Source organism: Rhipicephalus sanguineus, chromosome 6, assembly GCF_013339695.2.
Source record: "Rhipicephalus sanguineus isolate Rsan-2018 chromosome 6, BIME_Rsan_1.4, whole genome shotgun sequence".
Lineage (NCBI taxonomy): Eukaryota > Metazoa > Arthropoda > Arachnida > Ixodida > Ixodidae > Rhipicephalus > Rhipicephalus sanguineus.
The window spans coordinates 55969184-56113362 of record NC_051181.1 but is presented as its reverse complement, the minus strand read 5'-3'; the positions used below and the strand labels follow the sequence as shown (position 1 = coordinate 56113362).

General features: G+C 47.9%; 2 protein-coding genes across 2 annotated transcripts; both read left to right on the top strand.

Annotated features, from left to right (window-relative positions):
• The first annotated feature begins 43462 nt into the window (after positions 1 to 43462).
• On the top strand, positions 43463 to 56162 carry LOC119395802 (sulfotransferase 1C2A). Its single transcript, XM_037662810.2, has 2 exons — positions 43463 to 43670; positions 55114 to 56162. The coding sequence occupies exon 2, from the start codon at positions 55151 to 55153 to the stop codon at positions 56132 to 56134; it is 984 nt and encodes a 327-aa protein (XP_037518738.1). The 5' UTR covers positions 43463 to 43670; positions 55114 to 55150; the 3' UTR covers positions 56135 to 56162.
• Positions 56163 to 81537: 25375 nt separating this feature from the next.
• LOC119397865 (uncharacterized) lies at positions 81538 to 129865 on the top strand. The gene is made up of 5 exons (XM_037665199.2): positions 81538 to 81714; positions 92186 to 92325; positions 105495 to 105562; positions 117299 to 117382; positions 129138 to 129865. Exons 1-5 carry the CDS (start codon positions 81562 to 81564, stop codon positions 129272 to 129274), a joined length of 582 nt encoding a protein of 193 aa, XP_037521127.1. The 5' UTR covers positions 81538 to 81561; the 3' UTR covers positions 129275 to 129865.
• Positions 129866 to 144179: the final 14314 nt, after the last annotated feature.

The following is a 144179-nucleotide window of genomic DNA, read 5'->3' as shown; positions in this document are numbered from 1 at the left end:
TAGTCTTTCTTGGGGAACTTAAACGCAGAAATTTTGGTCCGTCTTTCTGTCTGTCTTTCTGTTTGTCGGCACGTCCCTCGATTCAGCCACTCGGCCAAAGTTGAACCACTTGCCCAAGGGCCAGCCATCGTGAACGGCTGACTAGGTTCATACTTGTCTACATTGTTGATCAAAAAGCAAACATTACGCATATCTGAGGCGCAACATCACTAGGTAAGTATTAGGTGGTGTGTTCCTTTAATAGAAAATACTGTTACGGGGAGACGACAGAAGAAGGCTGTATTTACAGTATTTACACAACCACAGAGGTAGGGGTGACAGCCAAGATGGCGAAAGCAGCAACGAATACGTCCTCTTCCTCTTCGTCCTCTAGGTAAGCGGCACATAACATTACTCGCCGGCGGTGAAAGCACCGACTCGGTGCGCCCGGGCAAAGACGGTCGCGAGGATGGTCACTATACACACGCGTCGGTGGGTTCCGGTATGTGATAGGGCTACAGACAGACAACGTGAACAATGTCGGTGCGGGGCTGAGTCAACGAGGACGAATACATTGGCTCGATTTCATACGTCACGTCGGTCACTTGGCGGCATACACGGTATGGTCCGGTGTACGGGAAGAGGAGCTTTTCAGAAAGCCCAACACGTCGTGCTGGAGACCAAAGGAGGACAAGAGATCCAGGAAGAAAGTGGGCGTTTCTGTGACGGCGATCGTAGCGAGATTGTTGGCCCGCTTGCGATTCGGTTAACCGAACGCGCGCAACTTGACGTGATTGGTCGGCGCGGGCAATAGCTTCTTGAGCGTACTCAGTAGGTGGGTACATGGAAGGCGGCATCATCGCGTCCATCGTATCTATGTATAACAATACATAGATACGTAATTCTAGAGACCCTAGTTTCTTAAGCTGAGCTGAAAATGCGACTGCGCCGAAACTTGGCTTCCTCCGTGCCCTCTGCACGAGCTCATTGTTGTATTTCGGTTTCGGTTCAGTATTGCACTGTACGAGTGCCATGGGGCGCCGCTCTGGCATTCCTGCTTTACCTAGGCGACGTGAATATAAAAGAGTGTGTGGAGAGTACTCGTTGAGTGCGGACGTTTCTCCTGCTTCGGCGCTTCGCGCCAAACCGCGTGTTCGGGCTGGCTGGCGTCCCCGCCGGTCGCGTTGGTCACCGCCGGTCTTCGCCTGCTGCTGCGCCGGGACTACCAGCCCGCAACACACCATTCACGTTTCCCGACGTATTGCCAGATGGCGTTCATATCTCACGCAGAGCCTCTTCTATCGTCTTTAGACGACATTTGCAGCGAAGCACGCCGATACGCGGACAATTTTTTCGAGACGGCGCCAGCGCTACCACTTGACTCGGCAGCACCAACAGGGGCGCGTAGACCTCATCGCCTGCCCTGACTGAAGCCCTATGGCGGAAAGGTAAAAATGTATCATGGTCTCTAGTTCTATTTAGGTGGTTTAGTGGCAGCATTATCAGCTTGACCAACGAAGTGCAGTCAATGATTATTGTTTCACACGGTGTTGTTGCGATCGATGTATCCTGTATCTGAAGATACACGACACAAACTATAAAGTGTCAGAAATACAGATACTGACACACATCTTGCGAGGCGTATCGCGATACAGGTACAAGATACTCTAAGAGTATCCAGGACAGTATCTAAGATACATGTATCTTCGATACTGCCCAGCACTGTCTGTGTTTCGCAGCATTAATTATGTACGGAAGTGACATTTCTGCATACATTCGCATATCAGGAGGGTCAGTGTAGTCATTAGATGTCACTCGACCGAACCTACCGGAATGCATTAGGAAGAAACAGCAGTGCACATGTGTGAGACAAGCGTGTAGGCTTGCTTCTAAACAGCGGAGCTGTTTAGAAGCAAGCCTACACGCTTGCTTCGGAAGCCATTGTGCGATTCCGCTGCAGTGTTTTTTTGTTCATTCGTCCGGTTTTGTCTGGTTCCTGTATCTGACGAAGGTCACATGGTTTTGTGACGTGTAAGTGAAGGCACTTTTGTTCGAAGCGATCAAGGAATAAACGTTATTGTTGTGAGTAGCGCCCATGTGTCTAGTGTCTCTTCCTATGTGTCCTCGTCTACACCAGCGCTAAGAAACTGCCTTTCCATTATGCACCAACAAGCCCACATCGCTACGCTGGTATCCTGGCCCATGAGTATTGCAGCTGATTTATGGTAGCGAGTGGAGTGGTCCGGTCAAGTCACGTGAAAAAATTCAGCGCAACCGGCCTGCTGAGGTCGTGGTCATGGTGCTGTGCCTGCTGACAGCGTGGTCCGTTTTGCTGCTGCACGAGCAGTACCACGGCGTTCTGGACTGCTGTCCGGCCTGTATGACTTGGTCGTACAAACAGCGACTGCTGGCCTTTGAGCACTCGGGCCTCCGACATCGCAACCGAATAACAGTGTGAGTGAACATAATCTGTAGCGAAGCGTTGGAAGCCTGTAATGGGTCGCCCTCTCGAGCGCTTACTAGTGGGTCGTCCTCTTCCGCTCTTCTCGGACAGCACGCTCCTCGCGCTCAGAGTCGGCACCCCGCCTTGACTGTCGCAGTCGTGTATTGTCGCCGAGTGCCCGCTAATAAACGTCTTTATAATTTGGTGGAGGTGCGGGGTATTACGAGTAGCCACTGGCGGCCGTCGCCGTAATTGCGTCGGTGGAGGATGTCGTCGTGAACGGCGAAATGGTGCGCTTGACGATGCAACGCGCAAGTGGATGGTGTCGCTGATGGATCAGTCAGCAAGGCTATCAGTGAGGCAATCCAGTGATCCTTGCGCTGTTCAGTGGCGATGGTGTGAATGTCGATAGACGAAACGGCATTGTGAGACACTGAGCTGGAAGTATTGTCGTCAGGCAAGGGGGAGCGCGAGAGTGCGTCGGCGTCAACATGCTGGCGTCCGTTGCGGTACAGCACGCGGATATCGTAGTCCTGTAGGCGAAGTGCCCAGCGGGCGAGGCGGCCTGAGGGATCCTTCAATGACGACAACCAGCATAGTGCATGATGGTCGGTGATGACATCAAATGGGCGACCATACAAATAAGGTCGGAATTTCGTAAGGGCCCAGATGATCGCCAGGCATTCCTTTTCGGTGACGGTGTAATTGGTCTCGGCTTTAGTAAGCGTACGACTTGCATATGCATATGCCGACTTGCAGTCTGCGTTCTGACATATGCGAGTCGTTCCACTCTGATCCGCAGTGTGCACACTCTGGGGTATCGAAAACCTACCACCGCATTCGCCAACGGTACTTTTGGCGAGGGATGTACCGCTACGTGCAGAAGTGCGTTCGCTCCTGCATCGATTGTCAGCGCCGCAAAACTTCAACGCACCTGTCGCCGGCAGGTCTGCAACCTCTACCTTGCCCTGACCGGCCGTTTGGGCGCGTTGGCATCGATTTGTTGGACCACTTCCTCTAACGTCGGCTGGTAACCGCTGGGCCATCGTCGCTGTTGACCACCTTACGCGATACGCCGAAACTGCCGCCCTCCCAGCGGCTACAGCGCGCGATGTTGCCTCCTTCCTGCTGCACCGATTCATGCTGCGCCACGGTCCACCCCAGGAGCTGCTCAGCGATCGAGGTCGTGTCTTCTTGTCCGATGTCGTCGAAGCCATTCTCAAAGAGTGCAACGTGGTTCACCGGAAAACTACTGCTTACCACCCGCAGACGAATGGCCTCACCGAACGCTTTAACCGCACGCTCGGCGACATGCTCTCGATGTACGTCGCCGCCGATCACACAAATTGGGATGCCATTCTGCCTTTCGTCACCTACGCCTATAATACCGCCCCGCAGAGCACTACTGGTTTCTCGCCCTTTTTCTTATTGTACGGCAGGCACCCGTCGCACACAATCGACACAATCCTTCCATACAAGCCGCACACGTCTGAGTGTGCGCCTATTTCTGCCACAGCAAGACTTGCTGAGGAGTGTCGGGAGTTTGCCAAGACATTTACTACGCATGACCAAGAACGGCAGAAGAGCATTTGCGGTGACACCACCACTTCTGCGCCCACGTTCCTCCCTGGAGCACTCGTATGGCTCTCGCTCCCTACCACTGCACCTGGCCTCTCTTCAAAACTACTGCCGAAATACGACGTCCCCTACCGTGTCGTTGAACGCACGTCCCCGGTCAACTACGTGATCGAACCCCTTGAACCATCTTCGGACATGCGCCGTCGAGGGCGCGACATTGTCAACGTGGAGCGCCTGACACCCTACCATGACCCGCTCATAGTGACAAGCAGTTAGGTCGCCAGGCGGCTCCATTTTTGTACCCGGGGTAATTGTAGCGAAGCGTTGGAAGCTTGTAATGGGTCGCCCTCTCGAGCGCTTAGTAGTGGGTCGTCCTCTTCCGCTCTTCTCGGACAGCACGCTCCTCGCGCTCAGAGTCGGCACCCCGCCTTGACTGTCGCAGTCGTGTATCGTCGCCGAGTTCCCGCTAATAAACGTCTTTATATAACGAATAACTCGTGCGAGCCGTAGTATACAAGGACAGTTGTAGCAACTTAGTCTGGTCCGCTCAATGTAAGTCTAGTTGGTACCTCCCACCTTTGATAAGTCTTTGTCCTGTCTCTTGTATGTTAAGTTCGTTCGAACACTGCGCGCTTAGGAACCAGACACACGTCTGCACACGGTGAGCGTCGCAATAACAAGCGTTTTATTGCTGCGTTCTAACCCCGGTCCCCACACAGGTGGCGCCACCAGAGAGCTCGTAAAACACAGGGGGCACCATGAATCCTCCTTCCTTTAAGAACCTGTTGAGCCGTGCAGGCTGGACCACACGGCGGCAACTGCATGTTCTCACAACACCATCGTCTTGAGAATCCTTGGCGACGTCTGCTACTCTGCTTGGTGCAGTGTCTGGTATGTCCGCCATCGGATTTGCAGCAGAAGTACCCAGAGTTCTTCGCGGGAGAGCTGCATCGTCGGTCTGATTCTGTTGTGAGGTGACGCCGGTTACGCTGAAGGTCTGCACATTGGTCAGCTTCTACAGTAACAGCAAGGTCGTTGGCCCTCGCGTACCCCTGTAGCTCGAGCTCGTTCTGGTCGAGCCCACACTTGCTCTCCCGCGTCCAGTATAGGCAGCTGCCTAAAGTGGCGTTCACTTTTCGTCATGTAAGTCGCATCGCTTGTTGCTGCTATCGCTTCAGCTGGTTAGCCGGTTGCAGCAACTTTTTCATGTTCCGTAAGGGAGTTTTGAGTTGTCTACCCATTAAAGGGGCACGACCATAAAATTTCAAGCTTGAGCTGTGTCTGTCATGCGATTGCTCGGTTTGCAAGGTCTGCTTGGCGAAATCTGAGCGGCGTCCGTCACCTGGAAGTTATGCTATATCGAGGGCAAACAGCGTATGAAAGCTCCACGGGGTTTTCAGCACCCTGCGGCATTGCTTGTACATTGACCTGTTCATAGAGTTTCTTACAATAATACCTAGAGGGGAATCTGGCGCTAGTGTCTACGCGGGCTCCTTGAGCGGTGCTTCAACCACCAGGGGAATGATGGGAAGTACAGGCTTCGGATTTGCTTCGGATGGATTAGGTTCTTGAGATTCGCAACGCTTCTTTGCCGAGTGTAAAACCAAGCGATATGAAGTTATTTTCAATTAAAACTTGCTTCATTCTTTTGTACGTAAAACTTATTGCAACAAGTTTGCGTGACCGTGAGATGAAACTGAAACCTGGGCAAATTCAACCACCAGCGTATGCACTGCTGTGCAATTGTGTTCCAGATTTGGCATTGCCATATAAACAATCATTCTTTTACAACACCTAAAACAAACGCGCTTGTCTTTCCCTAGAAAGTACGCATTATCTATTTATAGAAATAACAGTACCGTATTGAGTGAGAAACACTTAACGTATCATCTGCTGCGATGCCAGATGCGTCTGTCGAAGTGGCTTGCCCCCAACGCAGCTCTCGTTTTATTGTGACGTCGAGTCGGAGGAGCGTGACGGTGCGTCTACTTAGCTTCGCCGTAATTTTCCAGTCGATTTGAAAGAGCTTTGACAAGTAGCGCTTATCACAAGACGTGAACTCTATGCAATTTTCTGCACTGGCATGGGACGCTACATCTATGCGCAGCGGTGAGTGCACGACGCTTTGCTAAAACTGTCGTATACAACCTGTAGAGCTGCAACATCGCAGCAAACCAAGAGATCTAGCGGTCTTCAGCCTCTTTGAACAACAAAGGCACTGCTTGAGTGCTTTGTAACGCACCCCACTACCCTGGCCTCGCGAAGAACGAAACTGAAACTGTAGAAAAAGATCCGCAGAGAGTTCGCTAGCTAAAGAAATCCAATCCGAAGCCTGTACTTCCCATCATTCCCATGGTGGTTGAACGATCGCAGCGCCACTTTTCTCTCTAGGTTATTGTATGAAACTCTATGGATGTGCTCGATGTGGCCCATGGGGGGGATCGGAGATCTCTGTTCGTTCCGCGTTCGTTCTGGCGGTGTTACGTCACAAAAGTGGGCGGTCCGCAGCTCTCTTCCGCCGAGAGGAAGAGGACAGCCAATCGTCAAGCGGTGAGCGGCGAGCTTTCCGGAAGTAGACGCGCATCGTTTGTCCTCGGCAAGGGGACCGCATATTTCAAAACGAAGTGTTTCTCGCCTTCTAATAAATACAGCTGTTATACGAAAAGATATTGTTTTTCTTTTCAAGCTCAAACAGTTTATGAAACAGCAATAGGTTTGAGCGCTGATATTTACTGGTGTTAGTTTTTCTAACGTGCTCGCTATGTGAAGTCGCGCACGCGAAAAAAAAAGAGAAAAGTAGCGGTTGGCGAAGTTTTTCAAGATGTCGTTCCACCGGAATGTCTGGCTTGGCTCCCGGGTGTCGAATCGTCAAAAGGAGCTTCTGCTGGCTTTTATACAAAGGCACCCACAGATACCTACGCCGTCGTGCCCACTGGGGCCGTCGTTCACGAGTGAGGACCGGGACGACACGTGGCAGTAGCTGGTAGCGCTTTTGAACTAAGAAGTCCCTGCGCGTAAGACCACAGCCCAGTGGCAGGCCCGTTCATTTTGTTCGCACTGTTCGTTTCGAGAACAGAAAGCGACGCCGCACTCGCTCATGTCTTCAAACGCATCTCGTACCTCCAACCGCAAGAGAAGCACACGTCGCAGGCGCCATTTTCTCAAAATCAGCTGTTGCGGCAGCCGCAACCGCCGCATCATGCCGTGCGAAGCCGTTTGTTCGCTCGAGAGAACGCGTGTGAACGGTCTCGCGCTCCGTTCTTTTGTAGCAGACGACATGCTCGTTATGACGCGGTATGACGTCACCAAAAAATAAAAGATCAAGCAAAAAGAAAAATGGCTACGCCCCTCAGAGACGTGGTTTTTTCCGGCTTCGGCCAATCGCGTACGCCGGCAGAATGGGTACAGAACGAACGGCGCAGAACAGAGATCTCCGATCACCCCACTCGTTATGCCGCGATATGACGTCACCAAAAAAGAAAAGATCAAGCAAAAAAAAAAAGAAATGGCGACACCCCCCGGCCTTGCGTGGCATCTCCCGCTTCAGCCAATCAGCGCGCTTGTTCTTCCCCAGGAGAATGAACAAGCGGAACGAACAGATCTCCGATCGCCCCCCATATCATCCTCAGTGACGATGCGCTAGTAACGATGACGTTGGCGATGTGAGTGTTCTTATCGGGGCGCCGGGGAAGCAAGAGTAGTAATCCACAACGAATAAAAATGTTTGACCTTCGCTGTGAAAGATTCGCACCAAGAGCCTACCACAGGCGACTCGCCGCGGTGAGAGAATGGTATGGCGTTAGGCTTGAGTCCGATGCAGTACTCGGCTTTCAGCATGCCGAGGCCTTCGAACAGTTCAGCATGATGCTTCGGCTAGGAAGTAACTACGCGTCCAAGGAAACGTATCTGTCACGACAACTTTGCCGTTGCAAAGGTACCCCTTGGCAAGTCGTCAAATGGAAAAGGCACACTGGTGTCGGTGTGCCAGACGTCACACAGTGCAACAGTCGTCGTTGCACCGCCGTTCGCACCACCGACCCCGTCAAACGCACCTGAAACGCCGGCCCAACACATCTCGCGCCAACTCATCACATTCAGAGTGCGTCGCGCATACATTCCTTCAAAACCACGTTCCATCGCCCACGGATCCTGTCGCTGAGCTATATGTAATGCCGGCTGCAGCTGGCTAAGCCATGTTCAGCGATTAGCTAATTTTGAAGTTGATGCTGTAGTGAATTATACGTCGGACCTCGTTATAACGAACACTTGCACAGCGAAATAATGGTTATAGCGAAGCCCACACGAACTTTGGTTAGTCACAGTTGACTAACCAACGAAACCGAAAGCCCGAGAGCCGCCGCGATATTGGCTATAACGAAGGAAGATCTGGTTGCAGCAAGGCTAAAAAAACTAAGGGTAGAAAGAAAGCAGAATAAGTATTGCAAGACAATTGACAATCACGTTCTTCTTTAAAATATGGTGGTGAAATGAAAAAGACAACCAGCTCAGCTTCGCGGACACTGAAGAAACAGCCGAGCTGGTGACGTTTCCTTCGTCAGGCTATCGCATTTCTACGTTTTGCATGTCTTTGAGATATGTTGTATCACTGCTCTTTCTTAAACACTAGCTCTCTGTTAAGCTTTGAGGGGGTAGTATAGTTTTATTGCATCTTGACCATACCACTCTTATACACGGCTTTACAAAGAAGCCTTCCCTTAAGATGCACGTCAATGGCAAGGTCATCAGCAATGTTTTTGGGAAGGCAATCTACAATTGTCTGAACGTCAGCCAGCGCATTCACCACTTGTCCTCTAATCGCATACAGGCCATAGCAACGCGTTAGCCCGTTCCCGCGTGAGTTCTGTGACGCTCACGTATCTATCTATCTATCTATCTATCTATCTATCTATCTATCTATCTATCTATCTATCTATCTATCTATCTATCTATCTATCTATCTATCTATCTATCTATCTATCTATCTATCTATCTATGTCACAAATTAGCGGGTTATAAAGCGCGCGCGAGGCCGCTTTCAAACTGCTACGAGACAGAACGGCGCGAACCGCTCGCCAAGAAGCGCGAAAAGACGAAAAAACAAGCATCAAAAGACGCCGGCGCGCCGCATCCTCCTCACCCAATCGAGCCAGGCGCAGACGACGCGATCAAACGCCCGGCAAATCCTGGATGTTTCTAGAAGGAAGGGGGGACGCATCCGCGAGCGATGCCGCCGCGATTCGAACCTACGAGAAAGCTCTCGCCCTTTCCCCAGGCTTAGCTGTACTGCACACAGAAGAAACATCCCGGCGCTTCTAGAACCCGGGGAAGAAGGGATAAAAGCGTGCAATCGACAGTAGTGCAGGCAGAGTAGTCAGTGAGTTAAGTGGAGACACGAGTGAGTCAGTCGGCCCGGTGATGGTGAAGTTATGCGAAGTGTGGCTCCGTTAGCCAAGGAAGACGTGTTTATGATGGTGTGCGGTCGGCCGATCGTCAATTTGGAAGAATTGGATGACGACGCCGTGTGAGCCGTGACAAGTCACGACGACGGTTGAGCTACGACGATCAACGCTGGAGCTGGCGTGAGTGTTTCCTTGAAGAGAAGCATTCGAATACCGTCCAAGTATTGCGGACTGGATACGCCATTGTATATTCAGGACTTTAACAGTCATTGAATAGTTGTAATGCATGCGATTGCATTTGTAGCGTGTGATCTGTTTATTTAGCTCCCGTTGTGTAAACACCATCTGAGTTATACTGTGAAGTTGTAACTGGTACCAGCCGAGTGTGCATGTGTTTGTGTTATTTGTATTGCCTTAACTGAGAATATATTTCGTTTTCGTTTGTGTTATCGACTCTCGGCTCTGACTCGGTCTTTGGACCACAACCGGCGTCCGCTGGCGCACCAAAGGACCAACCCTAAATTGTCCGCGCTTTCGTGGTGCGTTTTCGGAGGGCCGTGACGCCAGCCCTTGGAATCCGCCCGGCGATTGCAATCCCGATTAACGGGAGAAGTGACAATTATTCTGGCGTCCGCGACACAGGACCTTTTTGGTGCACAGTGTGTCCAAAGTAGGGAGAAAGAGCCTTGAGACGTTGATAGTGCTTGCGAACGATTTTTGAGTGCTGCACCGCGTTCTCGCTAACCTGTGTGCATAGTGTTTTGGTATTCGAAGTTAGGCAGAGGTTTGTGCACGCGGCTAGGTTTTGTTGACGGGCATCATGGATCTTGAGAAGTTAGTTGCCCTTGGTGAGAAGATGGGTTTGTCTGGGGCCGAACTACGGAAGTAGGTCAGCCAAAAGGAAAAAGAAGAAAAAGAAAGAGTTAAGGAAGAAAAAGCAGCAGAGCTCGAAAAGGAGAGGTTGGCGGTTGAGAGAGCTAATAAAGAGAGAGAAGCAGAGCTCGAAAGACAGAGGTTGGCAGCTGAGAGGGAGAAAGAAGAGCGAGAGGCGAAGGAGCGGCAGTTGAAGGAAGAAAGAGAGGCGCAAGAGAGACAGATGCAAGCTGAGATGGCTGAGAGAGAAAGGCAACGGCAGCACGAATTGGAACTCGAACGGCTCCGTTTGCAGCAGCGCACAGAAATTCCCGTCCAGGCTAGAGTGGAGAGCAGTGAAAGGGAAGATCATAGCTTCCGTTTGAACCCAAGCAAACTGCTTGTGGCGTTTGATGAGAGAAAAGATGACCTTGATGCATACCTGCACAGGTTTGAAACGATAGCTAGAAGCCAAAATTGGCCGGAGCAGCAATGGGTAACAGCTTTGAGCACTTGCTTGAGTGGCGAAGCGCTCAGTGTGTACGGTAGGCTGACACCTACCGATGCAGCTAATTACGGAAGAGTGAAAGCTGCTTTGTTGAAGCGATTTAGATTCACCGTGGAAGGCTTCCGTGATCGGTTCCGTACGGGAAAGCCAGCTGATGGCGAGACGGCAACGCAGTATGCCGCGCGGCTCAGCCATTATTTTGACAGGTGGATCGAACTTTCAGAGACGGCACAGGAGTACGGTGAGCTTAGAGAGCTTTTCATCAGAGAGCAATTTCTCACCAGTTGCCACCCGAGCCTGTCGCTGTATCTGAAAGAGAGGAGAGCTAAATCGCTCGAGGATATGCTTGAATTGGCCGATCAATTCTTAGAAGCGCAAGGTGGCACGAATCTGGCCAAGGTAAAAAAGGAAGTTCACGAGGAGTCGAAGAAATCGGCACCGGAAGAAAACAAGCGTGCACCAGAGAGTGTTCCGCGATGCTTTCTGTGTAACCGCGTGGGTCATCGCGCTAACAGCTGTCGGACCAACTTCTCACGCCCCAGTGTGATGAAGTGTTTTAAATGTGGTCAGACTGGGCACAAAGCCGACGCATGTCGAAACGATGCAAGTAAGGCCCACCAAGCAGCTTGTGCGTATGCCCCGCCAAAAGAGGAAGCGGAAGGGACCAATGATGAATTGGCCGAGCTGAAAAGCGGGAAGAAGATGCATTTCATTTGTGCTGCAACGACAACAGACACAACGAAAGGAATGACGACACTTAAGGGGAAGGTTGGTGGAAAGGAAGCTACGGTATTAAGAGATAGTGGGTGCACCACTGTTATCGTACGAAAGAAATTGGTCCGAGAGAGTGATTTCACAGGCAATACCCAACCGGTTCGTCTGCTTGATAGTTCGATTCTAATTCTTCCTGAAGCCACGATTGAGGTTGAGACCCCTTACTTCAGCGGGAGAGTTACTGCCCTGTGCATGAATAACCCCCTGATAGACCTAATCATTGGAAACATCGCTGGAGCGCGAGGGCATGACGATCCTGTACGTTTGGGAGAAGCCCCGAAGATGGAGCCCTCGTCAGTTCGGGAACCGAGACAAAAAGTAACCGCGGAAGAGAATCTCATGAAGAATGCCGCCCAAGCTCAAATTGAGGCCGAGGTATCACGGAATATCAGTGAGGAGGCTCCAACTGTCACTGTACCGCCTGTGACGACACGCAGAGCAGGTGACATTGCCACCCAGCGGCCACCACCACCCGTGAGTGCAATGATGACGAAGGTGGTCGTCCAGGCAAAACACCACGACGCGCAGAAGTTGGCGAAGCACCGCGAACGTTCTAACGAACGCGACCACGCCTTGCCGATGTCGAATGTGTCGACGGCAGCAGAGACGCCCCCTCCGGCACCGTCAAATGGAACGGCTCGCAAGAAAAAGAAGAGGAACAAAAAGAGAGCGAGCGAACACCGAAAGAAGGGGCGCAAGCGCCGCACGATTTAAACAAGACAGGGTGTTGGAGTTGAAAGTGTTTTTAGTGTTTGAGTTTTGAGTGTGTTGTATTATTATACCCTGTGTCGAGTGTGTATAGCTAGTGAGCCGAAGAGCTACTTGCGTTATTTTATGTGTACAATGCTATTAATATAACTGTATAAGCGTGGTAAACGAAGAGCTTTGTTTTGTGCGTTCGCATTGTTTATATGAAATGTATGATGGCGTTTTGTACTTATGTACTTGTGTTTATCTTTCATATGTTGTGACATTGAAATGCCCTGTGAATTGTATTGATATTTCTATTATGAATGTGACGCGCATTTCGTGTGGACTGAGTTATGGACTCTGTCTGTGGGACATTTTTGGATGTGTATGTGCGCGCTAATTTGTGTTGTTTGAATATTATGTGATAATATTCTTGAAGTGGGGGGCAGTGTCACAAATTAGCGGGTTATAAAGCGCGCGCGAGGCCGCTTTCAAACTGCTACGAGACAGAACGGCGCGAACCGCTCGCCAAGAAGCGCGAAAAGACGAAAAAACAAGCATCAAAAGACGCCGGCGCGCCGCATCCTCCTCACCCAATCGAGCCAGGCGCAGACGACGCGATCAAACGCCCGGCAAATCCTGGATGTTTCTAGAAGGAAGGGGGGACGCATCCGCGAGCGATGCCGCCGCGATTCGAACCTACGAGAAAGCTCTCGCCCTTTCCCCAGGCTTAGCTGTACTGCACGCAGAAGAAACATCCCGGCGCTTCTAGAACCCGGGGAAGAAGGGATAAAAGCGTGCAATCGACAGTAGTGCAGGCAGAGTAGTCAGTGAGTTAAGTGGAGACACGAGTGAGTCAGTCGGCCCGGTGATGGTGAAGTTATGCGAAGTGTGGCTCCGTTAGCCAAGGAAGACGTGTTTATGATGGTGTGCGGTCGGCCGATCGTCAATTTGGAAGAATTGGATGACGACGCCGTGTGAGCCGTGACAAGTCACGACGACGGTTGAGCTACGACGATCAACGCTGGAGCTGGCGTGAGTGTTTCCTTGAAGAGAAGCATTCGAATACCGTCCAAGTATTGCGGACTGGATACGCCATTGTATATTCAGGACTTTAACAGTCATTGAATAGTTGTAATGCATGCGATTGCATTCGTAGCGTGTGATCTGTTTATTTAGCTCCCGTTGTGTAAACACCATCTGAGTTATACTGTGAAGTTGTAACTGGTACCAGCCGAGTGTGCATGTGTTTGTGTTATTTGTATTGCCTTAACTGAGAATATATTTCGTTTTCGTTTGTGTTATCGACTCTCGGCTCTGACTCGGTCTTTGGACCACAACCGGCGTCCGCTGGCGCACCAAAGGACCAACCCTAAATTGTCCGCGCTTTCGTGGTGCGTTTTCGGAGGGCCGTGACGCCAGCCCTTGGAATCCGCCCGGCGATTGCAATCCCGATTAACGGGAGAAGTGACAATCTATCTATCTATCTATCTATCTATCTATCTATCTATCTATCTATCTATCTATCTATCTATCTATCTATCTATCTATCTATCTATCTATCTATCTATCTATCTATCTATCTATCTATCTAAGACTTTGTGCTCCCCTGGCCGTTTCGTTAATCGGGTGTATACCAAAACTGGTATGGCATAAAATGAATGTATGACGAGCATAAATGACAGGTCAGAACACGAAAATCATGACATGTCTGTGATGATCGGCATGATTTACGTGCCACGGCCCTGGTGTCCTTGCGGCAGTTTCGTTAACTTGATATATACCGAAACTGCTTACGCGTGACAAGAATGTATTGCGAACATAAGTGGCAGGTCCTAACGTGCAAATCATACCATCCATGTCACGTACAGCATGATTTAGATGACATGGTCTCGGGGCGCTCGCGGCTGTTTAATTCGGTGGATATGTACCAAAAGTGGCTCGACAAAAGATTTCTCTATGACGAACATAAAGGACAGGTGGTAACATGAATGTCAAGACATGCATGTCATGTAAGACATGATTTACACGCCTCACTCAAGGTGCGCTCAAAGTCGTTTCGCTAGCTTGACATGTACCAGATTTAGTATTGCGTGGCGTGACTGTGCGACGAACATAAATGACAGCTGGTAACAAGACAGTCATGATATGCATGTCATGTAGAGCATGATTTACTTGCCACACTCATCGCACTCTCGCGGCCGGTTCGTTAGACTGATATACACCAAAACTGGTATTGCGCGACATGACTCTAAGACGAACTTATTAACTGACAGGTGGTAACATGAAAAAGAAATTCGGCAGATCCCACGTACCGTGGGAGTAGATGTTATGCGAAGCATGCGGTGGGAAGGTGACTGTGGCGTAATTTTCTTTACTGGGCGAAACTTTACACAATGACGCTAAAGATTTGTGTAAACTTTATATGCGCACATATATGTTGAAGAGCCGCATATGTGTTATATAACTAGTTGTTTACAGTTGGGAAACGCTGCAAATGGCAACATGAGCATTACCAACACTAGAAGCGGTAAGCTGATATCTAGTGCTTATAATTGTCCCTTATGACGGAGAACGGACGCACGTTTCCTGAACCCGTGTGCGTGTGTGGAAGAGGTTCTTGAAAGTTTTTGAACAAGCTCATCATCACCGTGATCAGTGAGCACCAGCAGCTGGTCATGACTTGTTATCGGATCGGGTCATGATCGCGCTGACGAGGGGTCCATGTGTAGTGAAGTATGAGGTGTAGTACAGCTGTTGGAAATCGTGGATGCCGCGGTCATTTAGCCGACAAATTGTCTGTCGATATTGCCGGCGACATGTCGGAACCTGAAGCCACCCTTCGCGTTGGTGAGGTATAGGCCGTCGAGGCTGGTAGGCCTGGATAGTGCTACGTAGACCAACATCAGTGGATGGCGCTTGTCGTATTCGTAGACTACCTGGGTGTATGTGGCCTAGTGGCGTAGTCAGGGTGGGGATACACCGGGTCCGTGACCCCCCCCCCCCGACCTTTTTTTTGCCATGACACACAGAGCACAAAATGACACTACCACATCTGGTTGCCCGGCCCCCACTTCAGATCAAGGTGGTGCCCCCCCAACCCCGAAAAAAATTTCTGCCTACGCCCGTGATGCGGCCTACGTAGCCTAGTCTGCAAAGCGGCTGTCAAGCAATGGCATCATCCTCGGCCAGCATGAGGCGATCGCCCAGCCTCGTAAGAAATGAAGAGGACACTGCGTCATTCTGGCGGACTAAGTGCACTTTACGGTGCGATGATGTGAATATTAGACGTAACTAATGTATGGCGTATGTATGATGTTAATGTATTCCTCAGCGGTCGAGCAATGCTTCAATATAGCTTGCTGAACCATAGGAATACAAATGAAATGTTTATTAAGCTGGTCTAAAAGCGGAGTCAACACTGGAACCACAGGCGTTAATTTCATATGACACCTGTATCGTAGGAGTACATATGTAGTGTTTATTGCTTTCTTGTAAATAATAATAATAATATCTGGGGTTTAACGTCCCAAAACCACGATATATTGACTGAGAGACGCCGTAGTGGAGGGCTCCGGAAATTTCGACCACCTGGGGTTCTTTAACGTGAACCTAAATCTAAGTACACGGGCCTCAAACATTTTCGCCGCCATCGAAAATGCAGCCGCCGCGGCCGGGACTCGATCCCGCGACCTTCAGGTCAGCAGTCGAGCGCCATAACCACTAGACCACCGTGGCGGGGCTGCTTTCTTGTAAAATCAGACCTGCATAGGCTGTTTTTTCTGAACCAGTTTACAGACCTCGTGTGGCTCTGTGGTGGAATACCTGACTGCCACGCAGAATGCTTGGGTAGATTCCTGCTGGGATCCTAATTTTCATTCATTCCATTCGTCGGGTCAACGTTGCCGATGTCGGTTTTTGTAGCGTTAGCTACACTTGCCTAGCCGGAGCCAATTTCGCGTGGATCCTCATGAGCCGTGCTGCGCATGCGCGAGGATCAGTGATGTCACACAGCTGGCTCACCGGAGCCAGCATCTCACGCGCTCTCCGCCACCGCCGCGCGCGACACGCCGCTGCTGGTCCGCTCGTTCGGGAGGAGTGGCGTCGTAGCCGCGGCAGACACACTGGCGCCGGCACGCGCGCAGACTCCGTCATCGCCGCGCGCGACTCGCCGCTGCTGGTCTGCGCATTCGAGAGGAGTGACGTCGTAGCCATGGCAGACACACTGGCGCCGGTGCGCGCGCGGCTATTCGCCTTCGCTGTGCAGTAGCCCTCTCACACTGCGCTGGAGTCGCTTGATAGCAACTCTGACTGGCATTTGCAGGTGGGTATAATGCCATGGAGAAGGAGAGCGCAAATGCTGCTCAACGGCGCAGAAGAGCCGAGGGTGAAGCCTGTGCCGTTCAGCTTGACGAAAGTGGTGTGGTAATCGAAGCCGTGTACGTGTCACCGAACAATTCGGTTAAAGACATTATACATGTAGTGGCTACATCTATACCTAGTCGTGCGGCAAGTGAACTGTGTGTGGTGGCTGGTGACTTCAATCGTGCTCCAGGCTCTTTTTGTGTTCCTTTGAAGGACATGTTTAACCTCGACTTAGCTAGTGTTCCAACTGCACAGACGACCCAATGGGGAAGCACCATTGATCTTGTCTGTCAGAGACACACAGACAATTCCAAATACTGTGGTGGGGCCATAGAGACGGCAGCGTGTTACTTCACTGACCACCGAGCCGCCTTTGTGGCAATAGAGAAGCAACCTGACGTTGAGCATAAATATACATGTGCCACATAACACATATACCGTGTGTGTGTCATTGGAGCAGCAGTAAGCATGACAATCAAGCTAATCCTCGACAATTTGGAAAGCTAAGAATAATGAGCTGAACCTTTGCTAAGGCTACGTATATCCTGGCATAGCCGAGCTAAGCCACTGCAACGTTTTTTCTTAACGTGTTGCATTTAGGTTACTAATGCCTGTTCTCGCGGTTCTTGGATAGATATAAACTGTCAATCACCTGTGGCACATACCCGTACTCCGCGGCCCGTGTGCCACACGTGTCTAGAGGAAAGGGTTTGACGACTTACGCGACAGGATTTCACGCTATTCATGTCATGACCCGACAGTCATATTCCTCAAATCCTCTTATCCTTCCATGCAAAATTTGGTCTCAGTATACAAACGTTCAGTATACAAACGTATACTGAACCATGACATGAACGACTGCATTTGCCTCAAAGTCATACAAGGAGATGCACGGAGCTCTTTGCTGGCTGCTTCGCTTTACATCGATTCCCACAGTGCGTGGGATCTGCCGAATTTATTTTGTTGTTGCGTTTATTAAATGCTGAAGCACTTTGCGAACCCAAAGCACTTCGAGCGTTTCTATCTACGTACCTGGATATCTATCTAGCCGCCTACGTCTGGGTGCGCTCGTGATCGCCTCCTTAACTTTGTGTAGACCAAAATTGGCACGGGAGGAAAGAGGATTTGACAAACATGAAAACCGGGTCATGACATGAATAACGCGAAAATCCTGTCGCGCAAGTCTTCAAACCCTTTCCTCCAGTAACCTGTGGCACATGCCCGTTTACAACGGGCCGCGGTGTGCGAGCATGCGCCATACTTGATTGAAAGTTGATATCTACCCAAGAATGGTGGAACAGACTTTTGCAATTGAAATGCGAGAGCATTAAGAAAAAGGGACAATGGCAGCGTTGACCCGACGAATGCGAAAAATAAAAGTCATCATCCCAGCAGGCATCGAATCGAAGCATTCTGCGTGGCAGTCAGGTATGCTACCACAGAACCACGCCAGGTCTAAAAACTGCTTTAGAAAAACACCCTACGCTGGCGCAATGGCGGTGAAACGTCAATTGCGGTTGTGGTGCTGGCTATCTCATTTTATAACAAAGAAATGAACCATACATATGCACTCCTATGATACAGGCGTCATGTAAGGTTAACGTCAATTGTGGTTCCAGTGTTGGCTCCGCTTTTATAGCAGTTTAATAAACATTACATCTGTATTTCAACAATTCAGGAAGCCATATTCAAGCGTTGCTTGACCCCGGAGAAATATGCTAACGAAGTTACGAATGATATTCCCATCATCGGACCGCAAAGTGCACTTCGTTTCGATAATATTGACATAGGTACCCTAACGCAAGTGCTGACGCTACATCAGACCGTAAGTTACCCTTTAAACCCCAGTGTTGTCGACGTGCCCGGTAAGGCCGCGATGTGCACATAACTACTACACTTGCGAAAACCCGTCGATACATCTCGTAACGCTTGGCTCAAAGTAAAAAAAAATGCAGCATAGAACTATTCGCTGACGGCTTCGCATGAAACCGATTGCACAACTTGTGCGTGGGATCTGCCGAATTTTACTACTGCGCGCGCCTTCGGTGCCCGCAGTCTTCTTCCTCTTCTTGTGTCCCATGAGCTTCCGGCCTGCAACAGGCTTTTTCTTCATTTTTGTGCACCAGTTGCGAGTAGTGGGATTTACTCAAATTCTGTGGCACATACTATCAAAACCCAATTTTGGTGGCACATATGTTCAAATTCAAATTTTTCAAATTCAAACTTTTATTTTGCAGAGAAAACTGGAAGGTCACCAAGGCTAAAATCCATGAGAACGGCTTGACAAAGGCCCTGGTGACCTGTACATACACATGTAGTGCGGAAATGATTAGATGTACAGTAGTGCGGAAATGATTAGAGATACATAACACGCAAGTGCAATATAAAACATGAACAATACATACTAATTAAAAAATGATTTCACAACTGATTTTTTGAGATACATATTATAAATGTGTAATAAAAAAGGGTTTCCAGAAATCAATGTACATCGTGCATAGACCACCTTAGACACATTGGCACTTAGACACTTAAAAGCACACATATATACATTTCGTGAAACACACATACATACATATCGCTAATATAATGCAAGATAACAAGATGTAACGTGATGCAATGTATTTATACACTAGACTAAACTACGAAAAATATGAAATAGACTATGAAAAAAGTTTGTTGCGCATGTTCCTATGACGCAGAGAGCAGAAATGAGAGTGTAATTGTTTCTTGTTGCAGGTGATCGTACTTTCGTGCGTGTTAAGTGTTGTGGGAACGTTGTAGGCCAAGGCTTGGTATTTATACGTAGTGCGGAAACGCGGTACGAACCAAATGTCTGTTTCTTGTGGGAACTGTAATGACACGACGCTCTAGGCATGACAGTGATCTAATGAAGTTGGAGAGCTCCCGATTCGAGAAATAAACTGTGGGCAATAAGCGAAATGTATGAAGGTTGTCAGCTGGCATAATATTGAATTTTTGGAAAGCTTCACGCGTTGTTCCGAACGGGTCAATATTTCCAATTTGGCGGATTATCTTTTTTTGCAGAGTGATGACTTTATTTATGTTTGCTTTGCTTGTCGTGGCCCATACAAGGGTGCAATACATTAGATGTGAACAGCGCGTAATATATCTGAAGTTTGACGTTGAGCGGCAAAATGTTACGACAACGAGACATCACTCCTGTTACCGACGAAAGCTTCTTACAAACAAAATTTACATGTGTGTCCCAGCCTAGGTTGGAAGAAAAATAAACTCCAAGTATTTTGTAGGTATCAACAATATCTATCGGCACTGATTCAAGAAGTAAAGGTTGATGGGTAGTGAGTACTTTATTTTTGGGATTTACCCATTTCTACGCCACATGCCAGTAATATGACGATCTGCTTTGCGCCAACATCGGACGCGAAAGGCTCGACTAAGTACAGCTTTGCTGTTCTTACTTTTTCCGGAACTAAGCAGCGTCGATGCCGCGGATATTCCCAGGGAGACTGAGAAGCCGCTTAGAGAGACTCCTGACGACTGAAACTACAGAAGTATAAAAGGCCCTTCAGTGCATAAACTCTGTGGAAAACAACGTTCTGCGCTGTGTATGCATTTTTATGAGTAGTATTTTTGCGCGAGGCAGACTGCGCTGATTGGTTCGGGCGGATTTTCATTTCTAGTGTTAAACGAATATCGTATATAACGAACTAATTTACGGCCCCGATGCTACTTCGTTGTAGCAATACCTGACATAGTGGCTCATGTAAAGCATTGTTAGATAAAATCGACTAAATTGTAACTCAAGCTCAATCTTGCGTGTTACTCAGCGTGGCATGCCACTATGAACTCGGTGGATCATCTCGGCGAACTGTTGAAGTCGTACACGACGTTTGACGTAAAGCTTCACCGCACAAAATGTGGATCACTAATAACGAAGGTCCTCGCCCCCTGCCTGCTCGAAGACCTTGTGAATGATATCGGTTCTTCGCCGTATTCATTATTGATTGATGAGAGCACTGACGTAGAAAATGAAAAGCAGGCGGCTGTTGTGGTTCGCTATTTCAGCTCATCACTAAAAAATTGGTGTCCACGTTCCTGCGACTGTTCACACTTCAGGGTTCAAGCGCCCAGTAGATTGCACAAGGCCTTCTCGACTTCTTGGTCGCTCTGGATTTCACAATGTGTTTTGGAATTGGAACCGATGGCTGCAGCGCTATGGTCGGAAAGAACAATTCTGTATACACACACTTGCGTCGAAAGAACGAAAACCTCGTACTGGTCAAGTGCGTGTGTCACTCGATTCAGCTATGTGCAAGCAAGGCAATTGAAGTGCTTCCACGGAGCCTAGAATTCCTGGTTGGGCGCTCGTACAGTTGATTTTCACGCACTTCACAGCGACTACAGGAGTACAGAAATATATACCAACTGATAAACAACGGAAGGAACCATTAAGGTTGATTCAGCTCCCGGGAACGCGATGGCTATCCATCTCCAGCTGCTGTAAGCGCATACTAGAACAATGGGAGGAACTGGAGCTTCACTTTACCATGTCCAAGGACAAGTACCATTGCTGTGACGCTGAGATCCTTTCCGGAGTGTACAGTGATCCTGTCTACAAATTGTACCTGGTTTTCCTGAACCCAGTGCTTCAAGACTTCTCAAGTGTCAACAAGTTGTTTCAACTTGAATGTGGAAATCAAATGCAACTGGTTGATTGCCTTGAGAACTTTTTTCAGCCACTTATTCCCAGAGTACTCGTCCCCTCGAGCATACCAGCTGCAGGAGAGAGGCTTCTTGAAGTCAATCTGAATGACAGCGCAGCCCACCTTCCATTTTCTGCTGTGGACTTTGGAGTGCTTTTCAACATGGAAGCCTCAGCATCCAAACCAAGTGCTGAGCAGGAAAGAGACGTTAAGCTCAGGTGCCTGGATTTTATTTATGAGGCTGCCAGGCAAGTGCAGCTTAAGCTTCCTCCTAACATCCAGCTTTGGAACTTCATGAAATCGTTCTCGCCTGAAAGTATACTGAACCAAGCTCAGCCGGCTCTTCAGGATGTACCCCTCCTCAAACTGTTCAAGGGAGATACCCCAAAAGGGGTCTTCAAGGAACAATCAATGATGATGATGAGGAAGCTGTGCAAACGACAACACCGTACACGTTTCCTCAACGAGTAATACGAATTAGAGGGCGGATGCTTCCTTCATCCTGGTAAGATTTTATTGCGCGGGGAACAGGCACACGGCGGAATGAAATCGCTCACGCTTCGTCGAAGCCTGGTAATGGTGCACAGTACTACCCGGATGCGGCAGATGGGATGTATAGTTCTCAATTCTGGTAGGAGTTCCAACCTAACCTCGCCATGTCGGATATTTTAATCCATAGGCAGCCTTCTATGTTAAGGCAAAAAAATTATGCTGCATCACACGCCTACCAGACCCGACAATTCAAGCGTTGGACCATGTTCCCTCCGCAAGTTCGAGAGCCACCTGTTCGAATCCAATAGACAAGAACCACATTCTCCCTTTTATCTTGATCTCTGCAGTTACCATGTAAGCCCCACATCCTTCTTCACAGCCTTTTGTTTCGATCGTGATGATGATGAATACACGTTTCTTTTTGAAACAGCACCCCGGGCTTGTCCCGGTTCTGCTCTACGTTTGAGGCCTCCTCATTCCCGTAACCCCCTGGTCACCGCTGCCTCACTGGCCGTGTAAGCGAGGCGTCGTTCTTGTTCCACATCCTAGGAGACGAGCTTGGCCTCCCGCGTTTCGTTGCGGTCTTCGCATTCTTGCCTCACGTGACAGTCTGTCGCTGACAGTCTTTCTATCCCAGGGGCACTTTAGGATCAGATGCGCCAAGGTGTCTAGTACGCAGCACTTCAGGTAGCGGTATCCGTGCAGTGTTGGGTATAGTCGATGCATCAATATTCCGTTGGTGTAATTGTTGATTTCTTCTCTTATTAGGATTATGCTTCTGCTTTGTTGAGCTTCGGGTGAGGTGGTGGGTACACCCTGCATTCCAGCCTTCGATGTTGCAGAATTGGTGAGTAGGCGAGAGGCATGGCCTATGCCTCTGCAGACGGAGGATGGGCGTCTCGAGACGCCCTTAGTTTTGAATAAAAGAACAAAAAAAACAGTAAGACCCTCACGCATCCTTATCCACCGCGAAAAGCGTTTTCAGTTTTATGGCACTCGCTTGCAACCTCTTCGGGACAACAATTTCACAGTTTTCCCGCAAGGGCGAAGCAATGAATGCGATAGCAACAAATTGTAATATTATACGCAGTAACGCTAGCAGCTAACTCTTTTGATCAAATTTCGCGTAACTCTACAAGACGCTGGTGTAAGAAAATACGGCCGCATCAGGGAAAACTTTTCGACCAGTCTCTTCGCGTTGAGAGCACGGCACGTAGAAGGGTATACGAGTCGTGTGCTGATGCCTTCGAGATAGCGCGCGCGGCAGCGATCGCGACCACGCCCTTATAAATCAGAGTTCACAATTGCTGTTCGAGAGACAGCCGCCAAGCCTCGGCACCCCTTCATGCGCCATTAAGACGGGTGGCGCGTTCAGTCTTTCATTAAGTAGCAATCTACGGCAGGCATGACACGCGGGATGGTGTTGTCGCATGCACTCTCCGTGCAACGGAGTGGGGTCGGCTCGTTTGATCTCTGCTTCAGCCGCGTTCGTCGCACCCACTCGCACGCTTTTTCCCGCGGGTAAAACATACGATGCGTGGAGGGATGTTATCGATTTGAATTTTATACGCAACATGAGACATGACGGCGATGGCGACGCCGACGCTAGAAACCTGTTGAGAGCGTCCATATAATTACTATCGCAATAAGAGACGCCGGTAGGAGCGTCCGTTCTACATCCTATCATTGGCACGTTTTTATCTGAGGTAAGCACGGCGAAATACACTTGTAGTTTTAACCTTTTTACGTTAATGATTTCTATACTCTATGAGTTACCGCCAAAAGAGGTCGACTGTTCTTGTCTCTGCCTAGAAGCATGGTTTCATTTTGACTACCTCTATTATGTGTAACGTAAGAGATACACGATGATGTGATGAATACACTACAACAGATGGGAAGGCGTGCAAAATGGACGCAACAGGCCAACACAAATGTCCCCGATCAAAAGAAAGGGCATACTGCGGCGGAACGGCAAGGAGACATAAAACTTAGCTGAGCGTGTATAGGTACGATAGCGCCACCTGTTAAACTGGCACACGCGCTATATACTGCTGGTACGACCTTGGCTCGTATTGCACATATATAAGAAAACGGTGGCTGATCCCTCTGTCATAGGAATCGGCATAACACGAAAGTGAAACGTGTCGTCACAGAAGAGTTTATAGTGCATTGGTAAAGTTCGTACAATGTCTACTGTTGTTTGGCAGACCGCTTTATGTGGACTAGAGTGCCTCGATGCGCGCGCCCCCGCTTAGAGTGGTGTCAGCTTTTGAAAGGGCAGGTGCCGCCTTCTCGGCCTTGGCGGCAGCGTGGCCACCATTTTGAATCCCCCGCCCGGTCACTTGTGCGTGGCGCGCGTGCTGTTTTTAGGTCGGAGCTCGTTGCCCTCCAGTTTTATGCGCTCGCTACCGTCACCATGGCCGGGTGCTGCGTGCCGCAGTGCACCAATCATTCCAGAAACGCTGGGAGCTGTATCGTTTTAGAAGATACGAGGTTTCTTTGGAGAGTAAAAAATCACAGCATATCCACGGGGTGAATGATGATGAGTGAGGCGAAGCTACGGAGGGAATCATCTGTAAACCGCGAAACTCTTCCGTGAAATGCGCCCAGTACATAATATAAAGAGTGTGAAACATCGTGTATATATTAAACATCAAACTTTTATTGTACTGTTGGTTTACGTGGTCCCTTCATTATCACTTGTGATCGGTGAAATGCAAGGAAGAAGTCCGCTCCCGAGCGAAAGAGCGCCAAGAGCGACCGCATTCCCCGCTCGCCCTGTGCGAATTAAAGGCAAGGCTAGAGGGAAGACAGGACGCGCGTTCCACGACGCGAGGTCGGTAGCATGCCCAACGAAAGCCAACGGAACGCGATCGTGCAAGTGCTCCGGCTTCGCATCGCCTCATGGTTCCATTTAGCGTCCCAAAACCAAACATATTGCTCAAGGTGTGCCTTGCGTTTTTCGTAGAAATAATTTCTTTATCATGTACATTAAGACGAAAAGTTGAAAGCTCACTAGAGTGTATCGCCCGCAAAGTATGTCTTTTAGTGTGATTTAACTCTCGTACGGCAGGGTCCTCGCGCCGTTGCCGGTCCACCTCGCCCGTTGACGATCGGGCGAGGTGGCTACATACAGCTACTACTACTACACTTTAAGAAAAACATCTGGCGTTCTTTCGTTCTGCTTTTACAAAACATCTGGCGTCTTTCGTTGGTTTATTTCATCAATCAACGGCGTTTTGAACAAAATTTTTATTGTTTAATCACGCACAGGAGAAATCTCACCAGGCACTACCTTGGAGGTAAACAATGGCTGCTAATGGCAATGAGAGACAGAAGAAGTCGGCTTTTAGCTAACACTTACACTTCTACTTCTACTAACGTTTCCTACTGGAACATGCCAATGGCTGCTAATGGGGAATGAGAGACAGAAGAATTCGGCTTTTAGTTAACGCGCACGCTGCGAATTTTTTATTGTTCAACAACGCACAGGAGAAATCTCCCACCGGCACCACCTTGGAGGTCAAAGCGTAAGACTTGTTACTCACTACTACGACCACGACGACTACGAGGGACGAACGGGTGCCGCCTTAAGGAGCTTCGCCCCTAAAATCAAACGTGATAAGCGGCATACGAAGAACACATTATGCACTTGCAGCGTAAGTTTCCGGCCGGTATTTCGAGTGCACATACAAGGATAACTTCTGCCGGTGTTAACCTTGCGTAATAAATGGACACACTGTTATCAGCTACATGCTTAAAATGCTTTGGTTCACGTGTGCATGAATCCTGCGTTCTTCGCAAACATTCTTTACTGCACTTGGTTGGTCCTCTATCTGCCTTTGATTTTTGCTTTCGCTATTTTTGTGATTTGAAATGTATCATGGAATATATTATGCGTGTTAATTGTCTGCAGATCAAATCCTTCTTTTTTCCAAATAATAACCATTTGTGAGAATTTACGTCCCAAGAATCCCATATGATTATGAGAGGCGCCGTATATAGTGGAAGGCTCCCGAAATTTTGACCATCTGTTGTTCTTTAGCGTACACCTAAATCTAAGTACGCGGGCCTCTGTCATTTCACCTCCATCGAAATGGCACCGCTGCGGCAGCGATTCCATCCCGCAACCTTCGGGTCACCAGTGAAGCACCATAACTAAAACCAGGGCGGGTTCTTGTTTTTTATATTCCTTTCCGTGTTTCAAGTGCGCCTTCTGTGCTGGTCTGATGCCCATGTATGTATGTGTGCAGTTAAATGTTTTTTATCCTTCCCTGCTTCTGTGTTTCAAGGTTACATTTTCGTCCTGTTGTAAGGAGGAAGAACAACATGCCACTCTGATACGGGGTTTATTGGCGCAAGTAGCACTTGGGCAGGATGCCTATGGACGCTGAAAGCGGGCGGCGACAACCGACACAAGAATCGCAGCGCTGGCACCAACAGCCGAGCCCCGAAGCGGCACTTCTTCAGATTAAGCTGAAGGTTTGCCTTGGTAAGGCACTGAAGAATCGTGCGCAAACGGTCGACGTGCGTAGGAAAATCTGGGGAGAACACGACAACATCATCGAGGTAACATAAACATATCTGCCACTTTAGGCCGCGTAGAATGCTGTCCATCATGCGCTCAAACGTTGCAGGCGCATTACACAGACCGAATGGCATTACTGTGAATTCGTACAGGCCGTCTGGAGTAACGAACGCTGTTTTAGGACGGTCACATTCTGCCATCGGGACCTGCCAGTAACCTGAACGTAAGTCCAATGACGAAAAGTATTCGGCACCTTGTAGGCAATCGATGGCGTCATCGATGCGGGGAAGAGGGTAGACATCTTTCCGCGTAATTTTGTTGAGACGTCGGTAATCCACACAAAATCGAATCGAACCATCTTTTTTCCGCACGAGCACTACAGGTGAAGACCAGGGACTAGAAGAAGGCTCGATGACACCGTGCTGAAGCATGTCATTCACTTGCTCCGCGATGATATTCCGTTCCGTTGGTGATACACGGTACACTCTTATTCAAGTCCCGTATAACGTCCGGCACATAAACGGCCCATTTTTATTCCACCACAAGGTACTCCATATAAGCGGCCCTTCAGCCGCCATTAAGCGTGACAAATTCTGCGGTGACGGGCTGGGCCCGCTATATGCGGCCGCGAGCGGACGCAACGCTTATATGGGGCCCGGTGTTTATTGACGCGAAAATGTCTCGAGCGGACGCAACGCTTATACAGGGCACGTTGCTTTATGCGGGAAATTGAGATCGGCGCCGCGGCGAGAAGCGAGAAACCTATATATCAACAGCGCCGAGCGAGCGTGCTCAAGGCTCGAAGTCCACGTTTACGTCGTGTAGTGTTTCCTGTGTTGGCGCCGAATGCGGCCGGTGAACTCGAGATAAAGCCAGCGCCTCCCTGAGCTTCGCCGATCGTATCTGATTTCGTGCGAAGCACGTGCGTTGGAAAGACAGCGGCCGTGCCGAGTTACGTCAGACAAACTCAACGTGCGAAGGAAGTTTTCACCTTTGATCGCGTTCTCTCCCTGCTCACTTATTCCCCCTACAGTTCTCTCTCCCATGCGCGTCGAGCGGTGTCTGTCTCTTTTGCGCCCGCTCCTTGCGTGGTCTCTCTGTTTTCGTTGAGAATTCGGTCCCGCGATCGTCTTGGCGTGCTTCAACGTTTCGGCAGTGCCGATCAGACCCTGCTGCGTGGGATGTACACCTCGACCGACGTCAAAGGCATTCAGAGAGGAGCGTGCAGTTATGATGGCACGTGTGAGTGCGATGTGAGTGTGAGTGCATCAGATTGCTCGCGTACAGCCGCCAGCCAGGGGAACCAGGCGTGCCACATCAAGTTACCTGGTGCTTCTACTGCGGGCACTGCCCCGTGAACCATGCACGACTGGGTGAGTTTATTTCGATGCTCCCAATCTTGTGTTGTGCTGTTAGAAACAATTAGCACCGCTCCTAACGAGTCTCGATAGATCTGTGAAAGGCGCATCGGAAGAGCCTCTTGCTCGGACCTTTTCTTAGAAATGCATGAAGGTCGCAAACTGTCAGAAAGCGAAACACTGTTGCTCACTATTATGTGGTTCGCGAATCAAGAACGATATCAAGTAGCATCTACAATTGTGCACCTGAAGCGGATCTATCTCTCATATATTGCTCAAAAACGGAATCAGTATTATACGTGCATGACTGTCATAAAACGTTCGTAAACAATGTAACTATTTATCTGCGTTTAGGTACTGCAACAGATATAACAGATATTTGTTTCTGGTGGAGAGTTGATAAATTACAATTAAATCTATAGCTAGCTCATTCCATTGAAGAATTTTCTTTCGCACGACAATTTTGTCACAATTATGCAGCAATTTTCGGCGCAGCATATGAAATAAAAAAAAAAGCCATTCTATGTCTGACCAGACGACAAATACATGTTTGTCAAGACCACATTGAAAGGAGATATTCAGGGTAATTTTATGCCCAATTATGCTATATGCAAACACAAAATACTTTTGAATACAAGAATGTTTTTCTGCAAAAGAGCTTTAATTTCAGTGAAAGACAATATTCAATAAGCAGGTGGTGGCACCACTCGCAGACGTGTGCGTTGACAGCCGAAAGGACCTGGACAGTTGTGATATTAGTCTATATACAACAGCACCATTCACTGCATGCATCTCTGTACACAAAGTGGGCCCTTTGAGTCTGCTAAAGTACTGTGACATTGACTTTGAATGTAATTTGTACCATTCACTCAACGAAAGATTATATGTCAAATTTCAGTATTAGAACATCCATGTAGATTGAAGTTTGTTTCCTTGGTGCTGCAAAGAATATTGATACTAGCCTATGCGTAGCCACCTTACATGCGTAGCCACCTTACATGATGAGTGGGAACTGCTATGTATCCTAGTGTGGGCATGGCCTTTAGTTTTTCAATGTGGACTCTGTCGCTACGTCTACCTTGTTTGTAGCAGAGTTCCTTTTCTGCAATTGAATAGGGCCCAGTCAATTCCTTTGTTTAAAATAGTTTAAGATAGTTCAAGTACATCTGTATGCACAAAGGCGTACACACATAAGCAATCATGTAAGTCAATTTAGGCAATCCATTCGGGCCTTTTTGATTGTCCTGTGGTACTTCCATTTCCCAACAGAAACCAGGTATTTCCAGGTTTGCCCTGTGAGCGTGACACTACTGCACTCAAGTTTAGTGCAAAAGGACATTCCCAACACACATGCCATCTGTCACCACCTGTGATATGTCATCATTGAGAGGTGGCTTCAGGCTTCCATTTCAGCCTACTATTGAAGCAAGCCAAGGCTCTGCTTTCCGTAACTTATGGTCTCAGTACACTCATTTGGCTGCTGTTTTTACCCATTTTCATGGAACAGGTATATGATATGAACATTGCGTGCGAAACACAAAGAAACGCTTGCTTATACACTTGTGAGATCTGACATTGTACTTGTGGCTGCTTTGAATGCATTAGCAAAATTTCAAGCAGTGGCACCTATAGCTGCGTATCGGGGTGGCTGAAACTGATTTATTTACTGTGGCATAAACCACGCCCATAACAATGTCAATTTATGCACGGTTTTGCATCTAAAGCTTGCAATATTTTAGTGCTGGCATTCATCCATCCACTACCTCTGAATTGTTAGCTTTTTGTATGAAGATGTGCTGTGCAGAACATAAAACATATATTAGTTTTTATTACTTTTTTCCAGTATCTTGCAGATGTCCATGGGTTGCCAGGGCCCATGATTGTTTGGAGCTCAGCAACAAAGCTTATTTCTTGTGCTGAGGACGAGCGTGTTACCCTGAAAGATGACTGCACACTTGAAAAGACACTTTTCTTGTGTTTGACCATACATTACATAAAGGATGTTACCTACCCGTCTGCTTTTGCCCAAACATTGGGACTAATTCAAAGTTTGCTGCACAAGGAAGAGAGTTTTCCACGTTGCTGGGCAAGCAGTAAACTGCTGAAGATTCTCGACAAGCTCAAGGACAACGCCTAACTTATGTTCTTTTTCGTGCAGTTTTATTTCATTTGTGTGTTTTTTGTTACATTGTTGGGCTGGGTAGATAAGGCTGCTGGCTAGCTGAATTTTCACAAACTTTAGAGACATTTAGGTTTGTTTTATGTTCATGCACTTTTCAATGCTCTTTCTTTTGAGGATACCTGAGTAGCAGGTACACTGGCATTGAAATCTGTGACAGACATCATGTGCAATAATACCCGTATGTGTGTGTGTGTGTGTGTGTGTTCATATATACATATTCATTGTTCATTTTGTAGGTTTCCTCGGAGTATAACATACACAGTCATCGTATTATTTCTGATGCATGTACTATGAAAAGTCCTATTTATTAGGGCATTATATTAGCATAACACTTGTCGTTCATGCACAGCTGATACCCATGTTTTGAAATTTTATTAGCCACTACCTACAGAAAAGCTGCGTCCACAAACTTCAGGCCTACTAATATAGAGGGTATCTAGTTTAGTCATACATTTGTGATACATCATAGTACCTACGTGCACTACACAGCTCATGATATAGAACAGAATTTTTTTCACTGTGTATTCTACTCATATATTGCAAATTAAGTGCCAGAAACAGGCAGGAAGCACACCTCAAGCCCTTCATCTGTTTCCAAGGCTACATATATGGCGTCGATCAAGGCCCATTTACTTGCAATACTTCTTTGTTACTCTAGTCAATTCTGTGTTATCTTATTGTGTTTAAGTAAATATATGACGTCGATCAAGGCCCATTTACTTGCAATACTTCTTTGTTACTCTAGTCAATTCTGTGTTATCTTATTGTGTTTAAGTAAATATATGACGTCGATCAAGGCCCATTTACTTGCAATACTTCTTTGTTACTCTAGTCAATTCTGTGTTATCTTATTGTGTTTAAATGAAGTAATTATATTTGAAGGCATTTAGGTAGCTCCTGCCATTTATGTGGTGCAATTTTCCATGTATGTATTGACCTGCACTCTGCAAGAAAGTAGAGTTTTTTCTACGTATAGGCGTGCTGGAACTCAAGCTAGATCATTATCCATTAATTCTCGTCAGATGAGAAGGCCTGCAGGGGTGTAGCCAAGTTGGGGGGGGGGTTCAACTCCCCCCCCCCCGAAATTTTTCAATTTTGCTTGCGTATATAGGCACGAACACATACAAACGCACGCACGAACATACATAAAGTATGGTTGAACCCCCCCGAAAAAAATTTCTGGCTACACTCTAAGAAAAAATCGAGTATTTGGGGAGTATTTCTGCCACACAACAATAATCGTCATCCACCTCGCGTACTTTCCTCGCGTTATCATCGCGGTCGCGGCATTTTCCGGTCACGAACGGCGCGCGCGTTATCAGCGCGACATAGCATTCTTGATAGGAAAGTGACGAGAGCCGGGTTTTCAAGAAAGGAAACGCGAGCAAGCCGCATGACGATTATTGTTGTGTGGCAGAAATACTCCCCAAATACTCGATTTTTTCTTAGAGTGTACGCCCCTGAAGGCCTGAAACCCTTGAAGCGTAGAAAAACAACAATCGTTCTGTTCAATCATTTGATCACCTCTTTCGCAGTTGTTTTTTTTTTCCCTTGTTTCTGTAGAAGTGTATGATTCACTTATTAGTTTACAAACGCTGTATTGGTGTATACATTGTTGCACAGTTTTGTTTGTAATTGAAAATAAAATATGTCAAACTACCAAAGTGTGCACTGTGTGTTCAGGCTTACTGACTGTGCAAATAGAGGTAAGTCATGCTGTTTGGAAAAATAGTTATAGGTTATGCAAAATACTTATAGCTGTTACTGTCTAGAGAAGGACACAGGTGACTTGTGAGATCACAGGGCCAGTGATAAGATGCATGATTAAAGCATTGCAGAATGCATCAATCCATGCATGCAGATGATGGTACCAAGAGTTTCATAGCAATTGTGGTCATTACTGATAGAGAAACTGGTTAGGAATTTCAACTGAAGAGTTTTGAATGCATAAACTATATGTCAGAATGATACATCCATTACAGTGCTGCATTACTGAACTTGTAAGACTGTTCATAAAGAAAATTTTTACTGATAACCGATAGGCCACTGACTGCTGTTTGGGACACAACTGCAAGGAAAGTGCACACGTTCAAGGCCAAATTGCTAAGGTAGCTTGCTAGAAAATAACAAGTGGACTGCCCCCTTATTTGTTTTGAAAGGATACGTTCATGAGATCCAGTTAGCTTAATCTGATCCAATAGCAGCTTTCAAAACCATTTCAGGGAAACTACTGCCGAGATCCTTTAGGGGGACATTATGTGCACAGGTGCTGAAGTGGAACACGTGGAGGTTGAGAATTGAGCAATAAGGAATATGGCATATATATTAGGGTGATTTCATTTTTACATTCATTATTTTGTTCACACAATGCCCTATTACTCCAACAACAGAGCATATAGGTGAAAAACCCTTACGATGCATCCTATTGTATATGTATTGACGTGTGTGCTCTGCAGCTGAGAAAGACAATGGCGACATCAATGAACATCAATGCCTAGTGGGTCTTTGGGATTTTGCCGAAGACATCATGTTTGTCCTTCATAATGAACCGGCAGTGCAACCACACACGGACATAGGAAAGAAGGCACACAACAGAGTGCTGTGTTTCGTGTACCTTTCCTCTGTCCGTGTGTGGTTGTGCTGCTGGTTCATCATGAAAGACAACCAACTAGCCCAAGTTTCAGTTTTGTTAGACATGTTTGCGCCTGCCATTTTTTGTGTCAACAAGAAGTCCTACTCTTGTAGAACTTTTCACTGTCTTGTGTTTGCGTTGTACCGTGACAATGTTCTCTATATTTTCTCTCATGGCTCTGCATCTCATTGTTCTGCTCAGTGTGCAGCTGTGCAGCAGCATAGCATGTTCCTTCATTCACTTAATGCACTAAATAACGGCATGGGTACTCGAAGAAATGGCACAAAATGTAACAACAATAAGCATTGCCAGATGAAACACCTAAATGCCACAGTTCTACAGTAATGGGTGAAGGGAAGGGCTTGGAGCACAGAATGGAAATGAGGGACCCATGCATACATAAATAAGTGCCAGTCTGGCACAGTGATGGATTTGGACACAATGCCTAACTTACTGCAAAGATATGTCTCAACACTGCAAGGGAAAGGTCATGTTTTGAAATGATGCCAGAAAAAGAACAAATACATTTCAGGTCTCAACATTTAGTGAAGGACAAATCTAGTACTTATGCGAATACCCTTCATGTGGCACAATGTCTGACAGATGGTGTGCCGTGGTAACTGCCATGGAAGTGGGCTGCATGTAAAGGATAATATCGAAGAATAGACCGCTGGGTAAATTGGTAATTCATGACTACAAAGAACTGCGCGAAATAAACTGGCACAAGGAAGACGCTTGTCCGTGCGTCTCTCCTTGTGCCAGTTTATTTCGAGCAGTTCTTCGTAAAAAAGAATAATAGCTGCACATTTAGACGTGTATATCTGCATGCTTATGTGAGCGCTATATGAGCTGCTAATTCTGAAAAAAGCTGCAACACTTGTGCTTGAACTACTACAGAATGTTTTTGTGTATAGCTAGTATTGGTACTGGCAATAAATCTTGAATTCTCAAGCACAGTTTGTATTAGCTGCTGTACTAGCCAAAGCTAAGGATGTTGCATGACAGCTGATATTTAAATAAAGGTGCACGTAAAGCTACATGGTATGGAACAGGGGCGTAGCCAAGGGGGTTGGGGGGGTCAACCTCCTCCCCCCCCCTGAAAATTTTCAATTTTGCTTGCGTATATATACACACAGACATGCAAACGCATGCACAAACATACATAAAGCATGGTTGACTCCCCCCACCCCGAAAAAAATTTCTGGCTACGCCCCCGGTATCGAACATGAGGGAGGTTGACTGGGACACGTAAAGCTCAACATTTATGGGTGTGCTATTAGTGTGAAAGCATGCTTTTTATTTGCAGCTGTTATTTGCAATTATGACACTTATTGAGTATAAGAATTGTTCCTCTATATCTACTATTTAGTATTATACGTTTACATGTCGTGTCCCATGATCCGAATCAAGCAGGGTGCTACTGACAGCACATTTTTAAGACAAGTGAATATTTATTCCTAGAAGTCAAGATTACTGCCCGAGTTCAGCCACTTTCAGCATTTTGCTAGTTTATACGTTAAAGCGTTGTTAAGCTGAAAGCATACTCGACTGGATGACGTGGAGTGAAGTAATACTGGCCCTTGTCGCTCCGATCACATCTCGTAGCCAAGGAAAGAATCACTTTCACTCGTCGACAACGGGTGGAATACGAAAACAACCTTCAACCTGCCATGTTCCCCAACACAGGGCCTCCACCAGATCGCACTTCGGCACTGATATGCGGTCAACTGAGGCATGTTGTAGAGCTTAACGTTCATGTTAACCTTCAAGGTGCGAAACTAGTGCATATTTAATATGGGGTTGTTATTTAGATTTAACAGCGCCCATTAAATATTAGAATGTTTCAAGTTAATCTTTGCATTATTCAGTATAATTGCTCACATTATCCTTCTGAATCCTTCAGGCCACTTCTGACTTTTGAAGATATAGCATGGTTTTATCCTTGAAAGCTGGATCATATTGTGACTTCATTCGATTTTAATCATTGCTAGCTTCTTTTGATGCGACGTTTGGCAGGAAACATATGTTCTAATGGGTGATGCAAGCGATTTCATGCGTGCTCTTTCCGTGCCAGTCATGCACTACGTTTCATCGTTTGTGGAAGCCAAGGGGCGCATCACTTCCAACTGTCAACAACGAACGAACCACGAGAGCGACCAACCTCAGACCCGCCGTCCTCCCCAGCACGACAATTCCACGGCATCGCTCGTCGGCGCCGTCAGCCTCGAGCTCGGGAGACTGCATTCTTTTTCTGCGAAGGCTCGTTGTTCTTTCGACTCAACAACGACGTTTCTTTATCGTCTATACTATACTCGGGAGAGAAATGAGCGCGCCCGTTCTGAAAGCTGGTCCGTCTCCCCGTACGCGCTGCACTACACCAAACCCATCTGTTGCGCGAATAAGCGATTATGTGTTTTAATCCGATTCCCTGAGATGAACCTCTACACAATACTGTCCGTATAAACGCACCGACATCAACGCGATGCTCGCGAAGGACGTGGGAGACTGTACTTCGCCGAGTGGAGATGAGATCAGCTGACTTCCATCGCCTGTACTGCGTCAAACATCGCAGCAAACTTTTCTTTGGCGGCTGGTTGCACATCAGGGCACGTTCGGCTGCTGTATGATGCCGGCAAATGGAAATGCACTCGGAAACGCATCGTTCATTGTTCACCTCTGTCTCCGTGCGGGATGCGGAAGCCGTCGGACGAGAAACATAATTCCACACACAAACTGACTGTGACTGCCCGCGAGGGTTCGCTTAAGGTCGTGCACACGTATACACGCGCATTATACGCGAACGATGCCTCTCATATATGCAAAATCATAGCGTTGTAGCCGATCGTAAAATCGTCCAAGATAACGTGAAGTGCATATATAAAGCCGCGGAAGTCCACCCAGATCGTGTGGTGCGGTGGCGTAGTGGTTACAGTGTCTGCTTGTCACGCGTTTGGCCTGGGTTCAAATCCCCGTGGTGGAGTGTGTGTGCTGATACATGGTTTGTGACTCTCCGTGCAGTGTTCTTGTGATGTGTAAATGCATAATCATGAGTTGGAAGGCTGAAAATAACGAAAGAAAAAAAAAGGAGGAACACTGCACGATCAACTACAATGTAGAAGAATTTCTTTTTTTTTTCTAAAAATTTGCGAAAAGTACATATATTTCGACCGCATATTGAGCCGTATATAAGCCGGACAGATTTGACCTGAAATACCGCTTAACCAAATCGACGGTATGCGTTACTTTAAGCGGTCACTTTTAAACGGCCTTCTGGCAACGAGGTGGCCTCGCATATGGAAGAGCCGCATAAACTTAGGCCGCATAAGAAAGAGCCGCTTAGCCAGGGGCCGCATAAAAGAGCCGTATAAGTAGGCCGCTTAAAGAGCCATTTATAAGCGTCGAAAATCTGACCTACTTTCCGCCTTATATGCGTTGTTTTAAGCGGTCGTTTGCTAAGAGTGTAGGGCCGTTGCCGCAACGGAGTGTGACTGCCCGTGTCGATATGGTGAGCAACTGTGTTGGTTTTACTCAGTGCCTTCTGCGGGAAGTCGAATGAATGTCTAAACTCATGAAGAAGCGCAATAAGCTGTGCCCGTTTATCCTGAGGGAGCTCGCTTGCGATGGAGCGGTTGAATACTTCCGAGGAGACGTCATCCGATGTAACACGCGGGGTCACAGCGTTCAAATGAAGTTTTGGTTCAGTTTCGCAGGATTCAATGGGCACGATAGCGTTTTCGTCTACAGGCTGGACGTGGCCAAGCGTCTCGTTAATGTGCAAAGTGAGGGGGCATACGGTGGGGTTGCAAACCAATATTCCCGTCGCATGCTGATGAGGTGGCAGAACCGCAAATGGCAGCGATGTACTGTGGCGGCGACTGAAAACGTCAGATGGCGTGAACACAACGGTAGTGCCAGAAAATTCAGCGCAGTGGACAGGAACTATGACGGCACTCAGAGGAGGAACGTCAGTGTCAGTGGCAACAACAAGCTTGCCGACATGGGGTGGTCGTTCTCTGTCGGTAGATGGGGCCTCAGAGAACACAGAAAGTTCCACCTGCGCGCGCGCGCAGTCAATAACGGCGTGGTGGCGTGACAAAAAATCCCATCCGAGTATTACATCATGCGAACACGTGGCCAACACGAGAAACTCTATGTGGTACAAAACGTCCTGAATGACGATTCTGGCCGTACATGCTCCAACCGGCTGAATTTGTTGCGCACTCGCTGTACTGAGCGAAAACCCGAAAGGCGGCGTCGTTACCTTTCTTATAGATCGACAAAGTTTCCGGCTCATCACAGATATGGCAGCACCAGTATCAACAAGCGCGAGAGTTCGGAAACCTTCAACGAACACTTCCATAACATTGGCGGGGGACAGGCGAGGACTTACACAGTGTGACGACGACGCAGCTCGTGCCTCCGGAGCTGCGGCAATCAGTTTTCCGTCTCCAGCTGGTTCGGTCGGCGACGCAGGAGTGACAGAGAACGGCGCCGTGGGGAGGGTGAGCGACGGGAAGCGAACGGTCGGTACTCGGAAGCACGTTGGCGGTCTCGTTCGGCTGGCAGCGGGTCATGTTCAGCTGGTAGTCGATCACGTTGAGGTGGCGGTTCGCGTTGCGCGTCGTACGGGGCCCGGAAAGAGTAGTCGGGGTACCTCGGTGCAGCAGAGGTCGCTGCGAAGCGCCGACGACAGAAGCGCGCGACATGGCCTGGATACCCGCAAGCGTAGCAAATGGGGCGGTTGTCAGCTGTGCGCCAGGGGTTTCCGTAGCACTGCTGTGTACTAGGCGTCGTTGGTACTCGCACATGTTGAGGAGTCGACGAAGGTGGAGGTCGCGGTGGATTAGCAGTAACAGCGGCATAAGTCAGTGGCGCGGCGACAGGTGTTGGCTGGGAGGCGGACGGCAGTGCCTCGGAGACCTGCTCCTGTATCACCTGTCGGATGGCTGGCGCGAGACGCTCAGTAGTGTGTTCTGTTGTCGGTAAATACGACAGGCACGACAGTTGTCCAGCCACTTCCTCGCGCACATACCGTTTGATTTCTGACAGCAGCGGGTTGTGCTCACCACCGAGGGTCAACGCCGCGAGAGTGTCGTCTGTAGCCGCTGGCCGCCGTGTCAAGAGCCGTTGCTTCCGCAGTTCCTCGAAGCTCTGGCACAGAGTGGCGAGTTCGGACACGGTACGCGGGTCCTTGGCCAGCAGCATCTGAAAGGCGTCGTCGTCTATCCCCTCCAAGATGTGTCTGATCTTGTCTCCTTCACTCATCGAAGGGTTAAGGCGCTTGCACAAGTCGAGTACGTCTTCGATGTAACTTGTGAAGCCTTCTCCTTGCAACTGTGCACGCCCCCGTAGGCGCTGTTCAGCACGGAGCTTCCGTACCTCTGGGCGACCGAACACATCGGCAATGCGTTGCTTGAAATCACTCCAGGTGGTGAATTCTGTCTGGTGGTTGTTAAACCAGAGGCTTGCGACCTCTTTCAGGTAGAAGGAAACATATTGCAGCTTGGAAGAGTCGTCCCACTTGTTGCTTGCGCCCACCTTTTCAAATGTCGACAGCCAGTCTTCGACGTCTTGCTCATCGGTGCCGTTGAAGAAAGGTGGATCGCGCAGGCGCAGCGCCGTGGGCACAATGACCATCGGAGGTTGGGTCGTGCCTTGCTGGGTGGTTTCGTTGGCCATTTCAGGGGCAGCGGGTAGTCTCCTGTTTCGGAGTTCCAGGTTGAGTACCCCGCACCTCCACCACTCTGATACGGGGTTTATTGGCGCAAGTAGCACTTGGGCAGGATGCCTATGGACGCTGAAAGCGGGCGGCGACAACCGACACAAGAATCGCAGCGCTGGCACCAACAGCTCGCGCTTGGCTCTCCCAGCTGAGGTGGTGTCCCACTGCGGCATGTTGTTCTTCCTCCTTACACTGTCTTAAATAATTACGCAGTTGTTGATTTTTAATCATTTACGATCACTGTGAATCGACTAGTGGCAGTTGTGTTTTATTGTGTAATTTGCGTTTTATTTGTGTAATTGCTTCTGTCAGCGCAGCATTAATGCGCACAAATAAATGGCCTGTACACTTCGCGCGTGCGCGCACACACACACACACACACACACACACATACACATTCAGTATCTGATTTCTTTGAGCAGGCATAATCATAGGCGTGCGCACAGGGGGGGCAGGGGGGGCGGCCGCCCCCCTTAATCACCCAAGAGGGGGACGCAAAATTTGCCCTGTACATTGACCCTTCTAGTCACCTAAGAAGGGGGGGGGGCGCAAAATCTGCCCCATACATTGACTTAGTAGGGTGGGGGGGCGCTGCGATGAACCTTCGCCCCCCCTAATGGGGAACCCTGCGCACGCCTATGGGCATAATTTATTTATTAATAATGTAAGCCCTGAGGGCTCATACAGGAATGCGCATACAAACAGTTCTCGCGAAGCATCTATACAAAGAAGACGGGGACGCATTGTGTACAATAGACACGCTATGTCAGTAACATAATAATAATGTCTGGGGTTTAACGTCCCAAAACCACGATATGATTATCAGAGACGCCGTAGTGGAGGGCTCCGGAATTTTCGACCACCTGGGGTTCTTTAACGTGCACCTAAATCTAAGTACACGGGCCTCAAACATTTTCGCCTCCATCGAAAATGCAGCCGCCGCGGCCGGGATTCGATCCCGCGACTTTCGGGTCAGCAGTCGAGCGCCATAACCACTAGACCACCGTGGCGGGGCACGCTATGTCAGTAAAAAAAATACAAGAAACAAAGTCAAGTTGTACAATCAGTACGTCATGGAAAACCAGGTAATGAAATAAAAACTCACAGGCTCCCTTATCCGCTCGCTTAACACGGCTCGAAAGCGAAAGCCATCTTCTTAGTTTTTTGCGCACAAAGCGCGGTTTTGCATTGCCTCCAAGATCGGAGGCACCTCACCTGGTTTTGCACTGCCTCCGTGATCTGCCCACTTTTGACCAAGCTACGATGTCATGTGATAACGGCATCATATGACGTCACGCCAAAATTTGTGAAGCCATGATGACGTCATCACGTGACGATGATTTTTTGCATCCCTCGTCCCCAACGTCGTGGTACGCTGGCGCCGTAGACGCGGGACGCCCACGGTCAAATTCCGCGTTTGATGAGGCATTTAAGGCTTTCGCCTTAAAAAATACGTCCGACACGGTGGTATAGTGGTGACGGAGCTCGGCTGCTGACCCGAAAGTCACGGGTTCGATCCCGGCCTCGGCGGTCGCATTTAGGTGGAGGCGAAATGCTAGAGGCCCGTGTACTGTGCGATGTCAGTGCAGGTTAAAGAACACCAGATGGTCAAAATTCATGGATCCCTCCACTACGGCGTGCCTCATAATCATATCATGGTTCTGGCAAGTAAAACCCCAGATAATATTATAAATAAAAGAGAGAAATAAACGACGCGCCGTGCATCTGCCGCACAAAGTGTAAAACAGTGTTGGAAACACTCAATAATATGTGCATGCAATTGGGCATGCCAGAAAACCTGCAGAAAAATGAACTGCAGATACAAAAAGAAGAAGGAAAAACGCGCGCATGCAAGTTTTACGGCATACTACTCAACAACGTATTCATCGTTTTGATAAGGACTCAAGGTGCAACTCGAGTGCCGATACAGTAGCGGCTACAGATTGTGAGCAAGAAATGTCAGCAATAATAATGATAAAGAAGCGTTCATTTCATTTTAGCAGGATATTCGCACCATACTGCCCCTCCGCCCTTTATTCTTTGTACAATATGTATGATGCCATTTATAATAAACGAGTAAATTGTTTGCAAACTTAGCAAAATGAGTCACCTTAATCGCGCTTAGGTAGCTTCGCAACATTAAAGTGTGTGTGTTCAGATTCATATACTGCTGCTGCTGGCATGTATACAAATACTTTAAACGATTGTTTGTGTATTTGGAATGCAGAGCTTACGAGAAAATTAAGTAAGGCTTTAGACTCTGTCCTTTCCGGCGTAAGGAAGAGGATTGGTTTTCAACATAACAGAGTCTACGTCTACCTCTAGCGCATAACACATGCACAGGCCGTCAGCTTACATGAATTACATGCTTCCTTAATAAACATTTAGGCAACAACAGCAATAAAAGCTGCCCAAGCTTCAAAAAAGGAAAGAAAAAGAGAAGGCTCACTAGCGTGCACTTATTTCCGGACGTATACGCGCACCGTTTCGCATGCTGCCGAGCTGCGGCGGGATTCGCAATGGCGGCCGTCGTAGCAGACGACGCGCCTGTCCTCACCCTCAGCGGAGCGCGCGGGCATCAAGGCACCCTAATGTGGACGCACTCACGTTGACGCCTAGTGGCACATCTCCGTACCGACCACTAACGCCCATGATCACGATTTAATCTTCGCGGTAGCTAAAGTTCTTAACATATACGTGGACACTGCATATGGTGAATCCCGCGCAAATATGGCATCAACAAGCACATTAATAAACACTGATACTCCATATGCACTCCTTCAAAGCGTCGTGAAACGCGAAGAGAAATGCTACGTGCGTCGTGTCTTCCCTCTAGCCTGGCCGTTAATTTTCACAGGGCGAGCGGGGAACGCGGTGTGACAGCCAGACGAGCGTCGGAGAGCTATGTTTCGATATGGATGGATGCTATGAGCGAGGCTTGGGCTAAAGACAACACCTCGCAGTGTGTTAACGCGTTGACGAAAGTACACTTCTATTTAAAACGCGCCGAATGGGACGGTTGTAGCAACGGCACGTTTTTTTTTCGTGCCTGATGGCACACATGTCAACGCTCGGTTATAAAGGGAACACCTATAGCATCCATCCATCCAATATCACTGTGAAAGCAAAGTGTGAAAGATAAAAAGCGCGTTAATGCAACATCGGTTCTGTGTTTGGCGGTAGCGCAGTGGGCTAAACGCCCGCCAGCCATCGTAGCTGACCGAGAGGTCACTGGTTCGACTCCTGTGAACGGAACTTTTTCTTATAGTTTTTTTTCTTTGCCATCTGATGGCGTTCATTTTGCTGACGTATTTCCGTGACGGAAATGCGTCATAAATGTCTTGGTGGACCCCGGTATAAAACACTTTCGTGTTAAAAAGATGGGAACTGTGGCGGTATAGTGAGCCCAATGACGAATGCATAATATTGAATAGTGAAGCAGCACAATCGCCTCGCGCCAGCGGTAAACGAAATGGACATCACAGGTTCTTCTGGGATGTCAGGGCGGTTTATTTTTACAGCGAAAGCTGTTATGAGATCATTTCAGCGGCCGTTTTTGGCGCCGTAGTTGTCCGCCGCCGCCGCCACCGCCGGTGTCCGTAACCACTATCGCTCGAAATAAGAAAAAAAAACGAAATAAGAACAAAAATTCCAGGGTGGAACGAGGTTCGAACCTGGGCCCTCTGCGTGGGAGCCCAGTATTCAACCTCTGAGCCATGCCGGTGCTTGAAACTGCTTTGCAAAAAGGTCCTATACAGGCTTCATGTCGGGAAGGAACCACATTAACATTTCTAATATAGCGTGGTAGAAGAGTAAAATAAGCACCAAGCGTCGCACAACGCGAATTCTGTAACCATTCGTCACACAATGCGAATTGCGCAACGAGAAGGTTGTTGAATGCTTCCAACCCATTACAAAGGACTCCGCCATAATTCTTCATCTCATCATGTACAGCATCGAAAAAGTGCGCATAATGCCTTACATGCGTTTAGCAGGTATCACGGCTCTGCGTAGAATGATGAAAAATGGCATAGTGCCTGCATCCCTACTTCTCAAACATTACAATGATTTATAGCGTAGTGGGTTCCTCGCAAGTGCACTTGTATTAGTTGCCAAGGAAGCCCTTAAGCACATGATACATTTCCTCGGCGTCTCAGTAAAGTTCTTCGACCCCCCCCCCTCTCTCTCCCACGTCAACGTATGTTATACAGCATGACGGGAGAGGGAAATAGCGACAGGGCGTCACTCAATGCAAATTACATAACTGGTGGGCCGTTTAAAGCTTGCAATCCATTACAAAGGGCTGAGCCATAATTTTTCATCGTCATCAGTCGTCGCGTCAACAAAGTGCACATAATGCCTTACGGACGTGTAGCTGGTGCCTCGCTTCTCCGCAGAATGACGAATAATGGCTTAGTAGGTGCTTCCCAACTTCACAAATATTGTGATTTATTGCGTAGTGGTTACCTCGCTTGTGTACTTGTATTAGTAGCCCCAAGAGAGCTTACAACGGGCTCTAGAAACGCCGCTCTTCCAGCTTTCGCTGTGACGGTGCTGCGGTTTCAGCGCAGGCCTGGCGTTTTTTTTAAAATAAAAGTTGATTCGTACTAGAACGAATGTTCTTTTCTCAATTTTGTGCTGCACAGCCTTTTACTTGTTGAAAAATCAGGATATGTCGAGCAATTTCAGTAAGATGTAAACTATGCAATGTCGAAGAGCACGCGAACAAGGAAAAACAAAACTAAGAACAGTGGTTTCAAAGCACAATATTCCAGTGAACATACGATCTAGAAATGAGTATTGCATGTGGCGGAGAACAGGTAGATGCTCGCAGCTGTATGTGAAATTTATGAGTACCTGCGTGGGGCTCTGTTTACTCTATCTCTCAGCCTACAACGAAATTTTGTTGTTGCCGGTTCACATAATTACATTCCGATCACTGAGAACCTTATCAATAATAGCAGCACCTGCATCGTGTTCGCTTCGTAGGAAAATGAAAGCTTTCGTTTCAATCCCTGACATCAACTTTGTAGAAGTGTATGACAAGTGGTATTTTTGTTCATCGTGCTGGGTGATGAGAAAATTACTTCCTTATCGCAATTTTTCTCTATTCGGAACGCCGTAAAGTGAAGAGCAACCATCCACACACACACACACACACACACACACACACACACACACACACACACACACACACACACACACACACACACACACACACACACACACACACACACACACACACGCACGCACGCACGCACACACACGCACGCACGCACACACACACACACGCACGCGCACACACACACACACACTCACACACAGAGGTACTGCGTGGTGCCAAGGTATATAATAATCCCTCGAATTCATGGCATACTACTTCAGCGGAAATTCCGCAACACACCATACCATAGACCAAGAACAAGCGTTGGTTAATCTACTCATTTTACTGAGCAACTACGGCGTTCCTGACAATAACGGTGAGCATGGAAATAGTGTTCACAAGGGTGGACGCTCGGGCTTGTTAGTAGCACTTGGTAATAAACATTTAGCACAGACGCAATACAAGGACCAAAAAGTCGGGACACAACACAGGTGCTGCGCGTTGTCTCTGATTTTTCGTCCTCGTGTTGCTTCTGCGTTAAATATCATTACCATAGAAATAGTGGCCATAATTGTGAATTTTTGCGTCACTAGTTTTAGAGAACAATGAGTCGCATGCGGCGAATTACGTTTTTGCCAATCTAAACGATCCAGAAGTAAGCGGCGTCAAACGGGGGAAAACAAAGCCAATGCACCGCGTTCTCGAGTAATAAATGAAGTGCATGTATAACAAGCACGGCTTGAATGCGAGAGAACTATTTTAACGATGGTGGTAAAAAACATGGCTGATCCCTCCGTCATAGGAATCGGTATAACACGAAAGTGAAACGTGTCTTCACAGAAGTAGTGCTTATTGTGTAGTGATATATGAGAGCTTGTACAATGTATATTCGTGTTGGGCAGCTATAGCACCGTTTGACGTGGATGCACCCATGTTGACAGCACGTCTCTATCCCGATGACTAACGCCCATGATAATAATTAAACCGTTGTGGTAGCTGACGGTGTGAACATATATTTGGACACAGCGAATCGTGAATCCCGCGTAAGGATGATATCAACAAGCTCATAATCAACACTGGTACTCTTCAAAGCGTCGTCAATTAAGGAGAGAAACGGCACGGCGTGCGCTTTCTAGTAATGGGTAGCCGACGCCTGTGCTCATGAATACATAACACACACTGCGCTTCAGCAACACGGGAGGTAGAGGTTCGTAGCCTGAGCCGCAAACGCGTGCGTCCCGTTGGCCTCTGTCTCGCAGGCGCTGCTCTCGCTCCACCAAGGCACGACATTCGCCCGTCGAAATCGCGTTCTTTCTGCAACGCGTATTGCAGCAGTTTTGTTAGTCGGTGCTCTCGCAATTGAAGTAGTCGGTGGCGGAGAAATCCCGTTGGTGCACGTGGAAGCTGCACTACTTCGATGAGCCGACGCACGCTAACACGAAGCCAAAGGCAAAGAACGTAACTGCGTCGTCGGCAGAGCGTCGGGCGCTTGCCGTCGCGGCCGCAACGTCGTGGGTTCGATTCCCAGCGGGTTATGTTTTTCTTGGTTTTTTCCTTTCTCACCCGTTGGCGTCCATTTTATCAACGTCATATCCGTGAGGATGTACTTGGTGGACCCCGGCATAAAACACTTTCGTGTTAAAAAAACAAACAAAGCACATACGATGCAGAGAAGAAAAGGACAACACCACAACCCTAAACTTGCGACTACTTTACTGGAAAGCGATCCCATATGCTCATAATCACATCATTGCGCATGTCACTGCCTTAACGGTCATTATCAGCTTCTAAAACGCCATAGGAGAAATCCAGCTCTTTATGAGGTGGGAAGAGAGACGCTGAGCTCTCCTAACCTATGAATTACTTCAGCTTCGATTATTTCGCGAACGTGTTTGTGTCTATGCTTTCTGATTGCGTCAGATTTGTTAAAAAGTGGCCGACAAGCGCACCTGGGACAGTGTTGTGCAAGGAAGCCCTCTAGACATTTAAAAACCTATTGTTGGGCTCCCGAAACCTTTCATTAACACATCTATTAGTATGTCCGACTTAGTGTTTTCCACGACTAAGAAGTATATGATATAGTGCACCTTCAACACATTCGAAGAATGATCTCTGTGCTGTATGGCACATCTTTTTTGATTCTGAACATTCTCTGAAGTTTGAGTCAGTTTGCCTAGAGAGCATAATTTTTGGGGTGCCGAGACAACAGCATAGACATGCGATTTTTGAGCTGTCCTTTTACTGTTACAGAAGAACGTGTGAATATAAGGAGTTACTACTTCCCTATTAAAACAATCGGGATGTGGTTCAGTCAATCAATCAGTTAGTTATATTGTTACGCATGATCATAGTTGCAATGCATGAAATATACGCACAAGGGTCTCAGAATACTTGACTCCGCCAAGAAATGGTACAGTATCACTATCACAATCATTTATCAGCGTTGACCTCTATGCTAACTTTAAATTGACCAGCCATATTGCTCACATTAGAAAAATGACAGCATTCGGCATTCGCGCATTGCTTAAGGCGCGCTCATATTTTGCTCGTCAGGCACTTCTTTCACTTCGCTTTCCTACATTCGCATATCAGTTACGGCACCGCGTCATGGGGGAACACTTATCAGTGTCGTCTTTCATACCAACAACATCTACAAAATCGATATTTCCCATTGTTTTTAAATGTTCTCGCGACAGCAGCACCGCTGACATTCTTCGTCGCAACATCTTGACTCTTAACAACCTGTTTCGGTTTAATGTAATTATGTGGCTGTATAAACATAGTGAAATGCCAGTAAACAAGCGTGGTGCCTGGTAAAGAGGTTAAGTTCGTTGACTTCGTTTAAAAACCAGAAATGAAGATTTATTTGTGCTAATATATAAACACCTTTTGTGGCACCACTTGGACATGTTAGAAAGCACAGTATATATTTATTAGTGACAGCGGAAATGCGTATATCAGCAAAGAAAATGGTATTATCATTGGTGTATAAAACGTGGTTGGCCATGTTTATATTTATAATGTCAGGAAGGTCATTAATTTAAAGTATAAATGTAGTCGACCCAGCGGTGAGCCTTGGGGAATCCCTTAATTGTTTTAGTATAGAAGGGAATGAGCCTCATATGTGCACTGTGTGGCGTCTGTGCAGCAGGTGACTGCTTAAAAACTTGAGTTTAAAAACCAGAAATGTCATATGCTTCGAGTTTGTTACACCAAACGAGATAATTAATGGTTTCAAATGCCTTCGTGAAGTCCAAGGGACCGACCCAACTCTGCATCCTGAATCACCAGAGCTTTTGATATAGTCTGATATGGCAAGAAAGTTGGTAGGGAATGTAGGCGTAGGGAAAAAAGGTTTGATTGTTGAGGCGTTTATTGGACGGTAGTCGGCGACGATATGCAATGGCGACAGTCAAGGCAAAAACACGGACTCAGAGCGCGAGCGCGAAGAGCCAGAGGGGACGACCCACTAGAAGGCTATAGAGAGCGCAACCCATTACTCATTAAAGGCTTCGCTACAATTTCCCCGGGTACGAAAAGGGAGCCGTCCGGCGACCTAACAGCTCGTCACTATCAGTGGGTCATAGTAGGCCTTGAGGCGCTCCACGTTGACGATGTCGCGCCCTCGACGGCGCATGTCTGAAGATGGTTCGATGGGTTCGATCACGTAGTTGACCGGGGATGTGCGCTCGACGACCCGGTAGGGGCCTTCGTATTTCGGCAGTAGTTTTGTAGAGAGGCCAGTTGCAGTGGTAGGGACCGAAAGCCACACGAGCGCTCCAGGGAGGAACGTGGACTCAGAAGTGGTGGTTCCACCGCGAATGCTCTTCTGACGCTCTTGTTCCTGCGTTGTAAACGTCTTGGCAAGCTCGCTACACTCTTCCGCAAGCCTGGCTGTGTCAGATATCGGCGCACACTCAGTTGAATCCGGCTTGTATGGGAGTATCGTGTCGCTGGTGTGCGACGGGTGCCTTCCGTACAATAGGAAGAAAGGTGAAAAACCAGTAGTGCTTTGAGGGGCGGTATTATAGGCGTAGGTGACAAAGGGCAGAATGGCATCCCAATTTGTGTGATCGGCGGCGACGTACATTGAGAGCATGTCGCCGAGCGTGCGGTTAAAGCGTTCGGTGAGCCCATTCGTCTGCGGGTGGTAAGCAGTAGTTTTGCGGTGAACAGCACGGCACTCTTTTAGAATGGCTTCGACGACTTCCGATAAGAAGACACGGCCTCGATCGCTGAGAAGCTCCTGGGGTGGACCGTGACGCAGCATGAATCGGTGTAGCAGGAAGGAGGCAACATCGCGCGCTGTAGCCGCTGGGAGAGCGGCGGTTTCGGCGTATCGCGTTAGATGGTCAACAGCGACGATGGCCCAGCGGTTACCAGCCGATGTCAGAGGAAGTGGTCCGTACAAGTCGATGCCCACGCGCCCGAACGGACGGTTCGGGCAAGGTAATGGTTGTAGACCGGTGGGTGACACGTGCGTTGAAGGTTTTCGACGTTGGCAATCGAGGCAGGAGCGAACGAACTTCTGCACGTAGCGGTACATCCCTCGCCAGAAGTATCGTTGTCGAATGCGGTGGTAAGTTTTGGATACACCAGAGTGCGCGCATTGTGGATCAGAGTGGAAAGACTCGCATATTTCAGAACGCAGGCTGCGGGGTATCACAAGTAGCCACTGGCGGCCGTCGGCGTTGTAATTGCGTCGGTGCAGTAGGTCGTCACGAATGGTGAAATGGTGGGCTTGACGACGCAACGCGCGAGTGGTTGGTGTTGCCGACGGATCAGTGAGCAAGTCTATCAGCGAGGCGATCCATTTATCCTTGCGTTGTTCGGTAGCGATGGTGTGAACGTCGATGGAAGAAACAACATTGTTAGGTACCGAGCAGGGGGCATCGTAGTCAGGCAAGGGGGAGCGCGAGAGGGCGTCGGCGTCAGCATGCTGGCGTCCGTTGCGGTACAGCACGCGAATATCGTAGTCCTGTAGGCGAAGTGACCAGCGGGCGAGGCGGCCTGAGGGATCCTTCAATGACGACAACCAGCATAGTGCATGATGGTCGGTGATGACATCAAATGGGCGGCCATATAAATAGGGTCGGAACTTTGTAAGGGCCCATATGATCGCCAGGCATTCCTTTTCGGTGACGGTGTAATTGGTCTCGGCTTTAGTAAGCGTACGACTTGCATATGCCACGACGTATTCAGGGAACCCTGGTTTGCGCTGCGCAAGGACAGCGCCAAGGCCAACACCGCTGGCGTCTGTGTGTACCTCTGTAGGGGCCGTAGGGTCGTAGTGGCGTAGTATGGGAGGCGACGTCAACAAACGACGGAGCTTTGCGAAAGCGTCGTCGCACTCCGACGACCACGAATGGAGGGGCCCGTTATTTCCGAGGAGCTTCGTCAGCGGTGATATGATAGTCGCGAAGTTTCGAATGAAGCGCCGAAAGTAGGAACACAGTCCTACGAAACTGCGCAGTTCTTTAACGGACGTAGGTTTCGGGAACTCGGTCACGGCCCTAAGTTTGGCTGGATCGGGGAGAATTCCGTCCTTGAACACGACGTAGCCGAGTATTGTCAGCTGCCGTGCTGCAAATCGGCACTTCTTTAGATTCAGTTGCAGACCAGCGTCGCTCAAACGCGTCAACACATGCCGGAGGCGTTGAAGATGCGTGGAGAAGTCTGGAGCGAAAACGACGACGTCGTCGAGGTAGCACAAGCACGTGTGCCATTTCAGGTTGCGCAGAACAGTATCCATCATGCGCTCGAAGGTGGCGGGCGCATTACACAGCCCAAACGGCATGACGTTGAATTCGTACAAGCCGTCGGGCGTGACAAAGGCGGTCTTCGGTCGAGCGTCATCAGCCATAGGTACCTGCCAGTACCCTGAGCGCAAATCGATAGATGAAAAGAATTCTGCTCCTTGTAGGCTGTCAATCGCGTCGTCTATTCTCGGTAGTGGATACACGTCCTTACGAGTGATCTTATTGAGTCGTCGGTAGTCCACACAGAACCGCACAGAACCGTCCTTCTTCGCAACAAGTACGACAGGAGACGCCCAGGGGCTGTTAGATGGTCGAATGACATCGCGTCGAAGCATGTCGTCGACTTGCTCGTTGATTACGCGGTGTTCTGTGGGAGATACGCGATATGGACGTTGCCGCAGTGGTGGTTGGGCGCCAGTGTCGATGCGATGCGTAACGGTGGACGTGCGGCCGAGAGAAGTTTGAGCAATATCGAAATAAGCGCGAAATTCTTCCAAGAGGTCCAGAAGCTGGGAACGCTGGACCGGCGTAAGGTTCTCAGCAATGGAAGAAGCAAATACATCAGCGGGCGATGAACCAGACGTGGTAACAGAACTGAGCGTGCCGGAACTGGGGCAGTGCGTGCCATCTGGTTCGTCCATCACTTGTGCGTCTTCGAGGGGTTCCACGCTGCCGAGACATTCTCCTCGCACCAACGTAACACTGTACGGAGATGGGTTGATAACAAAAAAACGCCAGGCCTGCGCGGAAAGCGCAGCACAGTCACAGCGAAAGCTGGAAGAGCGGCTTTTCTAGAGCCCGTTATAAACTCTCCTGTGGCTACTAATACAGGTATATTAGCAACGTACCCACTACGCCACAAAGCGTAATTTTTGGGAAGTTGGGAAGCACCCAGCACGACATTATTCGTTGTTCTGCGAAGAAGCGAGGTACCATATGTAAGCGATTATGTGCAGTTTGTTGATGCGGCGGTTGATGACGATGAATAATTATGGTTGCGCCCTTTGTAATGGGTTGGAAGCTTTAAACGACCCACTAGTTACGTAATGCATATTGTGTGACGCCCGGTCGTTATTTAACTGTCCCACCACGCTTTATAACACACTTTAACCGGAGAAACGTAGAGCGAGAGAGAGAGAGAATTGACTTTATTGAGACCCTGAGGAAATGGATCATGGGAGCCTTATGGGCTTCCTTGGCAACCAACAGAAGTGCACTTGCGAGGAAGCCACTACGCTATAAATCATTGTAATTTTTTAGAAGTAGGGCAGTAGGCACTGTGCCATTTTTCGTCATTCTACAGACAGCCGTGGTACCTGCTAAACGCATGTAAGGCATTATGCGCACTTTGTTGATGATGTGCGTGATGACGATGAAGAATTATGGCAGAGCTCTTTGTAATGGGTTGGAAGCATTCAACAACCTACTCGTTGCGCAATTCGCATTGTGTGACGCCTGGTTACAGAATTCGCGTTGTGCGACGCTTGGTGCTTATTCTACTCTTTTACCACGCTATATTGCATATGCTAATGTGGTTCCTTCCCGACATGAAGCCTGTATAGGACCTTTTTGCAAAGCAGTTTCAAGCACCGGCATGGCTCAGAGGTTGAATACTGGGTTCCCACGCAGAGGGCCCAGGTTCGAACCTCGTTCCATCCTGGAATTTTTTTCTTATTTAGTTTTTTTTCTTATTTCGAGCGATACTGGTTACGGACACCGGCGGCGGCGGCGGCGGCGGCGGCGGCAGCGGCGGCGGCGGCGGCGGCGGCGGCGGCGGCGGCGGCGGACAACTACGGCACCAAAAACGGCCGGTGAAATGATCTCATAACAGCTTTCGCTGTAAAATTGACGTGCTGCCCTGAGTGACTTGCACGGTGGCGAAGGGCACCAGCAAGCCTTTTCTCGTGCAAACACGGTCGGATGGCGAGAGGAGCGCGACGGTGTCAGAGAGACTGGCGCAGTAGACGGACACCGCCGTTGACGAGTATGCAGGCAGTTTGGTGTCGTCTTTGACGAGTACCTTGCTCACAGACGATGGACTGTCAGCCGGCGTCAGATCAGAGAATGGTGAGAGCTCTATTTCGGCGGGTGCGCAATGAATCACGGCGTCGTGGTGGGAGAGAAAATGCCATCCTAGGATGACGTCGTGAGAGCATGCTGGAATTATGATCAATTCGACGGCGTACAGAGCATCCTTAATCATGACGCGGGCTGTGCACACCGCTGTAGGGTGAATACTTTGGGCGCTGGCCGTACGGAGGGAGAGCCCGGGAAGTGGCGTCGTCACTTTTCGCAGTAGTCGGCTAAGTTTGGCGTCAATAACGGATACGGCGGCTCCAGTGTCAATAAGGGCAGATGCGCGCACACCGTCCACAAACACGTCTAACACGTTCGATGGGCTTCGCTGAGGGCTTTCGCAGTTCGATAGCGTCGCAGCCCTTGCCTCGTGGACTGCGACGACTAGTTTTCCTGGTCACGTGGGACCGGCCGTGGGCGCATCGGTGACAGTGATCGGCGTCGTGGTGACGGCGAACGGTGGGTAGATGGAGCTGGGCGAGACGACGGTGACATAGGCGGCGGTGAATCGTAATACGGGCGGCTTGACTGGCTGGGGATGGCTGAGGCTACACGAGGCGGCTGCACGCGATTGCAATAGCGGGCGACATGACCGGCGCAACCACACGCGAAGCAGATCGGGCGGTTGTCAGAAGTGCGCCATCGGTTCGCCGGGGTAGGCCCCATCCATGGAGCAGGGCGCGATGGACGAGGCGTCTGCTGATACGACTGCATGATGGGCTGCATCGGTGGCCTAGGTATGGCGTCGGCAAACGCAGCCGGCCCACTCGCTTCGAAGGCTTGAGGTCTGGCGACGGCTTCGGCATAAGTAAGTGGGGCAGCCACAGGAATCGCTAGGGGTGACCTGGCTACAACCTGCGCGTAACTGAGCGGCGCAGGTGCCGGAGGGGGCTGGTGGTATTCCGGCATGACCTCCGCGATTTCCTGCTGAATAGCGCGGCGTAAGGGAGCCAGCAGCGTGGTCGACGGCTGTTCAACATGCTGCGGGTGAGGGAAGGCCAGTAGGGAGAACTGGCGGGCAATTTCCTCGCGCACGAATGACTTGATCTCGGCGAGCAAGGCGGACTGATCAGAAATGGCCGACAAGCCTGCGAGATCGGCGTCGCGTGATGGAGGTCGACGGGTCAGCAGTCGCTGCCGGCGCAGCTCCTCGTAGCTTTGGCAGAGCGTGATCACCTCGGCCACAGTACGAGGGTTCTTGGCGAGCAGCATAGTGAAGGCATCGTCGTCGATGCCTTTCAGAACGTGGCGGATCTTGTCAGACTCAGGCATGGCCGCGTCAGCCTTCTTGCACAAGTCCAGGACGTCTTCTATGTAGCTCGTAAAAGACTCACCGGTCTGCTGAGCTCGTTCACGTAAACGTTGTTCGGCTTGTAGTTTACGAACGGCAGGGCGGCCAAAGACATCGATGATGGCGGTCTTGAAAGCAGACCACGTGGGGAACTCGGTGGTGTGGTTGTTGTACCAGAGGCCCGCCACACCCGCGAGGTAGAAAACCAGGTTGCTGAGTTTGCCTGCCTCGTCCCATTTGTTTGGTACGCTCACACGCTCGTACATCGCAAGCCAGTCCTCAACATCGGTCCCATCCGCGCCGGTAAAGATAGGAGGGTCGCGGATGCGGGGGACACCGGGGCATGCGGTCGTTGTGGAAGGAGACGTTTGCTGAGCAGCGTCTTGAGGCATGGTAGTTGGTAGGGTACGGGATCTCAGCTCCAAGGGCATCGAATAGGAGCACAGCACTCTCCACCAATTTGTTGAGGCGTTTATTGGACGGTAGTCGGCGACGATATGCAATGGCGACAGTCAAGGCAAAAACACGGACTCAGAGCGCGAGCGCGAAGAGCCAGAGGGGACGACCCACTAGAAGGCTATAGAGAGCGCAACCCATTACTCATTAAAGGCTTCGCTACATGATAAATAAAATAGGGAAATGATGAAACGCACCCTTTCCTCGCAGTCACTTGAACCACGTCGCAAGACGTCGTCTCATTTCTTCATAAGATATTCAATCATTCATTTCTAGGTGTTGCTTTTGAAATAAAATTTAGGCTGGTCACGACTCGTCAACAATGTAAAAATAAAGGTAGCAAAGTCCATCGGCACGTTCAACCAATCCCGTAATTTTTTAACACCCTAGTTAAAGGGAAAATTTATTCTCATTTCTGTCACTGCTTGTTAGTGTGGGGAGCAGGAATTAAGACTGACCATGAAGTACTTTCTCAATTACAAATAATTACATTACATCCCCAAGCAGACATTGTTGATAAACCACCACTCATATGAAAGTATGGAATTCTTTATTAACGAACTTGGGTTGTCGATGTACAGAGCGGTCCATTGTTTAAAGGAACACAGGAGAAGGTGACTCGGCGCCACCGTCGGCCAGCGGTTGCAATGGATTTCGCGAAGACGCAGAGAGCACCGTGCGTGATGCTCTTTGGTCGCATGAACGGTTCGCTTCGTGACGATTGGAAGTGCGCCAAGAGAATGTACTGGTTGACGAAACAGCACCGCTCACAGCGCCAAACTCACTGTGGCGGCGCTGCGATGTTCCTTTTAAGATTGGACCGCTGTGTACAGTCGCGGTAAGAACTCTAGAGACCACGGGAACGCGTGGCGAACAGCACCGTGGCGCTTTCTGACGGCTTTCTGCGAAGCTCGAGAGCGCGTACCGCGAAAGCGCATCCTTGTTTATCTTTCGCCTGCTCGTTCGCTCACTTCGAGTGCGCGCACACCGGATCCTCACAGAAAGCTCAAGGGTGCCACTTGTGGTCGAGTATGGCGAGTATAGAAGACTCTTTTTAAATGCGAATGCATTTCTTAGTCGGGCTATGTCAGGCGTCCGGTGTTGTCCGCGGCACCCTCTCCCATAGCAACAGCTGCGGGCGCGCGCGCTTATCCTCGCCCCTAGCAACCGGAGCATGTGGTGCGAGAGAGTGTAGGAGAGGGTAGGTGCAGTGCTTCGCCGCTCCTTCTCTCGCCGTTCGCTCTCTCTCCTCCCTGCGCCCCACTCTCCCGTCTGCTCGCGCCTCACTCTCGACCGTTCGCTGGCTGGGTGCCTCTCAAGAACATCCGGAAATGTGCGCTCGAGACGTCGCTGTGAAACGCCAACGCCGAGCCGAGAACGCTGGCGCCCCACTCTCCCGTCCGCTCGCGCCTCACTCTCGACCGTTCGCTGGCTGGGCGCCTCTCAAGGCGATGGCAGAAGTTGGTGAAGGCGAATGTCTGACGGCAACGGTACCCTCTCTCGGCGCAAGAAATGCATTCGCACTTCCTCACGATTCCCTTCGGGGAGGTGGGGGCATTTTGTTGCCAGGTCGCTTCACGTTGCTTGTGATCTTATTACGAGCTGGAAGCTGACCAATAAATCCTCGCACACTACCTATAATACGATCCCACACTACGCGACGCCAGCTTGCAACAAAACGAGTGTTCCACACTCGCCGTCAAGACTGGGAGCGCCGCTGGCTAACACTTCGAGGATTACACGAACAAAAGTACCAAATAAAGTGGATGGGAAAGCGACCGCCGCTGTAGCGTAATTGGTCGAGCATCGGACGCATCATCCGAAGGCTGTGTGTTTGGTCCGTACTGCGGCGAGTTGATTTTTCATGCACTTTCATTCATTTTCATTTATGTCATATTTACTATACTACAGTTAAAACATACAAGTAATGTCCTCTATAGCTTTCTTAGCTTCGTCTGTTTGTTTCATTATGCTCGTAAATTGTCATACTCAAGTACACAATATGGCATGCGGGAACGTACATTTTTCTATATAAATATGTAGTACAGATTTCTTGTTTCGTGATTCTACATGGAAGTTGTGGGCCGTATAATTTTTTATAAAAACGTTTGAACAATAAATTCCTTCACACTTCTGGCACAGATATGCCTTTGTAAGGTTTTATAAGAGAGCTTACTAAAATAGCGTCTAAATTATTGCTCATAGACCATCCATTAAACATTTCGTTTCAATTTCAGATCTCCATCAACCTTCGTTTGCTTGGAAAGGACCGTAATGCCTTATAACACACCTGATATCACGCCACGTCTGAGACCTTTCTGCCAGGTCATTGATGGTGTCAAGCGTTGCCCGCTGATCACGAAAGAACGACTTGACGACATTATGAAATTTGCACCTCAGGAAGGTGACGTACTGCAGCTGTCGTACCCAAAGACAGGGGCGCATTGGATTCAGTTCACTGTGCAGGCCATCATACAGGGAGGCGAAGTAGTTGAGAGTTACGACGATTTTACGGCAGTGACCTGCTTTCTCGACTACGTCGGCTTACAAGACTGGAAGCGCCTTTCTTCGACACCTCTGGGCTTGTATATGTCCCACGTTCTCCCTCCGCTGAAAAATTTGAATTCAGAAGCAAAGTATATTTACATAGCTCGAAACCCATGGGACTGCTGCGTCTCCTTCTATCACATGGTGAAGGAGCTTGACATCTACTCCTTCAAGGAGGGATCTTTTGACGACTTCTTTGAGTGTTTTATTGAAGGGGATTTCGGCTATGGCGATTACTTCGAGCACCTGCTTTACGGATACGGACTGAGAAACAGGCCCAACGTGCTGTTTCTCACCTACGAAGAAATGAAGACAGATAGCCGAGGCACGGTGCTGCGCATTGCACATTTCATCGGAAAGCATTACGCGAAAGAATTGGAAGAGAACACTGAACTACTGGAAAATTTGCTCAGCAAGCTAACAGTGGAACGTACAAAGGGCATCTTGGTGCTCAACCTGGCTGGTCATAAGAACCCAAAGATCGATGCCAAGATCAAGGAGCGCAATTTGACGGCGTCCGTAGGCTTTGGGGGATGTCGCACTAGGCTTCCGTTTGTGAGAAAGGGTGAAATTGGTGGCTGGAAAGACTATTTTAGCTCAGAGCAACTAGTGCGCATGGAAGAGACAATTGTACGCAAGACCTCTGGCTCGGACGTAATGGACATCTGGGCTAATGTGCGTGAAGAAGCGCGCCGCCTATCCATAAATTGACCTTGTGCTCGCTCCATAACGAACCATGTAGGAGGAAAGAATAAAATTAAATAAGTAAGGCAAACAATGTACGATTTAATCTGAGGTAATAAAAACTGAACATGTAACCAGGATACAGAATGTTTTCCATCAACAGAATTGTCGTCAAAAATGATACCCTTAGATAAGCCTACATTCACTCATACATTACAATGCCAGCTCTTCAACTACTAATGAAGAAAAGAAGATGAACAACAAGGAGGCGACAGACATCTTGAACATATGCTCAAGGTACACGTCTTTTTATCAATGAACCAAACATTTGTTCATTTTGGAAAGCATGATTACAACAAAAAGAATACGCGGAAGAAGATCTTAAGCTGAGGAGACCGTAGCACGACGCTCAGTACATGATTAGTGGATACAAGTTAGGAAATTTTCAAAGTAATACAGAAATATTTAAACCAACGGAAGCAAGGGGTACTTAAGAGAATTACACAGAAAAATATCGCCAATTATTTAGATGCATTATTACCCAAAGCCTATAGTGCGCAAAAGCGTATTGTAATGAAATGAATGTTTAATAATGCAATATAAATTCACTCTAAAACTTAAAATATGTGGAGAAAGTTAATATCAGTAGTACCAGTCATTGTGATAATTAAAAAAAAGCACTTGAAAGAAAAAAAAAGCGATACAAACAAGAAAAGAACAGAGTAGATATAAAAAAGAAATTACATGAGAATCATTTGGTTGCAAGATGAGCCTTGTGTGTTTTGTAAACGTTGTAGCCGATGACGTTGCTTTACGTTGTAGGAGTGATAAATTCACATTTAAACAGCGCGGAATGATGCGGGATTTTCAAATAATCAGAGAGCTTTCAGAAGCTAGAAGATATTTTTCGGCTCAAAGCGAATAAAGCGGAAATTCTTCGAGGAGCCAAAGGAAATAAAATTGTGGGTGAGCTCATTGTTAATAAACCTCAAAAGCATATTTAGTTGAGTGCCAATAAATATTAGTTGTCAGCAGTTTAATATTCATACGTATGATCATAATGTGGCCTCGACTAACGTAAGACATTATGCACAGAGCTTGGTTTTGTGCGTGCTGAAAAGATAATACGTGGCACCGATTGGTGTTGCTATAAGCGACTACACCATAATCGGTATTACTTTGAATGAATGCACAATAAAACGAAATTACAGTAGGGGCAGATAACCAATGTATAGTTTTTGAGTGCCCTTATACCGAAAGAAGTTCATTTTTTAACTTCTGTAAAATGCTCGTAAAACTTTAGTTGTTGATATATATCAAGAAATGAGGCACATTCACAAGTCGAAATGAAATGCGAGCTGACGGTAGCCCAGGTAACACTAGTATTATTCTTGCAGGACACGGCGAAAGGAAATTTTTGGTTCGATTTAAAGTCGAATGATTACTGCGGCACCAATTAGCAATCTTACTTGGTGCAGTGTTATATTTGTTGGTTGACGATGTTAAAGATATATACGAGTCTGGGATAGTTGTGGCATATACATGCATTATCACGGCGAAGCGTGTTGCTGAAAGACGTTTACTCGCAGTATGAATAATAATGGTCTCAAGATGGAGTCCTGCGACGCGCCTCCTGACAACGGAGTGAACAGTTTACTGCCACGCACCTTTATTGCTTTGTTTTGATGCATGCGGGTCCGATGCACAAAAGCGGTTAGCAACGCTTGCGGCAGACCGCGCCGCAATGTTTGGCAAGCTTCGCGATTGTTTCAGATCATTTTGTTAAGATTAAGCACAGGAGGGGAATAGTCAGGCATATGTGAGAGCTTACACGAGCACCAGCGAAAACGTAAGAATGTCCCATGAGTGATGTATAAAACACGACGTGCTCCCCCTATGATCAGATTACTCGACGACCGATGACTGTTCTCGCCGCTATCAGTATACAGCGCGAATTGCTTGTACCACGACTTCACAGTTTAATAAAAATAGTTCCGTATTTCCCAGTGTTGCTGCAACGTCATCACCGACACAACAACATCAGATTTTTACCAAACTAAATGAAATGAGTGCTTACGACACTATCTCATGTTTTCATTTACATTAATAGACTAAGAAAGCATGACTTAGGGTAAACAGTCCTACGAATCAACAAAACCAACTGTTTTTCATGGCATGCACAACAGTAAACATGCAGGACAACGTTAGTGAATGTACGTTAGTTCAAGGGTTTCAGGATTTCTCTTCTCATTATTATCTTTGCGTTGAAAGTGGTCTGCAGCTGCAGAAGTAAGACCGTCTACTGGCTGTTCCAAAGAAACAATTTATGGTTTTTTGACAGATGTTGTTAGTTGGTCTTTGGGTTAGGCACTACCCAAAGACCGTCTACTGGCTTTTCCAAAGAAACAATTTATGGTTTTTTGACGGAAGTTGGTAACTGGTCTTTGGGTGAGGCACTACAACGTAACTTCAAAGAATGTTATGTAACTTATCTTAACTTCTAGGTCGTTGCTAGGCTTTAGCTAGGTGATGCTTGGTTTTTTCTGCGTTGATTCTCAGCCCAGAGCGGTTCGAGTTTAACCACAGACAGCCACAGACACGATACGGATATTGAAACTCCAGAGACAGAAACTCGCGTGGAAACTGAGCTTTCGTACCTCTCATACACAGACACGACACGGATGTCCAAACTCAAGGGATAGAAACTTGCGCTGAAACTAAGCGTTTGCACCTCCCACAGATCTACGGAAGGTGGTCGTTGGCGTAGGCCTTCCATCACTTCGGGGTCTTCTCGCAGCCGCCGTTGCCTTTCCCGTTCCCTAGTGCTGGGCTAACTTTTGCCTTTTTCCTTTTACAGCGAAAGCTGTTATGAGATCATTTCACCGGCCGTTTTTGGAGCCGTAGTTGTCCGCCGCCGCCGCCGCCGGTGTCCGTAACCACTATCGCTCGAAATAAGAAAAAAAAAACGAAATAAGAAAAAAATTCCAGGATGGAACGAGGTTCGAACCTGGGCCCTCAGCGTGGGAGCCCAGTATTCAACCTCTGAGCCAGCCGGTGCTTGAAACTGCTTTGCAAAAAGGTCCTATACAGGCTTCATGTCGGGAAGGAACCACATTACCATATGCAATATAGCGTGGTAGAAGAGTAACATAAACACCGAGCGTCGCACAACGCGAATTGTGTAATCAGGCGTCACACAATGCGAATTGCGCAACGAGAAGGTTGTTGAATGCTTCCAACCCATTACAAAGGGCTCCGCCATAATTCCTCATCGTCATCAGGCACAGCATCAACAAAGTGCGCATAATGCCTTACATGCGTTTAGCAGGTACCACGGCTCTCCGTAGAATGACGAAAAATGGCATAATGCCTGCTTTCCTACTTCTCAAAAATTGCAATGATTTATAGCATAGTAGGTTGCTCGCAAGTGCACTTGTATTAGTTGCCAAGGAAGCCCATAAGCGCATGATCCATTTCCTCGGGGTCTCAGTAAAGTTCTTCGCCCCCCCCCTCTCTCTCTCCCACGTCAACGTATGATATACAGTATGGCGGGAGAGGGACATAGCGACCGGGCGTCACCTAATGCAAATTACATAACTGGTGGGCCGTTTAAAGCTTCCAACCTATTACAAAGGGTTGAGCCATAATTCTTCATCGTCATCAGTCGTCGCGTCAACAAAGTGCACATTATGCTTACAAACGTGTAGCTGGTGCCTTGCTTCTCCGCAGAATGACGGATAATGGCTTAGTAGGTGCTTCCGAACTTCACAAAAATTGTGATTTATGGCGTAGTGGGTACCTTGCTAGTGTACTTGTATTAGTAGCCCCAAGAGAGCTTACAACGGTGCTTTAGAAACGCCGCTCTTCCAGCTTTCGCTGTGACTGTGCTGCGGTTTCAGCACAGGCCTGGGGGTTTTTAGTAGACCAGAGGTCAGTAGTGAGACTTACCCAATTTCTGTGGCACATATCCGTTTTTGATTATGATAGTTTCCTGATAGGCTGCACAAATTGCTCTGGCACATACCCGTTTCTTGGGCTAACTGTTGCCTTCTTCACGAGGGATATCAAGAAACCCGGTGCCTGGTTGAAATATTTCAAGGCTTTTCAAGCTGCGCAGAAACTACGTTGGATCGCTGACTGCTCATCGACTTGTGTTTCTGCGGGGCGCTGCAAACCATTCTGCGAAACGGATATAACCTGGACACTTCGTGCATCCTCGTAGTCGGCAGCAGCGGCGGCACAGCGAACGTACGACTGATTGCAACTGTGCTTTTTCGCAGATATCAAGAAACCCGGTGCCTGGTTGAAATATTTCAAGGCTTTTCAAGCTGCGCAGAAACTACGTTGGATCGCTGACTGCTCATCGACTTGTGTTTCTGCGGGGCGCTGCAAACCATTCTGCGAAACGGATATAACCTGGACACTTCGTGCATCCTCGTAGTCGGCAGCAGCGGCGGCACGGCGAACGTACGACTGATTGCAACTGTGCTTTTTCGCAGATATCAAGAAACCCGGTGCCTGGTTGAAATATTTCAAGGCTTTTCAAGCTGCGCAGAAACTACGTTGGATCGCTGACTGCTCATCGACTTGTGTTTCTGTGGGGCGCTGCAAACCATTCTGCGAAACGGATATAACCTGGACACTTCGTGCATCCTCGTAGTCGGCAGCAGCGGCGGCACGGCGAACGTACGACTGATTGCAACTGTGCTTTTTCGCAGATATCAAGAAACCCGGTGCCTGGTTGAAATATTTCAAGGCTTTTCAAGCTGCGCAGAAACTACGTTGGATCGCTGACTGCTCATCGACTTGTGTTTCTGCGGGGCGCTGCAAACCATTCTGCGAAACGGATATAACCTGGACACTTCGTGCATCCTCGTAGTCGGCAGCAGCGGCGGCACAGCGAACGTACGACTGATTGCAACTGTGCTTTTTCGCAGGTTGGTAGCTCACTTCAGAGCGTTCCTCTTAAATTTGTGCCACTGCTGTTGCTGCTGCTGCTGCCACCATTGCAATTGTTGCCTTTGGTGTCGCGACGCGTTTCGTCAGACTGTGCAGTAATGTCTGTGAAAGATGTTTGTCTCTCTTGTAAAAACGGTTTTGACTCACCTGATCTGGCAGTTCAGTGCGCGGAATGTTCTGCTTTTTACCATTTCGGAGCCTGCTCGAGCCTCACAGAAAAACAATACAGAAGTAAAAGCATTGCAGCTAGACAGAAGTGGGCGTGTCCTACGTGTAAGGCTGCAAAAATAAACGAAGCGGCTCCGACGGATACGGCTGCGATGAATGAAATGGCTGAGATCAAACTACTTTTGTGTAACATAAACCAGAAACTTGATGGCTTGATGCCATTGAGGGAGACTGTATCAAACATCGAAAGGGCGGTTCAGATGATGTCTGAAAAGTATGATGAGCTTCTAGAGCGATTGGAAAAGCAGGAAACGCAGACTAAGGCCATTCAAAAGCGAATCGACGCCATTGAAACGCAATGTCAAAAAAGTTCAGATGAGAAGAACGTGCTGCAAACGGAACTGAATGACCTTGAGTGGCGAAACAGAAAGCTAAATTTGGAATTTCACGGAATCCAGGTAACTGAAAGTGAGAACGTACTGCAGAAGGTGAACAACTTGGCTGACGTGATGAGTCTGCCAAAACTCTCAGAACTAGAAGTTGCTGCTATCCATCGCTTGCAAGCGAGACCAGGAAAAATACCAGGCATAATCGTGAGGTACACCAGACAGGCACTTAGGGACCAGTGGCTGGAAAACCGGCACAAATTGAGAGAAAATAATTGTAGAGTGACTGTGTTGGAAAACTTGACCAGTCACAACAGACAGTTGCTTAATGTCGCGAAAGAATGGGCAAAAGACAATGGCTTTCAGTATGCGTGGCACAGGAACGGAAAGGTCTTCGTGCGCAGGGTCAATGGCGAGCGCGCTATCCTTGTGCGAAACGCGAACGACTTTCCCGCATAATGTTTTTCTGGTCAACTGCGAACAGTTGCAAATCTCTCGTGATGGATGAAACAAATAATCCTGTATTTCTTTCGCAAGAACTAAATATTATCGGCTGCACTGAACACAAAAAATCTTTGAAATGTTTGCATTTAAATGTTCGTTCTCTTAAAAATAAACTAGACGACCTTCAAATTTTCACCCATGCATTTTCATTCTTGTTCGACGCCATACTACTTACTGAAACGTGGCGCAAAGATAAGGATGAGGCGCTCCTTTTCACTTCTTATCAGTCTTTTTGTTTAAATCGCCCAACGCGTCGTGGGGGCGGTGTCATGTTGCTGTTGAAGGAAGGCACGCAATGTGAACTGCTTCCTGAATTTTGTGTTACATGTGATGATTTTGAAATGCTTACAGTTCGATCCGGTAAATATCTTTTTTCCGTGTGTTATAGGCCACCAGACAGACAGCTTGACGGCTTCTTTTGTTTCTATGAGAAGCTTTTACGTTTTTCTTCAGACAATGCGTATTTTTTCGTATCGGGAGGGGACTTTAACATTGATATGTTATGCAACTCTGCACCACAACAAACTATGAATGCAATTATTGTATCAAATGGCTTTAAAAATGCTATTAGTTCACCGACCAGGATTACAGAAAACAGTGCAACTTTACTATATATGTTCATTACAAATGTCAACGATAATAACATCTTTGCAGGCGTTTTGTCTGAGGATATCAGCGATCATCTTCCTATCATCCTCTTTATTAAAAAAAGCACCTTGCGAGAACGTAAAATACAGACGGTAACTATCCAAGATATCTCTGAATCTAGCCTAGAAGCTTTTAGAAATGAATTGCTTAGTAGTAGCCTTACTGAGATCCTTTCGATAAAAAACGTAGAGCAAGCCTACAATACATTCTTAGACAAAATCTTAGATATTTACAAACGCTGTTTCCCCGAAAAACAAGTTCGTTTCAATAAGAAAACCCGTAAGCCATGGATGACCAGGGACTTGCTTAACAAAATTAAACATAAAAATGAACTTTATCACAAGTTTCTTGTAAATAGAAATTCTGATATTTTAAAAGAGTATAAGGTCTACAGAAATCGGTTAAATAAGGAAATTAGCAAGCGCAGATCGCACTACATACATACTGAAATAGAAGCCAGCGAAGATAAGACTCGCGCCTTATGGACAAAGCTGAACTTATTTCTGAACCGGGGTACAACACGGGCAAGTGTAGGGAATCTGACTATCAACGGGCGCAACGTATCAGGAGCTGAACTTGCAAATATATTCAACGACTACTTAGTCAATAATACACATAATGAAGTGTCTAGTGATTTTATTCAATTTCTACCTGATCAGAACTCATCCTCCATATTTTGTGAGCCTGTAGTGGACGAAGATGTTTATTCCGTTTTTTCGCAACTTAGAAACACTTCATCCCGTGATGTTGATGGTATGCAGATTAGACCCATTAAATATGCCCTAGGTATCCTTGTCCCTTTTATCCCTTACATATTCAATCTCTGTTTGTCAAGTGCAATGTTTCCCGAAAGAATGCAGATAGCAAAAGTTAGTGTTTTGTTTAAAAAAGGCGACAAAAATGATATTCGAAACTACAGACCCATATCTATTCTGCCAGTAGTTTCGAAAGGGTTAGAAAAACTTATGCATCGTCAACTGTACCAATTCTTAGAAAAACACAACGTGATTTCCCCAACTCAGTTTGGTTTCAGAAAACACCGATCAACGGAAATGGCATTAATAGAGCAAAAGGAGTTCATATGATCTGAGTTTGAAAACAGACATGCCGTTCTCGGTATGTTTGTTGATTTCAGCAAGGCCTTTGATAACATTCAGCATTCTACGTTGTTTGAAAAGTTACAATGTTATGGAATTCATGGTCATCCAATGGACTTAATAAAAAGTTACCTTAAATATCACAAACAGGTAGTTGAAGTAGATAGAAAGTTCTCGGAGCTTAAGCGTATTACAAAGGGTGTGCCCCAGGGAAGTATCCTTGGACCCCTTCTTTTTATAGTCTACATAAATGATTTAGTTCGAATTTATCCGGATGCTAAATACGTCTTATATGCCGATGATGTCAGCATATTTATTTCAGCTGAAGACAGTATCACGCTTGAAGAAAAAATGAACCACTTTCTTGTGAAACTAAAACTCTGGTCATGCTGTAATAATTTAAGCATAAACACAAGTAAAACAAAGGCGATACTATTTCGGCCAAAAAACAAGCCTGTGAACGACAACCTGCATCTTAAGTATGGCGATACTCATATTGAGCTAGTAAACTGTATAAAAATTCTTGGAGTTACATTTTCTAGCAATATGCTGTGGAATGAACATGTTGACAGTGTGCTGGGGCAGTTATCGCGCGTAGTGGCTATGGTGTACAGTGGCAAAACGGTGCTACCATACAGGGTAAAGCTCTTGCTTTATAAATCTCTTTTCTATTCACATCTTACGTATTGCTTTTTGGTATGGGGGACTACAACAAACACGAACTTGCAAAAACTGTACCTGATGCAAAAGAAATATATTAGAATCATTTTCAACTTACCGTATGATGCTCACACTAGCGAACTGTTTCGACAGGCTGGGATACTACCCGTCCATCACCTCTACGATTTTAAGTTAGCATTGGCGATCAGGCGTGAAGCGAAAGAAAGTCGATATTTTTTGCATGATCTCTCAAAACTACAGCCAAATACTACATTGTTCGACACACGAAGTAAGGAAACATGGAAAATAAAAACTTCCAAAACAAACTACTCCAAATATAAGTTATCCTACATAGTTCCTACGTTACTTAATAAATATGTGAAAGCTGGCATAGATTTCCTACACTGTACACAGAACCAATTGCGCGAAATACACATGTTCAGTTTTTGATCCTCTGCAATTGCTATATTGTTACTAGTGCTGTTATTTTTCTTTTTTGGAATTTGGGCTTCGTTTGTTTTGTTGCATGTTATTTGAGTTTGTACTGCTGACTGTTGCCACTGCTGTCGTGTTCAAAGGTGGCTGTGGGCCCTTGTCAAGCTGCCTCTTTCGGAGAGCAGCTTTTACCTGCAGCTATCCTTCATCAAATGTATTGATGAGAAATAAACATTATTATTAATATTATTATTATTAATATTATTATTATTATTATTATTATTATTATTATTATTATTATTATTATTATTATTATTATTATTATTATATTTAGTGGACCAGTGGTGAGCAGTGGGATTTGCCCAATTTCTGTGACGCATACCTGACAGACCACAGAGAATAAGCCACACAGGATAGGCCGCACAAATTACGACTGGTTTGAAGAGCCCCGCTGTTAAAAATTCCGCAGATCCGCGGGTCCCCGATAGGGGTTCCCGCGAAAGCTCCTCAGGATCAAATAAAGTTCATTGTCTGTCTGTCTGTCTGTCCCACGCATTGTGGGTATTGGTTCCATGCGAAGCAGTGAGCGAGTACCTGTCTATGCTGCATTTTCTGGATTTGAGCCAAGCGTTACGAGGTGGATCGACTGTTTCTGTAAATGGAGTAGTTTTGTACACGTTGTGGGCTTACCAGGCACGTCTACTGCACTGGCGTTTAAAGAATAACTTACTGTGTGACGCAACCTCTGCGCTCACGTTAGAACACGGACGCCAGTTTTGTCGAAAGGAAGTGGAGGCTACGGTGAGATGACAGGAATATTGCCACGCGCGCTTCCTTTTTATCAAAGTAGTCTGTTGCGCGCGTACCCGCTGCCTTGCGCAATCCACGCCCTAATGTCTGGGAACCATCCAGATTATGTTAGAATCTTCTTATAGGCTTGAGCGCGAAAACGCGAACAGGTGGGGTTATTCTCAATCTAACGCGGCCAACAGCGATAAGGCTGGAATGTTCGATGCCGCATGTATAAATGCCGATGCGCCTTGATGCAGATCAGTCTTTCTGACGGCCGACGCTCTGTTCGCCGCTATCGGAGTACAGTGTGTATTGCTGTAGTTTGAGCTTCCGCTTCGCGGCCACAAGTTTGTCCAAATAAAGAGTTTCATTTTGGACACGCCGACTGCAGCCTTCGTTGACGTCCCGACCCCGTGACATCTGGTGGAGGTACTGCTTCATCACCTGGACGCCACCGTGGAGCGCTGACCCAAGCCCAAGCCGCGAAGAAGACGACGCTAAAGACAACCCGGATCGTCGAACTAGCCGCCGGCAGAAAGGACTACAGCAAGAGTACGGGCTCCTTCCCGAAAACACCAGGCAGCCCAAGGCTGTCACATCAACCACCGAGACGATGACAGCCCCTCTGCCGCCTACAACCGTCGTGATACAGCATCCAAGGGAGCCACCGACATTCTCTGGATCGTCGTTTGAAGACCCGGAGAGCTGGCTGGAGACGTACGATCGAGTCGCCACCTTGAACTATTGGGACTCGGAAGAGAAGCTGCGCCACGTGTACTTCTGCTTAGAAAAGGCCGCGAAGACGTGGTTTCGGAAGCGCGAATCGACCCTTCAAACCTGGGACCTCTTTCGTACGCAAGGAAAAGGCCGCTGCTTTTCTGGAGACAAGTGCGTAGCTACCCGATGAGACCGTCACCATCTACACGGAAAAGAGGACGCGAGTTTTCCGCCTGGCCGATGCTGCCATGCCTGTGGAGAAAAACGTCCGCTTCCTTATGTGGGGAGTGAAGCAAGACCTCTTTGCAGGATTGGTGCGGAACCCACCACAAACAGTCACCGAATTTCTAACGGAGGCTACAACAATTGAAAAATCACTCGAGATGCGGACGAAACAATACAACCGCTCAACCCTGTCTACAGGCTACACCGAAGCGCACTCGCTAGGCACAGACGATCTACGGGAAACCACCAGAGCGATCATGCGGGAGGAGCTGCGCAAGCTGTTACCTTGAGCTCAGCCTCGAGTGAATTCGATCGCGACATGGTCAGCGGGGAAGTCCGGCAATCGCTGCAGCAGCCCGCCGCAACGCCCCCCCCCCCTCCACGCCTAAGTCAAGACGCCGCACAGCCGCAGTATCGTCGCCAGATGCCGCCGCCATCACTGACGCCACACCATCCGCCTGTCAGCCAGCGCTACACCCTGAGGAAGACCGACGTTTGGCGCTCTCCGACCACCGCCCACTCTGCTACCATTGCAGAGAAGCTGGCCACACCTACCTCCGCTGCCAGTACCGACAGATGGGACTACGTGGGTTCGCCATCGACGTGCCGCGTCCACAGTAGGATGAACGAACACGGGACATCACCGACGATCTCGCAGGAGCACGATGACCCCCCCCCCCCCCCCCCCCCCCCCGAGGACTTTCCTGATCGCCATCGCCAGGCTCTACGTCTCCCCCCAACACCGACCATACACTGGCCCAACCCGGTGCCGGTCACCTTGCCCGTATCCGGAAAACTAAGCGCAGCAACCGATGGAGGCGCGGTTGCTGTACGACGAATACCGAAGATCCTCCGCCGCCGACGACGACGCCGCTATGAAATCTTAACAACACGACGCAAACCAGACTGAGCCCTGACGACGAAACCTCGAGGCCTGAAGAAGACCTGTCGACGCGAGGTAGAAGCAGCGGGACAAGCCGACCTGGCCATGCCCTGACGCCGCGACTTAACCGCAACGCAAAACGACTAACTAGCGACCTCGACATACTATTCGACGGCCACAGCGTCACCGCTCTCGTCGACACTGGAGCTAACTATTCCGTCGTCAGTGAACCGTTCGCCACAATGTTGAAGAAAGTTAGGACTGCTTGGCAAGGCTCCGAAATCTGGACCACTGGAGGTCATCTAATAACGCCGGCTGGAGTCTGCACCGCAAGAGTCACCATCAATAACCGGACTTATGCTGCGAGATTTGTAATCTTACAGCATTGCTCCAGGGATGTGATACCTGGGATGGACTTCCTAAGTCACCACAGCGCCTTCATTGATCTGAGGTCTGATTCAATAACACTAACCTAAAAAAAGCGCTGCCTCCCCTCACGACGCTAGGGAACCACGCAATGAATGTGATAGAACATCACGTCACGGTCCCGCCACTCTCCAGCGTCATCATTTCCATCGGCACCAAAGAAACCGCACACTGAAGGCGTCATCGAGGGCGATCAGTACCTGCTTCTGAACCATCATATTTACGTCGCAAGGGGCGTAGGCGAGCTGCGTGATGGCAAAGCAAAGGTAGTGCTGACAAACTTCAGCCACGAATATAGGCACTTAAACATTGGTACGATGGTCGCCTACATCGACGAGTACGTGGACGCCAGCAATGATTTCGCCCTCTTTGATGCTACCGAACCTTGCTCGACGGATAGAGGTGCCAAACCAGATTTCGACGTCAACCCGAGCCTCCCGAAGCACAAGACCAGCTCAAAGCCCTGCTCCTGCAGTTCAAGGACAGCTTCTCGTCGTCGTCAAGAATTCGACAGAGCCCAGTCGCGAAACATCGCATCATGACAGAAGAAAGTGCCAGAACAATCCGTCAGAGCCCGTACCGAGTTTCGACGCGAGAACGCAAGGCCGCTAAGAAACAGGTCGACGAAATGCTACGCGACGACCACGTCCAGCCTACTCTGGTCATTCGCCAAGTCTGTACATCTTCTTCCGTGAAAGGGACATCAGGTCTTTTGTCAAACCACATGAACCTGAACAGGTCACGGTCCTCTTTTCGTATCTCGACTTTCAAGAACGCCTTCTCGATGTCTGCTGTCATTGGAACCAAATAACATCTGAAACGGAGGAGAACCTGCAGTAGGTCCGGGTTTAGGTTCGGTCCAGTTTCAAGGCAACTGGTCAGAGATTTCTCTCCTTTAGCGTGAGTCGACGCATCAAAGACCACGCGGAGATTGGTGGTGAGTGAGTCCGCTCGAATGACCTCCCTGTGTGGCATGTAGTACGCAGGGCCATCCATTGCTTCGTTGTCAAGTACAACTTCAGCATGGCCGGAAACAATGTACTGATGAATCGCTGTAGCATACTTCTCGAGCAATCCTTCTGGCTTCGAGATACGTTTAACCAGATTTCGTAGTCGGGTAATAGCGACGCTGTAGTAGTCTTGTAGCAGCTCTATATCCGGGTGTTTGCGTGGAACGACTACTTGGTACCGTTTTCCGATCTTTGTCATCTTACTCTCGAAAACGGACAAGGTGTCTGCGTGCCCGTGAGTTGCTTCCGTTGGTGCGTTTTCCATAGCACGGCCGCTACATAAAGAAAACAGGTGCGGCCTGCTGCGTGGCTTCGAAACGGCGTCCCGGGCCTAGTTCTCCCTGCGCCCGCTCTGGCGCCACCGCTCCGGTACAGCCGTTCTCGAAGAAGCGCTTCAACAGTCACGTTTGTACGCGCGACACTTACTCCAATCAGGCAGTAGATAACGCGTTTTATAGTTGCACATTACAGGTTGAATATTGAAGTTGTTATTAGAAGTGCCGATTACCCCACTTATGTGAACAGTTTGCCCTTGGAGTACCAATGTTTTGTAGAGTGGGCCTCAGTACTCTTCATGAAGGTTGCCCGCTTTACTCACCTGAAATGAAAAGAAGTCCTCATTATTACGATTTATGCTGAGTATATTTACGTGTTCTCGTAATTACGAATTATGCTGAGTATATTTACGTGTTTTTTCAAGATGAAGCAGTGAGTGATGCAGGCACTCAGGAGGGTGGCCACCTTTTCTCCCGAGATTTGACTTTTTTCTCTTTCTCTCTATTCTCGGCAATGAACAAGCGCGGCACGTTAGTAAAGCTGTATGACATGAAATCAGTAGCCCGCAAAGAAACGGCGGAAAAATAAGATACCCAGAAATGACAAGCGCTTGTTCTGCGCACGTTTCTTCCTTTTGCCTTCCGTTTCTTTTTCCTGTTTTTTTACGCGCTACTCATTTTAGCTCTTGCCCGTGTTTCTGACGGCATGTCTCTACCAACAGCTCCACTCGCTCCTGCACTTGGCATGAAACTCACCTCGTTAATCCTCCTTGTGTACCCTCCTTGCCCCAAGAAAAAAGTTTTGGCTACGTGCCTGGATGTACATTATGAAATCACGAATTGGAAACCGCATATTAATGTACGTGAGTTTGTGGAAAATTTATAACTGCATGAGCAGGCGACAGAAGGGTGAAATGATTCGACGAACACCTTAACCCTTTTACTGCAATTTTATTGTAACTAACGAAGAGCTTATTCCCAGGCGGAAAATCTTCCTTGACAGAGGTTTATGCGACAACGTCAAGACTCGCTCTACAGTTGCACTTGCATTCCGAGCCCTATTGGCTATAAGAGGCCGCAGCAACCTTTTAAAAAATACCTTGAAGAGCTCCTCAGTGTGAGCGTGGTAATTTTTGAGTGAGATGTGGAAGCAAGGCTGACGTCAGAAGGTGGCACAGCTTGCTGCTTTTTCTCACGTCGTCTGCCTTCATGACGCGCTCAACAAAGGTGCAGGGGAGCTTGCAAAGCCCGACCACTTCCATTCTCGGGTACGCCAAGCACCCACTGTCCATGTTTTGTAGCTTTAGCTACACTTGCCTAGCCACAGCAGGTTTCGCGGGGGTCATCATGAGCCGTGCTGCGCATGCGCGCGCGACTCGCCGCTGCTGCTTTGCGCATTCGAGAGGGGTGACGTCGTAGCCATGGCGCGCGCAGCTATTAGATGCGAAGTATCTTAAGGCGGAGCTCAATCCGGTGGTGGTGTGCGGCGTGACCACCCTTAGGGCCCGCTCACGCTAGCGGCACGGCAGCTCGCCGTCTGCCGTTTTCCGTTCTCAGGCTGCCGTGCGCAAGCGATTTCGTTCGCGCACGTCAGCCGTTCTTTGCCGTTGGAAGAATAGGTCCGAGACCCATTTTCGTGCCGTTCTGCGGCTGCCGGAGACCACCGTGGCCAATCAGCGACGGAGGAGCGGTTGCCATGACTACGGCGCACCGCGTCGTCTGCTTTCGGCTTTCCGCGTCATGTGCGTCTGCCGCGGGACGCTTCGAGCAGAGCCGTATATTCCCTTGGCTTCGAGCTGCTTGCTTTTTACCCCGCGTTTTTCACCCTAGAAGTGCGGATTTCGTCTGTGTCGTTGCCAGGCATGGTTTCAGCAGTCAAAAGAGCGTTTTAGTCTGTCCGGCATTTCAAAAAGCGTCGCGTACAACCAAATAAAATGCCCCAAGCTGGCGCCAGGTCAAGTGGCACCAGCTATGGAGGACTAGAAACAACTAACAAACGCCTAATCCATGTCCTCCGAGCATTCGGAAGCGCCCATCTCGACTCGCTAAGCCTACAGCATCGATTATTTGAGTACGGCTCTCCAAAACGGGGCCGAATCGCTACGAATACTTTGCTGTCGAAGCTTAAGGACATGAATCTAAAGCAAATGGAAGCATAAGTTCGGAGCTTACACGCTACAGAGCGCACGGCGGCCACTTGATAGATTCGAGGTGGACGACAACCGCTTTTAGCAGTGCGGCCATGTTTTTCGGAGGCTTGCCGGCGAAGCTTGCCGTGCAAGTAGGACAGCTCTCGCGCGCGCGGCGACGGTGGACGTTCTGCGGCACCGCGCCGTTGCGGCAGGCTTACCGCTAGCGTGAGCGGGCCCTTACTGCCCATGCGCATACCCTCTCCACATACCTCCTCTCCACTCCCCCTCACCATTCCCCCTGTCATCTACCCTCTCCCATTTCTCCTGTCCACTCACCTTCTCCCATTCCCCTCTCCACTCACCCTCTCTTCTTCCCCTCACCACTTTCCCTCTCCACTTTCCCTCTCCCCTACCCTCTCCCATTACCCTCTCCACTACCCTCTCCCCTCCCCCTTTCCACTCTTCCTCTGAAACGCGGGCTAGACATGCCGAAATTCTCTCCTGCGCAACGCCGCGATGAGCTCGAGCGCATGCGCGTCCCCTCCCCTTCTCTCTCCTCTCCTATGCTGCCCCCTCTCTCCCGCCTGTCGAACGCGTTCCCCGCTCGCCCTGTGAGAATTAACGGCCAGGCTAGATGGAAGATACGACGCGCGTAGCGTCGCTCTTCGCGTTCCACGACGCGAGCTCGGTACCATGCCCAACGAACGCCAACGGAACGCGATCGTGCATGTGCTCCGGCTTCGCATCTACTCATGGTCCCCTTTAGCGGGAGATGGTGTATTCGCCTTCGTTGTGCAGTCGCCGTTTGACAGTGCGCTGGTGCCGCTTGATAGCGCCTCTGACTGGCGTTTGCAGGTGCGTAACGCCATGGAGAAGGAGAGCGCAAATGCTGCTCAACGGCGCAGAAGAGCCGAGAAGCTTATGTCATCGGATCCCGAAGTAGTTGCCTGGCAATTAGCGCTTCAGCGTAAGAAGAATGAACAGAGGAACGCTAAACGTGCTGCGGAAAGCTAAACGTGCTGCGGAAATCTGGAAAGCTCAGAATAATCAGCTGAACCTTTGCTAACGCTACGTATATCCTGGCATAGCCGAGCTAAGCCACTGCAAATTTTTTGATGAGACCGTGGAGTGGTCCGGTTGCATCTGCTGTTTGCAGCAGGGCATTGCACGACTCGCATGACACCTGGAAAGCACAATGAAATGCCTATGAATGCCAGAACTCGATAGTGGTAGAAAGTGTTCTGCTAAAGCAGTCATAGGAGTATAAATATATAGCGTGAACTTATGCATATCCTTTAAAAGGACTGTCTACCGCTCGGGAAAATTTTTCTGATTGTGGTGAAAACGAGCAGATCGTTCGTCACATCGGCGGCAACGAGCATGCTTTTGCCCCATTAAAAAGGAATTATATATTTAATTTGATGTTGAAAATCGTGAGAGAATGACTGCTAGCGTCTCCCAACAGCGATGTGGTCAATCTACTGGCAGGACAGGAAATCCTCGAAGGTAGGCTCATTTTGCTTGAAAACAAACATGTATAACTTGAAATTGTATTTTACGCACTTGAGGCAGCTTTCGGTTGCGTCAGAGAGTAATTTTTTGCTTCTTTTTCCTCACGCATCCACAAAGGCGCCCGATGGCGCTGCTTGCGGCGCCGTCTTCGATTTCGTCTGCTTCAACTCATGCGCTATGCCATGCGGCCCTTCGCGCTGGTCGTACTGTGCTGCTGTATTGTTTTTAGGAGGTCTCACATGTGCTGCGCTTTGAAGGCGTGCATTTATCGTCTATTTTGACGAATCAACTTGGCTTGGATTGCGGCAGCAGTGCTAAAATAAACGCAGAAACTGCGATTCCAGCATAATAAGTGTTGTATAATCGTATAATAATGCTTCATTCACCCGCTAGCGCTTTGAAAACGACTGTTACATTCATTACATTAGTGTTCAGCGAAAATAGAGTAATCCTACATAGATCACATGTGTTTCGGTTTTAATTTTTACCGGCACTACAATCGTCATCGCGTCCGCCAACCAGTGGTGTGGAAATGTTTCACGCCAATGGAAGAAGACCGAACACAGATCGAAAAATTCTATTTTAAAAATTTCTACTCACTTTCTAGAGAAACCGCTGCGAGGTTGGACACTTCAGATGGTACGCTTTCTATTGCGGTACAAAACAGAAAAGCGATGAAGCACGGTAGACAGTCTTTTTAATAATTACAAACCACTGTCATATTAAGTCGAATTTAAAACACCGCTTGTGTTCACGCACGAAAAAAATTTCATACCTTTTTCTCACATGCTCTCACATCGTATCCAGCAAGAAAAGCTACTGGTGCTACCTCAAGATCTGCTGCTGCTTGAGGCCGCAGCGTCAGATATGCGAGCTCACTGGAAAGCTGCCTGGTAGTACGCTGAAGAGCAGCTGGTAGGGTGCATGTGCTAGCATCTGGAACGCACCCTCGCACGGGTGCCTCCATTTCGGAAGAAAGCGGCGCGTTTCCATCCCTAGCTGCTTGAAGAATGCCAACCTGTAAAATAAAGGCAAGTATATTAGATGACACGTTGCATGAGTGCACTTCAGAATGTTTTTATGCAGTACCTTGAGCAGTTTGTCCACAGTGAACACTGCAGTCCTGGCATCCACCCTGTCGCTGCCGCCGTTGAACTGCCGGAGGCAGCTAAACAGTGATTCTATGGGGTCGCTGTTCAGGCCACGTGTCAAGGCCACGTGTCAGCTTGTAACGGCAGTCGACAGCGGAGACTTTTCTTTTATCGGCTTAATAGCATCAGAGACAACGTTGGTGACTTCTCGCTTCTTTTCGCACGATAAACTGGGTCGCACATCACTGTCGCATGCCTGCCTTTGCATGTCGCGCACACCAAGGCCACGTGTCAACTGAAATTGAGAAAGTAACCTGTATAACACATAAATGAAAAAGCTGAAGCTGAGGCGGAAAGAAAGACCTACTTGATATGGTCAAGAAGGTATTCAGTCAGTGCCACTGTTGATCGTGTTGTGAGAAGGGTCGCTTCGTACGTCTCTTTTGTTATTCGCATTGACCGGCCGCCTTGTATATAGAGGTCTTCAAGGTAGCAGAGAAAATCCAGTTCCAGCAAGGACAGCCTTTCATCGTCTGTCGTGTGAAATGGTTCCTCATGCTGTCCGCCTGCCTTCAGTGCCCCGATATCATGAAGGGCATACCATTTTGCGATCATCTTCATGAAACTGATTTGGTTTCTGAATTGGCTTGCATCAGGATGACATTCGGGATTTTCCTGAAGAAAGTGAAACGTAGCTAATGTTGGGAGAGAAAACATTTGTCTCGCCCTGCACACTTTCATTTTCTCTAGGTTGTTGGGTTGCACGTGTGCACGGGTAAGAAATCTGCCGGCTTCACCAGCAACTGCGACTGAATTTCAAAAAGTTCCTTGTAAGTAGAAACCACCTTGAATAAGCCCTCCGCCCTCCGTCATCTCTCGCTCAAGAAAATTAGTGCGTAGGTTCTTTATGAGGCGATTGGGGTCGAAAGACAAAAACAGTGGGTGACCTTTTCGCAGAGGGTGGGGTACAACATGAACAAGGCTGCCATCTTCTGAGAAACGTTTGAAAAGAGCAACATTTGTTTGGTGATTGTCAGTGACGATTCTCGCAGCACGAAAAGCGAATTCGGCTGCTTTCATGACTTCCAGTGTCATCGGAGAAAGCTTGTCGTTCTTGAGGCATCTTGTGAAAAAATAGCCCACCGGTATGACATAGGCTGTTGACAGTCCTCGTAGGACGAAGCATAACAAGCGGTTTGCTGCTTGAGGAACTGCACTTGACTCTTCCTCGCGACTCATGTCAACAAGACCAAATATCCTGTCCACTTGTTTGTCATAAATAACTTTCTGCGCAATGGCCATCTCATCTATAATGAGTGAGCACTACACTTCCTGTTCAGCGGATAGCCCTTCGCGCTCCACACGCAGCCGCTCCCCTATCAGTGAGGTCACACCGCCTTCGCTGGACGAGTGTCCTGCATACTTTTGAAGCGTAGCACGACATGAGAGCTTCAAAAGGCATCTGCTTCGAATATGCTTGTACCCTTTGATTGAACAGGCTTTCCATAAAACACATTCCCGCAGGATTACGTCCTTCTTGAGCTTCTTGTAATGCATTAACAAAAGCCTGAACGTCTTTGTTGCTTGCGTAGGTTAAAAGGCGTTCCCTTATTTCATCTCGATCGGCCTGCAATTCTTCAACTGTTCTCCTTGACGAGCAACTTTCTTTTTCAATCTGCTCACTGCTTTATTTGACTCCTCCAAGAGATGCGCAAGATCTAATGTGGTTTGGCAGGCCTGATCTACAGGAAATCAACGTTCTGTGCTCGATTCTGAGGCCGACTGTGGAATGAATGCTTCGATCTCGTTTTTCACATGGTGCGAGGAACCTCTGATTTTAGGGCTTTCTCCTGAGCTTTCGCAATCACCTGCTCCAACTATTGCGTCATCAGTTGCATTCATTCGCCAGCGTTTTCTGGGCTGCGCGTTCTTGTTTTGCATGTAGTGCGGACAACCGGGAAACACAGTCCGGACCGCAGTCGCAAGCAAAATCCTAATCTTCGTGTTTTTTTATAGTCATCCTCAGTGAAATGTAATGAACATACCAGCGACCTGTCGCTTGGCTCCCACTTTCTCGCTTTCTCTGACGGTCCTTGGCAAGAAATATTCTTCAGCCACGCTTCTCGACGCTGCAGATCGCAAGGAAATTCGTGGTACTTCATTGTAGCGTCTCTTCTCGCGTTTGAGTTGCATAGCGGCACACAACAGCTTCGCGGCATCTCACCGTTAAAAAAACGGAAAAAACCGTCTGTCACAGACGCGCACACCAAGAAACCATACTCAGACGCAGGAAACATGAGGAAAGCTACACACACGCGATCACACAAAAAACACACGAACAACGCATAAATCCCGAAGTGACCACATTGTAGCATGAACTGGCCTCTGCCTTGCGTACCGGACTAGCGGCGTCCTCACCAAAAATTGGCCGCGTATCTGCGTGCTTCGCTGCAAATGTCGTCTAAACACGATAGAAGAGGCGCTGCGTGAGAGATGGACGCCATCTGGCAATACGTCGGGAAACATGAGTGCCGTATTGCGGGCTGGTAGTCCCGGCGCAGCAGCAGGCGAAGACCGGCGGTGACCAACGCGACCGGCGGGGACGCCAGCCAGCCCGAATCACGCGGTTTGGCGCGAAGCGCTGAAGCAGAAGAAACGTCCGCACTCAACAAGTACTCTCCACACACTCTTTTATTTACACGTCGCTTCGGTAAAACAGGAATGCCAGAGCGGCGCCCCATGGCATTCGTACAGTGCAATACAGAACCGAAACCGAAACACAACAATGAGCTCGTGCATAGGGCACGGAGGAAGGCAAGCTTCAGCGCAGTCGCATTTTCAGCGCAGCTTAAGAAACTAGGGTCTTTAGAATTACGTATGTATGCATTTTTTATTAAAGGAACACACCACCTAATACTTACCTAGTGATGTTGCGCCTCAGATATGCGTAATGTTTGCTTTTTGATCGACAATGTACACAAGTATGAACCTAGTCAGCCGTTCAAGATGCCTGGCCCTTGGGCAAGTGGTCCAACTTTGGCCGAGTGGCTGAATCGAGTGACGTGCCGACAAACAGAAAGACAGACCAAAATTCCTCCGTTTAAGTATCCCAAGAAAGACTATCGTCTTTAAAACTGCGGCCGCAACTGTCAACTGGACCGGGACGCGCTTGCCCATTGAGGGCGACGCGACGCAGCAGGCCCCTCCTGTTTTTTTATGTAACGGCCGTGCCCATGGCATCCAACGTCCCAATGGACTCCAGTATGTTTTGCTCCAATCATTTACTTTCTTCAGCTTGCTCTCGCAGGACGCAGATCATCACCTAGGATGTTCCACTTATGAAGCTCGTTTTTGTAACAGGACCTTGGAGCGTCCTTCCGAGAGTGGTCTTGACCGCGACCAATCCTTCTACTTCCGTGCTGCGTATGATGTTGCCGCTCACGATCTTCCGCAGTTGATCAGATCCTATGAGCAGGCTAATGCCTTTTTCGCACAGTTTGCTCTTGGCACAGTTTGCTCGTCTGCCAGCCGATAATTTTGCTCTCGCAAGTTGGCTGCGAAGGAGCATTCCGTAGCCGTGGCCGGGATGCCGTGGCAAATTACTGGCATCGCTATGGCTTCGATGACGTGCTCGTTGTAATCAAACAGGCTACGTAGGCGAACCTCGACGACATTGCACTTTCTCACACGACAAGGAGAGTCTGATGAAAACGTGTTCACCGAAAGGCAAGTCTCTCTAAGAATTTTTAGTGCCAACCCTGTCACCGGGTCTTCCTTAATCAACGTGCGTTGACTGCCTCCGTCGAAGATTCCTCTGACATAAGACGTCTCGTTGAAACCGACAATCCAAGAACGGAAGGTCTGTAAGTTGACGCCTTCGTCAAGTTGACAGCTTGTAACGGCAGTCGACCGCGGAGATTTTTCTTTTATCGGCTTAATAGCATCAGCATAGGCGTGCGCACACCCACCTGCCCCCCCCCCCTAATCACCTAAGAGGGGGGGCGCTAAATCTGCCCCGTACATTGACCCTTCTAGTCACCCAAGAGGAGGGGGGGCGCGAAATTTGCACCATACATTGACTTAGTAGAGTGGGGGGGGGGGGCGCTGCGACGAACCTTTGCCCCCCCTAATGGGGAACCCTGCGCACGCCTATGAGCATCAGAGACAACGTTGGTGACTTCTCGCTTCTTTTCGCACGATAAACTGGGTCGCACATCACTGTCGCATGCCTGCCTTTGCATGTCGCGCACACCAACCACCGCCGGCACTCGTTCGCATGGTGGCCCTTCATAGTACATCGATAGCACCGCATACATTTAGCCAGCCGGTTCTTTTAGATGCGAAGCATCTTATGGCGGAGGTGCTGGTGGTGTGCGGCGTGACCACCCTTACTGCGCATGCGCAAACCCTCTCCACACACCTTCACTCCCCACACCTCCTATACACACCCCCTCTCCTCTCCCCCTCTCGCGCGCCTCATTCTCTCCTGCGACGAGTAAAGTCCCTTAATATATAGAAAGTAGCGACACTCTCCTCCACATCCTCTCCAAAGTGTACAACCCTCCTCTCCCAAGTGTCCAAACCTTATCTATATCCTCTCCCAAACGGCCACCGTGCGGCCGCCGTCCCCATAACCCGGCTTGCGCCGCTTTCCTATCAAGAATGCTATGTCATGCTGATAACGCGTGCGTTTCCCGGGCGACGGCCCGTGAAGCGGGGAGGTGGAAGGCGGGAGAGGAGGGTGCTCGGCGTGGCGGCTAGGTTAAAAGAAAGACGGTACTTTCCCAAAAATATCCAGGGACTTTAGCGACGAGAAGGCAGCAGCGACGCCTCCGGCGTCTTGACGTGGCACGAGCGGCCGATGGCCGCCTCTGCTTCTGTGACTCTACACGCGGGGCACTCGTGCTCTCCTTCCCTCGCTGAAGAATTCCACGACGACACCAATGGCATGGACTGCAGAGAGGCAGACACACATGACCTTGCGACTTTGCCGGAGTCGAATTCCTCGGAAGCCGGCAGTTCCACGCAGCGGGAGTTGGATGGAGACTGGAAGACAGTGCTGATTCTACGCCAGAGCGGAAGGCACAGGCTCGAGAACGCAAGAAACAAAATTACACCATCTCCCGCTCAAGCTAACCATCTCCCCGCTGCTTCGCATCCACACATGGTTCTCTTTAGCGGGGGATGGTGTAATAGTTTTCTCTGATATTGTCAAGGTAGCGCTGCATGCCTCGGTTTGATGCCTCTTAGACTTGCAAAAGAAACATTAGTTGCGTACTTGCTTCGATTCTTCGGATGCATGTAGGACCGATGACGACGGCACATGCTTTCTATTGTTCCACTGCCTCTGATAGAGGACGTCCATGGATAGAGGGGTCGAGAGGAAGAACCAACTTCATACAATATTCCAACGAACTCGCACTTGCGCCGCTTGCTAAAAGTATACAGTAGCCAAGAGGCAAACTTTTATCATTATTCGTGGTGTTTACATTGAGGAGGGCAGTAGCCGGCGTGGTCAAGACGAAACTCCTTATTTGCGAGAATTTGTGCCCGGACAGTGAAAGCTCAAAATACAGGCGATACACGCTGCGCACTGATAGCGGCGAGAACAGTCGTCTGCCATGGAGTAATCTGCCAAACGGTAAAGCGCGTCGGCATATATACAAGTGTTATCGAAGTTTCCAGCGTTATCGCTGGCGGCTTCGTAAGTTCCGGAATAAACTCGAATGTTCGCGTTGCGCGCGTAATGTCTCCGGAAGGTTCTAAAATAATCTAGAAGGTTCCCAGTCATTCCGGCGCGGTTTGCGCAAGGTACTATTTACACGTGAAATGGGCCGGTAACATGAATAGACAGAAAGGAGTACGTGTGCCATTGCCCGCCTCTGAAAAAGCACCGTGCCGTTGCTTGAAACAAAACATGGAAAAGAAAAAATAATCAAGAGATGAAAAAAAAGGGTCCTCATGTTCGTTAACGCTTATGAAAGGGCTTAAGACACCGGACAGGTCGTGTGCGCCACCACTCAGAGTTCGCAATGCCGTCCTGTTCAATTGGTCCCACCGAGTCAGTTGTTTCTTTTTTCTTTCTTTTTTGCTTCTGAAAGGGCGCACTCTCGACAGTATATTGGTTTCTCGGCAGGTGGGTATCTCGCAGAAATTGCAGCTGGAGAAAGTGCCTGGTGCGTGAGCTGATAGCTGACACCGCCGTATCCACGTCCTTTCATTCTCTCCCGCACGCGGGGCCCCGGATCGAAGTGCGCGATCTTAAATTAGCCCTGCAACACTTTTTCAGCATGGTCACACAACAGCGCCGATCGATAGTCGAGGCTCCTGAGTACATGCGAGCCAAATATAATAGCGCAGCATGAGGCCTGGAAAATTAATTCTCAAAGTCAGCTATGAATCGCTCGCTCTTCCCTCGGCAACTGGTGCCATGAACCCAAATAACGGTGCCATAAGCCGCAAGTCCACAGCCATTGACTCATTTGAGCATCGTGAGCTGCGTAGCTATCACACTGAAAGGAAGCCATGCGTTCTTAGAAAAAAAAAGAACGCAAAGAAAGTACTCAAGGTTATAACGTGCGCTGACAAAATGGACGTAGCTTCTTGCCCTCTTGTCATGCCCCCCCCCCCCCCCCCCCCCGCTGCGTATCTTCCACTGCGCTCACTGGTACGAAAGGAGAGAGGACGCACTTAAAGCGCGCGACAGAGCTCTCTTTCTCCGCTCGTACTTCTTAGACTCTAAGAAAATTTGCGGCAATCGGTTCACGAGGTAATGAACTCATATAATCAAGCCATTTATGATCACTTGGAAAAGTGTTTTAGGACCCCTTAACGTCACCAATATTTCGGTGCGCCTGATGGTATGGTGCTTCACCGCAGTGGGCGCTAGCTTATCATAATACTTTGTCGGGTGTTTCGAATGACGCGAAATTAGTCATAATCGGTAGCATTGATTATCCGATACGTCGGAGTATATACGATTCAATATCGGATTTTTCCGACACAAAGCTACTAAATAAAATACTGAAGTCGACAAAAAAGTGCTTTCAATGCTGCATTAAGAAAGTATTCCTAACCCTTATGGTAACTGTCTCTATAAAACGAACATTTTTAGGTGGATGAGTCAACAAACTTTTCACAAAGCGAGAATGCTTGCGTCATACTGCTCGTAAGCATCTTGCTAAAGTCCAGAACAGAGAAACTCAATTTTTTAGAAGAACGTCGGATTTCAAGAGAGCCAGTTCGTAATTACGATGTAGCTTTGCAAGGCATGGGCCTTGACGGCGCGTAGTTGTCTGTCAAACGTCCAAACACGCAATGTTTATAGGATACTTTACGAGCACACATACGTTCCGCTTTGATTGGTATGTCACAGCCGAGAAAAACAATATGCCGTGCATTATCAGAGCGCGTGATTTGTTGGCATCAAAGCATGACGTGAAAGCAGCAAAACAGAACGCCGCTCTTCAGGATTAATCTGGCTGGCTAGCCGATCTTATATAGTGCAGATATTTGCGAAGTAAGGGCGCAGGGAATGACACGTATGCGCATTTCGCTGACGCATGCCATGCGCTGCAGCATTGCTCTAAAGTTCATCTTTCTATGGGCGGCTGCCCTTGTAGTCGCCAAGTTAGGCCCACCAGGGGGTCCACAGAAGCTGCACCAAGATCCAACGGACAGCTTTAAGGTAATATTCATTAGGGTGCAGTCAACGCTTTCAGTTATTCACTCCGCTGTCGATATGCAGTCAGCTCTGCTCGTGTAATACCCAGGCAGCATTCGCCACTTACCACGCTTCATCGTCGCTAATAGCGTGACTAACGCGGTATTCTGCGTGGCAGGAAAGTGTTCTGCCACAGTCACGCCGCTGTTTGAAGCCGCTTTGGAAGAAGGTCTTATTAAGTCTTCATGTCAGGCATGGAGTCACATTATATACAGAATATTGAAGTTTATTGACATGAAGTAAATACAAGTCGATCGCAAACACTGCATGGCCCCTTAGATGAAGGTTAGTATAAGGGTCATTTACAAACATGTAATTGACAGTTGCGATCATCATTGGCATTTAAATACAAAGAATGAGCATTAGCAATTAGAGACATGGAATCTATAGGTGACAACAATGCGACAAAATGTCATTTTTAACTCAGATATGGTAAGCATAATAACATTGATGAGTGTGATGTGTTTGAGCATAATAAGTCTGAGGAGTGTTATGTACGTGTTTGACGTAAATGGTACATTATTTCATGAAACCAAAGATATCGCAAACCTATTCAATGCACATTCGAAATCTTTCTTTACTCGAAATAATGGCATTTTACCATTTTACGACGTCGTCCTGCCTCGTATACCTGACGTTTAGATCACTGAAGGAGGCATTTTTGATATATTACTTAATCTTGATATCAGAAAATCCTCTGGCCCAGATGACATTCCGCACTGTTTTCTGAAATGCTATGCGGAATGGGTATCCAGATATTTAAAGGTCTTGTTTGTGAAATCCTTGGAATTTGGCTGGGTGCCCGGTGACTGGAGGATCGCCAGGGTCCAGCCACTCCACAAAAAGCCGTGAATAAGCAGCACATAAAAATTATCTACAAACTTCTTAATCTCATCTACGCACCTAATTTTCTGTCTCCCCCTCACGCGCTTGCCATCTCTTGGAATCCAGAGGGGGGAGACAGAAAATTAGGTGGGTAGATGAGATTAAGAAGTTTGTAGGTATAACATGGCAGTAGAAAGCACAGGACCGGGTTGACTGGCAAAACATGGGCGTGGCCTTTGCCCTGCAGTGGGCGTAGACAGGCTGCTGCTGCTGCTGCTGCTGATGATGATGATGAAAAAATTACCGCCCTATTTCATTAACTTCAACTACATGCAAAATCTTGGAACACACACTCAAATAAAATACATTTCTAACAATCAATCAGCATGGATTCCATAAAGGCTGTTCGACAATAGCGCAATTGGTACAGGCTACAGACAGTGCATGACTTTGCGAACTATTGATGCGAACGCTATACTGACTTTGCGAACGCTATATAGTGTCTTTGCGAACGCTATATTGATGGATTCTTCGAAAGCTTTGGATAAAGTCTCTCGTCAGAAACTACTGCATAAATTAGACATAATTTTTAAAAATCCTAGCCTAATTATTTGGATTTCAGATTACCTTATTGGGCGCAGACAATTCGTTACCTTTCAGAATCACGACTCTGATAACCTTTCCATCGACTCTGGTGTCTAGCAAGGTTCGGTTCTTGGGCCTGTCTTCTTTTTGCTCTATATAAATGATCTTGCAAGAGATCTACCTGTTAGGAATAAATTTTATGCTGACGACTGTGTCTTATACTCCGAAATAGATAGTCCTTGCGATCAAATATTACTAAATGATGCATTTCAGAAAGTTGTTGCCTGCTGCGAAAATTGGTAGATGTTGGTCAATTTTGAGAAAACTGTTTTCATGTACGTTGCTAAGAAAAACAATAAGCTCATTTTCAATAACTCCACTCACAATATTTTAACGCGATAGCGTTAAAGAGCTCGTTCCGCAGGAATTCCGGTGTTGGCGTCGGCGTCGTTGGTTGCGAGCGAAAAATCATCTTGTATAAAAATAAAAATAAAAAATCTTAGGCCTGAGTGAGAATCGAACCTATGCCGTCTGCGTGGTAAGGAGGCGTTCTACCACAGGGCCACTCCATTGCTCGGAACTGCACTCAAGTTAACTTTAATGCTTCACAAACATACGCGTCCTGCGTACAGGTGTCACAGTATGAGATGTAATATCGCAGTAAAACGGGGTACAAGCGTATATTGCCATCGGGCGTCACACCATGCGAACTGCATAGCGAGTTGGTGGTCTAAAGCCAGCCACCCATTAGAAAAGGCCCACACATCACTGAGCATATTCTCTTACGAACACGCAGTGGGTGCATCGCAACTTCGAAAACGTATCACGCGCGTAATTGCTGCTGGTTTAAAGCATGCCATCCATTACAAAGGGCATACACATTAGTGCGCGCATTCTCTTACACACATGTAGTGGGTACACTGTTGTCCTAAAAGTGCTGTTGAAGAGGGCGGAAACCTTTACCTTTACTATAGGTATGTCGAGTGTGTGTGTGTGTGTGTGTGTGTGTGTGTGTGTGTGTGTGTGTGTGTGTGTGTGTGTGTGTGTGTGTGTGTGTGTGTGTGTGTGTGTGTGTGTGTGTGTGTGTGTGTGAGACCGGGCGACTGAACATAATAACAAGCGAAACAGAGCACGATGAGGATGGGGCCGGATATCGCTATCGCGTTCAAATCTTAAAGGCCAAGCTTAAGCGTTCCTCAATTTTTCAATCTGAGGTAACAGATTATAAGTACCTGGGCCTGTGGATAACTAACAACCTAAAATGGAATCTAGACATCGATATAGTAACCGCTAACGCCTGCCGTAAATTGTTTTTTCTTAGGCGGGCGTTAAAACTGTGAACATATTCCGTTCGCTCATTAGAGAGAGAGAGAGAGAGATAATAAAACGAGAGAAAGGCAGGGAGGTTAACCAGAATTGTAGCATCCGGTTTGCTACCCTACACTAAGGGGAGGGGGAAAGGGAAAGAAAGATGGAAAGGAAAGCGGAGAGAAGAGCAGGCGCGTGATAAAATAAATATAAACAAAAGGAAGCTGTAGAGCGGGAGTACTAAAGCCTATTCAATAGGCCACTGGCACGCAAAAAGTTCAGTAAGGCCTTAAATGATTTTCGCTGTGCAGACAGTTCGGGTAGGCACTTCAGCACTGACTGTTCCGACAGGGGTCTGTCGTCAAGGCGGGCCAACACAGCAGCTAGCGACAGTCTGTGCTAGCTGTAGCGAGGGCAGCGACAAAGAACGTGGTCTATCGTTTCTTCGCTGTCACACTGGCTGCAAGCAGCACTCTCTGCCATGCCGATTCGGAAGGCAAAAGATTTGGTGAAAGCAACAACCGTGGCCTCGCTCATTAGCATACAAAACATGCTTCCAGTCCTTATACCACCATTATTTGGGATCCCTATACGCAAACTAACATAACATACTAATTTGCGCATACAGGTGGGAATGATTTCATAATTCCAGCAATGTACACAGTTTTCTATTCACTCATGTGCTTTCCCAGAAAAGAGATATTATGGAGGCTTGCTGAGCAAAACGACATTCTGAGTCCTTATAATGTTGCATAAGTGGTCGCGGAGCATTGCTGCTCATGTATCAGCTTCAGCTGTTGGATGGCAGTGTTTACCCTGCAAAGAAAGTCGACAACAGGCACAATTGTGCGGACACTGCTCGAATTTTGAAACTTTTTATAAATCCACTACCAACTGTACCTCGTATGTTCCAGTTCATGCCAAACACATGCACTGATGTTATGCAGCCCATTCAAGACCACGGCACCTTATTTTATCAACTGGTGAGTGCAGGTATAAAAAGTGCAGTGGTGGCAACAATATTTTCCTTCTCGGGAAGGGCCACTACAGGGGTGAAATTCATTCTGGTGTGCGCCTAAAGGGACCAGATGCACGTTGATGTCTGTAGTGCCTCAAGGGGGCTGACAGGGAAGAAGGTCCATATAGGCTTCTCCCTGTGTGATGTGTGGTGCGCGTTCGAAGTGTGCGCCTTTCAAAAGTGCGCAACATGAAAAGAATAGCGCGCGAAAACGGTGGCCACATGAAAGACGACGACGACGACGACGACGTCGAAATAACGTCCAGCACGAGAGCGCGCGGCACAGGTTTGAAGGACAAGTGGCCCAATAGGAATTCACCACGGAGATTCCAGGGGCCAATAGTTGGGCACCACGAAGCTTGAGCATCGCCAATCGGGACGGGACAAGTTGGCCCGAGGCCGAGGAAAAGCCTGGGTCGAAGAAGAGTTCCAAGGGGGAGTTCGAAGGGAACGAGACAAGCGGATGGTAGGCACCGGACCGGGCGCTGAAGACAGGCCGTCGGGTTTCGGACCCGAGCCTCCAGGACTTCAACCGGCCGGAGCCTCCTGCCGTCGCGTTCCCGAGCGAGGGCACCACAGCCATGGTACGCGAACTCCACCCCAAGGCCTGCGGACTACGGCTCCGGCAGGCAAGCAGCAGCAGCTGGGCTACGGGCCCGAGCTGTGAACCCAGAGCCTGGGCCTGTTCCTCCAGGCATCTCAGCGCGTCGCCCAGTGACCACCGTGCCCTCGCCAACGCCAGCCACACGAGTCAACTCCACCAGCCAAGCCTCCACTCGTTGGTGAGACCAACCTCGTGCTCTTCCCCGCTCCGCTGCTCAGCCGCGTCAGAATTATACTCTATAGTTTAGGTTTTTGAACTCGCATTTTGTTTCTTGTTTAGAGTGGTTTAACGTGTGCAGTGATCTTTTTGTTAAGCGTTTACCTATGTACAGTAAGTTCTCCTTCAGTGTATAATTAAAAGTTGTGTGTGTTTAAACCAACGGCTTTGTCCTTGATGAAGCTCTACGACGTTCACGTCGTAAAAGAGCTGTCGTAAAAAGAAAAAAGAACCTGCATCACAAATTGGCGTCCGCAGCGACAGGACAAAGCCGTTTGTTTTTCGACTTGAGGTTTTAATAGTTAAAGCCATGACGAGCACCTGGGAAATATTAGGATTGGCAGAACGCATGGGTCTCAAGGGCGCGGAGTTCAGAGCGTGGTATGAAGAGCGGATGGCGCGAGAGCGAGAGGAACGGGCTGCAGAACGAACGGCAAAGAAGGAGATGCTCGAATTGGAGCTTAGGGCTAAAATGGAACAGCTCGAAGTGGAGAGGCGAGCACTTGAGTGGCGACTCGAAGTGGCGGTGGCTAAAGGGACGCAACTTGAGGTACAGAGACGAGAACAAGCAGCGGATGTTTGCTCCGATAGCGGTTTTGGCGGGAGCGAATTGGATTTCTGTAAGGTTAGCCTTGAACCTCGCCATAGACTTTCGTTAGAGCCAGGAGCTCAGATAGAGGATGGCAGAGAGGTAGGCGGCCAAGGAAGCAGGATTCTTGCAGAGCTTGATGAAGCGGAGGATAGCTTCGCAAGTATGGAACAGGGCAGTTCCATTCAGAATGGCAGGTGCTTTGGAACCTCTGAGAGGCCAAGCACATATGAGGAAGAGGTACGATTGCCTCTCAACAGCTCCATTGAAGGAGCACAAAAAGATCGCTTGGGTGATTACGGCGAGTGCCGTGAAGAAAGGTTTAAGGTGGTGGACGCCGATTCTTGTGTACCGCGAGATGCGGTAACAGGAGCCACAAGCAGAGTCGGAAATCATGTGAACAACTCGCTCGTAAAAAGAGAGATATTGACTTCTTTGCTTGGGGCAGATGCGATTTCCGCGATTGACCAGGACAGTAGTGCGGAAGCGCTTCTCCAAGCAGACTGTAGAGCGTCGCAAGTACGTTCGTCCGTATATGATGATGTGAGCGGACGGGATGACCAAACTGAAAAGGTGGATAGTGGTGAAGCTAACTTAGAATCAGTTAAATCTAGTGGCAGATTGTCACTCCAGTTCTCCTTCAGAAGCGAGAAAGGTGATGCCTCTTCCGTGACATCCTTGAGTACGACAGATATTTCGTCTGACTTGGATGCACAGGGCACTTGTCGGCGAATGCCAGTGGTTGGCTTGCCGGAAGGACTCATTCCAACACTTCCGACGCGGTGCGCGTGGAGGCGGCGCCGCCAGTTGGATTTCCATCTTCGTTCCGTTGAGGCTAGAAACTCCACTGAGCGTCCGTGTGGTCGCATGCAGGGGTACAGACGCGCGTTCCAACGAACAAGCTTCACAGCGTCTTTACCATGGTTGTTTCTTAAGCGTCTGAATGATGCCACACGTCTGGTTTGGGACGCCATAACGTGAGCGTCGAGTTCAATGACCGCTCGCTGTTTTGGGTTCCTGACTTTGGATAACGGATTTATATGTTTTGTAAATATCAGAGTTTTGAATGCGATGTGATGTACAGATATTGATGTCGGATGTGAGATGAAGTACCTAGCTTATGTGGCAGCTCTTTGAGTGTAAAGCGATCAGGAAATTTCGTATGGTTCTTTGTCCTTGCATTGAACAGTTGGGGCTACCGGAACTTTATGTTCAATGGAAGTGTAAGGGTGCAAAAGTGCATTGGCTTGGGCTATACTAGTAAAGTGCAGTGACTATTAACTGGTAGACTTTGCTGTTACCCGGGCAGCATTATGCGATCGCATTGCAACACTGGTTGAATTGTATATTTACTTGTCGTAAATGGTATACCTTGTGTGCGCATTGACTGTATCCAAAACGGGTTAGTAGACAAGAGGTGTGGTGCTTAGAGTCTGTCGGTGAGTGTTGCGCGCACTGAGCGGCAGTTTTTCGACCAGAAAAACTTTTCGAAAAAGGGGCCTATGTGATGTGTGGTGCGCGTTCGAAGTGTGCGCCTTTCAAAAGTGCGCAACATGAAAAGAATAGCGCGCGAAAACGGTGGCCACATGAAAGACGACGACGACGACGACGACGACGTCGAAATAACGTCCAGCACGAGAGCGCGCGGCACAGGTTTGAAGGACAAGTGGCCCAATAGGAATTCACCACGGAGATTCCAGGGGCCAATAGTTGGGCACCACGAAGCTTGAGCATCGCCAATCGGGACGGGACAAGTTGACCCGAGGCCGAGGAAAAGCCTGGGTCGAAGAAGAGTTCCAAGGGGGAGTTCGAAGGGAACGAGACAAGCGGATGGTAGGCACCGGACCGGGCGCTGAAGACAGGCCGTCGGGTTTCGGACCCGAGCCTCCAGGACTTCAACCGGCCGGAGCCTCCTGCCGTCGCGTTCCCGAGCGAGGGCACCACAGCCATGGTACGCGAACTCCACCCCAAGGCCTGCGGACTCTGGCTCCGGCAGGCAAGCAGCAGCAGCTGGGCTACGGGCCCGAGCTGTGAACCCAGAGCCTGGGCCTGTTCCTCCAGGCATCTCAGCGCGTCGCCCAGTGACCACCGTGCCCTCGCCAACGCCAGCCACACGAGTCAACTCCACCAGCCAAGCCTCCACTCGTTGGTGAGACCAACCTCGTGCTCTTCCCCGCTCCGCTGCTCAGCCGCGTCAGAATTATACTCTATAGTTTAGGTTTTTGAACTCGCATTTTGTTTCTTGTTTAGAGTGGTTTAACGTGTGCAGTGATCTTTTTGTTAAGCGTTTACCTATGTACAGTAAGTTCTCCTTCAGTGTATAATTAAAAGTTGTGTGTGTTTAAAGCAACGGCTTTGTCCTTGATGAAGCTCTACGACGCTCACGTCGTAAAAGAGCTGTCGTAAAAAGAAAAAAGAACCTGCATCACACCCTGTAACTGCCACCTTTTCAAGGGTGTTCTAACACCCATACTACGGGGGTTCTTCTAACACACATACTATGGGGGTGCTCATAAACGCCCATTGCAGTATGGTGTAATTCATCCTTACACCTTACATTTTTAGAAGTGTTTTTAAACACCCTATGTTTACGGTGTTGCCCGTGCGACGAATAAAAAACACCCTTAAGAGTGAAATATTTTTTAGAGTGTGCCCTCTGTCTACTGCCAAGGCTTACGACAAATCTCGGCAAACCTCGCACATACTTCAAGGAGGCGTATAAAGCGCTGTACATCTCGGGCCATCTCACGCCTAAGAAACGGATCATGTTTCGAAATGTAGCGTATTCTAGAATAAAAACTGGCTGGAGTTTCCTCTGTTTCCTTAATAAACCTTAAATGTCTTTCCAGACAGTCCCCTTTGAATGGAGCATAGGCTCCTTTAAGGTTTTCTGTTTGAGGAGTACGAGTGTTTTTCCCGCGACGTGTGTCGTATTGTCTGGCTTGCCGCTTGCGCCTGGTGTTTCGTGCACAAGATTGAGGAGCCTTTTGAGCAGTATGTATCTTATGTCTGATTATACGTTTCACGAAAGGTTCGTTTTTTCTGGCTTGCGAAACGCGGCTGCAGTGGTGAGTGGACAGATTGGACAGATCCATCACTTCATTAGCCGCCCGTGTGCTCCCTTCATTTAAATAGGGCCAGTGAGTATCTGTGCTTCCTCAATTTCAGTGGTAGATACCGTAACTGACACCGTGATTCTAACTCTCGCCACCACCGCGCCCCTGTGTTTTGATGAGCGCCTCAAAGTACCTTTTACAATGCAGGTACATGACGCTGCAATTTCAGTTTCCCGACGCTGATCGGAACCAGGAGCGGACGTAATCACGTTCGCTGTGCTTCTACATCTTGATACAGGAAGCACTACATGTCCTGTTCACTACCTAGAACACATTTTTTGTTAGAGCCCCTTGTGTGGGTTGGGAAGTGTTACAGATAACGAGGTTAGTCGCATAATTCTGCTGATATGTAAACTGTCGGAATCTATTTCTGTTTGCACTAGTCCGGTATATCTCGGTTCAGAAAAAAAGCAATTTTTGGATCTTACACAGCCTTCTCTGCAGCGGAAGTCGCCGGTTGTAGTAAAATATTTCGCTGTAAAGTCTGAAGTTTCAATTGGTCGTTTGCTGCCGCTATTTCATGAACTTTCATTGTACTCCTCTATGTTGATTTCTTCTCTTTTAGTCGTGCGTGAGAAGTGTTCGCACGGATTTTAGGCATATTGCCTCCTTGAGGAAGCGAGAAAACATAATGTGCTCTTTGTAGATAGCGGCACAGTGTTTGGGTTTCGGCAGGGACATCGGGTTTATCTTCTACGAGTTTTTCGCCAGTGCCTGAGAGCGAATGTCTCTGTAGAAGACAACGGGTCTGTGGCGGGTATGCCTGGATCGTCAGTTACGTCAGTGGCCGTACCGTGTATATGTCGGCAAGCGAAGGAGGGATGGGTCAATATAATATTCAACACAGGGGTTGTTCTATGTCCGACTCTTTAAGCCCCACGTTTATTGGAGTTGAAGCTGGACATCTCACGAAAAAGGTAGGCGCATATGAGGTCAACATACGCACGTCTAGAACTACGCGTCGCCAGTTGCGTGCTCGAATACAACCTGCAGTGTAGCCGAGCACGCAACTGGTGCGCTCGACTACACTTCACGTGTAGTCCAGCCAGGCACCTACGACGTCCGTGCCTTAGACTTTTAAATTAAAAATGCTCAGTGCTTGCATTCACGCGCAAATAAATGACAACGTACCCGATAATTGTTAGTGGAACTAAGATACCTACCACACACCACAAATTCAATGGTGTAATCACAGACCGGAAAGTGTTTTCGTCAAGTCACGGTGCTGCCCTGAAGTCAAAACTGAAGATTTTTTCCGTGTTCGTCGAGTTGTTGCAGGAACAAGATGAGGCTCGTTTATTGGTAGGATGCTTGCGATACAGCATGACGATGATCTCAAACGTGACATCTAGATGTGTAAGGATGCTAGATAGTATACAAGATGCAGGATGGCGTATATGCTGAGGCCTACCACGCTGCACGTCAACCAACTGAACTATCGCGGAAGCGTGGGCTCGTCCCATCAGTGTATATATGCTCTGCGAGCATCTTTGCCTGTCGACCCGACACAGGCAAAATCCCCTATCGCGACTTCAAGTGACTTTGAGCGAAAGGTAAGCGCCGCTATCCGGGCTCTCAAACGATACATGTGGGCATTATTGCGAGATTGAAACGAGAGAATACGGGCAAACAACAAACAGTTAAATAAAAAACTCGGCCTCAGGTAGCAACCGATTTTACAGGAACACATTCCATACGCTAGTTACGGCCCAAAGAAATTACAGGAATCATTGCTCATGAGTTCCTTTAAGTGTTTTTTTTTTCGCACTATCAATGAAGCCCGCGCGTGCCTGTGCTCTTTTAACGGTGGCAGCCGCAATAATCGTGGCGACAATAGTTGCGCAGCGATGACTGCCGCCTAGTTCGAAAGATGGTACCAGGCAACGTTACTAGGCAAGGTTTGGTTTCCAAACTCCTGCGAATGCGTGGACCTGCCACCGATTCTCGCATCTCGAGGCGCCGGTGTCGCTTTTTCACGGTCAGCCCGGCGCGGATGGAGCGGCGCAGCAAGCACTCTGTCGGCGGCTGTGCACGTGGTTAGGGGGCCTAAATAGTTCTAGCAGAAGGGCAACGTCACTGATGTAACCCATTTTCTGGTTTTCAAATAGCAAGTGTTTTGCGATGTCTTATAGCTCGAGACACATTTTCTTAGCGAACATTTCTTGCTTTCGCAGGTAATGGAAAAGTTTCAGCACGTTGTCGCCATATCTGACTCGGACAACGACACTGTGTTTGAGTGCCTCGCAGCAAATCGCACGGAAATCGATATCGAGGCGCAGACAGCAACCTACATGTTTGACTTTCTTTCATCTGGGTATGTTTTTCTGAGCTTCTTACAGTACATGGGCGATTTCTTCAAAAAAAAAACATACTGTATTTCAAGAGAACTTGAGAAAAATATGAAGAAATTAGGACAGAAAATTTATATTTATGTTGATATTCCGCTGGCTGTAATGCACTGGGCGATGGGGTAAGGAAAAAATATGGGGATGGACTAATTTATTGAAGAAAGAAATAAAATATAATCAATAAAGAGAAGAAAATGCGTACGTGCAGTGTAATTTCTCACGCAGTGATGAAGCTCTAAAGAAAACGTTCGAAAAAGTGCGATGAAAAATATTTTACCACGAAAAATATCATAAAATTATCTTTTATCTTGTGTAGTTGCAAAATACAGCTTCCTTGTCACAAAAGCAAACTCTAATGCAAGAGAAAAATCAGTTTTAATCAATTTTAACACTGTAATTTGCGCATTTAAAATGTACCACGCTAAATTGCTTTTAAAAGCAGTTTTGCTGAAGGAAAAGAATCCATACCTGGAATATGGTTGAATATCAGTCATCACTGCCTCGCCGAGCACCAGCGTCCCAATTAACGAATTAAGCGTTGGTTTGACGCCCGATGAATTTAACGTGCGATGCGACTTGAGGCGCCATATGCGGCCCCATGTGGCATACGACAGTTCAGGAAACGTGGGACGAAAGTGCGATTGGAGCGTAGGCTCCGGATCGAACTCGAGTAGCTCATCATAAACTCTGAACACCAAGTGTCTTCTTGGAGATCCACGGCTTCATCTGCCACAGTCGTTTCTTTTTTAACGGCGAATCTGTGATAGCCGACCGTAAAATGTCCATGGTCACCAGAAAACCATCATCATCAACGCGTATGAGGCACAGAAATTGGGCAAATTCCTCTACTAACCCCTGCTGTACTAAAAATGAAGAAGGCAGCAGTTGTCCCAAGAAATGGCTGTGAAGCGACAGCTGCGAGCTATAAAAAGACAAAAAGACAAAAAAAACATAGACAGAGAAGACTTTAGGGGCACGACTTGTCGTCCATCAATTGTCTTATGCCACATGGTCACGCAGTGGTCAATACAGGCCTAATACAACGCCAACAGTGCGCACAACCAGTGCAAAATAAACTAGCAAGGTCTAACATAATATAGACTACAGAAATAACCAAGAACTAATCGCAATATTTCACCGAAAATCGCGAAAAAGGCTTCTGGAACACCGGGCTCATACCCGGGCCGCGCGAGAGAGGGCGCCACCACCTTCGCAAGCGCGCGATTACCATGTGAACCACTCAATTTCCGATGCTACGCACTTCCTAAAGTATCACCGTAGTGGAGGTGCATTAAGCGCAAGATTTAGAACTACACCAAGCGACATTTTCACAGGCGGAGCACCTTAGTGTCTCGGCGTGTCGGCGTGCATTGTCGTCGTCGTCTCCTGTCGCGGCGTGCATCGTCGTCTGCTGTCGTGACGGTTCATTTGCTGGAGCGCGAGAGCTGGCGCTACCGCCTCAGCGCTCGCGGTGTGGCGAGTGATAGCGAACGGCGCACGTTCACAATGGGAAACGCTCCTTCTGCGATGAACGTTGAACTACCAGCGCGCGAGAAACGAGAACGCATCTTCGCCCGCGAGAGATAACGCCGACGCAGGCAGTGTCTGCCAGAGAGTTTCTTGACTGAAAAAACCGAGTGCTCGCGCGGCACAACCGTTCACCGGCCACCCCACATATACAGGCACTGCATCTTTACCTGCAGTGTAGTGAGGCTGGTACATTTCTCTTGTGCGTAGTCCAACAATAAAGATTCGCAGCGTGCACGTTAACTAAAAGCGGACTGCGGGTCTCTGTGTCTAATCTTTCTTCTGTCTATCATTGCCCGTTAGCAGCGATTTTGCTGTGGGAAACAGCGGCGCACACTTCGCCCCTCCACAGGTTTCACGTTAGTGGAGCTGAAACACTATTCCCTATACCTTGGCACACACGCACACACTGCACTCACCGTGACGAAACGAAGGGACATACATAGAGTACCCACGCATTGAAATACGGCATCCTTCTTTAATGTCCATCTAAATATATGTACGCGGGACTCTAGCATTTCGCTTTCATTGAAATACGGCCGCCCCGGACGGTTAGCGGCCGTACCTGCTAGGCCATCTTGGCGGGTCACGAAAAGAACTACGTTTAGAATTCCTATATCGGCGTGATATGGCGAACTGCCTTTTGTTTCTCTCTTAATGCTTTCATAATAACCCCCTTTTAGTAGCCATATTTTAAAACTCATCCATCTTCCTCGAGGTAGTCGTACTCAATTATCGCGTGCTTCAATGCTACATCCGAAGCCAAAAGGGGCCAAAATGAAAGCAACTGTAGCTTTCAGTCCTCCAGACCAACATCTACTCCCCAAATAAACCTTGTGGAGCAAGATTACCGACAAGTTCCAAAAATGAGGGAGGAACTGTTTAGCGGCCAGCTTGAAAAAGAGCATCGTAAGGACGAACGGCAGCACTTGCTCTCGGCACGCAACCGTTGCTCCCCTGCAGGAAGCCGCAGACAAATGTGCACGCGCCAGACTTTCTCGTTGCGCACTGCACCAGTCTAATGTAGTAGTGGTAGTAGTAGTAGTAGTAGTAGTAGTAGTAGTAGTAGTAGTAGTAGTAGTAGTAGTAGTAGTAGTAGTAGTAGTGTGGGTTCAGGTAAGGACAGAACATGAGTGGTCCCGAGTCTTTTTGGTTTTGCAGAGAATTTTAGGGGCGAAGCTCCTTATGCCGTGGGTCTGTCTATCCTCCGTTCGTTTGTAGGTTGTTTGTAGTAGACACCTCTAGTTCGTGAGAAGCGCGCGTTTTGGTATGCAGTAGAAGAAGAAGACGACGTTGACGAGTGAGACTCTCGTGCGTGTTCGCCTGTGTGGCATTCTTTCTTCTTTACTGCGCGCGTTCTGGTATGCAGTAGAAGGAGAAGACGACGTTGACGAGTGACACTCTCGTGCGTGTTCACCTGTGTGGCGTTCTTTCTTCTTTACTACGTCTCGTGTTTTCAACGACACCCGAAGACAACATTTCAGAAGTAACTCGCCATGAGGCTCCCTCTTGGCACGCTTTCTCTTTAGCTCGGAGTCGCCAGATGGAAGACAAGGTGGCGGAACGGAGGGCACGGAAGGCGGCGGCAGCGCGCGCTCGCAAACAGAATCGTGAGGTGAGAGCCCGCGAGGCCGAAGCTGCACGTCGACGCCGCGAAGCAGATTCCGCCGTTCGAGCCCGCGAAGCCGAAGCTGCACGGCTGCGGCGAGAAGACCATCCGAGGGACGTGTATAGACCTGGTATTTTCTAATTTCCAGTTGCAACCCGTACAAGAACCGCTGTCCCTTCACTTCACGGACCATAAAGCCGTGATAATGAAGGGACAACGCAAGCCAAGTATAATCTAATTAGGAAAAATAAAAGTTTCATGTTTGTAATGTACACACAGTGTTTCTCACTCTTCATATAATGATTGATGGGGCGTTACACAGAACATTCACGGTTTACCGATGATTCTCTCCGGAGCTTCGCCCCACTCATCATCATTCACCACGTGGATATACTGTGATTTTTTTTATACGAGTTGGGAAAATGTCTCTGTGGAAAGAAATCAACCTTCGTTTTGCGAAAATTACCGGAGATTTTTCGAAAAATATTCTTATTTCACTACAGGTGAAAAAAACCCAGGCAGCGTAAATTAAGTTCATAGAGCTGTAACAGCGAACATAATTATTTGATTAGTCAGTGATACGCCAGAAACAAGCCCCGACATGCATTCATGTGAGCAGTGAGCCCTAATGTGGAATATATCATGCTATGTATGCTCCAAGACACGTTTATCATGGCAGAGTGAACACAATTGAAATTAAAAGTAATAAGTAATTAACAGTTGCTTGCGTTTCTTCTGTCGCGACTCCATGAGCATCGTTTGCAGCTTGCCCAAGAGTTCCATTTCTGATCTGGTGAGAAATGCTGCTGTTTCGTTGTTTTGCGTCTCTAGTAAACTTGGTCTGCTTTGGTCTCGCAACACATTGTGATCACGTTGGCAGACTTCTGCGAGGAGCAATGAAAAGCAGGGGCTTCCAGTTCGAATTAACCACTGTGGATACAGACGCGTTCGAATTATCGGGAGTTTTCCCGCATAGAAATACACACGGCTGTGTCGGGACCAGGGTATCAGTTTGAATGAACCGAGCTCGAATTAACGGGTTTTTACTGTAATACTGTAAGCCTACGGAAAGTTAAATTTATGTCATTGACGATGAATTTTGTAAAAACGGTCGAACTTTGATTTTTGTAATAATAGTATAATACCTGGCGTTTAACGTGACAAAACCACGTGATAATGATGAGGCACGCCGTAGTGGAGGGTTCCAGAAATTTCGACCACCTGGGCTTCTTCAACGGCACATAAATCTAAGTACACGAGCCTCAAACATTTTCGCCTACTACAGCAGTCGACCGCCATAACCCCTAGCCCACAGCGGTGGGGCAAACTTTGATTTTTGAGCAACTGCCTATGGCTGACCCCGAATTCAGGGGTCCCTTTTTGCAATTTTCGCCAAGGCGTTGAAACTGAAAATATTTCTACCAAGTTGCTCAGCTCGGACCTTTAGCACAAACTCTGGGCCGTTCAGCGAGCCGAGGAAGCCGCCAAGGGCCAGCAACCCTTGGCCGAAGCCTAGGCGGGATCCAGGCCCATCCCACCAATTCGCAGGGCAATCAATAGAGTGAATTGTTCTGATATGAAGTCTACAAAAATCTTCGTTCAGCGAACTGGGAGCGCGGAAAAAACACAAAGGACGAAGCGAGGAACCACATAAGACGAGCGCTCACTAACAACTGATTTATTTTATGTGGTTCCTCGCTTCGTCCTTTGTGTTTTTTCCGCGCTCCCAGTTCGCTGAACGAAGAAAATGAATTACCAACTGGCCCACCTTTCGATCCTCCTACAAAAATCTTTTCGCTAATGAAGCCAAAAAGCCCGTATGCAACTACATGGTACATTTCTCTCGGTTTAAAATCCCAAAGATGACATAATGGCGAAAATAGCAACAATTGCAACATCTTAGACGTTTTAAATAAATAATAATCATCATTTTATATGAAAGTGATACAGAATTTCTATTCATGGCTGTAAATATCGTGCTGCAGAAACATGTACTCATATTTTATTTTAAGTGAGAAAGGTAAGCATATTCTAATACCTATGTATGGCCTTAACAACGATGTGTGGCGCTCCTATACAGTCAGAGAAAAAATTAGCTTGAATTTTCAGGGCTTTTTTGTCTGTATACCTACATGGTACGTTGAGCCAGCACGCATGCGATAGCGCGTACAGCAAGACCAGAGTGTAATACAATACCACAACCAAGACGGAGAAACAAAAGTACGTATAACAGCCAAGTACTCCGGGATCCTGTGACGGGGAACATATGAACATGGTCAAATAAGAGATGCACCACGGAGATCCTGCAATGGTGGGGACCCATACAAAAAAGAGCGTTCCCTTCACCCCTGAAAAGAAGCTTTTAGGGTGTGAAACTTATGGCAGTCTGGACAGCGAACTCGCACAAAGTAGTGTTGTTGCTTTGTACGTGTGCCAATGAGAGTTTCTTCATCATATTGTTGTTACTCTCGTGTCGACTTCTATTAAGGATGAGTTAATTCGCAAATAGATCAGACGTGCTTTACGGAGTGTGTAAGAAGTGAACATGAAGCCGCTCTCTCCACGTAAAGTTTTGTGTCAGGACATCAGCTGCGATCTGGCTACTGAATGTTCGTTGTTTTGCTAAGCTCTTTTCTGGACGCTACCTTCATCGCAAAGTGAGCGTGCACCTTATACCCATTACAAGCCAACGTACACCGATAGAGTGCTAACTTTTCACTAAGACACAGTTGTGATGGTGAAATTTCTTGTATGAAATTGGTGCGCCCACTACTTATGGAGGCCCAAGTGGAAGATCAGGTTTTAAGTGAAGTTTCGTAGTCTCAGCCTTGGACATTGATAATCTAAAAAAAGGCTGGAAGCTGGCAAAGCTCTCCGAGTGCATGAATCGCACTCTTTATGCCTAATTCCTTGGCAATTTTAAAGAGAGAATTAAGCATATGGAAGAGGAATCCAGTCAATCCAATGAGGGTTTCCAGACTACAGAGGAAGTTATGGAAATCATTACAGTCGCTTGTGCCCCATTAGCAGTGTCGCCACCAAAGCCTCGTCGGAGTGTAAAGAAAGGGAAGAGACTCTCCAACGTAAAGCGCAAGGTGGACGAAATGACTGGAGCTGCTGCAAGAAACATTCGCTCCGGATTTCGCACAGCATACGATAATAAAAACATTCCACCCCAATTCAGTTGCTGCGCCTGTGTCAGCTGGATGAGCAATCTGCACATCGTACATCAAATGCACGTCTTTCCGAGAGCGCTGCCGTCTGCTGTCCTTGAAAACTGAGTCTAACGATAAAAGACGTGCAACGCTTCATTCCAGTAGCAACGCAGCACGCGATTCTAAAGGCCAGGAAGATAGCTGCCTAGCAAGGTGTGTGGAGCCTTCTAGAGCCATACTGCAAAAAGAAATTGAGTGAAGCAGACACCAACAAAATCATTGAATGCTACACAAAGGATGAGCTGGACTGTTCAAGACAGGGTCCAAACAAGAAAGATGTGGCGCGCGTAAGCATCAGTAGAAAAACAAAATTCACTGCGCAGCGTCACGAGTCGAGGGTCACTACGTGAGACAGTCTACAAACTTGCTAACCCGCCGTAAGCAGTTGGTTTCATAAATATCATATTTTCGCGCCCAGAATGGGTCATGTGCCCACCGCATCGGAAAGTGTGTGTATGCGCATATTGTGAGAATTCCAAACTGTGCCTTATTGGAATAAAAAAAATGCGCCGGGATCTTCTATGTTGACTGAAGATGTGCGGGCGCTCTGTGTGTGCCCGCAACCTAGCATCAAATGCTTCTTAGGCGAGTGCGAACATTGTCCTCTGAAGAGTGGTCTCGGCCTGGGAACTCTCGGCATAGCACCGGACGAAGAAATTGTAGTTGCTACTTGGGAATCAGGTAAACGAATAAGGAACCCTTATGAAAATGTGAGACGAGTTCAAAAAGAAAGTCTAATGACTTCTGACATTTCAGTCATTTGACGCTCTAATGTGTCCCTTTAGAATTTTGTAATGTATTTGAAATGCCATTCAAAAACATATTGGCCGATCATTCTGATGCGTATTAACATGTGATAGTCTGATGCGGATTAACATGTGGTAGTCCGATGTGTATTAACATGTGATAGTCTAGTGAGCATGAAACGACCTTTGACATCAACACTCATTTGATTCTCTAATGTATTTCTTCAGAATTGTTTTAATGTACTCATAATGTCATTCAAAAACATATTGGCCACCGTCATTCTAATGTGTCCTTATGAGTGACTTTCTTGTGAGTATGAAACATCCTGTTTGCAATGACCCTCGGCCAAGCTTGTGCTTCGTGGCCAATGACATTCATAACATTCCTGAAACAGAACTATTACAGTGCATGATAAGATTTATGATATGTCCGGATGATAGTACGGAATCACATATTAGTTGTGCCTGACAATGTGTTTGCTGGTTGATACACATGCAGCCAAGCATCATACAAAAGTGCATGTATGCACCTTCTACGACACTTGTGCTGTACAAAGACATTTCTCAACAAAAGAAAATGGATAAAAACATTTATTGACAGGGAAACATGCAGAGGTTAAATGAAAGAAAAATATGGTGTACACCTGTCATATCTTCGTTTCGTTTAATCTGTCTACTTAACATTGATGACAGATTGCTTTTGATGCGCAGGGTCCTTGTAGAGAATCCATGTATGTGTATCCATGCATGTGTATCCTGCACGAAAGATCGCAGTAAATATATAAGAGTTGCAAAGAAAACTTTATCCAACACATCGTGCACCTTAGAACACTTAGATGTACTGCCAAGGCCCCGTGCAGGTAGTTGACAAAAAGCACTTTTGTGAAGTTAGAGTTAGTCAAAATTGCATCTTATATCGCATTTCCAATAGAAACTTTCAGCAAATCCTGTAAGAAAACAGGAAAACAACACAGAAGGTCAAGTCCAGCATCAAGTATACATTAATGGAGTTACGTCTAGGGTCTTGTTTCTTTGATCTTAGAATTCCCTCAAAAAAGTTGCAATAGGTTCATGAGCAGGCGCAACATGTCGAAGCTTTTTGTAAAGATTGAAACAAATGCCTACCATAAAATATAAGCTCGACCAGGCTCACAGGTAGAACGCTCCCATCTTCGTCTGCAAGCTGTCGTCTGCTTCAGTTCCACGAACAGGTGAGATCCCCGGGTACATATGTTAAGGATACCAGAAAACATTCATGAGTTGGCGCACCACACAGACCTTACAGCTCACACACAATACATACAATGTATTCAGGCAAGTCTATGTTTATATACCAGCAAGGGCCTTGAATGATGGACTCAGATTGCGCTATAAGAACAAGTATAACCTGAGCAACGGCTCATGGCAGACAACTGTAATGGTGCCATTGCAAGCCGAACTTTCAGAAACTTATGTACTTAGTAAACACTATGTGGTTGGAGAACGCAGATTACGATATAGGTCATTTAAATGACGAAAATTACATCAACTCTGCTACACAATATAAAATGCATAAATTGATAAAATAAGAGTATGTGTGGCCCATGTGCACACTCCATAATGCCGAGCTTTACATATTGTATTATATGATGAATTTGAGCCGTTTAGGAAAGTAATTCTAGTCGTGTTAAAGCCAATCAATGCCTGGAATATCGGCTTGAATTTGTAGTGCTGCAAGCCATAAAAAAAAACCGTTAACCACTTTTGTCAGCCTTCCCTAAACTTCTGCACACATAGTTACATATGAGAATTTAGATTTGTTTCCCATAATAATTACTTCATAAAATTAAAGTAGCACTCTCACAATGAATGCTACGTCTTAGTCGCACAACCTGCAAATAAGAGCGCTTTTTCAGTTTCATGCTGCCTTAAGAAAAGCTCACAAAAGAAACATGAACTTTAGATAAGCACATAATTGAGGTGTGCTTTTGCCACCCCAGCACAGTGGATAAAAAGCTCTTGGAACAGTGCTGCTTAACCATTACAACAACTTCTGTTAATATAAACCAGTATGCTTCAGGAAACAATATAACGACGGGAAAAATATTTCACATCATTTTTCTCAAGCACAAATATTGCAACAAAGGGCACCTTGCCAAACGCAACTGGCACATTTGTCTAGAATTGATAATTATATACATCTTGTGCTCTTTCAAATTACTGTACACATGGTGTTAGTACCAGAATATAACGTAATTCACTGACTTGTATTATCTTCAAGTGGGTTCACCCAACGCAAGTTCGTTTCTCGTAGCAACGACCTTGCACAGTCAGAAAATCCTAACCATAGTGCAACTAACTTCTAACAAAAACAAGCGCGGTGCAGTAGTCGCGGAGAAAGCCACAAACACACGCCACTGAAGAGCACCGCGCGCGCATGTGCAGCCGCAGCGTGTTTTTATATCTTCCTCCCCGCGTACTACATGCCAATTATTACTGAGTTTCCTGAAAAGTTACTTCATTTGTACCTGCATCATGAGAAGGCTAGGCGATGAACGTTATGTTTAAAGCAGTTCTATTTCCGAAGTGATAAGCCATCGTACAAGTAGCTTCAGGCGATGATCTCGTGCAGTATACAGCTGTAGTCGATTTCAATAACTTTCTACGACGCTAAGAAGTTTATTTACAGAATCACAACTCGGATACAAAAAATCTTGCAAATTATTCTTCCTTCGGTTTACGATCGCTTCTGAGCGGCGGAATGCCAAGAGCGGGCCACTTTCTCTCTCTCCTCGGTCGCGACCCGTCCCCTCTCCGGGAAAGAGCCATGCTCTCAGTCCTTCCCTCCTACCTCACCTCCCCCCTCCGGTCCCCTACGCCCAAAAGGGCGAGTGTTGCCCTCCCTGCGACACATACATCGCGCAGGCGTCCCCAAGGTCAACCAGTTCCCGAGTAGAGAAGCAGCAGCGGGAAGCGGGCGGGCCGAGCGACAGGCATTCTTGGAATCGAAAAACAGCCAAGGAAGAAGAGCGCCATGACAAGAAACGCTTGCGTTACAGAAGCGAGCGGAGTATCGCGCAAAGCAACGCGCCTTCATCCACCCGTTGCAGTTGTAGGTAGTGAACGCACATGGTGAGTGCTTCATACAACCGTATAAAGTGCACAGAAAGCATTGAGCATAGCGTAAAACATACCTGTCTATCATCCTTCCTCTGGCCATCATCCCCGCAGAGTGAACACACCACCCAGACGATCACACTCGGTTCCTGCGTAAAAGACGTCATGTAATGAAGTAACCTAGCTGTGTAATTCAGAAATATTCTAGAACTTACCAAAATCAGGCATCCACTGTGCACTCTTCAGCTTTACAGTCCACAATGTACCGTACACTCGGCGACAGTCTTGTCAAAAGGCTGATGTACGTCCGCACTCGCCTTCAGTCACGAGACTAGGACCTAGATCGTCTTGGAAGGTACACTTGACATTGAATCAAGTAACCAACGTGCATAATCGATAAACGTGGTAACGAAGCATTGCAGAACACAGCATGGCACACACACACACAAACCGCGCGCACCGTGCACCCGTCAAACAACTAAAGCGCCCCCAAGGACAACTTTTCTTGGCAATGAAGGGAAGGCTACGGGGGCGGAGCTACTGCACATGTACTGCTCCGCGAAATAGTCCGGTTCGGCGCGCGTTTCGAATTTAGTTTTGGTTTGTGAACCTTCCGTACCTCATGTGACGGCCATTTCATTGTTCGAGCGGCCGTCTCAGGCTTATACAGCCATTTGCTAGTGAAATTCGTCAGAAGCTCCCTAGGCGAGTCGTCGGGAAAGGTGGAGGGTGACGAGCGCTCACTTGAAGACGAAGGCGCTATTTTGACTGTGAGGTGCACGTAAAAGGTGCGACGTTTTCACAAGTGCAAAAACGCGAAATGACGCTGCATAAATCAAAACAAATATAAATATCTCCTTGGTGCGCGCTGACCCTCTCTTCAAACAGCGCTCCGTAGAAAATAAAGCAATGTTGTTGTTTTTATTTGTCACTGTACATAAAAAAAAGTGTATTTATGGCTTTTTTTAGCCCGTGTGTGCATGTTGGGAATGTGTTATGGCTGTTCGATTTTGTTATACAACTATACATTTTGTTTTGGGGAAATGAAAGTTAGAAATGGGCAGTTTTCAAACTCGCATCGCAGACGACGGTCATCTCTGAGTCCTTACTCAAAAGAAACGCTTTTTTGTTTCAAGTTACTGCCCTCTCCCGTGGATAGAAAGAGGTAGGGATTATGATAGGAGGAGGGAATGGGTAGGGTGTGATAGGCGACACCCAACGTTGCACACAGAGGAGGTGAATGGGACAAGGAAGGAGTGAAGGGAGAGAGGAGTTGACGCCGTGGAGAACGGAAGAGAGTCGCGTGGAGACGACATTACGAGGAGGCGGGAGAAGGATGTACGCGACGTTGGGCCAAATCGAACTTTGGTTGTCGGCTGCTTCTGACCAGCGTTGCAACAGCGAGGAGAGATAGAGACAGTAGTTTGAGGTTAAGAAAAACGCTTGTCCGCGTATCTTTGCAACCAACAACATTCTGTTTTGGACATATATGTAAGTGCACCATGCATAAGAACAGTCCCTAATTTTTATCACAACAATAACGAACTTTTTTTCTGTACGTCACCCATTGTCCACAGTTCCAATTCTTCTCCGCCCCCCAAAATCATTCGCGACGCCGTGCGGGTAATCCCCACTCTCCTCCGTTAATTTCTACTGGACAAATGGGCAACACGGGCCCCTGAGCGAGTGTTTGTTGGGGCTGTATATTTAATTGCTTGTTTGATAATAAAGTTTTTTGTCAGTGACGCCCTTTTCTGTCTCTTCTTCCTTCTTTGTTGGCTACACATTTTCTTGTATTCCAGTAACCAATGTTACAATGTACACTCAATCATTCCTGCCATTATCATTTCTTGTTTCCGTGCACCTGAACGCTTCATGCCATGACTACATTTTGGGTCTCATATGCAGATATAGCAAGAATAAAAAAAAATCACGCCATATCCACGGAATAAATGATGATAAGTGGGCGAAGCTCGAGAGGGGGAGGTCATCGGTAAACCGTAACTCTCCCGTGAAAGTTAGCCCATTACATCATTAGAAAGACGTAAAACTGTGCGTATATTATACAAAATCAACTTTTATTTTGTTCTTGTTCGTTTGTTGTTTCGTTTCTTCGTTTGTTCTTTTCATTTCGTCGTTGTCATGGCGGCTGGATTGCGAGGTCCCTTCATTATGACGGGATTATGGTCCGTGAAATGAAGCGAGAGAGGTTCTTGTACTGGCTGCAGTGGGAAGTTTGCAAACACTAAGTCTATGCACGTCCCGCGGATCGTGGTAGGTTGCATATGGATACATCTGAGTGCGTATTTGGAAAGCATGTGCTGCACGATCCAGTCATTGGCAATAAGGTTTACGTTGAAGTCCCCAACCAGCACAAAGGGACGGTTCTTGTACTCGTTGTCGTAGTCACGTAACGCAGCGTCTATAAACGACTTGACGTCCGCGATAGACAGGTTGGGTGCGAGGTACACGGTCATGACGGCGACTAGCAGACGGCGACTGAATCGGTGGACCGGTGTTTCGACGCGTGGTGGCGATTCCGGGCTCGATTGTCGGCTCCGCGTTGGAGTGCCAAGCATGAAGCTTATCCCGCACCTCCACCAGTGTAACGACGTGGGATCGACGAGGACACGGAGCACGACAAACAAACACGCTTTATCGATCAGAGAAAGAACTGCAACGTCTTCTTCGTCCCTGCGCTGGGCCAAGAACACTCGCGCTGCTTCGTTGCCATCACCACTGGCACATACGCGCGGCATAGGCGGTCACGTACGAGCTAGGAGGGACAAACCAACGGCTTTAGGAGCTTCGCCCCTAAAAACGCTAACTCCATCGCGCAGTCTGGCTGCGGCACTAAGGTGTACCCGTATATTTCTTTTATGTTAATCGTACCGATATCAACAGTTCTCATCACATGGTTTCTACCACAATTTTTCTTTCAGACTTCACATACCCTTCCGCATATCACGAGGTGATACACCCGGAACAGTCAGCTTTACGATTGGCGCAGGTGAGTTCATTTTTTGGTTTCACCTCCCTGCGGTATGGTTTCATTGAATTTCGTACGTGTCATGAATATTAATTAGCATTATTAAGCGCGTTCATATGTTGCAACCCTGCTTTTTTTGGTACGTTTTATTACATGGGAGAGCTTTTTAAACCAAAACTATAGCAATCATCTCAGTACAGTGCTGGATGCGAATCTCTAAATTGGCATCCCTAAGATCAACGAATGTGCATAGTTTTGTGCGCAATTCATGACGTTACAATAATCAACATCCTAACTATTGATCTGAGGTGGAAAATGCAGATGTGTTTTTGGGTACAGCGCTTTCTGCGTCCCGTCCGTAGTTCAAGCAAGGACGACGGAGGCTTCAACTCACATCAAACAACGATAATGTATTCAACGCTACGATGCATACGGCGGGGTCGGTCCAGGGACACGAGACAGTGAGGCGGCGACCATGATTTCCGGCAGCAGCTATTGGCCAGCGAGGGTTGAAGCATACGTCCTTCCTGGCAGCCAAGGCACCTCTCTCCTGGGCAGCGCGCAGGCTGCCCCTTTTGAACCGCTTAGCTGGGCCACGCATCATGACTATATAAAAGAGCCCCGTAGCACAGTCCAACCAGCCGCCAGCATTTGTAACCAAATACTCAAAGGTGCTACCAAACATAAATAATATCCTCCGTAAGTATTACCCAATCTTGGCAAGCAACGACCGCTAAGAAAAGTGTTTGCTGGGGTACCAAAGGTCGTGTATCGCCGCAATAGGAATTTTAAGGACATGTTAGCGCATGCACAAGTAAACCTTCATTCTACTGAACACATAACACCTTTTTCTCGTCCAAGATGTAAGGCTTGTAAACACCTTCAAGATGACGTTATAGTTAAACGCGCCGGAAGTGTTTACGTCCATCATATAAAATCTAGTTTTACCTGAACTAGTTCAAACGTTATCTACATGATCGAATGTTCATGTTGTCAAAAACGGTACATTGGCGAAACGCGACAGCCGGTTAATGTTAGGTTAAACGGGCATCGCGCGGGCACGGCGAAGAAATTGCCCAAAGCAGTGGCACAGCATTTAAATGTAGCAGATCACAACTTCGAGGATCTCAATCTTCACATACCCCCTTCAGTCACGGTGTACACAATTGTGTACGCGAACTTCGGAGGCGCGTCACACGCGGCGTGTTTCTTTAAATGGCCTAAAACTCAGTGTGCACATTCGTGCAGGCTTCCTGAGTGGTAGACTAGCGGTCACTTAACTTCATTGTGCTGCGTATTGCTGCAGAGGATCACTTTGCTGGAGACACTACCATGTTAGACGATCGTTCGACGTGCTGCGTTCCAGGACCAACGTCAAGAGTATGTTTTTCTCCGCTCGAAACGAATACCACCAAAAAAGTAACTGCGCATCCATTTTCGGCCTAATAGTTGATTCTTTTTATGCAAGTATTGAAGCTGATTGATGAAAGAATAATGAGAAAATTAGTTACACGCTAATTTTATTTACTGAAACTCACACAAAACAAGAGATTCCTTCATTTTCTTTCTCGGAATATAATACCGAGTGCCTGCAAATTAGGTTATGCTAATTTGACGCATTTGCAGACAATGGATCATAATTCGTGACTGAAGGGGATAATTCAGTCAAACTTCCGGTCCCCAAGAGAGAGAAAATATAGAGATCTGGCATCCCTTATTCACGATTTCAGTACACTCCAGCCAGCAGGTATTAAAGTTTCTAAGGGGGCTTTTGAATCCATTCGATATGGTATATACACAACGAAAACCAATGAGAGTTAAGCCCTTCTAGGAATTTTTTGCTTCCTGACAATCATTATTCAGCAAAACGTATACCCCACTCCCTCGCCCGCGCCCCGTTTTTTCTTCTTTTCCCCTTCCTTCTGACTCACCCAGTTCGTCACGGCGTTCTCTCCCCTCTCCCCTCCCCCCTACCCCCACTTTCGCAGATGCCCTCCCCTTCTCCCTTGTGGAGGAGAGGGCACGAAGCATATACACACGAGCAATAAGGAAATGAGTTCCAGCCCTGAAGAAGACAAGTCCACTTGTCCAAACGTCGGCTCGAACATCAACCACCTGTTTACAGATTTTTTTCCATTTCTTTGTGATATGTGATTTAGTGTGGCTTTTAGAGTACTTATCGTGTGACTTACCCTACCGTTACTCTGAATCCACAGTCCCAGTATTCTTACTATGGTAACTTCTCTAATATTTGGACCTTCTACATGATGTAATTTTCAGCAACTTACTAATTACGTGCTACTTTTCTTCTGGCTCATAAAGAAAGCACGCGAAATATGAAAAATAACGCGTAACTACGCTCCCACCCGGAAAAGTGAGAGCGTAGTCTTCACTTGCTACCTCACAGTGATCCTGTTTGAGGGCGCTGCTTCCTGATGCGCGCTGGAGTCTGGTCACTTGTCATTTTTCAGATTTCGCGGGATTTATTAGCCAAAGAAAAGCGAGCACGCAATTAGTGCGTTTGTGGCGACCACTGCGCACAGACCTACGCAGCCTCCGTCTCGTCACTGATTAGCCCGGCGTGACACAGCTACTTGCTTCTACACGCTTCCGATAAAAGACAGCGCCACGCAGTTTCGTCGGAGGCTTACGTCACCACTACTGGCTATATAACCCAAGCTACCAAGCTTGGTTGCATGTTTGTTTCTCTAACCTTTCGAAGCGCAGCATCGGCATGCTTGCCCTGCTGCTGCTACTACGTTAATAAACATCGTTTTGTTTTATGTTGGGATCCGTCCTTCACGACTCCGCATCCCACATCTGGTGACCCGGAAATCGAACTAACCGCACCGCCATGGCCGACCCAGAAGACCTCACCGCTCTCCGCCATCAGGTACAACTCCTACAGGAACTACTGACCCAGCAACAGCAGCAAGCTCGCAACGCTTCCACAAACGAGGCCGTGCCCACCGGACCCGCAGCTGCTAAAGCCACCCCGCACGCTGCTTCGTGGCGTGTTGCTGTCAAGCTTCCGCCATTTTGGGCGGACTCACCCGAGGTCTGGTTTGCCCAGGTCGAGGCCCAGTTCTCCCTGGCGCACATCAACCAAGACCGGACCCGCCACGACTACGTCGTCGCCCACTTGGACGCACGTTACGCCAACGAGGTCCGGGATATCCTCGCAAACCCGCCAACGGCTAACGCGTACGAACACCCGAAGACCGCACTTATCCATCGCTTATCACCCTCAGAAGAACAAAAGATGCGACAACTGCAGTCCGCTGAGCTCGCTGAGCGCAACCCTTCGCAGCTCCTGCGCCTCATGCGTGCGCTCGCGGGCAACATGCACGTACAGGATTCTTTCCTGCGATTGCTGTGGCTCCAACGACTCCCGCCGCACGCCCAGGCAATTCTGCAGGCACAGGTCAGGCTACCTCTCGACGAACTTGCGGAAATTGCTGATCGCGTCGTCGAGGCCTCCTTACCGCAGTCGTCGCCCACCACCCAGGCTGTCGCCGCACCGCTGAACACCACGGAGCTTGCGCGCCGTATCGACGACATCGATCGACGGCTCACCTCCATCCAACAACACCTGGGTGAACGTCTTTCGATGCGACGGCGCCGCCATTCGCCAAGCCGCGACCGAAACACCACCTCATTGCCGCAACCTGACATCAACGGTCCGTGCTACTGCCGCCGACGCTTCGGCGACAAAGCCCGGCAATGTCGTCCACCTTGTTCCATGGGACATGCGGAAAACAACAACGGCAGCTCGTAGAGACGGCCGCAAGCTGCCAACCCGGAGGCCGTCGCATCTTCGTCACTGACCAGATCACGAAGCAGCGTTACCTGGTCGACAGCGGTTCCGACATTTGCTGCTACCCGCGATCTCACCTTCAAGGCCCTCACCCGCCGACATCTTTCGAGCTCAGCACGGCAAACCGGTCCACAATCAAGACGTACGGCTCGCTGCGCGTGCACATCCAGCTCAAGAACTCACGCCGCGACCTTCACTGGAACTTTGTCATCGCCGACGTCGCCGAGCCAATCATCGGCTCAGACTTCCTGGCTCACTACAACCTCCTTCCGGACTGCCGCAACGACCGGCTCATCGACGCGACAACGGGACACTCCACACCAGGCCAGCGAACGACCGCCCAACAGCCAAGCATCAAGGTCCACAGCGTCGATGATCACTCGCCGTACCATGCCATCCTCGCCGAGTTTCCCGGCTTGACGCGCCCAAGTGGACTGCCACGCAAAGTGCAGCACACCACCGTGCACTACATCCGGACCTCTCCAGGCCCCCCGGTTTTTGCCGTGCCCGTCGCCTTGCCCCAGACCGCATGCGCATAGCCAAGGCAGAGTTCGAAGCCATGCTCCGAGAAGGCATCGCCCGTCGCTCCGACGGCCCATGGGCCTCGCCACTTCACCTTGTCCCGAAGAAGACCGCTGGCTGGCGACCATGTGGGGACTACCGCGCACTCAACGCACGCACCATCCCGGACCGGTACCCCGTCCACCACATACAGGACTTCGCCCATCGCATTCATGGCTGCCACGTCTTCTCCGTGCTAGACTTGGTTAAGGCTTACACGCAGATACCCGTCAACCCGGACGACGTCACGAAAACTGCAATAATCACCCCGTTTGGCTTGTTCGAGTTTCCCTTCATGAGTTTTGGCCTTAGGAACGCTGGGCAAATCTTTCAGCGCTTCATCGACGAAGTCGTCCGTGGCCTCGACTTCTGCTTCGTCTATCTTGACGACATATTGATCTTTTCACGTGACGCCGAAGAACACCACGGGCACCTTCGTCTGTTGCTCCAACGCCTCCACGACCACGGCCTGCTCGTCAACGTCCAGAAGAGCACGCTCGGCGCTTCCACCGTCCATTTCCTCGGCCACGAAGTTTCGCCAGAGGGAACTCGACCCCTGCCTGATCGCATCTCTGACTTGCAAAAGTACCCTCAACCCACCACCGCTAAAGACCTTCGCCGTTTCCTCGGCATGCTGAACTTCTATAGACGCTTCTTACCGCATGCCGCCGACTACCAGGCGCCCCTTGATGATGTCCTGGCTGGTCTACGTGGAAACCAACCCGTCACGTGGACACCAACGTTAACGAAAACGTTCGAAGAATGCAAAGCTGCCCTCTGCACCGCCACGCTTCTCACCCATCCCGTGCCAGACGCTCCCTTGGGACTCTTCACGGACGCATCCGGTTTCGCCATCGGCGCCGCCCTCATGCAACGCGTGGACAACACCTGGCATCCCTTGGCGTTCTTCTCCAAGAAACTCGCAGCTCGGAAAACGGCCCCTTCCACCGCCAGTTCCGCTGACGAAACCACGACAACCGCCCCGACAACTTTGCCAGCCTACTACAGAGAACTTCTGGCGATATACGAAGCAGTGCAGCACTTTCGCCACATTCTCGAAGCGCAGCACTGCACCATCTATACCGACCACAAACCTCTAACGTACGCCTTCTCTCAGCGTCGCGATAAACACCCGCCTGTTCAGCAGAACCAACTCTCGTTCATTGCACAGTTCACCACCGACATCCAACACATCAGCGGGAAAGACAACATGGTCGCCGACGCGCTTTCACGTGTGGCCACCATCAGCTCGGTGCAAATAACAGCAGACATCCTCGCCGAGACTCAGACCACGGACGCCGAGCTGCAGGAACTTCTCAAGGGCACGCCCTCACTTCAGCTAAAAGAAGTCCCCATTCCAGGGTCGGCAAGAACTATCTGCTGCGACATGTCGACAGGACGAAGCAGGCCCTACGTGCCCCTGTGCCATCGCCGTGGTCTTTTCAACCAGCTCCACAACCTCAGCCATCCCGGCATACGTGCCTCTACACGCCTCGTGGCTGACCGCTATGTCTGGCCCTCCATGCAGCGGGATTGTCGCACGTGGGCGCGCTCCTGCATTCACTGCCAACGTGCAAAAATCACCACCCTTATGAAAATGAGTCTTGAGTGTCTAGTGTCGACTAGGTGCGCTCCTAATGAGTCACTAGACAGACATTAGACACGCGAAGCCTAATGTCGTTTAACATTAAGTGTACATCGGAGAGTCAAATGACCATGTGCACTTTAATTTCTGGTGACTGAAGTGTTCAGACTTTCAGTTGCCGTTCCTACTGTCAAAACGCGCATCACAACAAAGAAGTTAAATAGCCTTACTCGCCACCGTAAAATCAGTTTATCACAATAGACAAGTTCGTCTTTCAGAGACTACAAGCAATAAACAATTTGTGTTGCAATGTACACAAATATCGTGTTTCAGTAGAATGCGTAAATATTTTACATATATCGCCCATGCACCGGCGATCGAAGAATTGCTGACGACCGCAGCAATGTTCATTATATTACCTGCCGTATAATAGAAGTAAGCATTTCCTTATTTTTAAAAGGCATGAGTCGATCACATATGCAAATATGAACAGATATGATCAAGTGACACTGCGAACACTCGCTCAGGGGCCCGTGTTGCCCATTTGTCCAGTAGAAATTAACGGAGGAGAGTGGGGATTACCCGCACGGCGTCGCGAAGGATTTTGGGGGGCGGAGAAGAATTGGAACTGTGGACAATGGGTGACGTACAGAAAAAAAGTTCGTTATTGTTGTGATAAAAATTAGGGACTGTTCTTATGCATGGTGCACTTACATATATGTCCAAAACAGAATGTTGTTGGTTGCAAAGATACGCGGACAAGCGTTTTTCCCAACCTCAAACTACTGTCTCTATCTCTCCTCGCTGTTGCAACGCTGGTCAGAAGCAGCCGACAACCAAAGTTCGATTTGGCCCAACGTCGCGTACATCCTTCTCCCGCCCCGCCTCCTCGTAATGTCGTCTCCACGCGACTCTCTTCCGTTCTCCACGGCGTCAACTCCTCTCTCCCTTCACTCCTTCCTTGTCCCATTCACCTCCTCTGTGTGCAACGTTGGGTGTCGCCTATCACACCCTACCCATTCCCTCCTCCTATCATAATCCCTACCTTTTTCTATCCACGGGAGAGGGCAGTAACTTGAAACAAAAAAGCGTTTCTTTTGACAAAACAAAATGTATAGTTGTATAACAAAATCGAACAGCCATAACACATTCCCAACATGCACACACGGGTTAAAAAAAGCCATACACTTTTTTTTTATGTACAGTGACAAATAAAAACAACAACATTGCTTTATTTTCTACGGAGCGCTGTTTGAAGAGAGGGTCAGCGCGCACCAAGGAGATATTTATATTTGTTTTGATTTATGCAGCGTCAATTCGCGTTTTTGCACTTGTGAAAACGTCGCACCTTTTACGTGCGCCTCACAGTCAAAATAGCGCCTTCGTCTTCAAGTGAGCGCTCGTCACCCTCCACCTTTCCCGACGACTCGCCTAGGGAGCTTCTGACGAATTTCACTAGCAAATGGCTGTATAAGCCTGAGACGGCCGCTCGAACAATGAAATGGCCGTCACATGAGGTACGGAAGGTTCACAAACCAAAACTAAATTCGAAACGCGCGCCGAACCGGACTATTTCGCGGAGCAGTACATGTGCAGTAGCTCCGCCCCCGTAGCCTTCCCTTCATTGCCAAGAAAAGTTGTCCTTGGGGGCGCTTTAGTTGTTTGACGGGTGCGCGATGCGCGCGGTTTGTGTGTGTGTGTGCCATGCTGTGTTCTGCAATGCTTCGTTACCACGTTTATCGATTATGCACGTTGGTTACTTGATTCAATGTCAAGTGTACCTTCCAAGACGATCTAGGTCCTAGTCTCGTGACTGAAGGCGAGTGCGGACGTACAGCAGCCTTTTGACAAGACTGTCGCCGAGTGTACGGTACATTGTGGACTGTAAAGCTGAAGAGTGCACAGTGGATGCCTGATTTTGGTAAGTTCTAGAATATTTCTGAATTACACAGCTAGGTTACTTCATTACATGACGTCTTTTACGCAGGAACCGAGTGTGATCGTATGGGCGGTGTGTTCACTCTGCGGGGATGATGGCCAGAGGAAGGATGATAGACAGGCATGTTTTACGCTATGCTCAATGCTTTCTGTGCACTTTATACGGTTGTATGAAGCACTCACCATGTGCGTTCACTACCTACAACTGCAACGGGTGGATGAAGGCGCGTTGCTTTGCTCGATACTCCGCTCGCTTCTGTAACGCAAGCGTTTCTTGTCATGGCGCTCTTCTTCCTTGGCTGTTTTTCGATTCCAAGAATGCCTGTCGCTCGGCCCGCCCGCTTCCCGCTGCTGCTTCTCTTCTCGGGAACTGGTTGACCTTGGGGACGCCTGCGCGATGTATGTGTCGCAGGGAGGGCAACACTCGCCCTTTTGGGCGTAGGGGACCGGAGGGGGGAGGTGAGGTAGGAGGGAAGGACTGAGAGCATGGCTCTTTCCCGGAGAGGGGACAGGTCGCGACCGAGGAGAGAGAGAAAGTGGCCCGCTCTTGGCATTCCGCCGCTCAGAAGCGATCGTAAACCGAAGGAAGAATAATTTGCAAGATTTTTTGTATCCGAGTTGTGATTCTGTAAATAAACTTCTTAGCGTCGTCGAAAGTTATTGAAATCGACTACAGCTGTATACTGCACGAGATCATCGCCTGAAGCTACTTGTACGATGGCTTATCACTTCGGAAATAGAACTGCTTTAAACATAACGTTCATCGCCTAGCCTTCTCATGATGCAGGTACAAATGAAGTAACTTTTCAGGAAACTCAGTAATAATTGGCATGTAGTACGCGGGGAGGAAGATATAAAAACACGCTGCGGCTGCACATGCGCGCGCGGTGCTCTTCAGTGGCGTGTGTTTGTGGCTTTCTCCGCCACTACTGCACCGCGCTTGTTTTTGTTAGAAGTTAGTTGCACTATGGTTAGGATTTTAATCTGACTGTGCAAGGTCGTTGCTACGAGAAACGAACTTGCGTTGGGTGAACCCACTTGAAGATAATACAAGTCAGTGAATTACGTTATATTCTGGTACTAACGCCATGTGTACAGTAATTTGAAAGAGCACAAGATGTATATAATTATCAATTCTAGACAAATATGCCAGTTGCGTTTGGCAAGGTGCCCTTTGTTGCAATATTTGTGTTTGAGAAAAATGATGTGAAATATTTTTCCCGTCGTTATATTGTTTCCTGAAATGCGATATAAGATGCAATTTTGACTAACTCTAACTTCACAAAAGTGCTTTTTGTCAACTACCTGCACGGGGCCTTGGCAGTACATCTAAGTGTTCTAAGGTGCACGATGTGTTGGATAAAGTTTTCTTTGCAACTCTTATATATTTACTGCGATCTTTTGTGCAGGATACACATGCATGGATACACATACATGGATTCCCTACAAGGACCCTGCGTATCAAAAGCAATCTGTCATCAGTGTTAAGTAGACAGATTAAACGAAACGAAGATATGACAGGTGTACACCATATTTTTCTTTCATTTAACCTCTGCATGTTTCCCAGTCAATAAATGTTTTTATCCATTTTCTTTTGTTGAGAAATGTCTTTGTACAGCACAAGTGTCGTAGAAGGTGCATACATGCACTTTTGTATGATGCTTGGCTGCATGTGTATCAACCAGCAAACACATTGTCAGGCACAACTAATATGTGATTCCGTACTATCATCCGGACATATCATAAATCTTATCATAGTTCTGTTTCAGGAATGTTATGAATGTCATTGGCCACGAAGCACAAGCTTGGCCGAGGGTCATTGCAAACAGGATGTTTCATACTCACAAGAAAGTCACTCATAAGGACACATTAGAATGACGGTGGCCAATATGTTTTTGAATGACATTATGAGTACATTAAAACAATTCTGAAGAAATACATTAGAGAATCAAACGAGTGTTGATGTCAAAGGTCGTTTCATGCTCACTAGACTATCACATGTTAATACGCATCGGACTATCACATGTTAATCCGCATCAGACTATCACATGTTAATACGCATCAGAATGATCGGCCAATATGTTTTTGAATGGCATTTCAAATACATTACAAAATTCTAAAGGGACACATTAGAGCGTCAAATGACTGAAATGTCAGAAGTCATTAGACTTTCTTTTTGAACTCGTCTCACATTTTCATAAGGGCAGGCACGTCACGTCCCCACTCGGAACATTCGCTCAGCCCTCAGGTCGGTTCGAGCACGTCCACCTCGATATCATAGGACCATTTCCCCCGGCAGGACCCTACCGCTACTGCCTCACCGCCATCGACCGCTACACTCGATGGCCCGAGGCATGGCCTCTCGAGGGAATCACCGCGGAAGACGTCGCCTCGGCCTTCTTCTCCGGCTGGATTGCCCGTTTCGGCGCTCCCCGCCGCGTAACCACCGACCAAGGGCGACAGTTTGAGTCTCACCTATTCAGGCTCCTGGGATTTACCATCGGGTTTGAACGCTTGAGGACCACGAGCTACCATCCCTGCGCCAACGGAATAATCGAGCGTTTTCACCGACAGTTCAAAGCCGCCATTATGTGCCACCCGGACTCAACCTGGCTCGAGGCCATCCCAGCTGTCATCCTCGGTCTTCGCGCCACCTTCAAGCCGGACATCCATGCTACGCCAGCAGAGCTGATCTACGGGGAACCACTCCGTCTGCCAGGTGAATTTCTCGCAGCTCTGCCATCCAGCACTACGACGTCAGACCCCACCGACTTCGTCGCCCGGCTCCGACGCACCATCGCTACCTTACGCCCGTCCCCTGCAGCCCACCATAGCAAGTCCATACCTTTTGTGTTCAAAGAGCTAGCATCGTGCACGCATGCTTTCCTCCGCGACGACACCGTCCGCCGGCCTTTCCAGCCACCCTACAGCGGACCCTATCTAGTCGTCCATCGCGACGACAAGAACTTCACCTTGCGCTTGAATGGGAACGACGTCCGCGTCTCGATTGACCGACTCAAGCCCGCATACATGGCGGCGAACGAACCTGGCAGCGCCACGCTTTCAACTGGCGTCCTTCCACAGCCACCGACGTCGCAGCCCGCTCCTTTCACGACACGCTCTGGACGTTTGGTACGCCTCCCGGATTTCTACAGACCCTGAGGGCTCTGCACTCCGCGGGGGGGTGATGTGGCGACCACTGCGCACAGACCTACGCAGCCTCCGTCTCGTCACTGATTAGCCCGGCGTGACACAGCTACTTGCTTCTACACGCTTCCGATAAAAGACAGCGCCACGCAGTTTCGTCGGAGGCTTACGTCACCACTACTGGCTATATAACCCAAGCTACCAAGCTTGGTTGCATGTTTGTTTCTCTAACCTTTCGAAGCGCAGCATCGGCATGCTTGCCCTGCTGCTGCTACTACGTTAATAAACATCGTTTTGTTTTATGTTGGGATCCGTCCTTCACGACTCCGCATCCCACACGTTGTTGAAAACAGCGCAGTTAGATGTCTTTGAACATGCCTACATATGTCTCACTGACATGTTAATGATTAGGTGAATATTTGTCGAGTTGGAAACATAATTAGGTCTAAATAACTAAACCTTATTAACAAAAATATTAGTAGTAGCTACTACAGTATACTGGGAATGATATGCACTAGGCGTGCTTCGCGTAACGACGTTCCGATTTTTTTTTAATCGCGCTGCGTGACATTTGGGACACCCTATATATATCTATATATACACTGCTTGAGTGAATAAACATTAGGATTGTCAGCGCGTTATCTGGCCGTTCATTTTCTTTCACTTTCTAATGCGCTTTTTGTCTGGTAATAATGAAGTTTCCTTATAGATGCAACGCCGATGGAAGGAATGGTGCATTTCACAGATTTGGCAAATTGCGTCGTTGTGAGCGCCGAGTACTACACAATAGACCGTAAGTACGCTAGGTGTATTGCGAAAAACAAATAGTTTTTATTGGAGATTATGTCTAATCCGATAAATCTAAGCTACTGTAGTGCGTATGCAACCATCAGCATTCAACCGATGATATGCCGAAATATAGTGCATGTTCAGTTAGCGCTTCTTTACAGATCAGCGATCTAAACCTATCATGATTGCAGCGTCTGATAAACTTTAGGGTATTGAGCATTCCTGCGCAAAAGGTGCAGTCTGCAGAGCACCGACATAATTACACAGCGCAAAATGAGTGAGGACAGATGAGTGGACACAGCACAGGGTACATTGCTTTTAACTTATACGGTGGCTCCAGAAACACATCATCGCTAAGGAAAGACGGATAAAGGTTGGACTATGCTTGTAAAGCTTATGATTCTTTTACAGCAATGGCGACCAGCGTCAATGACCGAAAACAAAACGCAAGTCTGTGGAAACAATAGTGCATAGTTTTTGTTGTCAAAGCTGCAAGTGCGTGTAATTCTTTGTATGCGGAAAGACATTGTGAAGCAGAGCGCACATGTTAATGTGAATTCCAACTAGCTGCAGCGATCAGTCAAATGATCGGCTAATAGTACTGGCACAAGTCCGCTAATTAGAAGTGGGAATTTTGCGACATCTGTTGCCTCTGATAAAGAGCCGGTTGAGCGTTATCTTTTGAAACTACTGCTTCCGTAAAGATTTCAATCCTCCAGTGGTTGCGAGATAAATTAAAAAGCTATAAAAGAGCCTACCGCGAACGACAACTGGGTAATGAGGCATATAGCTGGAGGCAGTATTACCACAGAGAGGAAAACTTGTCGGAGCCTAATTTGCGGACGGTATTCTATTACAAATGCTGGGAAACATCGCATCTGCAGCGAAATTACCCGAGGCATATAGGGGCAATCACCACATGCGCGCGTCACGAAGCTGAAGTATACCGCTGCAAGGATATATCTCTGCAGGCTGGACATATTAACAAGGTGTTTATACACATCGGTAGAGTCCCTGATGAGAGGAGGCTGTTGGAAAATGTACTTTCTGACAAGGTTACTTTTGATATGATAGTCGAGGTTCCCTGCACCCCTGCACTAACACTAGGTGGTTGTACGCCGAATAGCTTAACTCGATGCACATGAGACTGATGACGTTTTTTCATTACATTTTAGCACACCTAGGACGCATGTTCATATCATATCTAGCGTCGCCATCGCTCTTGTACATTTATGTCCGTTGGGCATTCAGCAAACCAGCTATTTAAAAAAACAAATCAGTGGGCGCCATTTGGCCTCCGCCATTATACTGAAAGGTTCCTTTAGCGCATAGACTGGGGCTCTATACTTGCCGGGACGTGTATTTACGCTTACTGATTCACGAAGAGCAGCATGTTGGGCGTGCACCCCGAAGACGTGGTTGATAGAGAGTTGGTTATAAAGAAGGCGTGTATATTTAGCGACCCTCTTAACGTTCACACGTTTCTCATAGCTAGCGTAACCGAGCGATTAGTCTATTGGCACTGGGAGGAATAAGAACGCATGGATGATCATTCAGTCATAGGAAGTGATCCGCTTCTTCACAGGAGTAGACTGCTTATCGTGCATTGATGTATGATAGTTTCCCCAGTGTCAATTGATGCTTGGCAGCTATAGCTCCGTTGGACGCAGATGAACCCACGCTGGCGCCTAGTGGCACATCGCAATCCCGACCACTAACGTCTATGATCTTGATTAGCCCTTGTGGCGGCTGAAGTAGTTAACATACACCCGGACGCAGCATAGGGTCTATCCCGCGCAAAGATCGCATCAGCAAGCACGTAAGGAACAGTGGTACTCGATATGTGCTGATTCCAAGCATCGACATCTAGTGAGACAAACACCAAGGCGTGCGCTCCCCAGTAAAAGGGGTTGAGTCATCAACGCGGGTAGGTGTTCCGCTAACCGCTGGCGTCTCTCGCTGCACCAAATCACTCAGTGTGCGATATTCGTTCGTCGACGTTAGTGCCTTTCTGTGCTGCTTATTGCAGCAGTTTTATTAGCTGGTGCTATTGCACTCGAAGCAATAGGCGGCGGAGCAACGCCGTTGGTGCATGTGGAAGCTACACTATTCTGTAGACCAGTCATCACGCTAACACGACGCGAAAGGCAAAGCACATACTGCGTCATCATCAAATCGAATCATCGAGTACGGCGCATTGCGCCGACCGTAGAATTTCCTACAATAATGCAATGAAAACCTTCGTTCTGCTGAAACTACCGAATTACTCCCTGTAGGTACCTTTTAGTGTCATGATGCAGTACTTTACTTCACCGCTTTCCAGACGGCGACACTGCCCCGCCTACATCTCTGTGAGAGGTAGGTGTGAGAGATATAAGGCGCGCTTGTAAAGCCTCGTGTATGTGCGTCGGTGGCGCAGGCGGTAGAGCGCCGGACACCTGTCGTCGCGGACCGAAAGATCGTGGTTTCGATTCCCACGTCATGCAAATCAACGAAACGTTTCTTTCTTTGTCATCGTTCAGCGTACATTTCACCGACGTCACTGCCGTGAAGGAAATAATGTCAGCGAAGTCTTGTGGACCCCGGCATAAAACACTTTCGTGTTGCAAATACCAGCCAGTTCCGCAACGTGAAAACAGTCGGAAAGCAAAGTTGTGGTCCTTTCGTGAGGCGTTACATTTTGCTCGTAAGTTCCGGCGAAGTAAGAATTTAGTAAGAATTGTTTTGTTTTTTTAGCTTAATATATATACATCTGGTGCGACGATATCCTCATTCATGGCCGCGCTGGAGCGCTACGGTAGCGTTGCAGTGCGGCATGGCCCTTTCCACCTGCCTAAACGCCCGAAACGCGTATTACTATCGCGGCTGTGCTGGAACACAAGTAACGTTGCAAACGATGCTGATGTGCATGACATGCGCGCTGGTAGCGTTCCACCACGGCTGCAAGCTGCGTAATGTGTGTGCAAGAGCAGACGAGGCAGCACATAGTGGGCCTCACCGACAGGGTAAGAAATACAGGAGCACCGACTCGACCACCGCGAAACGCATTCGCTTGGGACAAACCGTGGAAAGCGGAAGCAGGGCTCTAAACTAGGTTTCACAAGCTGTTATCAGCACTGTGGAAGGTACGGGTGCCCTCACGCAGTCATGACAGAGCGAAGTACATAATTGTATTCCTACGTGCCCGTCATAATCGTGAATTTGACAGGTGGCTTCATCTGTATGGAAACGCGTGTACTATAGTATTTGGCTTTTTTGTAGCACGTGGCACTTGCTCTTTTTAGGGGCGAAGCATCTTAAGACCTCACAATGTCCGTCCGTCCGCCGTAGTCTTCAGTTGAAGCGCAGATGAAAAAAGCTGTGCATAAACCGTCTACAGAGTGAGTACAGCGCGCATATGGTTTAAATATAGGCAGTACTCGGCGCGGAGCCGCTCGAAAGTTGCTCGAAAAGAAGCGCATCGAATAACAGGCGACAACATGCGCAAAACCGTCTACAGTGCGCGCGTAGCGCGCACATGGTCTCAAAATAGACCGCTCTCAGCCGCGGCGCCGAACGACCTCGGCTTTGCCAACTTCAGGCTAGAAGTCACGCTTAGGGACCGTGAAGCAGCCAAAGCGCGAAAGATTGAGCGCCTTAATGGAAAAGGCTGTGCCCCGCGAAAGAGCAATCTCATCATTATGCTTTCGTCCACTCAATCAACCTATATCTCAGAACAAGACTCCTATCCAGAATTCCTCGACATTTGGAAACTGTGTACCATCGTCTTCGATTAAACACTGCCTATGGTAACAGCTTGCGGTACCGCTTCGTTCAAGCAGCAAGTCCATTCTGCAACAACTGGGGCTGCATGAAAACTGTGGAGCATATTTATTTAAGTGCCGAGCGTATGCCGATAAGCGTGCGCTCTATGAACATTGTATGAATTCGATAACCTAAAGAATTGTTTTTCATTTTACTGCGTCTTGGGCTCCTTAGCCTGCCTCACGCAACAGACGCGTGCGATGAAACTTCTATTCACATATTTAGACAGTATCGGTGAGCTCGAGAAACTTTAGTTGCACCTTGAAACCACGCAATGAGATACTCTGTCAGCGCACGTCCCCGCCCAAAAGACAAAAGACTCAGTCTGTTTTTAGATGCGAAGTATCTCTTGCTCCGGGGTATGTAACGCGGCGTGGTAATCCGCACGCCTTGTGGTCCGCACTCACACTACGCATGCGCGACTCTCCTCCTTCTCTCTCTCCAACAGCTGCGCGTTACTCTCTCCACTTCTCTACCAGCACCTGCTTGCTCTTCTCCTGCGTTCTCGCTTCTGCTCTCACGGCGCATACGCTACTGTCCTCCTCTAGTCTCCTATCCTTCAAATCGTAGAGCGCTGCGCGCGTTCAGTCCAGCGCTTGCCTCGGTTGGCTCCTCTGAAATGCGGGCTCGACATGCCGAAATTCTCTCCTGCGCAGCGCCGCGATGAGGGCAAGCGCATGCGCGTCCCCTCCCCCTCTATCTCCTCTCCTACGCTGCCTCTCTCTCGCGCACCTGTCGACGTTCCCCGCACGCCCTGTGAGAATTAACGGCCAGGCTAGAGGGAAGACACGACGCGCGTAGTGTTCCTCTTCGCGTTCCACGACGCGAGGTCGGTAGCATGCCCAGCGCACGCCAACGGAACGCGATCGTGCAAGTGCTCCGGCTTCGCATCGCCTCATGGTCCCCTTTAGCGGGAGATGGTGTAATTTTTTTAACACGAAAGTGTTTTATGCCGGGGTCCACCAAGACTTCACTGACATATTTCCGTCAAGCAAATGACGCCGAAAAAATTTACACGATCTGATGGCAAAGAAAAAAGTCACAGCATATCCACGGAGTGAATGATGATGAGTGGGCGAAGCTGCGGAGGTTCATCGGTAAACCGTGAATCTTCCGTGAATTCTGCCCAGTACATCATCACCGACGTGAGATCGGGCGCGTTTATACTAAAGGTTCGATGAGAGTTATGACGACTTGCAGCTCACTTTAATTTTACATGTACGCTGTGAATTTTCATTGTTTAGAAAACCATTGCTTTAGAAAACATCTGGCGTATTTCGTTAAGCAGCTGGCGTCTTTTCGTTTTGCTTTAGAAACATCTGGCGTTCTTTCGTTTTGCTTTTAGAAAACATCTGGCGTCTTTTGTTGGTTTATTTCATCAATCAACGGCGTTTTGAACAAAATTTTTATTGTTTAATCACGCACAGGAGAAATCTCACCAGGCAATACCTTGGAGGTAAACAATGGCTGCTAATGGGAACACACCGCGAGGTGGCAATCTTAACCCAACCGTCGTAAAAGTGTCGGTCTCGCTCATAGCATCACGCTAATCAAAACCAAAAATAGCTCTGCGACGCGCGCCTGCCGCACCTGGCTGTTACACCACGTTCCCCGCTCACGCGCTCACCCCGAGAAAAATCGCGGCCGGGGGGTGGCACGACGCGCTTTGCGTTTCGCTCTACTCCAGCCGCGGTGTTCAATCACATTTTAACATGCCGCGGGATGGCGACCAAGTGCTGCGTCCAATATGCGACGCTCTTCTGGCTATCACACCTCGTTCTCTGATTACGCTTTCACTATTAACTACTACAGCTACCACAAGGTTTTGTGTAATCATTTAACATGGACGTTAGTCGTCGGGATGGAGATGTACCTCCAATCATCAAAGTGGGTGCATCCACGTTAAACGGTGCTATAGCTGCCAGACATCAATATACATTGTGCAAACTCTCTTATATCAATGTGCAGTAAACATTCCGTTATTTCTGTAAGGGCACGCTTTACTTTCGTGTTATTCCGATTCCTATGACTGAGGGATCAACCATCTTTTTTTTTAATCTTCTATGCTATGTTAACATTTTATGTCATTTTTTATTGTGATAGCAATTATGTGGACACTTTCGGCTGATTTTTGCCGTCGCCGTCATGCGCCGACTATGTATATGGATGTATATATAAATAAAAGTCACAAATAAAAATATAGCAGAAGAAAAAAAAGTACAGCATATCCACGGGTAAATGATGAAGAGCAAGGGCGAAGCTCCTGAAGCAATCATGGTTACACCGTGAAATGTTCAGTGGTTTCCCTAAGCAGTAATCAAAGCTATACGCCGCTTTGATTACTGCTGCGCTCGCTTGGCGGCAGCCTCTCGAGCTCGCACCTCGGGATCCTACCGACGAGCACGAGACGCAGCGGCCTTCCGCACCCGGCGCTCCTCGTCGTCCATGGTCCGCCAAGCAGCACGATCCAGCAAGCGCACTTCTCCACGTACGGCGACGATGAAGGAGAATGAGAGTTAAAACTGAAATTTGGGCTAGTTGGTATTGACTTAAATACATAATATAGAGGAACAAAACAAGGACAGAGAAAGAAGCACACAGGACGACCGCTATTGGCCGTCTTGTGTGCTTCTTTCTCTGTCCTTGTTTTGTTCCGCTATATTATGTATTTAAGAGAATGAGAGATAACGGGCCCAGCAGCCAGTCTTAGAGCAGCGGCACCTATAACGCCATCTAGCGTGCATTCACCCAACCGCCATATTGCACACATCTCTATGGGACAGCGCGATCTAGTATATCGTCACCCAAATGCAGTTTGCATGCATCTCTATGGGACAGCGCCATCTATTGAATGATACGGGAGACGCGACGGCGGGGGAACGCCGGATGGAGCGACGACCGACCAGGTGATGCTATAAGGAGCTTCGCCCCTAAAATTCCGAAGCGCTCGACCGGGGTTTCGAACACACGACCCCTCGCTCCGCAGCTCGCTGCCTTAGACAATTACGCCATGGTTCAGTCGTTCTCTGGGATAATAACGGCAGAATACAAACGCACGCGGCGTTGGGTGAAACGCACGGGACGCCACACGTGGTGAAATTAAAATTATGCGAGACGCGGGCCATGCGCTGTCGTCGCCCGCGCTGCGTTTGCGTCGTATTGCTGGCGACCCACGCCAGTTTTCCATTTTGGGGCTGTAGCGCCACGCCACTCGTGGCTAGTCGGCCAGAGAAAAAGAACAAGACACCCACGAAGAAAAGAAACGTACGACACAAGCGCTGTCTAACAACTGCTTTATTCTTTCGTGACCAACGCATACATAAGCCCAAGACAAACTTACTGCACATGCGCCCACAACAATAGCTCTAAACCAAAACCTGTAACAAGGATGATAGTCTATTACATATACGGAAACATGAAATTATGTTCAGATGTGTGCAGGGGCAAAGAAGTAAATAAGATTTAAGAAGCACGAAGAAGTGCCTTTGCGCTGTAATTTCAGCATCAGGAATATGTACGAAATAGAGCCAAATGAAGATTTATCTTAGTGACCAGAATCGACGCCCGCAGGGAACGCGAGCCGTGGCTCCACGTGCCACTGCCAAGTGCTGTCTTTTAGGGGCGAAGCTCCTTAAAGCGGCACCCGTTCGTCCCCGTCGTAGTGCGTAACCAGTCTTAACGCTAGTACCAGATCTTGACCTCCAAGGTGGTGCCGGTGGGAGATTTCTCCTGTGCGTTGTTGAACAATAAAAAATTCGCAGCGTGCGCGTTAACTAAAAGCCGAATTCCTCTGTCTCTCATTCCCCATTAGCAGCCATTGGCATGTTCCAGTAGGAAACGTTAGTAGAAGTAGAAGTGTAAGTGTTAGCTAAAAGCCGACTTCTTCTGTCTCTCATTCCCATTAGCAGCCATTGTTTACCTCCAAGGTAGTGCCTGGTGAGATTTCTCCTGTGCGTGATTAAACAATAAAAATTTTGTTCAAAACGCCGTTGATTGATGAAATAAACCAACGAAAGACGCCAGATGTTTTGTAAAAGCAAAACGAAAGAACGCCAGATGTTTCTAAAGCAAAACGAAAGGACGCCAGCTGCTTAACGAAAGACGCCAGATGTTTTCTAAGCAATTGTTTTCTAAACAATGAAAATTCACAGCGTACATGTAAAATTAAAGTGAGCTGCAAGTCGTCATAACTCTCATCGAACCTTTAATATAAACGCGCCCGATCTCACGTCGGTGGTGATGTACTGGGCAGAATTCACGGAAGATTCACGGTTTACCGATGAACCTCCGCAGCTTCGCCCAGTCATCATCATTCACTCCGTGGATATGCTGTGATTTTTTGTTCTCTTGAGGTCGTGCGCTCTGCGGTTTTGTTTGCCGCCCAAAGGAAGACGCTGCAGGGTCTTGGGACAACGCGAGCGCAAGAGTCCGAGAGTGGATTGCGTTCTGCGCATGCGTCCTGGCGGCTCGCAAATTTCTTCAGTCCCCAACTCTAAAACTGTCTAGTGTTTAGCCGCATTTAGGATGAGCGCCTTGGACTTGTAGTTTGACATACAGGGCGTGCTCGACCGTGCTCGCGCAATTATCTCCCGAGGGGGAGTTTGGTATGTTTTGTACTTTCACCGCAACGTTTGCGCTGAAACTATAGACCACACGAAGGTCACATTGCTCGCTGCAGCGGCCGCATTTGCAAAAGGAGTGATCTGATAGCTAGAAGAGCCAAAATGGCGGTTAGTTGAAGTAACAGCTGTGACAGTTCGCGCTTGTCCTATGTAGACCTGTGCGTTCTTTTCGTGCCTCCTTCGTTGTGTTTGAGCAGCGCGCTTGTTAGTTCTCACTTGCCTTGTGTGTTTTCCTGCGTCCTTTGAGCTTGAGCAGCGCGCAGCAAGTCTCTAGCTGCTTGCGGCTCTTCCTGTGAAACTCCAATTTTTTACTATCGCATTCACTGTTTCGCCCTCGAGGGGCAACTGTGACTTTTTTCTGTCTCTCCTTTCCCCTCTTTCAATCCCCAACCCCCTTCGCCACGCAGAGTAGCAAGTGAGCGATTTGCATACGCCGGCAAAATTCTCTGGTTTTCAATGAAGAGCTCTCTCTCTCTCTCTCAATCTCACTGTGCAGCGATAGTGACAAGTTCGATTTTCTGTTGTGGTATTGATTTACTAACCTCTAAGTTATCGGCTATCCATACATAAGTTATTGAGTCATATTATAGAGCTCGCGTACATAAAACATGGAGCTCGCGTACGTTCAAGAGTGCACCCCCCTAACCACGTAGTGCATGCATTATGATGAGAACAATATGGAACTTTTGAAAAGCTTCGTGCTCATTCAGTGGCAGTATATGCTGACCGATAACGCGCGACCCCTTTAATCGGCGATATTGGGTCCCAGTAAAAACATAAACAAGAGCGCATGTACGTCAACATCCTAAATTGTTACTTAGACACTCTCGAAGTCTATAACTCTTGCTTTCATGATATTCTTGCATTTTTACTACAGGCTGCGACAATGGTTTAAAAACACCCTGCTGACGCAAAGCATTAACAAAATAACAGAGTGCGTCGTTTTTCCTCGGAAAAAGATGCATCGCATTTATGATAAACATTGGGAGTGGCAGACACAGAAACGGATGTGTGGCTTTGCGGCATCACTGTTTAAAGCCCAGCTTATAGGCATAGATAGAGGTTTAAAAAAAATCACAGCATATCCACGGAGTGAATGATGATGAGTGGGCGAAGCTGCGGAGGTTCATCGGTAAACCGTGAATCTTCCGTGAATTCTGCCCAGTACATCATCACCGACGTGAGATCGGCGCGTTTATACTAAAGGTTCGATGAGTTATGACGACTTGCAGCGCACTTTAATTTTACATGTACGCTGTGAATTTTCATTGTTTAGAAAACAATTGCTTAGAAAACATCTGGCGTCTTTCGTTAAGCAGCTGGCGTCCTTTCGTTTTGCTTTAGAAACATCTGGCGTTCTTTCGTTTTGCTTTTACAAAACATCTGGCGTCTTTTGTTGGTTTATTTCATCAATCAACGGCGTTTTGAACAAAAGTTTTATTGTTTAATCACGCACAGGAGAAATCTCACCAGGCACTACCTTGGAGGTAAAGAATGGCTGCTAATGGGAATGAGAGACAGAAGAAGTCGGCTTTTAGCTAACGCTGCGAATTTTTTATTGTTCAACAACGCACAGGAAAAATCTCCCACCGGCACCACCTTGCAGGTCAAAGCGTAAGACTGGTTACATACTACGCTACGAGGGACGAACGGGTGCCGCTATAAGGAGCTTCGCCCCTAAAATTATGTGCAATGCCACACCGCAAAACTAAGGGAACGATAAAAGACTGCACTAGAGACAGGATGAAAGAAATACAGACTTCGAACTAAAGCTGACGACCTCATTCAGGTACTTGGTTTTAGACTAATGCGCAGAGCGGAGTAGAGGTTGAAAGTATCAGGATCCACGCCAATGGAAGCACAACGAGGCCAACCACAGGTGGCGCGGTTAGATTGTGCAATCTGAAGGGACATCATCGCGAATCAAGGGGCAATTCAAAGTCAATGAGGATGGCTTTACTACAATAGCATACATTAATACACGCACGGAGATAATTAGCGCTCTGATAAGTTTTTCACATGGGTCCAACTAGAATTTGGCCTTCCCATTCTTAGAAATTTCTGAGTATTCCCCGCAATTTTATGTGAGTGCATTACATTGGTGCGCGAATTTCTGGCTTCTAATGATCAGACGAATGCCGCCTCTCAAACACTCCAATGCCATCTTTTAGCGACTGCATCAAGTAGAACTGAAGCAAGCCAATGCTTTTAAATGCGTAGCGTTTCTTAGCGAACCTTTAGCACTTTGAGCGTTTCTATCAACGTATCTATCGATCCATCTAGCCGCCTATGTCGGGGTGCTCTCATGATTGCCTCCTTAACTTGGTGTAGACCAAATTTGGCATGGGAGGGTAAAAGGATTTGACGAATATGACTGTCGGGTCATGACATGAATAACTTGAAAATCCTGTAGCGTACGTCGTCAAACCCTTTCCCCCAGACACGTGTGGCACATACCCGTTTACCACGGGCCGCTGTGTACGGGTATGCGCCACAGGTGATTGACAGTTTATACCTTCCCAGGAACGGCGAGAACAGATATTGGTAATTTAAAAGCGAGAGCGATAAGAGAAAATGCCATCGGCAGTGTTCACCCGATGAGTGGAAAGAATAAAAATTAAGATCCCAGCAGGAATCGAACCCAAGCATTGTGCGTTGCAGTCAGGTATTCTACCACAGAGCCACGCCAGCTGTATAAACTGGTTTGCAAACACAGCCTATGCCGGCGTAATGTTGGTGCAACGTGAATTGTGGTTGTGATGCTGGCTATCGAATTTTACACGAAAGCAGTAAACACTACATATGTATTCTTACCATACAAGCATCATATCAGAATAACGTATGTGATTCCAGTGTTGGCTTCGCTTCTATAGCAGTCTAATAAAAATTACATTTGTATTCGTATGCTTCAGCAAGCTATATTGAAGCATTGCTCGACCCCAGAGGAATATTTAAACAAAAGTTACGTATGATATTCACATGACTGCACCCTAAAGTGCACTTAGTTTCGATAATCTGGCGTATGTACTCTAACGTGAGGGTTGACGTTACGTCGCACCATCAGTTACCCTTTGAACGACAGCGTTGTCGACGTGCCTGGTAAGCCCACGATTTGCACACATCTACTACACTTACAAAAACACGTCGACCCACTTCGTAACGCTTGACTCAAAGCCATAAAATACAGCATAGAAGTACTTACTGACTGCTTCGCATGAAACCGATTCCCACAACGCTTGGGATCTGCCGAATTTTATGTCGTTAGTCTTTCACCAGAAAAGTGTCTAAAGTATTTAAAGGAGCATTTGTCTATCACTTTGTATTCTTTTTTAGAGTGCATACTTTGGACCCGCAAAGAAGTCAAGGACAATGTGCCGCAAGACTGCATCGACCACTTTGTGGACACCTGTGGGGTGGTGGTTCCCAAACACAGTAGGGACCTGTGCCCTGATGGAGAAGGCGACTACTAGTTTTGTCGAGTCTTAAATTTAAAATATTTCCTGATTATCCTTTAATTGAAGCTAGAATATCAACAAGCGACTCTCGAATGATGGTGCCACTACATCTCATTTCCTGAACTTCAGTTGCACTGATAAATTCAAATGAAACACGCCCCTGCGAGCGAACCTAAAATTTCGCCATGATCATTTGTCGTTTGCAACAACTTGCAAATTGTACCGCTAACATTATCTTTTCTGATGTATGAATAATCTGGTGTTTTAAGCTTCGGGGCGCTTTCTGGTAATCTCTTAAATATTGCTTGTCGCGCACGTCTATAACCCTCGTTAACACCCAGCTTTCGTTGTAGGTCCATTTTGCACGCTCAGTTTCAACATTATCTGCATTGAGATGTCATCTGTCTAACGGAGGACCTAATGCGCTTATTATATCGTAGCTGTGAAGTACTTCATAACGGTGACGTTCTTTTGCTCACGCATAGAGCCTTGTTTGGTAATAACATTAGCCAGGGAAGGTTTGTCCGCAAAACACTAGGCATATGTGTTACATGCACGCGCGTAATTAAACGGAATCAGATGCTTTGAGATGTAAAGGCTACTTTTACCAGAGCAAAGAGGCACTGAGTATTTTTATCTTTGAGCCACATTTGATCAGCAAAACGTAGTGCCTCGGATGCTATTGTACTGCATTTCTAACTCACAAACGCGGGACAAATAAAACATGACATACAAAGGAAAGTAATAAAAATCATACAAAAAAGTCATAAAAATCAAACGAAAAAAACGTTCATCAGAGTATTTGCAAAATCATATCGATAATTCGTATTATTTCGTTACTCGCATCTAAGAATCGTGCACAGAGCGTCCCGGAACGGTCTTCTGATCACGGGACCCTCTCCTGTATATTTTTAACGACGTAACCATGCTGTCCAAAATAAACGTTTGACTTGATTTGGTTTGATTTCATTTCAGGAAGTTCCTTTGCTAGTAACGTATTCATGACTCCTTTTTGAGAGATGTGTCAGAAAGGGATGGCACAAACATAGGCACACTTGCAGCAATACCTCATTGTGCCATTTTACAGCGAAAGCTGTTATGAGATCACAAGGGCCGTTTTTGGCGTCGTAGTTGTCCGCCGCCGCCGCCGGTGTACGTAACCACTATTGCTCAAAATAAGAAAAAAAAAACGAAATAAAAAATTTCCAGGATGGAACGAGGTTCGAACCTCGGCCCTCTGCGTGAGACCCCAGTGTTCTACCTCGGAGCCATGCCGGTGCTTGAAACTGCGTTGCAAAAAGACCATATACAGGCGTCATGTCGCGAAGGAACCACATTAACACATGTAATGTAGCGTGGTAAAAGAGTAAAATAACAACCAAGCGTCACACAACGCAAATTTTGTAACGAAGCGTCACACAATGCGAATTGCGCAACGAGTGGGTTGTTGAATGCTTCCAACCCATTACAAAGAAATCTGCCATAATTCTTCATCGTCATCAGCCACAGCACCAACAAAATGCACATAATGCCTTACAGGTGTTTATCGGGTACCACGATTCTCCGCAGAATGAAGAAAAATGAAAGAGTGGCTGCTTCCCTACTTCAAAAAATTATGATCATTTATAGCGTAGTGGGTTCCTCGCAAGTGCACTTCTATAAGTTGCCAAGGAAGCCCATAATGCTCCCATGATGCATTTCCTCAGGGTCTCAATAAAGTTCTTTCCCTGTCTCTCTCTTTCTCACGTTGACCTTTGTTATATAGCGTGGTGGGAGAGTAAAATAACGACCGGGCGTTACACGATGTGAATTACGTAACTAGTGGGTCGTTTAAAGCTTCCAACCCATTACACATGGCTCAGCCATAATTCTTCATTGTCATCAACCGTCGCATCAACAAACTGCACGTTATGGCTTACATATGGTAGCCCGTTTCTCCGTCGGAATAACGAATAATGTCGTGGTGGTGCTTCCCAACTTCACAAAAATTATGATTTGTGGCGTAGTGGGTACGTTGCTAGTTTACTTGTATTAGTAGCCACAAGAGATTTTCCGCTCTTCCAGCTTTTGCTGTGTCTGTGCTGCACTTTGCGCGCAGGCCTGGCGTTTTTTTGTGAACTGTACAATTTTTCTGGGCAAATTTCTGAATTTAAGAACTTTTAAGCCCTTTTAGGGAACGCTGTAATTACCTGTATTTGTAACCATGCTGTATATGTTCGCATGAAATAATACTGAATTACGATACCGCAGTTGGCATCCGAGTTTTATAGCGAGAAATGATGAAAGTGAGAAATGATGCGGAGAAGGCCGATTATTTCTGAGGTGAATTGCTTAGAATGACTACTAGTATCATGAAGAGATTGTGATCACGGCTATGAACTCCCGACAGGGATTTAATATTGTCTCTTCCAGAAATGTTTTACTGATAACACGCCTTCATTCTCCGCGAGGGCTCACACACGACGCGGAAATTCTAACGAGCGTATCCGATATTTCCAGAGGTAAAGCTGCGCGAAAACCCTCTAAACACAACCAGTAAAAATAAAACTGAAGTAATAGAAGAAGTCGTTTGATAATGTCATTGTTGTCGTCCGCAACTCTGATTTTATTGAAAGTGCAGTATCTGTAACACATTACTGATACTATTAGAAAACTTGATCAAGCAAAGGATAACTGATAACTGTCCCGCTACGTAAGCTGATCGCAAGTGATATTCCTGAAATTAGGAAAATACAAAAAAAACATTGCAACGTATCGTCATATCTACAGAGAGCGCTGTTTGCGTATGGAGCTCGTTCATTTGCGATACTCCACTTATTCTCACCCTCAGTGGTGGACGAATTGCGCATGTGAAGTTTGCGTAAACTTTGTCCCGAAATCGCCAGCACTATTCGGCAAATAAACGTTAAATAAAACTAAATTGAAAAAGAAAACGCAAGACCAGCACGGAACATACAGCGCAGTCAGAATGAAAGCTGGAGGAGCAGCCCTTCAAGAACCCGTTGCAAACATTATTCGGGCAACTAGTGAAAGTACACTTCCAAGTACCCACTACGTCGTTAAACCACCATAATTTTGCGATGTAGGGAAGTACCGACTTTGCCATTATTGATTCTGCGGAGAAGCGAGATACCCACTATGCATCTCCAAAGTACTAAGTGCGCTTTGCGGATGCAGTGGCTGATGACGATGAAGAATCATGGCTGACCGTTTTGTAATGGGTAGGAAGCATTAAACCACCCCATCGTTGCGCAGTTCGCATTGTGTGACGCCTATTGCTGTGTTACTCTTCTACCACTTCATATTACGTCTGTTAACGTGAAGGAAGTACTACCGTGAAGCAAAAACTGTTACCGCCGCTCGCCGCAGGTCGCGCTGCAATGTTTTGGAGGCCTCGCGATTGTGGAAGATTGTTCTGTTACGATTACGCGCAGGGCTCGAGTAAGCTAGTTTATTAAAGAGCTAACACAAGCACCAGCATGACGGTGGAAGCTTTGATAAGGCACGCGTAAAAGGCGACCCTCTTCACAGACAAGCCGTTGGTGCAGCCGTGTGCCTCATTCATGGCGGAGCCATGAATGAGGGGAGACTTACACGACTGTCACGCTCACCTTCCCCCCCCCCCCCAACGTCGAGCATACACTGGTCCAACTCGGGGATGGCCACTTAGTTCGTATTCGGAAAACTAAACGCAGCAAGCGGTGGAGGTTTGGTTGCTACATTGATCGGTGATCAGTGGACCGTTTGCCACGAAGTTGAATAACGTGAAGCATAATTTCAGGGCTTGGAAGGCCCCGAAATCCACACAGCTAGGGGTAACCTAGTTACGTCAGTGCAAATCTTCACAGCAAGAGTCACCATTAACAACCGGACTTCTCCAGCGAGCTTCGTAGTCCTACAGCAATGTTCTAGAGCAGTGGTTCTCAGCCATGGATGTGTCGGGGACCCCTTGTGGACTGGTGGAAGTGATGGGGGACCCCTTGCAGCGGAGGGGAGGGAGGGGGGGGGTTACGTAGGTAAATTAACACAACTGGAGCGTGAAACAGGTGTCTTTTATTGCTACCAAAAACATCAAACAAACGTGCCACATCACTTCATTTTGGACATCAATACGTGGCACAGTCGCGCTTAAAGAGAGTTGCATATCTGCAGCCACATTCAACCTGTTTCGGTATTTACTTTTCAAGTATGCAAGTCTGGAAAAAGCATGCTCGCATGCATACGTCGTAGAAAACTGTAACAGAAGCTTTACAGCCATCTCAAGGAGAAGGGGGAACATTTCTGCATTCCCCAACCAAAATGCCTCAAGGATCACAGTGACAAACTTTGCCTTCATCACTGTGTTTTCCTGGAGCTCCATCAGCTAATTTTCACTTTCGACACATTCCTATGTACAGCAAGCTACGTCAGCCTCAAAAGGGGCCACAAGCCATGTGTCTGGGGCAGATTATGGGAAGTAGTCCTTAATGTGGCACCTTAATGTGCTCAGATGGGCCGTGATTGTGGCTCTCACTTCCAGATACTACCCCAGAGCCTGCAAGACCACCGAGCAGCTTAAAAGAAGAATAGTCGCCTCTGTTTACCCGGCTCAACCAACTTTGAAGCTTTTTACAAAAGCCTCTCACCTTGTGCCCAGAAGAGACAACATTAGTGCCCATCCCCTGCATGCTGCTGTTAAGATGGTTCAGGTGCTCAAACAGGTCACACAGATAAGCAAACTTTGCCACAAAAGAAGAGTCCTGAAAAGGACCTCCGAGTGCCCTATCTTCTGCCAAAAAAAGACTCAGCTCCTCTCTAAGCTCGAACACCCTTGCGAGCACTTTTCCGCGCGACAACCAACGCACCTCGGTGTGCAGGAGCAGGTGTTGGTGCTCGGCACCCATCTCCTCGCACAGTACCTTGAAGAGGCAACTGGCCTTAGGCCTTGCCTTTACACTGTTCACGACTTTGACAACATGTTGCATAACACTCGCAAGCTCTGGACTCAACTGCTTTGATGCCAAAGCTTCCCTATGAGGCATACAGTGTGTGAACGCTACTGCACTGTTCACTTTCTTAACGAGTCCTAAAACACCTACAGAGTTTCCAACCATAGCTCGAGCGCCGTCGGTGCACACAGCTACACACATGTCCCAACGAAGACCGACGAAGGGGAGCGCGGCTTTGGTTAGGAAGAAAGCCCACACGACAGAAAAGACGACCACTTGCAACTGAGATTATTCGAAAAAACTTCACACCAAGAAAGCTTCTGCGCAGGCGCATTCACAACAGCCACTGTCACAAAAAATTGCCGAATCGCTGGGACATGCGGTAACAATCTAAGACATCTTTAAGGAGGTCAAATATAATCAGTTTAAGCAATTAACTGCTGTGAAGGAAGTTTGACTCCTTCATCTGAATCTGGTCCGCCTCAAGAATCTCTCTTTAGCGCCTTCCCTTTGCTCTACTCATGACGTCTGCCTCCTCAAAAGGCGTTTAGCACCCGCACTTCCTACAAGGTGCGCCCCGTCATTCTGAGCTATAAGCGTAGTCGCGTGCTCTCTTAATCTGTCATTAAAGGGACCGTGAAACGGTTTTTTGAAGTTTTGTCAGCGTTTAGGCAGGGGCATCCCCAAATCATTCGCACCAGAAATTAAGCGACGCACTGTCTACCAAGGCCGCTACGGAATTTATATCTATACCCTCCTCCTCACCACTGCCTTGCACCCTCAACTCACAGACACCCTGACATCGCCGGCGATCGCAGCGCTCTCATGAGCGCATTCGACGGTTTGAGCTTCGCCCAGTCATGGCCTCAGATATTGTGCGCCGACGGGTTGCGCGCAATCTCGGAGGCCCAACAAAGACGAAGCTCGCGGAGTGGTTGATATCTGCTCCGACAGGTGCCGCCACACTACCAGCAGATCTTATTTTATTCTCCTGTACAGCGACAATCTGCAAAAGCATGCGGACAAACAAAAATAATTCGAGAACGATCACCGATAAGCGTAAACTCGGGCAATGTGGTTGTGTCTTCAGGGGTGAAGTTACAGCCACAAATACGTGGATCGTGGCGTTGAACGGATAGCGAGAGCGCGACGCTCATTGCAGCGATGAGCTGAAGGGATTCCGCTCGCCAGATACCTCACGAACATTGCACGATGTCGCAACTTTACAAGTCACCAATTGCTAGAAATTGCTAGATATGTGGCACACAACACGGCTAGGGAAATTAATTATGTCCAAGAAAAGAAACCTCGAGATAAACACTGTCGCTCAGCTCACGTCAACACGGAGTACGTTGTAACACAGGCAGACGACGCTCGCTGCCCACAGGAGGTTCAGTGACGTGTACTGGACATATCCAATCAGATCAGCCGCCTGCGTGACGTCGCGCTTCCAATACGACGCGCACTGGAAGTGGGCGGTTTGAAAACGCGTTTGGCTGAGCCGCTGTGATCGGTGGCGATTCGCAGCTTCAAAGCCTTGTAATAAATTACACAGTTTACGCACAGAGCTTAAATCGGTCTGTAAATGATCCTTAGGACATGCTCTACCGGCTCAATGTGTTCGTACAAAATCGTCAAAACCGTTTCAGGGTCCCTTTAAGACATCGGCCTGTTTGGCCGATGTAAGCTTTACCATAACTGAGTGGGATTTTATATACCACTTCCGTATCACAGGGAACAAATCGCTCACTGATTTCTTGGTTTGTTCACCGGCCAGAGCACACAAACGGGAAAGCTTAAAGGGTGCCGTGAGGACGAGGTTTACGCCATGATTTATTCCTATCCTCTGAAGGTTGTGTGAAATGGTGTTAATGTAGGGCATCATAACATACTTGTTAGGACTCTGTTGTGGTGAAACGGAAGGTGAAGGTGAACCCGAAGCTAAAACAATACTCGGAAAGGCTGGCGCTCCGGCGTCCCAAGTAATTACGTCATCGCCACCATCTTGAATATTTTGACTAGTACGGCGGCCGCTTAAAAGGGCAGTAACTGAAGGCGCAATTGGCGCTAGGGTCGATGGAGATTCAAAATTAAAGCAGCCAATGGCAGCCTACCGGGCCCGCCGCCGCGCCGACAAAGCCGTGTGCCCGGTGGCGGCCGCGCGCACGCCGCGACGCCAGTTTTGAGTTCCTCGAAAGTTCCGTTGTAGCACGAAGCGAGTGTTGAGCGCGGGCACCAGGCTGGCCGTGCAAACAGGCTATGCTTGAGGGGCACCTGCAAGTCTCCCGTTGAGGTTGGCGGGTCATTGTTACTTCTTTAGGCTTACTGGAGTGGTCGTTAGGGTCAGCCGTGCTCCGCCGCCGCCATATCCTAGTCGCCGGCCTTGATAAGAAGTTTCGTGATGTTCCGTTACATGAAGCGAGCATTGGCCGACGTGTGCAGTTTTTGCGGTGTTTGTGTGTTGTGCGATCTTGCCGGCGTGATGATTAACGGCACGCACCATTCGTACATCATGCAACGATGCACGGATACTTCAAGACCGGCCGAGTTCCGCAAGGTTCTTCCATATTCCGAAAAACTAAAGGTGAGCATGCGACTTGCGTTCGTAGCCACACATATACGAGTTGCAGCTCGACAACAGTTATTATTTTTAAATATGGCTGAATCATGAAGAGCACGATGTTGCAGTTAATATCGCTGTTCCTAGAAGCAGCGAAATTAAAGCACTTGAGACTCATAGTTTAACTTTTGCGTCTCTGACATGACTGCTTGAAGGAAGTGCGTTTTGCTTTTTTTGGCCTGTTTATCACTCGCCATCGTTTAATTACGCTTTTATGAGACTCGATATATCGCAGCTTGCATTGAGCCGAGACGACGAAACTACGTTTGCGTGATGCGACTGCATAATTTGTATCGTTGGAATTCCTAGTTTTCAATTGCTTTATTTCAGGACGGAAACGTTTTCGGAGTATTCGAGAAAGTAAGAACTGATGCGTTTGCCCAAGGAGGGGTTAACAGCTGTAGAATCTGCTCTCCGCCAAGTCTCGATCCGCAACTTAAGTGGACCAGCTTTCTATCCTGCCCCCAGTGCTTTTTCTCTGTGCTTGAATATGCTATGTAGTTACGGCTGAAGAAGTACTCTTCGTGTTTATGTATTATCTCTGTAATTACTTATGGAAAGACCGCTCTAAGAATTCATGTGTAGGCATGAGACTTGTCCTATATGCAGAATGTTACTGTTAGTGCTTATCACAATGAAGTGCTCATTGTATGTACCCGGCATGACGTCCTCCCTTCAGTGACGTTATATTCCGCTAGGCATTGTATTCGCGGTGAAAGAAAAGCTGCATATAGGCTTATTTCACCTAGTTGTTGAGTAATGCGCTTTTCTTCGAGTGTTATGTGCTGCTGAATAAACTGACCATTGCATGCACCTCGTTGCCACCAACTAACTCTCAAGTAGTGTTCAAGTACCATATAATGTGTATTTCTCTTTTCAGTGCAATGGACTACTTACTCTGTTAAATATGATCTTTTTCAATTTGTTTATGCAGTGAAGGTGTCCAGCATTCCATATATATTTGTGCAACATCTGAGCGAATATATAACTGGTTGTTTTGTGTTTCGTATCAGTTCAACGGTTAATAAGTAAATCATTGCATTATTATTTCATATTTAGATATTTCGCGCTTCTTTATGTTTTTGCCATGCACTGACATTTCTTTAAAGGGACACTAAACAGCAAAACGATTTTTCACGCATTAGTAAAGTAGTCTTCCACGATACCAAAAACACCACGCTTGCTGCGAGAAGACGCTTAATAAGCGAAAAAACGCGCAAAAAGAAAATACAGGTGGCGACGCCACCTTGGAATTCCCGCACCATTTGCAGTGACGTCACATATTTCTGACGGCGCCTGCTTGGGCCTACGTAGTTCCTACTCGGTTAAATCGAAGTACATTGTCCTCTGAGGAGGCCAGAGACTTGACATAACAAGTTTGTGGAAATTTCGTCGAGCCAGTGGCGCCAAAATGCGTTAAATGCTCTTTGAAATCTTTTACGTCACTAATTACAAAGTTCGGCGCGAAATTTAAAAATTAAACTTTGAACTTGGTTTTCTCCTCTAGTAATAAACCTATGGTGGTGAAATAAACCACACAAGAGTTCTCCGACCACACTTTATCAATCTAAACCAATTCATTGTTTCTCCTTAGTGTCCCTTTAAACTTCATGATTATCTCTCATCAGAGGCTCCTCTGCACTTTGGTCGGTATTGCACCAAATGAAGATCGTGCTCCTTATATCACGGTGTGTACGTCAAAAGGCCTACACATTTCAATGTGTCTGATTTTTTAATTTGTAAATTCTAAACTTTACAATGAACATTTGTGCTGCTTAGTCATGCACAGACTGTGAATTATTTCCTCCTGGTCTTCTCCTGAACTTGTATCGTGCCCCATTACATGCAAATCTTCAGTTTCGGAAACAGAGAAATAAAAAGAGGTCAAATAAATGTGGGTGGATTCATCCTTTATGCTCTAGCACATGCTGGCTGCGGGCAAACACGAATACGCGGCCAAGCACAGCGCGCGCGCGAGCGCACGGGAAAAAAAGAAAACAAGATAAAAACGCGTGCAGTGGGAGGGAGAGAAGCGAGCGGCTGTTGTTACTGTTGCCCCGATGACGTAAGCAACGTAATCGCTACGTAATCACCGCCATTGCCCGGCGGCCATCCGCAAGGCCCGCATGTCAATGGGGCTCTTGGCGCTCTCGGCGCAAGCGTCGGCGGAGCGTTTGAATTTGGCGTCCCTATGGGACGTATACAAAGGGACACACCCTTGGCTAAAAGGCGTGAAATCTGGTGGTCGAAGCTATGGCTGACCTTATGAGTGCATCACTTGGTCAGCGCCGAGTTGAGGCATGAGGAAGCAATCCCCATTGTCACTAGTTTAGTATAAGATGAATCAAATGGTAAAATGGCTTTCTTACACCGCGGTCTAAACTCCCAGCAAATATGGTCGTCACAATAAGCCGATGTCCTAATGACAGGTTAAGAGAGCACGCGACTACGCTGAGGGCTCAGAATGACGGGGCGCACCTTCCTGCGCATTGAAGCAAGTGCGCGTGCACAGCATTTTTCGAGGAGGCAGACGTCATGAGTAGAGCAAAGGGAAGGCGCGAAAGGGGGATTCTAGAGGCGGACCAGATTAAGATTGTTGCAGACGCGAATTGCTTAAACTGATCATATGTAACCCCCTTAAAGATATCTTAGATTATTACCGCATGTCCCAGCGATTCGGCAATTTTTTTGTGACAGTGGGTGTTGTGATTGGGCCTGCGCATAAGCTTTCTTGGTGTAAAGTTTTTTCGAATCAACTCAGTTGCAAGTGAGCGTCTTTTCTGTCGTGTGGTCTTTCTTCCTAACCAAATCCGCGCTCCCCTATGTGAGATATCGAAGCAACTAGCCCAACAACTGACCTTCGTTTCCCCGAGTGTCGCTGTCAACTGGAGTGAGGAGGCTGGAGAAGCTATCCGGGATTCTGGGGATAACCAACGCACACACACTGATTATTTGTATTTAAAACTACCCTTTGTTCAACGCACCGTTACTGTACACACATTAAACACGTGTGTTCCGTTTTAAATAATGCCGCAACGAAAACAAATTTTCACGTAAAAGAAGGCGGGAGCTTCGTTCCGCAATAGGCACTGGCTATGCACGAATCAAAGCACTTCTTTTTTGAGAAATCTGGTCGTTATTTAGATCTCCCACCACGCTTTATAACATACGTTAACGTGAGGAAGAGAGATGCAGAGAGGCGGGAAAACTTTGTTGAGACCCTGAGGAAATGAATCATGGGGGCCTTATGGGCTTCCTTGGCAACCAATACAATGCACTTGCGAGGAACACTCTACGTAATAAACCATAATTTTTGTGAATTAGGGAAGCAGCCACTATGCAACTTTTTGTCATTCTGCGGAGAACCGTGGTACCCGCTAAACAACTGTAAGGCATTATGTGCACTTTGTTGATGCTGTGGCTGATGACGATGAAGAATTCTCGCAGAGCCCTTTGTCAGAATTTGCTTTCAGAATAAGCCCGGATTTGCGCCGGCATATTCCAACAGCGAGGCACATCCTCCGGCAGTTAGGGGCACGTCGTGAGAGGTTAATGACCGCCTGTTTTACAAACGTTACCCATCCTTAAATACTCAGATAAAGACATGCAAGTACGAGCGTCCGAACAACACCCAGCGGGCGCGTACGACGTCTACGTCGAGATCGGACATGTCATATGCTGGATTTACCGCACATTGATCCCACAGTCACAGTCACTCCATTCTGTTATAACGTTAAACGTCATCGCAGACGCAGGCAAACCACGAAAACCGCAAACAGAAACAAGGGAAAAGAGTGCACGGCGGCGGCCGCAACAACGCGCGCCGTCGAAAATTTTGAGCTCTTTACCTTACCGGCGAGGCGTGTCCAACTTGAGTGACTACCGCGTACGCGCTCGAAACATCGTACAATATCTGCGTCTTAAACTGCCGTCTTTAGGCCAAGAAAAACCATCATATATAGCGCGTCTAAGTGTTCTGTACGCCGACGTTTTTGTTTTTCAGGTTCCCACGCGTTGAAGCATGCTGCACACTCAATGCCGATGGAAATGTAATTATGAAGTAGACTAAAGCGCATCTCAAAACGACATCTTGCACCTTGAGCAGTGCAGACACATCTGCGATCAGCAAACAATGACCCTTGGTAATTGTTTGCGTCGCTCATTTTATGGTAGCTTGTACAGCAACGCGCATAACGGCGTCAACTCATTAACTGGCAGTTTTAGTTGAGCTACCGCAACAGCCCCGCGGACGCAGGCTGCTGCTGGAAATGGCTGGCAGCCTACTTTCGCAGAGCTGCTGCAGACGCGCAGCTAAAGCTGTATAATTAGCACCTACGAAAGCAGTACATTCACCGTTAACAGGCGCACGTTGTCCGTGTCCACAGCTCTATGAATATTCCTTCCTCCAAGCGTCACTTCAGGGACGGAGCCTGGCGTCATCGCCACCGAAGATTCACATGTTCGCTCGAACACAACACTACAAGACAGGCGACTGACGCAACCCGCGCAACCAACGCAAAGCATTCCAAAAGACCGAGGAGACTGAGAGAAAAGGCGGAGGGGCTGCGCCAGTTCGGCTCCGTCGGCGAGGCGTTTGTCGTCGGTACGGAGATGTGCCTCTAGGCGTCAACGTGAGCGCGATGCGTCCACATTAAGCGATACTATACTTGCCAAACAACAGTACACATTTTACAAGCTTTCATATACCATGCACTATAAACAATAAAATACTTCTGTGACGACACGTTTCACTTTCGTGTTATACCGATTCCTATGAAGGAGGGATTAACCATGTTTTTTTTCTGCTTCTACCTTCCAAAAGGGGTCAAATAGATACCTGAAGGGAGTCATGGTGCCGTGACCCTCTTTTGACTCTTTTTTTCTTAGAGTGCGCGAGATTTGTATCGCAATAGGAATAACCGAACTTCGCGGAGGGAAAACAACGGTCAAGCTCACAAATTTCAGCAATGAGTGCAAGCACGTCAACAAAGGCATGACGGTAGCCTTCATACATGAAATTGTCAAAGCCCGCAATGCTTTAGCCCTCATAGATTCTACCAAACCTACCCCAACGATCCCAGTTGCACCCGCTCTCGGCGCCAACCCGAGTATTCTCTCGCGTAGGCAAGAACAGATCAACGGCCTGCTTTGATAATACAAGGCCTGCTTCTCGTCTTCATCGCCAATTCGAAAGCCCTGTTGCTAAACCCCACATTATAATCGAAGGTGTGCCCGTGCACTCCGTCAGAGCCCGTACCGAGTGTCTGCACGCGAACGCGAGGCCATAGAGCAACAAGTGCACGAAATCCTGCGCAACGAAATCATGCAGCCGTCCAAGAGTCTGTGGGCACCTCCTGTAGTACTAGTGAAAAAGAAGGATGGCCCGCTCCACTTCTGAAGAAAATTGAAGAAAATCAAGGAGCACGTGTACGGCTTCGCACGCATGGACGACACCTTTACCGGCAGGCTTGCCAGGTCGAAAAGAGAAAGAATTGCTAGAAAATGGGAAAAACTAGCCAAACTGTAGCCAGCTTTAGCCAACGGTGGTCAAAGTAGCCAAAAGTAGTCATGCGTTTGTGAGAGCAAGAGGAGGCGCAGGTCAGAAGAACTGAGACTTTTTTATTGAAATGACTTTACGCAAGAGCGTTTTGGTGGAAAAGTAAACAACTTAATCAAGAAATATTTAAAGTTATAACTGCGGTCATTAAAGCATAAACTGTTCAATTTAGCAATCATTTCGTGAAGGATGACGAAGTTTCTTGAGCTGTTGAAGAAATGACACTCTCTTCACGCGTCTTGCGTGACTTTTCTTAAAGGCACCAGCCTTGTGGCGACAATACAAATGACTAGTGCATTAGTGTGCTCAAATTCACAGTTGCAAGTGTTGGAGCATAGACTGTTGTCACTTCTGAAATAGTTTCTCGCGTAATGACGAAGTCCGATGTGTTATTGTTCTCGAGTCGCAGTCCGTACCTAATCCTAAGAAATAACGCCTACAAGGGTGAAGATGCGGTCACTGACCAAGTCAAGGTGAAAACACAGAGACGTTTCGTGACCCGCGTGAGTTCCTTGATCACACTCAAAGATCAAGGAACCCGTACGGGTTCCGAAAGGTTTGTCTGTTTGCACCTTGACTTGGTCAGTGACCACATCTTCATCCTCATCATGATACCTGACCAGACGAACTTTCGTCGAACTCTTGACTAAAATACCACAGACATTTCGTCGGATATCCATTTTTTAATGAGTGCAGAACGTCCTGAAAGCGAAGCGCTTTCGCTGTCGTGCTTATTTCCAATTACGGTTTAAAGTCGCGTTCAGCATTGTGATGTGCAAAATCTGGCCTCGTGCAACAGTTTTTTTTTTTTATTGACATGATGTAAGAAGACGTCGGCGCACAAATACGGCGCCGGCTACTCCTTAGCTCTTGGAGTACATAAGGTCTAAACATAAAGTACATAGGGTCAATAAACGTAAAGTACATAGGCCCAAATTTCTAATCACAACTAACCCACAATACAATATACGATACAAGCGTAACGGTCAAGACATAATACACAATACACAATACAAGCGTAACGGTCAAGACATAATAAAACAGCGAAAACAACATATTCAACAATCACATATATGCGTACCAGTGTAGCGGAATGGGCGCCTCCATTCGATTCCAATTCCATTACGGGGAATTAGAACTTGCCGCAATTACATTCCTTTCTATTCCTTGGAATGAAACAACTTAGCCCATTCGCACTCCGGAAATGGCCAAGCAGTTCAATTCCATTCCTGTAATTCCTCACCGTAGGAAAGACATCTTGATACTTTTATCGAGTTAAGAATGAACGCCCCATAAAGTCGATGTCATCACATGCATTAGGAACTGCAAGAGTACGCAAAGCACGTTACCAAGGTCGAGGGATAGTAGCTTGGTGACATATCTCGTGCAGTACAACCACCCCACTAATTCCCATTGGAGCAGTTCTCCCGCTACCTATACTATTTGCATGGTCAGCATGTTTGAACGTATGGTGACGTTTTAATATTGTTTAAGCTTAAAATTTGTTAATGCTAAAATGACGACATAGCGTATTTTTATACTGACAAAGTAGCGTTCAGGAAGACTAGGCACTTGTGCCGCGCGTCTGGACCGGTCGTGAATAAGGAGAAAACTAAGATTTGGTTATTGGGGAACAAAACCCTCTAGATCTGCCAGTGTTAGTTGGAAGCGTGCACCGCTCGGGCACCTTGTGCCTTTGCATCGAATACGGAACACGGGCCCCACTGCTCGTCAGCACTCACGCTTGTCAAGCGCGCCTCGCAAGCATGGATGGGGTGAGAAGAACTTTCTGTGTTCGCCTGTGCACGGGTATGC

Coding starts and splice junctions, on each gene's coding strand:
- LOC119395802 (XM_037662810.2), top strand. CDS start 55,151: ATGCCTTATAACACACCTGATATCACGCCACGTCTGAGACCTTTCTGC.
- LOC119397865 (XM_037665199.2), top strand. CDS start 81,562: ATGACACGTATGCGCATTTCGCTGACGCATGCCATGCGCTGCAGCATT. Junction 105,563..117,298: donor CAGCTTTACGATTGGCGCAG/GTGAGTTCATTT, acceptor GTTTCCTTATAG/ATGCAACGCCGATGGAAGGA. Junction 117,383..129,137: donor CGAGTACTACACAATAGACC/GTAAGTACGCTA, acceptor ATTCTTTTTTAG/AGTGCATACTTTGGACCCGC.